Source organism: Hippocampus zosterae, chromosome 14 (assembly GCF_025434085.1).
Source record: "Hippocampus zosterae strain Florida chromosome 14, ASM2543408v3, whole genome shotgun sequence".
Classification (NCBI taxonomy): domain Eukaryota; kingdom Metazoa; phylum Chordata; class Actinopteri; order Syngnathiformes; family Syngnathidae; genus Hippocampus; species Hippocampus zosterae.
Genome location: NC_067464.1, coordinates 12273424 through 12395319, shown reverse-complemented (window position 1 = coordinate 12395319; position 121896 = coordinate 12273424). Strand labels below are relative to the sequence as shown.

The window sequence follows — 121896 nt, the reverse complement described above, 5'->3', positions numbered from 1 at the left end:
ACATCCAGTATAAGAGAGAAAAATAATTAGAACAGCACATTTTGATTTGCATGTTTACACTGCTCAAGCGAGAGAAATTGACTCTTTGGCATTTTACATATAAGGACATAAACGGAATAAAATGTGGCTTGTTTTTCTCTGGGAAAAAAAAGACTGAATGATGCACAAGCTACACATTATGTATCATGTTAAGATCAGAAGTTAAAAAAAAGGAAAAAAAGTATTTTTTGGGTGACACTAAATGCAGCATTTTAAATCCACTTTGTCCCACTTTGAATGATGTTGTTTGTTCCATGTAGCATCCTGGCCACCGCTCGTGTCCGTCAAACAACATCGATATTTGATTCAGCTGAAAATAAAATACTTTTGACAACCATGAGGGAGGAGAGATACCCTGCAAACATGACTTGTGTTTAGTGATAATGAGCTGCAATTACCAACACAAAATATAATCTTGCCCCTTGCTGATTAAAAAGAACCAAAACTGACTTCTGTTCTGTCGAAAACACCTGAAAAGTATTGCCACCCCTTCTAAAGGTTTTATTATTTTGCATAGCTTGAGTAAACATAAAATGCCGTTTTTAATTGGTTTTGATTATTAAAGGGGGTGAGGGGGATTCAAGGCTACGTGATTCTGTGTGTAAAAAGTACTTCCACCCTGGTTAAATCAGGAATTTACTGTGGCTAATCACGTTGTTCCGTTCATTCTCAGTGACAACACCCAAGCCTGATCTCCAGATCTATTCAATCAAGAAATCACCTAAATAGAACTTCCTCACGAGGGGCACAATTGTGCTGGAGTCTATGCCAGTAGACCTGTCTGACAACATTTTAAGCCTGCCAAAAGATTTTTTTTTAAATGCAACAAAATGCCGTGATCCAAAGAAATTCATGAACAGATGTAAAATGAAGTAATTGACATCTATCAGTTTGGAAAGGGTTACAAAACCATTTCTAAAGCTTGAGGACTCCAGCAAATCACGATGAGAGCCATTATCCACAAATTGAGCGAGCATGAAACGGTCACGAACCGCCCCAGGAGTGGTCAGTTTACTGAAACCACACCAAGAGGACAGCGTTGACTCATCCAAGAGGTCACAAGGGTACCCCTGCACAACGTCTAAAGAACTGCTAGCCTCCCTCGCCTCAGTTTAGGGCATTGTTCATGACTCAAGAATGAGGAAGAGAATCGGCAAATATGACATCCGTGGCAGAGTTCCGAGGCAAAGAGTAATGCTGAACAGAAAGAGAACAAAGATTTGTCTCTCTTTTGCAAAATACATCTGAATGATTCCCAAGACTTTTTGGAGAATATTCGATTGATTTATTAGCCAAAAGTTTTAACTTTTTTGGAAGCTGTGCGTCTTGTTACATCTGGTAAAAATATAACACAGCATTTCAGAAAAACATCATATCAATTGTCTAACATCAGAGATGTGTTCCTCGAGCCGGTCCTTGGCCTCACCCTGGCGAGACACACAGAAGGGAATTGAACCCACGCTGCCTGCAGCCAAGTCAGGCAAATGTACCACTACTCCATAAAAATAAAATAACATTCAAGACGAAAAAATATTTTTGTTAAAAAATATTTTATTAGAGCTCCATTGTCTGATTCATCAGTTTAGGCACTGTGATACAATGTTTCAAATACTTAAGGCAATTTAAAATAGAGGCATTTTGAAATGGAATGTTTTTCATGAGTGAGGGTATCCAAATGGAGTTAACGTTATAGAAATAGAGACAGTATTTATCATGATAAGACAGCCTGAGAAAACTTTTGACAAAATTGTTGGTTATCAATTTCAAAGTACCAGGAGGTTCAGTAGTCAGGCAAAGCTACCGTAATTCCTCGAGAATAACACAATCACAAATATTATACACCCCCCAAATTCGCCCTTCTACACAGCTTTTTCTCTCCACTCATGCCTTATACAGTCCCCTGATTTGCTGGTATCTACACACAAAAATGTAAGTATTATCCTCAGAGTGATGTGACAAATTTGGATTCCTTAACATATTTTTTTGTTTGGTGCAAAAAGTTCTCTTTCCTTGTTTCAAGCCTATCGAATGATGGCACAAAAGTTTTTTTTTTTTTAACGTGTGTGTGTGTGTGTGCGCCAAATGTTTCCAAATATGACGGATGACTTTGCATTGTAAAAAACAAAACAAAACAAAAAAAGGCCACTTTTTAACATAACATATTATATGGAATAAAAGTAATCTTCACAACCACGAGGGACCGATAAATGTAGATACAAAGTTTTGTCATTTTCCCCTTAACCGATGTATGGTCCTCCCGTTGATTTTGGATGATTTTCAGTTTGGTGGCTGGGTGGGTGTTATCTCGAGAAATTACGGTAAATATTATTTACAGACATGAGTTGAAGGTACTTCCAGAACTTGATTATAACACAGCAGTGTACCACCCTGGTAAAACAAAGGGGAAACAACATTTTAATCATTTATCACATTGCTGATAAATCCTAAATACAGTTACTGTGCATAAATCTGAGTCCAAGTAACAACAGTGAAAATAATTGCATGTAATATTATACATGTGTAAACATACACAAATTATATGTATAATAAAAAAAATATAAAAAGTAAATTATATATATATATATATATATATATATATATATATATATAGTGTATATATATATATATACACACTTTTACTAGCTGCTGTCAGGCTACTTGGTAATTCAATGAGGATTCCGACAGACAAGTTTTGCCATTATGATTGCGTGTGGTATTTTTTGGTTTTGTTTTGTCAAAAATACTGCGTCGAAAAAAGGTTATTAAGATGACAAACCCAAGAAATCTGGTGGTGGCCTAAGACTTGCACAGTGCTGTATGACTAACGTCCGCAGGTCATTTTCTTACCAGCATCCAGCGCAGATGCTCAGAAGAGCCCGGTGATCTGTTCAGTCTCAGGATCCAGGTCAATGTCATAGAAACAAGGCCTGGTGGGCAGGCCAGGGATTGTGGGCATCTAGCAGCAAGAGACATAAATAAGGCATTGTAACTATCCTCACAAACAATGATGGATATTGACTGAGGTTATTCTTTGGCTAATAATACAATACAGTACAATATTGACAAAAGCTCACCGTGCCAATGAGCGGGAAGAGGAAACCCGCGCCAACACTTGCTCGAATGTCTCGAATTGGCACAACGAAGCCTGTGGGCACACCCTTCTTGTCTGCCTCATGGGAGAGCGACAGGTGAGTCTTCGCCATGCAGATTGGGAGTTTGGCAAAACCCTAACAGAAAAGAAGTGAACAAAAACATCGTCTTACCTCAGTAGAGAAGATTTTTCTGTAGGTTAGTGATTTTTTTTCAGCATTATAATGAAAACAAAGAGTAACCCGAATATCAATAAACATGGAACAGTTTGTTAAGGGCAAACGTGCCGATCCAGAAGTACCGGTATTCAAAACTCAGGTCTGCCCTCTGCCTACATCTGTTGCTGATGCTGATATTTTCTAGATACAGCATTACTACGGTACTTATTCCAAGAAGTTGTCAATATTGTGTGACATATGTAGAGATCTGCATTCTACTGAGAGTCATTCAAAATCGAAATGTTCTCCTGGTCAACTTCTGATGAACGTCTCATCTCTCCCTACAAGGAAACAAGAAGACAAAGTGAGCTGCAGACCTGTTTGGTGTAGAGCTCCACTTTATGCTGGGCCTCTGGGAGAAGCTCAATATCATCTGCTCCATAGATCTTCTTGGCAATTATTCGGATCTTTTCAGTAATAGGAAGCTAAAAATGAAGGAGCAGTATACCCACAATTATTTGGCTGAACGCAAACATTTACAGAAGAGCAATTTTCAGGTGACGCGTTGCCTTGAATGCATACCTCCAAGTCATAGAGGAACTTGAAGCTGCTCGGAGTATTTGAGGCCTTCTGGACAGCCTGCCCCAGAGCAACGGCACCCGCTCCACCCTCGGCCCAGTGGTCGCAACGCACAGCATCAAAGGCCCCGGCACCTCTGGCGATGCTGCAGACCAGGTCCAGCTCAGCATCAGTGTCGGTCCTGTGGAGCAACAACAATAGCATAATAGATAAACCATCAAGAGAGGGTGGTGGAACAGCACAAACGGAAAACAATCTGCCCTTTTCACTAGATTAGTAGCTTTTAATATCGTGACCTGGCGACGATGATATCATGGCACTTTTAACTTTTATCACGATCTGCTGTTCTCGTAACATCCCAGGAATGGATTAACGGCATTATTGTTCAGTTCAATTGGGAAGGATGATTCGAGATAAGAGTGTTTTGAGTTACGAGCATGGTCAAGGAACAAATTAAATTCACGTTCAAGGCACCATTGTACAGTCGTACTGAAATTAGCTGAGACTTCAGTGATGTACACCAAATCAATGGTTTTATCAGTAACAGCAACACTCACAGCATCAACTTGTATCATGCAATTCACGAGACCCAAGGAAATTTCACAATAACTCATGTGGGTAAATAAAATGTTGAGTATGTCAGGCGAGCCATGTTAGAGCAGCTACTAGCTAGCATTGGCTAACCATCTGAGAGCTGGCGAACTTGACAGCAACCACCAGTGTGTTTGAAGAAACAAAGATGGACTTACTTGAAAGCATTGACAGCCACCACCACCGGCACACCAAAGTGATTGGCATTCTCAATCTGCTTTCTCATGTTATTGCAGCCATTCTCCAGCAGCTGAAGGTTCTGCGCACACGCACACACACACAAAAGCGGGGTTATGTTTGGGTGTTGATCTGTGTGTACTTTTTTTCCAAGTTCGAAATACACCGTAGCTTTTTTGTGTGTGTGTTCAACATGCATGATAGGGCCCATCTTCATACTGGTATACTGTAGTAGCCCACATCACATTCTATATTTGTCATCTGTATTAAATGGAGACTGTATAGGAGTTTATGAATATCAGATGATAATGGCCTTTGCCAGATTAAAAAAAAAAAAGAAACAGACAGTTTTAAAGGAGAAACTAAAAATAGAGTATAGACTGAGTGGGAAACACCGTCAAGCAGTCGTGTACATTACCTCCTCAATATATTCCTTTGGGAGCGGCATACCAGCAGTAACCTAGAAAATAAGTATATATATTTATTTAGAGTCAGATTTATCCAGTAATGGAATGAATATATTAAAATTCAGTCTAATAGGCATAAACACACATGGGGTAAGTGAAAGGAATTACTGCTCTTTGACCTTCTTATTTGGTCAGTGTGCTGGTTTGCAAATCCGCTTAGCGAGTCTGTTAGAGGTTCACATCTGAGCCTTCCTGTGTGGTCTTTATTTTCTCTTAACACTTGCGTGGGTTTTATCAGGGTGCTCCAGCTTCCTTCCACATTCGAAGATTGGGCTAAGTTTGAGAACTAAATTGTCCATCGGTGTCAATGCAAGGGTGAATGGTTCTTTGGCTCCAGCTCTCAAGACATACACTAATGAGAGCAAGTACTCTGGAAAATGGATGGCCTTTACTATTTTTACAGGAGAAATGTGGTTGGTCATACTGTATAAAATGTTGTTAAGAAGAACCAAAACAAAATAAAATAATTATTGTGTTGATAAGAGATTGAGGGAAAGCATACCGTTGGCCCTCCGCCATGCATCTTCAGGGCTCGGACAGTGGCCACCAAAACCACCACGTGGGGTCTCAGACCGGAGTATCGGCACTTGATGTTGAAGAACTTCTCCATCCCGATATCGGCACCGAAGCCAGCTTCTGTCACTGTTTGGCAAAAGGCACAATGGATGTGAGCACAAAGTCAATCAGATTGAAAACTGGAGGATTCACATCGAGTTGCCAAGAATATATTAGAACACACATCACACAAACAAGAACCATTCTGATCCACTTACCAACAAAGCCCTCTGGCCCAACCAGTTTCAAAGCTATTTTATCAGCCAAGATGGAGGAATTGCCGTGGGCGATGTTGGCAAAAGGGCCAGCGTGGACAAACACAGGTGTTCCCTGCAGAATTGGATGATTCAAATGAGATTCAAAATTGAGAATTAAATCGGGTCGTATGGACACAATTCTTTTTTCCCCTAATAGTTCTTACTCGAGCCATTAACTAGTTAGTAACAGGTAGTTGTATAATGTTTCACCCACCTCCAGAGTCTGCATAAGATTCGGCTTGATGGCGTCTTTCATGAGCACAGTTAGCGCACCACACACACCCTATAAAACATATAAAAACATAAATATTTAGTTGTGTTTTTGCGCAACGCTGACTGTCATCTTGTTACTGGCTGTTTTTTTATTACTTGTCTAATTGCGATACAGAGCATGCAAATTTATAGTGGTACCTTGACTCACTTGATAGCTCTATCATACCATATATTTAAACAAACGTTCCTTTTGAAAGAGATGTAAATGCCATTAATCCATTCAAGCCCCCTCATAAAAGGTATTTTGTTAGGGTTTGGACAGAATGGAAAAAAAAAACTGCATTGTAAAATATAAATTAGAAAAGGATATTAAAAGAGACAATGTATACGAAATACATTTGTTTTATGAAGAGGAATGAGAAAGTCACATCAAAACACAGTAGTACTGTAGTTTTATGGAGGTGTGGCCTTGTAAATGAAACTACAGTACTAGTTTCATTTACAAGATGTCATGGAGTTCTGACTCCATGACATCTGCTGGAGTTCATGCTCCTTGCGAGGGCTTTCATTTTGTATTTGTGTGTTTGGCTACTTTTCCCATTCAAAAAACATCTGAAAGTGCACCTATGAGTGTGGCACTTCTTTTTTTTTCCTTCCTTTTTTGTCCCTGCAATTCACTCTCGATGTGGTGTAACTTAACGGCAAGTCAAATGTTGCCTTTTTTTTTTTAAATAAAACTGACCAAACGACAGCTTGTAACCTGTCAAACTACCACAACATTACTAATTGTAGTCAGTCAATGCTTCTGACCAGGTCTTCAGTGGTGATGGGCTGTCCACCGCGGCTGGTAGCCACAACCATTTTGGCTAGCCGCTCACGCATGTCCTCGAGGCTGCTGGTAAGGGCGAGGACCGCCATGATTTCACTGGCTACTGTGATGTCAAACTGGGCCTGGAGGGTAATAGAGACATCAAAAAATATATACACATGCCCCTTATTGCACAACAAATGACTACTGAAGTCCTGCTTATTTTTTGCACAATCACCAATAGGTATCAACGAGAGGTATCCCTCCCTGTACTACCTAATGATTTCCATTACAAGAGCTGTATTTATTTTAAAAAATGCCTTAACAAAGACTCAGCTTTGATGACCCTGTCAGAGAGGTATTCAATTCAAAACATATTCCATGCAGTACTGAAGGCATGTTTTGCCTAAGAAATCCTCAAATAAATGTTACCGTTTGACGTTTTCTATGTACCTCTCTTGTGTAGCCCTTTTCAGTTGGTGACTGTCCAATAGTGATCTTCCTGAGGAATCGGTCATTTGTGTCCAGCACTTGGGGTATGGGGAAAAAAAAACAACATAACAAATTGATTGAAGGGGACATGATTGACTTATGATGATTATAATATTTCTGGTATGTTTTCACCTCTCTGCCATGTCACAGAGCTTGGGTCAATGTCCAAACGGGCAAAGCGGGAGATCTCATCCTCAGTCAGGGTGGTGGGATCCGTTTTGTCGATGCCTAGTTTCTAAAAAGAATAGCAAAGAGCATGAGTTTGACGGCACTGCAATGAACGAAGAGAACTGATGAGACTAATGACAGCAAGTACTTTTAGTCTGTTGATCTGGACCGGGGAGAACTTCCTTTGTCCTCCACTGAGGGGAACTAAGCGATTGTACAGAGCCTGAAGTTGCACACGGAGACAAGGACAGCAATTAAAATTATGATCCAAATAAAAATGAATAACAGACATTAAAAGAAGAGTTTACCTTGTCGCTTTGTGTGGCCTCATGGAACATGCGGGCGTCAATGGCAGCAGCCACTAAGTTATTGGATGCTGTGATCGCATGGATGTCCCCAGTGAGATGGAGGTTGAACTGAAAAGAAAACTAGTTAACTATTTATGGAAAACAATACAAGCAAATAAAAATACATACTGGTATACGGTATATATTTGGGTCAGAAACATTGCAGGCCTGGTGTCACAAAAAATATGTTTCAAACAAAAAACACAAACTGCAAGTATCCCCTTGCATGGTGGCAAGATTGAGGGCCACTTGAGTGTGGGCGGTCAGTTGCCCATCACTGGCTTCAGCCAACGCAATAACAGGATTGCTGTGGCGCCATTACATTTAAACTTCGTGCCATGGAAACAATTTGAAGTGGCTTGAGAGCTTTTAGACCAGTGATTCCCAACCAGCTTGCCCTGGCACATTAGTGTGCTGTGAGAGGTAATTAAGTGTGCCGCAGGAAATTGTCAACTGTCAGTTACTTGGGCAGAAAATTATTTATACAGAAGGTAGATTTTTAACCTATATGTCCAATTTTTGTCAATTGATTTGTGAAGTAGTGTACCATGATTTTTTTTCTCTAATGTAAAATATGTGCCTTGGCTCGATAAAGGTTGGGAAACACTGATTTAGACAAAAGTCCTTTGCTGCTATCTTGTGGTGTCTATCGGCAGTCAACCCTTCGGGGGGACTGTCAATTACTCGCAGATTTTCGCCATGTGCTTCTGGGCTGGGTTCCCATGCGTTGGAGTGCATTTTTTTTTCATAGATTAGAATGGCGGTAAGGTACCTCTTCCATTGGAATGACTTGAGAATATCCCCCTCCTGCAGCACCGCCTGCAGACAAGGTAAAACGCTTGAATATAAAATGTGTGGCACTCGAGGTTCCAATTTCAACAGCATTTCAATTCAGATCACCTTTAATGCCAAATGTGGGTCCTTGCGAAGGCTGACGGACGTTAGCGAAAACATTCAGCTTCATGTGGGCTCCCAGTGCTTGGACCAGGCCGATGGTGGTGGTGCTCTTCCCCTCCCCCAGTGGAGTCGGAGTAATACTACACATAGAAAATCATGTAAGCAAAATCTTTTTAGAAAACGTCTTACTACGAGTAATGTATCTTTGTTTGCTGAGATGGATATTCTGTCCCTGGGATGGAATGGTTCGTATGTCTGTCCGTCCGTCCGCCCTAGTCGAACGCCCATTTTTGGGATGGAGGACGGCGGATGGGAATTTTTTTATTTTTTTTTTAAGTGCGGACTAAGCAAGGAAGCGAGTTTTCGTCCGTTCCTTTAATCGTCTCTAACCGGGTTAAGTATGTGGTGTCAGGAGGCAATATAACACGGCCAGAGTGTAGCCAATCACTGTACTGTATTTCGTTAACAGCATCATCTCAATATTATTTTATAGCAACACTGCCCTCTAGTGTGTAGTCAGGGAACATAAAGTCCAAACCAGCCGGTAAAGATGCTCCTCTGATTTGAGTCTTTACTTTGTAAAAGTAAAGATTTTATAATTTATTTCTTATCATACTGTTGTGAAATATTATTGTTGATTTGCTTATCACCAAGACATTAAAAATCTAAAGAAACAATGTCATTTTGTTTGACGGATGGACAGTCTTATCTGCAACAGCCAATCATGGCGTTACTGAAAATAAGATTCTGTCGGCAGGCATATGCGATGAATACATCAGTGTGAACTGCCAAGAATGTGCGAAAATGAAGGGCATCTTGTCACTAATTTACGTCAATGTATGAAAATGCCGGGCAGCTCGTCTGCGATCAGGAGGCACTGTAACAGTTTCAGCTGCAGCCAGCTGGATTCAAAGCATGACTCTGTGTACACGAAACAAGTCTTCCTTTTACAGTGCGTAAGGCAATAATTCATTCATCTTCCGAGCCGCTTGATCCTCACTAGGGTCGCGGGGGGGCTGGAGCCTATCCCAGCTGTCTTCGGGCAGTAGGCGGGGGACACCCTGAATCGGTTGCCAGCCAATCACAGGGCACACAGAGACGAACAACCATGCACGCTCACACTCACACCTCGGGACAATTTAGAGTGTTCAATCAGCCTGCCATGCATATTTTTGGAAATGTGGGAGGAAACCGGAGCACCCGGAGAAAACCCACGCAGGCCCGGGGAGAACATGCAAACTCCACACAGGGAGGCCGGAGCTGGAATCGAACCCGGTACCTCTGCACTGTGAAGCCGACGTGCTAACCACTGGACTACCGGGCCGCCCCTTGCGTAAGGCAATAAACCTCAAAATGTTGTACCTTGAATCTTGCATATTTGTGAACAGCTCTCAGTGAGGTAAGATTTGAACAGCATGTTAGGATGACGATGGGGTAGCAATGTGCAACATTTAGCCAAAAGCACGCCAATATTTTCAATACAAATCACAAATTGTGAATAAATGCATCAAGTCAAACAGCAATGTTAAGGGGTTTAAAAGTACAGCATACCCAGTGACCACCACATATTTGCCATCTGGTTGCGCCTGCAGCCGCTTGATGATGCTCAGTTGGACCTTGGCCTTGGTTTTACCATATAGGTCCACCTCATCTGAGAGCAGACCCACTTCTTTTGCCAGACGGTCAATGGGCTTTGGCACACAGGAGCGAGAAATCTCAATGTCGCTGTGAGTGCACAAAGATGACCGCCCCAAACAAAACACCATTAAAACCATGTCATATTGTTCGAGGTAAATTGAATGTTTTATTTTGGTTTGTATTTGATGCAGATTAGGTGACATACCTTGGCACAGGCTTCTGGAGTTTGAGTTTGGTATAAGAAATAGTCCATCTCCCTGGTTGATGGCTCTCCAAAAAACGCTTTGCACTCAACACTGTGTTCTAAACACACATAGACCGACACACACGTTGGTGCCTTTCAGTTAGGTGTCATGTGCGCAACATATGAAATCTTCTGCCGGTAAGATTCTTGAAAGTAAAATGATTCCATTTAGCCGTTTATGAATTTGTCATTACGAAATCTCCTTACCGCCATCAGCATGGCCACTGTCATGGGTCCCACACCTCCGGGCACTGGTGTGATGAAGCTTGCTTGCTCCTTGGCTGAGTTGTAGTGGACGTCGCCCACAACACGCTTGCCACTGGGTTTGCTCTCGTCTGCAGAAAATAAAAGGAATGAAGGTAACTGCAACTGACTTACTGACCGAAAAAAAAAAAGGAACGATTAAACTCAAAATGTAAAGGCATGGAACCTGGAATGAGATTGATGCCGCAGTCTATCACTACTGCCCCTTTCTTGATCCATTCCCCTTTCACCATTTCTGCTTTCCCAATGCCAACAACAAGGATGTCTGCTTTGCCAACCTTGGTGCGAGCAAAAGAATTGTCTTGTTATCAGCAGCAAAGACAATGCACTGATGATAAAGGGAGTGCTTGGTTTACATCAGTGTTGAGTTCCGACATAACCTCAATTTGTCAACAAGTCGGAATACGCAGTAGTCTATTACAAACCGAAACTAAATCAGTTGTCATAATGACAATAAATAATTGTATGAAAAACACTTCAAGGCCAGCAACTAGGGCTGGATGATTTAGCAATTATTTTTCAAGGTTATTGGAATCATCAAGCACATTTTTTTCGCAAGTTCCTACTGATGTGTGTTACACTAAAGAGAGCTATTTTAGAAAAAGCAGCCAGTGCTTCCAATGTAAGCAATGTGGTCGCTGTAGTTATCAACTTTTCTGACCCATCCGGTGAGTTCAACTCATGCCAAGCGACAGACTTGAGCAGAACCTGTTTATGACAAGGAAAATAATCTCATCACAAAGTCAACCTCCCTGAACAATGAAAAAGACATTTTGCCAGTTTATATGTTGTAAATATCGATATTTAACAACAGGCTGGGAACTTTTGACACGAGGTGTGTACTTTTTTTGAGGGCATATTGCTGACCTCGCAGTAAATGACAGTGCCTTTCTTTTACCATAGATAACATGTTCTTCCGCGTTAAAATAATCTTAACAAATAAAATTCATTCTCAGTATCTAATTGTACTGTGGTTAATAAATGTAATTAATGAAATTTTAATAAAGAGATTGATGTATGTAAAATGTTTTACTTTTTTATTTTTTGTATTATTTACAACAAATCAACCAATTATTTCACAAGATAATGAAATACAAACTAAACAACACATAAATGAATATATAATTGACCAGTTACAGTGGGAGGGCGGGGTGGCAGCTAAACGAATGCAACAAATGGCAACAACACAATAGGACAACGGATCATGTATACTCGATGGGCTGGCTGGATTAAAGGCAGGCCCTAAGGCTATACTTTTGCCCACCCCTAATTTAGAGAATAATTTAGAGCTGACATGCAGTCGTTGTTACCTCTTCAGGCAATTCCACAGTTTTGGAATGACATGTGGTCACGGTGGCGTGGTTCCACAGCAGCAGGTCATGCATTGGCGCGCCTACAATCTTGCTGCGCCCTATCACAACCGCTCGTTTCCCTGCCAGTGACACACCTGCAAGGAAGCAGCAGGCAGAAGAAAGAGGGATTTGTATTGTTGTAGCTGTTGCAATATGGACAAAGCCACTTTTAAAGACACTGGAATGTCAGAGGGTTGAAGAGCCATGCTGCCCCGCACCAGCTGGTGGCTATTCGCGGCCCGGCAGAGCAGTCCGATTCGCTTAAGCGCCACCCCTTGGGGTACGCATGGGCACACTTGATGGAACCACCTCATGGAAACTGTTCATGACAATGTGCGGCGATTCTTTCATTCATTCAAATTTGGCAACAACACTCCTCTCTGTGGTGTGTCAAATTTACATGACATTTATTTGCCACTTTACACAGGATGTGATCTTGCTCTGCTTACCAGTCTGTCTGATCAGTTCCATACAGCCATTTGGAGTGCATGGGATGAAGCAGTCGCTTAGGTCTCCACGAGACAGCTTCCCAGCATTTATGCTTGTAAGCCTGAAAACAGATACAAGACCCAAACACGTTCAGTGTCTATAACAAGCACTCAGCATCCAAGTCGACTTCAACGTTGCACCGCGCATCCCTTAAAGCCAGGAACACAGTTCACAACTTAATGCCGGTCTATTGGGGCAAAAACCCGCCGGGGCAAATCGTAGAAAAAGTTTATTCCGGTATTGTTCTATTCAGCATTCCTCTTTTTTGCATTCATGCTTCTCAAACACAACATTCATCATATCCACCAATTTTCTACTGTAGCCATAGGTAGGTAATTAATGCCTGCATTAATTCCATTTCCCTCTTGGGGCACTACGTCTAGAATCAAAGGACAAAAAAAACTCTAAATCAGTCTCATCTTAGCATTATCAACTTAAGAGTTATTTCAATTTAGTATAAAGACTAAATGTTTTAAATGAACAAATGGTTTAATTTTTTGTTTAAACCTTATCCCAATTACCAAAAACAAGCGAACTGAATTACCTAGATAGAGATAATTGCATAACGAAGTGAATCGAAGTAGACGGAGCTCTCATGTGCTTACCCGTCTACATCTTTCTCTGGTGCCACAGCATTTGTCACCTTCTCTGTGTCGATCTTGTGGATGGAGTCTAAGGGCAACTGGACAATGAGGCCGTGGAAAGAAGAGTTCTCATTCACCTCTGTTATGTTGTGAAGAATCTGAGAGGGTGGAGGAAAAAAAAATCCAACTGTAATTTTCTATACTGTCCCGCACTCTTTTATGACCTCAGCATCTTATTACTAAAGGTTTATTTCAAAGGTGTTAATGTTCAAGACATTGTACCCACTTCTTCCTCGGTTGCAGTGTTGGGAAGTTTCAAGTGTTTGGCATTTATTCCAATCTACCCGAAAATATAAGAGGTCATGTTAGACATGAGTGGAGACATCTTATAGGACAAGTCAGGGTGGAAATGAAATCACTTGCCTCCGAAGCAGCCTTCAGCTTCATGCCAATGTACAGATTGGAATCGTCACGATCTCCAACCTATAGAGACATGCAGCGTTCCTGTATGAATCACTGAAAACGTCTGGCATATTGTGGAAAAGTTAGGAAAATAGCACCAAAAAAAAAAACAGGGAGGAACACATGGCAAATCATGTGAGCATGCAGTGATCAAAAATGGAGTGCACAAATCAAGTGACTGTTAACCTGTAAAATCACGAGACCAGGTTGGAAGTTGGAATCCTGAAGCTTCATCTGCTCTACATCCCTCTTCAACTTCTCCCTCACCTGCCTGAAGAGAAAACACACAAACACAGAGAGAGCGAGAGGTGTATCATTAAAGCAATGTTTCCCAACCTTTAATGACCCAATAGGTAAAAATTGAAATACATAATACAGTGAGAGGGAAAGACTAATGTACAAACAGTATTTAAAAAAACAGCATAAACACCATCATCACACTTGAAAAAAATCTGAGATAGAGCAGGACCGCCAAAACTGAACTGTGATAGGGGGGGTTTACTGTAGCATTTTTTTTCATTATATTTACTGTATATCCATATTATCTTGGCACTTATCCTGGGTTGTACATGCAAGATCAGGCCGCCTACATGCACCAAAACACTGGTTGTGTTGTTTCTCTGTAAGTTGAATCATTTAATGGTGAGAGGAAGGGGGAAACAAAGCCGATTTTCATGTTGAGTGGACAGATAAACCTAAACTCAGTCAGCTGAGCTATTCAAAGGTCAAACACTCAAGACAACGGTCAAACGAATATCATTTTCTCCATGGGCATCAATATCAACACTGATTGTAATTGTTTGTTTCCTCTGCAAAAAAACAAAGTCCCACATTCTTATCCACATCTGATGAAAATGAGAGACAAACCGTGACTTTAAAAAGGGATTACCCAATTTAATCTAGCACATGTTGCACACAGCAAGTCATTTAACGGCTCTTGATTACACATGCATGACAGCATTTACTCATACCAGAGGGGAAATGAGGGGAAATGTCTATCTTCTGCTGGCTATACATGTGACTAAACCTGCAAGTTAGTTATTTGCTTTAATTATTAGAAAAAGTAACAACCAACTATAAAGGCTCACCAAATTGTTTGAGCAATATCCTCGTTAAGTGTTGAACTTGAACAAAGCCACATCAATGGCAACATGACCATTTACCAGAAAACAGAACACATATGGTGCTCAGTAAAACTTGAGAAAAAAGTAAAAGACGCCTCCCTGTATTTTTTAAAATGTTGATATCATGGAAAGGAAGTTGAGTTTGAGTGGTAAATTTTAGTTAACTTTTAAGCGTCTAAAGCAAGAAATATGTGTATGATAGTTGTGTTTCAGGTTACAAGAACTTGTGTAACTCTCTAGTGAAATTGAGAAAGGCCCTTAAAGCAAAATAATGCAGAACTATTCATATTAACTAACTTAGTATGAATGTCATTTTTTCCAGATTTGTCACAGGTACCCTGAATTTTTAGCAACTGCGATGTAAACAAGAATAGCCTAAGTGAACTATTCATTCAGTTCATAGCAAAAGTATAAATTCAAAACCTATCAGACAAACTCACACACACAGTGAGTAGTGTGCCAGATTTTGTCATGCTTCACGATTCCTTTCGACAGTTGCTTCGTGGTGTAATACATGATGAGCTAATGAGTGCACGGCTGTCAGGTCTCATGACTGGCACATGCAACTTCGAGTCAATGTCATTTTCAAAAGTGATGTTTCAATTATTGCTTGGATACATTTTAATATCAAACGTCATGTTGTTGCGACAGACAAATGTTCCTGGTAATCGAACCATGCGAGTTTATCTGACCAAGAGGACAAAGGTCACATTAACTACACTAACTTGTTACATAATACAGCAATGTATGACCAGTCAAGACACAGTAATGCCTGTGGGAGTGAGGATTGCATGAGTTATTGCTGGTTTCTCTTATTTAAATCAAATATATAAAACATGCCACAGTAGGACAATCCTCGGCACATCCTGAACACCCAATTTTCATATCATATCTGCTGCAATAGATTCACGTAGTCTGCAGCTTGCCCAAGCAGACGCCACAATTTACATTAAAAAGTATTCTGCAAAGGCGGCCTGACTAAATTAGCTATATATCCAGGTACGAGGCGGAAAATAATTTAGACATTGCAGAAGTGGGAGTGAAACAATGCGATTCATTTGGCAAGCGGTGTACATATGGCCATGCCGCGCTGAGCTGGTTAAAATTAACAGCACTGCCGTAAAGCACGTGACATGAAATCAACAACAAACAAACAACAGACAAAAACCAGACTTACGCCGAAACCTCCTTCCCACTAATCGTTTGTGCTGGCATCTTGGTTGGTCTGACAGACAGTTCGAATCTCGTTTCACGTGCACGCGTACTGCCTTGCAGACCTCAAAACTTTTTGGACGTAAAGCGAGAAAAGTGACGTAAACCACACTTTCGGCAATTCTGATAGCAATCACTTTGACCAATCGCGTGATGACAGAAGAAATAGGCGGAGTTATAATGAAACTGTCAGTTCTTGAAAACCAATTGAGTGCTTGTATTAGCACAACTGCAGAGTCTTTCCACCAATTAAAATCCCTCAATTTGGTTTTAACAACCATTGGTGTTTTGAAAAGGGGCGTCTCTTCACTGTCCGGGTTGTACAATATCAGTAATATGGTGCAAAATTGTGGGATTGATCCGAGCAATACTGTATTTATGTAAAAAATAAATAAAAAGAAACAAATTATATCAAGTAATTTTGCCTACGCTCCAGTGCGTTAGCATCCTAATGTACTTTATTTACAAAAATGACATTGAGTCATTATTTTTTAATACAGGAATATAAAGAGAAATCGAGAGTAGATGTGACGGCGGTCAAAGTTAAAGGTTGCACATTAAAGAGAAGAAAATGTACTTTACTCTTTACTGTAACTTTAGAACTGTGTAGTTTTTATGAAGTAGTACTACTGTACCAACCTTCTTTGAGCCAAGATCTTCATAAGATAAGATAAGATATCCTTTATTCATTTTACATAAGAAAAGTTTAACAGAAAACATTCCTCGGGACTGCGTGTATGTGCACCTCCAAAAGTATCTTATCACTATTATCATGCATTTAATATTCACCCTAACAACTATTCTCAACAATGACTCAAAGTCCTCGTAAGATTCCTCATAGTGACCCCACAGCTGTGTTCCAATTCTTCTTGCCCAAGTTGCCTCTCAGCGAAAACTTGAGACGAATATTACAATGTCACTAACAAAGAACACTAAATGCAAAAGATTTTGGAGGGGAACTTTTTCTTTTTTTACTCCATGTCCAAGTGCTAAATGCACAGGTGTTTGGTTTGAAGGAGAGCAGCTTCCGAGAAATGTGTCTGTGCAATCGAAAAAAACTTGGAAGATTCCACACTTTTGCCTCCTAGAATAAAAGATTACCTATCTCGCAATCCTGCAAGGTACACAGTAGATGGCGGCACTCTCTTCAACAGAGGAGAATTGACGCCTGATCACCAGAGGTTCTGCTGCATCCACGTGAATCGATCAGTCTTGCACATTTAAATTAGCAACAGCAGTCCCAAATTGCTTTTTGAAATCCTTTCATGACTCACACACATTAATAATATAATTATTGCTCCCTTGTCGGATTTAAGGATGCCAACAAAATTCTATGCAAAACCTCTTACTTGGTATGAATGGTATCATAGTGTAATACTGTATACTTCATCAAATATTAAGAAATGGCAATACTACCAAATACGCATTATAAACACAATTTACTCTCAAATTAGATTCAAAAAATATATTGAAGTTGCTACTGAATCTAAATCTATAGCTTTGCTAAAGTTGTGTGAGTAACTTAAGATTTGGGCCGCCATGCTGTTAGCAAATTGGTAAAGAATTTACACAATTTGGATGCTTTATGAAATATTTTGCCAGGCATTTCTTACAGAAAAAAGAAAAACGTTTATATTCTTTTTTTCCAAAGTATCCTTTCTTATATCAGGACTATGACTATCAATTCTTCCCATTGATAATCATCAGTTTTCAGGAGACCCCCTCCCCACCACCCTCTAAAAAAAGAGCATGTTTGCTCAGCCATTTACACTGCTTTGTCAGATAAAGAAATCAATTTTCAACATTTCAGATTGAAAAAAACAGCACACACATCTTAACTGACCAATAATGTAGATTTGCAAAAAATGATATTAAATTGACAAAATGTTGACATCTCCTATTTCTGTCCGACGCCAGCGATTTTGAGTCCTATAACTACTTTCCCTGGCCCATTTCAAGTATTTTAGCTGCAGTTTGCCAAATATGAAGTTCATTTTCAAAAATGGGATATATAGTATGTCGATTTCTGCATTCTACTGACAGGTATGAGAAAAGCAGACTGTACCTTTCAAGGCAGGCATTTATTTTAAAACTGGGTACAACTGCATCTCACAGACTGACTACAATGTATGTCAAATGGATTTCAATCAAAAGTGGAAGGCTACTGTTGCTAAGAATAGCTTGTATTTCCAGTTTCAATCCACAGGAGAGTGAAGTTCAACATCATCACTCCCAGTCACACGATGAGACATTGACAAAAAGAAACAGAGTGGTCGTCTGGCTAACATTGACATCAGTTTCAAAGGGATTTCCTTTCAAACACAAACATACGAGTGGTCGTCCATCAGATTTCTTTGAACAAGCACTTTGGTGAGAGCGGTGGCAATGACATTAGTTAGGCCACAAGTGTACAAACTCAGGTTGAACATCCTTTTACTTTTTGCAGATTCACGTTTGCAGATTTACTCTCAGCCTCATTCCAAAGACAGTTTGCGTACACTTATTTAAAAAAACAAAAAAAATATATGTTTAACAGACATTATGGTGTCAGCTCATAATTACGCCTGCGTAATTTGTGCTGGCCATTCTGGAAGGAAGTTGACCAAAAAAAAAAACTCAAAACTTGACAAAACAAGGTTACAGGACATGAAACAATATAAATCTTGAATCAAGTATCGATTTCTCTCTTTCTAAAATATACCATGTTTGAAAATTCAAAGAAAAGTACTTTCAAACTACATCAACCCTTGTGAAATTTGCAGTGGACCTAATTCAAACCTCTCACATTATAATTAGGAAAATGGTTTACAGTAATTTACCACATCAAGGGCTATGTGGAAGAGTGCATCTCCTGGCTCGTTATATGTAACGACTATGCAAAAAGAACAAAAACAACAAAAAAGTTGCTATTCTTGTATACTGTACCTGAAATAGTGTGTTTGAATCTACCTGTACCTTAAAAGAAAACATGAATGGAATGAACAAGCATGCACATCAAAATGAAGCTTACATCTTTAAGTGGCATTTGATCCGACGTTAACAGCCACAAGTGTTGAATCAACACATGCTCCTTAACAGCAATAACAAGATTGCCTTGGCTTTTAAAAGACGCAAAACATAACATTTTTTATGGCACAATGTAAATGCCATTATCCTAAATGCATATATGCACATCTTACAATATGAAATCAAGTTGTTGTCTCTTGTTTGGGGGAAGGGGGGAAAGTGGGAAGTTAAGTGCAACTCGGACCTTGCAAACAAAGTGTTCAAAGTTTGTCTTAAATATAAACAACACTTCCATTATTTTGCTGTGCCGGACGGTGGGTGAAGACACCTTCACACAGCGGTTTGACAGCATGATGTAATGCCACGATAAAGAAAAAGAATTTGAATTTGCGGCACATGCGGAATGACGGCTCCAATTGAGGGAAGGAAAGATGCTTCGGAGCATTGCAGGATTTGTGACCAAAGTGTTGTTTGAATGGGGAATGCATTTTAACCTGCGGGTGGGATAACGTGACAAAGTGTCTTCTTTGGAGTGACTGCTGTCTGAAAAAAAAACAGAGTGGGAATGGGTGGGATTCTTTTTGAGTGCTCTTTGTATGAGTGGGTGCATGTGCTTTAAAAGATGAACACCTAAGACCGTTATAAGGAGCAGACAGAGATTGACCCAGTTGTGCGAGGCAAACACAGACCCGCATTGAATCCTAAATATAGCACCAGTTGGCATTGCAGACAGACCAAAGGATGCACAGAGGGTCAGGTTCAACAAAAGGAAGAGAAGCAAGAGCACAACGTGCCTTTAAAGATGCAAGGGGGCAAGGGGTACAGAGAATGGAGACGCATAACACCTCCGCACACGCATACACACAAGTGACCCAGTGTGGTAAAACATTTACAGGCAATGCACTCAGGATATATTCATATCTATATATTTAATTTAGACTATTTACACGTGAGAGAAACGCAGCCCTTGTTGAGAAAATAGAAAGAGTTAAATTCCTATTTTTGTGAAGCACATATTCTGATGCAGAACCTCGTGTCAGCAAGCACGAGCATGAGTTCTCCGTGCAGACGCTAGACCAAAAACAATCCTATCCGACATGCAGATACCCCTTAAGCATACACACGGACACACACACGGACACACATCTACGTAGTCAACAAACATTCATGACTACACAAACTACTGTTCTGCAGCAGTCGAACACATGGTCCTTGTTGCAGCAGGGGAAATTAGAAAAAAAGATTGAACTGATCAGTGGCTAACGGGGGGGGGGGGGGGGGGTAGTTGCTAAAGTACAGGAATTTTGAAACAAAACGTAACAATTTTTCCTCGTAATCCTCTGAGAAATGGCTCCTAGTCTTCATTGTGGTCCAGCAGACAGAGCAGATGTGTCCTCATGGCCATCGCAGCAGCACAAGAGGGCAGGGCTCCATCTTCTCTGTAGACAAACCCCCCCAGTGGCCCACTGATCAGCCAGCAAGCTAGCCTATCACATCGATCTATCCATCCAGCCACCCAGCCAGCAGGCTTCTTGTCCTTTGCTGCTCATGCTGGTGTTTGGCAATCCTTCGCACCTAGACAATGAAAAAAATGTTGGGGCGGAAAAAGATTCAATTATTTTTTTTTGTTTGTTTTTGGGGGGCATCTTTGTGTTCAAGTTGACTCATTAGGTGCTTGCTGGCTGGGCCATGGGTCAAAGGGAAGTCAGACCAAAGTTACAGCGGCAATAAATCATGCCGCTGGAGTCCAACCAGCTGTCTGAGATGGGATCATAGCGTTGGACAGTGTTCAGGTAAGATGATCCTGAGTGACCTCCCACAACATAGAGGTAATTGTCCACTATAGCAGAACCCACACCTGCAAGACACAAGGATATCAGTGGGTGCAATTCAATGAAGGTTTACTTAAAAATCTTAAGGTAATTATCACATACTCATTTATTTAATTGTCTATGGCCTTGAAGTTGAGGACAAACTTAGATTGCGGCATTAAAACTGCTAGAGATATTATGATATCCCACAGGTTGATATTTTATCCCCAGAAATATCATGGAAAATGTCCTTTTATTTGCCTGGATAGAAAATAGTTGGATCTTCAGAGTGCTTGCCCACACATCAAAGTGAAATGAAACAACTGCGACATTAGTTCCATCCCAAATCACACCACCAAATAAAATGTGACATAATGTGTGGATACTGAAATGATGATGAATGTGTCACAATTTACTCCCAAAATGACATACTCATTGTGAATCCTACAGCTGTTTAATTCAACACTACGCCGATATACTCACTGGAAGCAATGACTTATTCTGTTTTATAAATGGCAACTGGTGGATACACGGGTTTACCTTCTCTGCCATCTAATAGAAAAACATTTCATTGTTCCGTCTGTCACTACACACACACACGTCACTGGCATAGCTAGGTGCTCAAAGACATGATTAAAATGAGTACATTATTTTTCAGACAAATCAAGTGGAATTGTATAATTTCCGGGGTCACCTATGATGATCTATTACGGCGCACTATTTTGTCACAGCACCCTCGTTGAGAATCACTTGTTTAAGATACTGGAATATGGGTCCAAAACATTGCTCAACGAAATGCTAAAGTTATAATACTAAATGCCATGGCTTAATCACTGCGTCAAGAGATTCCCTATGTGACCAATGTTGAGATCACACACACACTTGCAGATCCAATGCATCCCACTCATTCCCCCAGTGGAAGCATCCATTCATATGCAATTGAAAAGGAATGTATTCAGAAAAGCATGCTCATGTAAGGCAATGTCATGTGTTAAATAAATGTAGTCGAACTTTATTTCATTAGTGTGTCTTAGTTGTTTTCTGGAGAGAACCTAGCAGTTTTCCAAATACAAATTGACCACTTGAAAACATACCAAACGCCATTTTCAACTCCTGTACGATTTCACTCACCGGTGCGTGGATCATTCATTGGTCGACAGGCCGTCCACTGGTTCTGGTGTGGATCATACCTCTCGATGCTGGAGAGGTGAGAGACTCCATTGTGTCCTCCCACCACGAATATGAAGCCAAGCATGACGCCAACACCAAAATTGATCCTCTTGTCTGCCATGGGGGCTACCATTTCCCAGGCATCTTTGCTAGGGTCGTACCGCTCCACACTATGTGAAGAAGAGGCGTAGTTCACATTTACTAGTCAATCACGGTTAAGACAGAAAGGAGTAAACTACCACAACCAGTAATTTCTGTTGGCCCTTGGGAGAGGGCAGTACTCTGTGTGCTTTTCTTTAACGTGTTACACCCAAACAACAGAAGCATAACATCAGTACATACTGTACATACAACATAAATTTGGCACTGTACAAATCGATGAAATAAATCCCCATAAATAAAGACATGCTGGAACATTGGCAATCTGGGATTGTTTTGCATGTGGCGAGTGAACAAAAGGCACTCGGAGAAAGAGCGGAAAAAAAGCATCAGTCCCCAGAGAATCTCTGTCCAAACACAAAGTCCTGAAGGCTTTCGGGAGTCAAGGAAACGAGCAAGAGAGACGGTGCTTAACAGAGAACCACAGCAACGGCACTCAATGAAACTTCAGCCTCCACTTCACTTTTGATTTCACTCATAAACAAGCCCCCCGCCATTTTCTCAGCAATACATGACATCCTGAGCTTTGACTTCCATATTTAAAAAAAATAAAATAAACTATCAAACTCTTCAGAGAAAGAATGTTTGTTTGTGTGACTTTGAGGATTCAAGACAGCAACTTGAATTTCATATGATGGATATGCATTCATCCACTGGTTTGAAATGTTGTTGCACATCCACAGATTAAGGTCATTAAAATGTCCAATGGGAGGAAAACTGTTAAAATGTATAGAAGTAATTACCCAACCAAGTCGAGAATATTTGAGCTGTACCCTTTATTTAATTTATTCAAGTGGCCAAGTAGCGCACCCGGCAATTAATTGGGCTTGGGGTCGTATTCAAGTGGAGGCCACTATTTACGGAAATCAGAATCCTGCAGTCCAATCTCATCTGATCTGATTGCACTTGACCTTGTTTAGATCATAAGAGCCTTGATTGTGGAGGACACATGTTTAAGGCGTAGCAGGGACCTATGGGCTCAGATCACTTGTGTATTTGCAAATGTTTTAGACCAGGCGACACTGGCCATTTTGAAGCAAAGCGCTAATTCTTGAGTACAGATTAATGCAAAGGGCGACCAGTTTGATATACAGTACACATTTGCTCAAATGTCTTTTAATAATATTATTCGATGGTATTATTAATAATCACTTATATTAATTTACGTGGAGACACAGCTTATAATGATTATTTCTCAGAATTAAGAAATAGACAAATATCAACATGCAACACTTTATCTCAATAAATCGCTGGTAGTGTTGACGTTTTTAGATGATCACTTTGACAACATTCATAGGAAACCATAATGTCGCATCCCCGGTGAACTACCACGTTGGTGACCCCTGAAATAGATCAACAACCATTTTGAAGTCTTCAATGCACATAACATCCATACTTTTGGGGTAAAGCAGTGCAAGCACATGGAGAACATGTAGCAAGCATGGATTTGAGCCCCCAACCTCAGATCTGTGACGTAGCTACGCTAACCAGTCCTTCACTGTGCCACCCCATACTTGTATATTTCACAACTAAATGAGAAAAGTACCTGTTCATATGAGCCGGTCCATATCCTCCAATGGCATAAACCATGCCATCCAGTACAGCGGTGGCAAAGCAGCTGCGGGACTTGGTCATTGGTGCCACAGGCTGCCACTCCTTCAATTTGGGGACGTATTTTTCTCCTGACTGGAGGTAATATTGGCCATCGTAGCCCCCCAGTGCATACAGCTCTCCAGCCAGGACCACCACCCCAAGTGTGCTGCGACACTCGGCCATATGCTCTACCGAAGACCAGGTGTTACTTTCAGGGTCCCAGCTCTCCACTGTGCTTTCGTGCCTCCTATAACTAATGCCCTGTCTCATGTGTGTGGCGATGCCTCCCACCACGTACACCTTGTGGTCCAGCACTGCCACGCCAAACTCATATCTGGGAACACTGAGAGGTGCTAGTCCTATCCATGAATCTGTCTGAGGGAAATACATCTCCATGCTGCAAGAGAAAAGCAAATTGCATATGTTAGCTATACTGCTAACACTAACAGTGAAGAATATGCAGTTGTTTTACGATTACATAATTACCTTTCTAATGTGGCGAATAGTCCAGCCTTGCCTCCTACTGCCAGCAGCACCTTTGGGGCACACCTTGGTCTTGCAGACAACACAGTCTGATAGGAAAGTCTATGCTCAGGCATAAAATGATATTTGAGGGCCTCATTAAGCAAATGCTTGCATGCGTGGTCATCTCGTATGAGATGGTTGGCTTCATATAAACGAGTGAGAAATTTGACGCTGAGGAGTGGAAGGCGTACACAGTGCAGCAGCTGAGCCAAATGCTGCTGTCGTTCCGTTACATCATATTTAATCCACGACTCCAAGGCGTAAAATACAGTCTCTTCCGTTACCACCTTAAGGCAATCGTTGGACACAATTTCATCCAACTCTGCCCTCGTCAGTTCAAAAAACTCTTCAGTCTGACAGACTTCCTCAAAATTCTCACAGATGAACTTTGTTGCAGCCAGGCACAGATCATGGCAGCCATACGTCTCTGCAAAGCGAGAGATTCCGATACAGTTCCCAGCATCCAGCTGGCTCTCCAGGAAGGAACAACACTCCTTTAGTACTAGCTTGACCTGGAGTAAGTTAGCTGCCGGGAGCAAAGATTCCACCGTTTCCTGGGAGATGAACACTGTGCCAGTGTAAGCATACTCTACGATGGCCTACACGAAGGGAAAAAAAAGAGAGACAAGGAAAAAAATGGTAGAAAGGTCAACTGATTTATTTGATATTAACTGGCTTCCATCTTACCTGCAAGGCAGTCTCATCAATACACTGGAATTCAACCTCAGCTGTCTCCTTTTCTGACAGGTTACCTGTGAACATAGCCTTGAAGTAGGGACTGATGCTGGCCAGTACTACTTTGTGGGCATGGATCTTGGCGTCACCCACCCGGAGCACAATGTCACATAGTTCGTGATCCTGCCGCAAGAGCTGGAGGCCTTGCAGCAGTTGTTCAGAATGCGGCCGCGTGAGACTGGCAAACATATAGGACTGGTCCTGTTGGTCCATCTGAAAGCAGAAGCACATGAATGAGTGTCAGGTTGAGAGTTTGTCTCAAGTACTACAGTACTATTTGTTTTATAGTAACAAATCTAGACTGTTTGGGTATATATACATACATGTGTGTGTAGACACATACACACACACATACACACTTCTAACGTGAACATAATTTGAAGTTCTTTGTTGAAAAACATTACAATAGAAGATTACCGTGCGATGTTTTGTATGAAGCTATTTATATATAAACATGAGCTGTTGTTCAGAAACGGCGCCTCTCCATCACTGTTCTGTGCAGCAAGTGCAAATTTGCAGTATTTATCTATTGTAAAATTATCGTCGTCGAGTTTTAGAACTATGAAATATTTTTTGAGCTCATATCGCACACCCCTATGCACAGCATGCATTAAAGGAACGGGTTTCGGAAAACCGATTGTTACACTGGTGAAATTCTGCGATCCCTCAGAGCAGTTGTTCGGTTTTGGGGAAGCGTGACCATCTAGTGCTAAGGATGCAGAATGTTTAATCAATCCTAATGGCAAGGGACGGTTTTATGATTTTTTTGAAAACGTCTTACGCTGCAGCGCGTGAGTGACATTCTGTCACAAACGAAAGAGTAGTTGTTCATCGAAAACTGCTTCTACGGGGTTTTCGATATAATTGCATAGTAATGACATGATCAATCCGTGCTAGCTCCTTCCTAGCGTCAGATCAGCTCGAGCGCTAGCTAGCACAGTCAACCCAAACACCGCTAAATTTAGCACCGACACGTTTCTGACAGCAGAGTGTTAGCATTTACATTACAACACCAAATTGTCAAAACATATCATTACAAGGAAAAAAACACAAAGTATATTTTATCGCGGTGGCGTTGCAAAAAATAGCTGCTAAAAATAAACACGGTTACTAGCTGCATCATTGATTGATTTAAAGTAACATGGCTGACAGAGACACAAAACATCACGTTTTGGTCAGGTGTCCGCTGATAAGTCATGTTGCGTTGCGTCAGGACACAAGTAAAACAAACCTGGAACTTACCGTGCGTCTAATGAGCCGCTGCGGTGATCGATTTTGCAGTGACGGAGTTCAGCAGTGACGAGTGGGAACCCCGGCTATCAAGGAAAAACAACCTACTGCCAGGCTAGCCACAGCGATACCGATGAGTCCTTATTATAAATGAGCGAGTAAACAGCACTCCACTTCCGCTACTTTCAAATTAACAGCAAAACCACTGCTACTCATTTCAAAATAAAAGTAAAGAACAGTAATTATGTTTGTTCATTCATTCATTCATCTTCCGAGCCGCTTGATCCTCACTAGGGTCGCGGGGGGTGCTGGAGCCTATCCCAGCTGTCATCGGGCAGTAGGCGGGGGACACCCTCAATCGGTTGCCAGCCAATCGCAGGGCACACAGAAACGAACAACCATTCGCACTCACACTCACACCTCGGGACAATTTAGAGTGTTCGATCAGCCTGCCACGCATGTTTTTGGAATGTGGGAGGAAACCGGAGCACCCGGGGAAAACCCACGCAGGCCCGGGGAGAACATGCAAACTCCACACAGTGAGGCCGGAGCTGGAATCGAACCCGGTACCTCTGCACTGTGAAGCCGACGTGCTAACCGCTACCGGGCCGCCTTAATTATGTTTGTAAACTTTACAAATAAAAAAAGAAAACTCTTTTTATTTAAACATCAGGATGTGGATAAAGCAATTGTATGTACTGTGTTGTAAAAATAATACAACAAATAAAACTGAACCCTGAAAAGATGTATAATTATCAATACGAGTACTCCAACCATCCATCAAGTTTATAATATTTTCCTCATTACTGTCACGGTTGTGCTGGAGCCTATCCCAGCTGACTTCGAGCGGTTAGGTGGGGTACACCCTGAACTGGTTGCCAGCCAATTGCAGGGACTACTAGTACTAATGGGAGTAAGAGTACTCGTTCAGTATTTTTTTAATAATAGTGAATGGTGAATGCACAGTAGCATTTATTTGCCATTGAATTAAAGTGTAGTCATATTATCGATGCAAAAGGGAAGTAATGTTTTCTGTGTCAAGCAGGGGTGGGCAACATATGGCTTAGGTGCCACATATTTCCCGCTCTATTTTTTAAAATCAGGCCCACTCACCATTTAAATGATCACATTTTTTGTATTAATTTAAGACAAGGTGAGGCAGATTCATTTATATAGAAAATGTCATACACAAGGGAACTCAATGTGCTTCACATGGAATAGTTAAAGGCTACATGTAAAGGCAAAATCATTTAAGATACTTAACAGCAAATAAAAAAATTGAGTTTACTAAAATATCTAAAAGAATGCGCCATACAAAAGCAATAATCTTTGGGGAAATTGACTATAGAACTTGTTACACTATAATCATTAAGAGTGATTTGAAGAGCTTCATATACATCCAGAAACAGGAACATTTTTTCAAATTTGTACATTTTACTTGACGATAAATCTCAAGATTCAAAATCTTTGCAGGTCCCCTTAGTGTATTTTTAACAAATTTGATTCTTTTCTTTCATGTTTTGTATTGAAAATGGGAATAAAACTTAAAAAAATATGTTTCGCATATTTCGCTTCCCAACGGCGTGCGCGTGCGGCCGTGTGGCGGCGGTAGTGGGTACACGAACCCGCAGCTCGCGTCACCATGGAAGCGCTCAGTTTGCGACCTGGATACGCCATTTTGCCTACCAGTGCTTCGGTGTGTGCGGCTGTGCGCGTGTATTGTACGTGTGCATGTGTGTGAATGCTCGAGCGAAGTGTGTGTGCGTGGGTTCCCGTTGATCAAAATACCTCTGTAGCTTCCGAACGTTCAACACTTCACACACCAACTACACAGAAACAAAATGTTCACGCTTGAAGAATAAGCAGCCCGCTCCGCAGCCGGGCATGGGAACGCGGACGACGTAACGTTTAATAGTCTCGACGCAGAGCTGTCGAAGTCTAAGAACCGTGAGACATTGTAAGGTTTGTTTTCGTATTGCTTCGCTTTAACTTTGCTTGCCAGAATCAGTCAGCATTATTTAACTGAGTAGCGAGCTAGCTTAGCACAGTGCACCCAATTATATTAACACCAGCAACGACTCAATATATCGAGTTTGTGTCTTCTTCAGCATGGCGTAGGCGGTCGGTTGTTAGAAGTCCACTGAAGGCACCGTTCATGTTTCAGTGCATGGGCTGCTGCAGTCGTTATTTCTGTTACTTAATACATTGGCATGTTACATGAGAAGGGAATTGTATACATCGGGGTACGTTGTTCTGAGCTATGTTGGTGAGTGGCAACCAGCCACAAGTGGTTGGTTGCCCACGTTAAGGTGCATCGTGTCCTGTCATGCTCCCGTCAATGAGTGCTGCAAGATGATTAGTCTGTCTTCATGATAGATTTTTTTGTGCCACAAGTTTTCATGATGTATTTTCTTTATTTTGTACGTCTGCCTCACAGTTCGGAGGTTCGGGGTCGAATCCGGGCTCCGGTCTTACTTTGTGGAGGTGGATGTTGTCCCCTTATTTGTGTGTTATCTGCGAATAATTACTCCCACATTCCAAAAAACGATACATGTTAGATGCAATGAAGATGCAAATGATTGTTAGCCCATATCTCACTGAGCAGAGAATGCTACACATTTTTGGTTTCCTGTCAGGGTTCGTAAAAGGTTGCAAACATGTTTGCAAACAGTTTTACGTGTCACAGGTTTCCAAACATTTATGATGAATGTTGGCCAATTCAACAATCAGCACCATGGCAAGCATTGGTTGCTCTGTGATATATCAAGGCGTGTGTATGAGTACAAATCATCGATTGCGTCTGTTATCTGCGATTGACTGGTGACCAGTTATAAGCTGTCTCTCGCTCCCACAACCCCAACGAGGATAACTGGAATAGAAAATGGATGGATGGAATAATGTGCATTTCTTGGCCATCAACTTATGCTTATTCAATTTGATGACGCAAATCCAACTCCTCTGTCATTGCTGATTTCTTTTTTCTCTCCGCAGTAAAGTGTCTGGCTTCCCATCATCAAGCACTCAGGATGAAAGCCAACAGGAATGAAGAGGAATATTATCATCCTCTTAAGATTGCGCTTGATTCTTCTCATGTTTGACCACATCTGTCAGATCACCAATAATGATTTGTGGAATAATCTCCCAGGAGTTACACCAGCAACTTCTGGATGCCAAGAATTACCAGAATCGCACAAATGGAGTGGAAGAGCTCAAGCGAATCCTCTCGGAAGTGGACTTGAAATTGGTCCCTTCTGACAGCGTGGAAGAGTTCATCAATTTTCTTCCCAGACTTTTAGATGACAGTAATTTTAAAGTATTTTATGGCACCCTACAAGTTTTAAACTTATTTATTCAGAGGTTAGACGCAAGTATTCACAAATATATTAAACAGATAGTTTTGGTGGCCGTCAAGGCTCTTGGTGATACTCGTATCATCGCCAAGAATGAATACATGAACATGTTTCATCTGATGATGAAAACTGTGGCCCCACAACAAGTTTTAGACCTTGTTATTTGTAATTTGAAACACAAGAATTCCAGAGTCCGCGAGGATGTTCTTAACATCATTATTGCAGCTATGCTCACTCATCCCAGAAAAGAGTTCAACATCCCCAAGCTTTGTTTGGAAGTTGCACCTTATCTGTCAGACAGCAAAAGGAAGGTCCGCCACGCTGCCCTTGAACTATTTGCAGTTTTTGACTCCTGCCTCGATACGGGGAAAAAACAGCCCCTCACGAAAGCTGTGGACAACGTTGAGCTCAAAGAGGACGCGGAGGGGCTAATGGCAGCTGTACAGGCCAGACGTGCAAGACACATTCTCCCAAAACTTTCCCCAGAGGGAGTGGTGGAATACGGTCTGGTTGTGCCAAAATCAGGCCTCCGCTGCTCCCCACAGGCTTGTTGTTCAGGAGCTGATCTGGACTGGGTGATGAATGGAGGAAGGATTAGCAGTGCATGGAGTCACCGAACTGAGCCAGAATATGAGCGACTGTATGGCTACGGCAGTTTAGGATCACTCACTGATGAGCTTCCCTCTCAAAGGAGGATTGTCAGCGCAGGTAAAGGGAAGAATAAATTACCTTGGGAGATGTTGAGTTATTCATTGACTGAAAATAACCATCAGTGCCGCTCCCCCAATGGAAAGTGCTCCGAGCAGGTGAGGTCACACTACTTGCTGCTCAATTGCTGTTATACATCACTCCTTTATCGACATATTTATGATCGATGCATTCGGGACCAGACATTCGTTGCTGATTCGGAACAATGCTATGCTGGTTCTGGCAAATCCAGTTTGCAAAGTATGGATGAGTTTAAAATCAGAATGGTATATTTGAGTATTGAATGTTCTTGTATTCTCACCAAATGCTGATGACGATGATGATGAAAGTGTTGTCACAATACCAAAATTTTGATTTTGATACTATACCTGCATAAAGTACCTTTGTACCGATCCTGAAAGGATACCATGGCAAAAACTCAAAATATCAGTAACAAAAATAGAAATAATAGCAATAATAATAGATTTTGATCATCTACGTCTTGACTAGACGTGTCTTGGCAGCCCTAATACACAATATATAAAGTGTTATCTGTCCAGCGTTATTTTCTTGACAATGTTGAAAATATGGAAATATAGATCAATTGTTCTGGAAGTGAATTTCTATAGCTTGGCAGGTCTGCATCTGGTGGTGACTCATCATCTTATTTTAGTTCCAGGATCCCAACAGCACTAACAGCAGAGCTAGCAGACACATTCTACTCATGCTGTTCATAGATTAGGATAGGAGTGGTGTGTTTTCCAGCGGTGTTAATTGACTTAATTCTGTTCTGGGGACTGTTGCCCAGCGTTGTTGTGTTCATGTTCATTTCAAGACCTTCTGTTTACCGCAGCGTCTGTTTCCCAGCAACCCCATGATTGCAGAGCACCTCTTATGGGTGTGCATGCGTGTGTGACATTGTGTGTGTTCGGCAAATACAATTGCTAATATTACAAGGTTAGACTTGTACAACATGGCTTATTTACAGCTCAGGTGTAAAATGCAAGTGCTGGATTGCTATCAAGCAAGCAGGCTGGCTGGCACTGCAATACCCAACTCAAACCCCGCCAACCTTTTACTAAGAGTGAGCTGGCAGACGCAAAAAGCTCTCATTACTCTGTTTGTGCTTTAGTTGTTGAATGTAAGGTTTTACAGATTCCGATTCACATAGAAATGGAACTACAAAAATAGACACCATGTCAAGTATGCCGTTACTCTTTCCACATTTGCAAAAGTCAACACACCCTCTTTCAAATGGCAGGCTTTGTGCACCAATTCTATTAGTTGTTTATTTTTTTACTTTCCTATTCTAAAAAGAAAAATTCAGCTGAGTTCAACAGATTAAATCACATTAATGTGGGGGGGGGGGGGTCAAATGATTTATATTTCTTGTTTCTATTTTAATGACTAAAACTTGGCATTTGAACATTGGTATGTAGACCTTTTTATGTCCGGTGTAGCAGAAAATCAATTTGTTTAGCCGGGTGCATAGAATAAATAACCACCCGCCTCTTGTAATCAATGGATCTCTGTCTTCTAACAGGTGACCATGGAAGAAGTTATTCCGCTCACCAGGAAATTTAGTCCGGCGACCTACATATCCACTTTTAGTAAGTGCCGATCCATCTTCGTCACACGCTCACTTTGATCTGAGGTAACAAGTACAGTTGAATGCTTATAACAATTTGCTGGTACATATTAAGAGCCTCTTGGAATTGGATTAGCATGTTGAGTCAAAGGAGTCACAAGATCACGTGTTAAAGAAAGCACTGAGAATTAAGTGGCTGAAAGGCACAACCCGAATGAATGAACCCATCATACTAGACAGTTTGCCAGATACTGTATAATGAATGGTAATTATTCATAAAATACAACACACTTTTGGACTTTTACAACTGTGCCTTTCCAGCCCTGTGTTAGTTGCCCCAGTCTATTTTGCAACACTTTGAATTAAAAAAAAAAATGTTGTCTAAAGGTGCTGCAGAATCACAGACACCCCAAACATCCAGGAGAAGAATATCTCCAGCCCGGCTCAGAAGAAGCGGAAGCCTCAACTTAGACCCTGACATCTTTAAAACTACAAATTTCACTGAGTCAGACAGCGGTAAGGAACCTTTGCCAAAATAATATAGATATACAGGTAGATATTTTTATCTTGGTTCAACAGTGGAAGTGGAACTTCATTCTGAAAGTTGACCTCATATTTAAAATCACTGCCAGGCTCCATGATTTCCTCTCAAAATAATTTGAAGTGACTTGACTGAGTTCAGTGAAGACAAAACCAGCGACGTTGTAGGAGCCTGGTTGATCAACATCCAATAAATACGGCCACCACATCAATGTCCTGGTCACTGAGTCAATGTGGTGGCCATATTGGATGTGGCAAGTTCCAGTCACACGCAAGAGCCACTCTGGACCAAACAGGAAATGAACCTGTTCAAAGTTTATTGGCTTGGGCAGTGCCATTCAGCACACTCCGGTGCCCAAATATGCATGTATTGCACGAGGACCTCGTGCACATGTCACACTTTAAACGAGAGGCTATCAGTGATGTTTTGCGTGACCATAAGTACGTTATCGTTTGAGATACCAGAGATTAACGAATCAATTTTAACGATTAACGAATCAATTACTGTAAACTATTTGTCCTGCTCATCTAAAAACAGATATTCGTATATTTTGAAGTAATTCTATTGGAATTTTCATTTCTCTGTCATTATTTAATATTGTCCCATTCTGTGTCACACAGCCCGGTCACTATATTATTAATAAGATATTATCATAATGTTTTAAATTGTACTATTTTTTTATGTCCAAAAGTGAAAAAAAATGTGTCTTCCAGGGTTATCCAAAGGACACATGCTCTCCAGGAATGGCAGTGTTGAGCGCACACTTTCTCTCCCCTCTAACTACACCACACCTGGCTCCTTTCTGCTGCCTTCCTATCCACTGGCTGCACTCCCAGGAGGTGTGCTCACGCCAACACTATCCCGTCGCCATGCCGACTCGTCCCTCTCTATGTCCAACACCTGGCCCAACAAGCGAGAGAACACCCCTCACCAGCGAGAGACCAGCCCCAGGGGTGACGCCGCAGTCAAAGGCAAGGGTTAGCTTGTCAGCTAGCTGAATGTAAAATTAGCTGATCATGGTTTTGTAATGATCAATTTTCTGCCCTCACCTGCACCAGGGGACCTCTCTAGCAGATGCTCACCTCGGCCAATCCGTGCCTCCCTAAAAAGTTCTTCATCAACATCGTCATTCCGCAGAGTCTTGAACAGCAGCAGGACTTCCCTTTCCATCTCACCAGTCATTCCTTCAGGAGAGCAGTTTTATAACAATGACCAAAGGCCCAATGCACGCAGCAGCCCTCAGAATCGGTGTCTAGAGAGGGACCTTCAACTAGAGCCTGTGGGCGCTAACGCAATACAGGATACTCAAGAAGAGGAGCCCCTGGATGTGCAGGAGGTAAACAGCCTTTGTATTTACCTGTCTGAATTCTGTTGATCAATTCTGTACACCCAAAGTCTTGAGTAAATAGAGTCTGTGGACGTATAATGTATTTAAAATTAATGTCATGCATTCCCCTTCCTGTCAATATTTGCCAATATGATTTGCTCACAGATGTGGAACTCACTGCGGTCGTTGCGCAACAGTGCTGCTAAGAAGAGGGCCAAAGTGAGCCTAAGCAGTTCAGACCCAGACCAGGACAGCCTAGATTGTGCTCTAAGGTCACCCCTTGGTCAAGACCTAATGGTGCACACCCCTCCCGTGCTCACCAGCTCAACCAGCGACAGTGGTCTTTCCAGTTTGAGTCCCCCCACCTCCACTGTCTTTGGCATCAAAAGGTAAAGTCATCAATCATTTGTTTTTGTGGGGACACAAATTGTATCAATCTTTTAACTTGACTCGAACACCCAGTTTGGAAGCCCAAAGGTGAAGGTGTGTTAGAAGTCTTGAAATAATGCAATACAATTTAGATTGCAGAAGATTACTCTCGAACAGAAAATCCCAGAAAGGGTTCACCAGGCACACAATTAAGCTCTTCCCATGGCCATCTCAGTCCAAGACCTCAACCCCATTGAAAACCTGTGCAGTGAGATACATAGGAGAGTACTCAGGTGAATGATTTAGAGAGATTGTGCAAAGAGGAATGGTCGTGGATCCATTTTTCTCTATTCTCCCATCTTGTAAAACATTCTAAATTAGGTGCTGTTTTGTTGGTAAAAGGGGGCTGCCACAAGTATGAACATGAGGGGAGCTAATAATTTTGGCACACAAGGTTTAATGTGGTCGACTGGTTAGCACGTCCGACTCATAGTGCAGAGGTGCAGGGTTCGATTCTGGAATTCAGACTGCTAAATACAAAGGCTGTTTAACTCCGGCCATCCTCTGTGGAGTTTGCATATTCTCCCTCTACCTACGTGGGTTTTCTCTGGGTAGTCGGGTTTCCTCCCACATTCCAAAAACATGCATAGCATGTTGATGGAACACTCTAAATTGCCCCTTGCTGTGTGTGTGAGCACAGATGGTTGTATGTCTTTGTGTGCCCTGGAATTGACTGGCATCGAGATCAGGGTGTACCCCGAAGACAGCTGGGGTAGGCTTCAGCACACCCTTGTGAGGGTAGGGGGATTAGAATATGAAGGGATGAATGCATGGATGCTTTTGACATAAATAATATTTTTAAATGTAGGATTTTTTTTCTCCCTGGTATATTCATTATTCCTGTCAGGTCCATCAATTTGACAAAGGCGCTTACAAATGTGATGTATTATTATTATTATTATTATCATCTAGACATAAAACACAAGGAGGAGACGGGAGACTCAATTCTGGTCCCAGGAGGGAACGAGGAGAAGCATTAGGTTTCAGTTCTCTGCACGTCACCCTCACGATCTCCCCCTAAAACCCCCTCATTTATTGCAAAATCTACTACATAGGTGTGTCCAACCTAAAAGATGGGGGCTGTTGAAGACACACTGAACTTGTTTGACTATGTGTGTGTGTATGTGAGTGTAAATTACGTACTTGTGTGCAATTGTTTAAAAAAAAAACATCACATTGCAGCTGGTGTTGATGGCTCCATCCCCTGTAAAACCCCCTGTAAAACCTTGCTCCTTGCTCGTCTTAATACTTATCTCTAACCAACCACATCCTCGAAAAGGTGGTTGCGTCCCTAAACTGCCACAGTGCACTAAGCATTCTTGATTATAAATGTGAGTATATAATGATTAAAATGATTATATCTTTATTAAAAACATAAGCATTCTTAATTGCAGGCATAGTCAATTAATGATTGCAGGCATAACCATTCTTCTTTGCAAGCATAATCAATCAATCAATCAACCAATATCAATATAACATTAATAATAACAGTAATAATAAGCGAACGTATAATCACTAAAAATAATCAATCTATCATTCCCCCTGTATTTCCTAAATTTGCTCATATCATCACAGAACCTTCCTGTCTGTCTTTATTCAGTGGGGTCATGATGTATATACAAACATAGGTACAACCAGAAATGCAAATGTTTTAAAACAGGCAATTTGTAAACAATATTTATATATTTTTTAATCGGCAGGAGGTAGATGGGCTAATCCCTGAACAGGTCGCCAGCCAAACGCAGGGCACAAATAGACTCACACATACTGGTATTCCAATTGACTGGTTGATTTTGTTTATTATTATTAGTATTGTTATTATTATTATTATTGTTGTAACGATCCATAGCAGCTATCGATCGTTCGAGAGAACCGAAAGAAAAACAAAAGAAAGTCACTCGCGTTCTGCATTCGACTCTAGTCATTCAATGAATCCTCACACCGGAGGACATCTCAAACACGCATCGACACGTTCAATGCTTCAAACAGTTGCACACTGCTCGTCTCAAAACAACGTGGGCTTACTTGCACGGTGGGCCATTACTCATTGCTACTACGATTCTTTTCATCCAAAGAAATAAAGAAAACGCACTTTTGTGTTTGTTTTACATTTTTAGAAACACTACTTTGCAATAATAATAAATGCTCGCACTTGTCCGTATTTTATTCAAGGAATTATTCGCCACAATTTAACACGTACTGTAAGCAATTAATTCCGCCGAAAGAGCTGGAACGCTATGCACATTTACACTTGATAAAATGTTTTGCGAAGAATTCGAGCTCACCCATTTGTACCTTGTCACTTAGTTTCATATTACTGAAATTCACGATGGTCATTAAAAACGATTTGAAGGCAAAACGTAATATAACGAATGCAAATAACAAAGATTTCCCCCTATTTCGGCGGAATCAATGGCTTACGGTACGTGTTTAATTATCGCGAATAATACTGACGAATGTTCCCACTCTTATGTAAAACCTCGTTGATATAACTACAAAACAAAACCACAAACATTTCTTCATATGTTTAAATTAAAAAAACGTAGTAATGTCCCGCTGCCTTCACCCAATGTGTGTTCGCGGCCAGGGTATACGGATTTTTTTTTCCGGGGATAAGCACTTAGGCACAACCCCGGCAAGCGGCTTGTTTCGTCGTCGTACGGCGACTCTTCACATATTTGCAGATTACATTTCCATAGCACTCTTCACTTACAAACATAACGACATATACAAGTAGCCCACGGAAATGTGACCAGCGCCGATGACGGCATGTTGACATCGTCGTCCGCGCGTTTGTCAACACAACACGTCATCGACGCCACAGTGATTGTCGCCTTTCGTGTAGGCGCTTTTCAAACAGTCCCCCTTGAGGTCCGTCTCAAATAGGTGACGCTTGGAAACCTGCGCTCGACCTTTGTTCACGTACAGGGCTTGTTGAATTAGCGCCATACGGTGGTGTTTGCGAAGAAAACACAATTCATGTTTTACCATTAAAGATTCGGGCGGATTTGAGCTGACGCTCAAAGTCGACAGGTACTGTACATCGGTCGCTCTAGAATTGAAATACAGTATAAACTAGCCACCAATATTAGTTAAAAAACGGACCATTCATTTTCTGTTTGTTTTTAAGATTAAGAGGAAAATAGGCAATAATACATACAATGTGATTCGTCCAGCTCAACTATCAAAAGAAAACATTTTTCAAAATATAGCTGAATGAATCTTGCTTTTTCAGTTGTTACATTTTATTTTAATAACATTTTATTTTAGTCATACAGTGGCGGGTCGCAAAGCAACACTTCGAATTCTTGCTCAACTGTGCATGCAAACTGTGTTTGCCATACTAACTGGTCAAGAATGAATGATCAAATATAATTAAGAAAAGCTGGTACAGTAATGTGTTTTTTTTATGGGAGCAACCAGAAAATTAATTCTCTCTCTCTCTCTCTCTCTCTCTCTCTCTCTCTCTCTCTCTCTCTCTCTCACTCACTTTTCTGCCTGAATGGCTAAAATATTTTAGTACCTTTTTGTATTGTTTGATAATTCGTGTTAGTTTGAGGGGAAAACCTAGCATTGATTTTTTGTTTGGGATTTTGGTATACTGTATTTAAGCCAAGTTTCAAGGGAAGCGGTGGCAAATGCAAATTTTTGAATGTACAAGGTCCACTAACTTTTCATACCTGTTAATAGTTCCGGAAGCATGGCCTCTCCAGGAGTGAAGCCTCGAATTGGAAGAGTGCCTTCTGCAAACCTGAGATCTTCTGTGTCCATGGACTTTAGCAGCCTTCCAGGTAGGGGTCAGTAGTAATGATTGAATCAGACGTTTTATGGCTTGAATTTAATTATTTACGCCTATTTTAATATTGCTTTCGCAGGACTATCTCAGAGGAATGATTTGTCATCTGAGGCAGGCGTTGTTGGCCAGAGAGTTACTTATTCCAGTGGAACAATCAGAGCCAGTGAAGAGGCGACAGTACCTTCTCCTCCATTGGTGAAACCATTGTTAGGTGAATCATTCAGAGCCGTCAAGTCCACAAAAGGTAAGCCATTGGAGAAATGACAGATTTCAGGGCTATACTGAATTGTTGTTGTCGTTTTTTAAGGATCTCAAAGCAATGGAAGCAAGAATTCGCCAGCCACAGACATGCCTGAGGGAGTCATTGGCAGAGGTGGGTGTACATAATCATTAGTTTTGCTCTTTTTTTTACTCAACCGAACGTTGTTTTCTTTTTTTTGTTTGATTGTTTTCCATGGTATATTTCCATTACATTTAAATTTGATCCTCACAAATTTGTACAATGAAACACTGGTCACATAATGTATCTGCAAATGTCCCCTAATCTGTTTTAGGCGTGTTTGGTACCGCAGCATCCTCCCCTCGTTTGGCTTTGGCCTTGTCACTAGAGCAGGGTGATTCAGTCACCAAACCGATCGCTGATCCTTTGGGAGCCCCCCCGGTTATTTCTGGTGACCACAGGGGCCGTGACAATTTCTATCCAGATGAGGTAACATTTGGCCCTATTTTTCAGATCACTACGAGGCGTCCGCATTTGTCACAGCAGTGCCTGTTATGTATTTCCATTGCACGAGTAGGTGATGAATATAAAGTCCATTCGGGATAAGATCCAGGTGCAACATCTGGATCAGCCTGAAGAGCAGTCCAATGAAAGGGACAAGATTCGGCACCGTGTCCGACAGATGCTCTCTGCCTCGCCCAATGAAGAAAATCCCAATAGTAAAGGTGTGACATCTCTAAACAGTGTGACTGTATTAGTCAAAATGAGAATTATTTTTATGCGCACAAAAATGTTGACATATTTTTTAAACATATTAATGATGATCTCTGTTTTAGATTTGCATATGAATGGCAGTACAATCACTTCTTGGACAGAGGACCTCCCCTCGGATGGGTCATCATTAAGTGTCACAACCTCAGTCAGTCCACCAGGACCCCAGAGCCCTGTCAAGTGCCTCACTCCACCCCATCAACCAAGCCCCCCCACAGTGCCTCCTAAACCCCAAAACCTTTCCCGTATGAGGAGGGCCCCCAGCCTGAACAGAGCACGCCCTTCGCTCTCCCACAGCTCAGGTCAGTGGGGTATCAACACGCAATGAGTAAAAATGTCCACAACATGAGGTACACCTGTACAATCTTTGGCTTTCGAAACATATTCCTTGTCACACACTACAGTACAATCATAGTTTCATGTTCACACACACATGGTCAATCTACTGTAACAGCAGAAGTGATGACTGGCATTGAATTAACAAACACCCTTGACTGTTTCTCAGACAACAGAGAAGTAAAGGCCAACTCTGTTGCAGCAGAATTTCCCTGTGATTCGGCAATTGTATCGAATCTCATTCCATGTGCAGGTTTACCTATTGTTGTGGCCCGTGTGTTTTTTTCTTTGTTGGTTGGACCTTGTATATTGTTTTATAATGAGACATTTCAAAGCAGTGTGGTCACTGGAATTGGCACGTGTGCTCGACCATTAAAGGTATTGGAGCATGAGGAAATTGTATTGTTGTTCTTTCTATTGTGCACTGTGGCTCATTTTGATAACTCATAAATACATCACCACACACACATTGCTTGTTTTGAGCATTGTAGGTCTAAGAGTCTTGTCTTGGTGGGCCTTTTTTCAGATGAGTTGTCCCCCGTTACTGTGGGCCACAAGAAAAATGTCTCTCAGCTTCCTGAACTGTGTCCCTTTTCCAAACCGGACCTGGCGCTGATGCACAGCTTCGACTTGCTGAGTTCAACGCACTGGTGAGAAACACAGCTTCTTAGAAAAACCCGTCCCGTTACATTGATAACTCAAGAGCAAAGAATCATATTTATTGTTATAAATACCGCATGTAAATTTCTATGCATTTGTATACAAACTACACATCACATTGACTATCAATGGCTCTTCAAAGAAAACATGTTTGTCCATTATGTGAGAATGCTTTCTCCTACTGTTCTGCTTTTCAGGGAGAAGAAGATTGAAGGTCTTACGTTCCTACGCTCTCTGGCCCAGTACCACTCTGACACACTCCAGGGACGGCTTCGTGATGTCTGCCTATCGCTCATTCAAGAGGTAACAGCATTTATATGAAGTCATGACAAAGTAATCATATAGTAGAACTGCCAAGGTCAAACACAAACCCTTGCGGGAGGCCCATTTACTTCTGATTTGCTTGTACAGTATTTTGGAAACAAATAATATAAATGAATATTGTAATTGTGTCTTTCAGTGTCCTAATGTATCCATCACAGTCACCAACTCTGTGGGCTGTTTTAACTCACATTTTAACATACTTGTCTTTTAGAGTTGGAAAAAAAATAGTCGAGCACCGCATGTAATAAACTGCGGGAACTGTCTTTTAGAGTTAGAGTTTCCAACTGTCTTTTAGAGTTGGAAAAAAAATAGTCGAGCACCGCATGTAATAAACTGCGGGAAATCATTTCAGTATGAATGACAAAGGCGCCATTCAAAGATGAATGGATTTACACAACAAAAACTAAGTTTACTATGACGACAAAGTGAAACCCTGACAACTTTCAAGGCCATTTTTTTAGTTACATTAAAAAAGTGCAATCTTCAGGGACATTCAACTTTGTTGTTTTCCTGTAAGTATGAAAATCTCCTTATTCAGGTGAAGAACCTCAGGTCGGGCGTGTCCAGGACTGCCGTGTGTACACTGGGTGACCTCTACATGCACCTGCAGAAGGCAATGGACCAGGAGCTAGAGGGGACCGTTAAAGCCTTGCTGCAAAAGGCGGGCGAAAGTAACGCCTTTATCAGGCAGGATGTTGATGCTGCTTTAGACAGCATGGTGCAGCACTGCACTCCAACCCGAGGCATTCATGCGCTGCTCTCTGGAGGACTTGGGTCAGTATGCTTTCAGCATGCACAGCACATATGTCGTCTCTCAGAATCTGGAATTGGGATCGTAAAATACATTTGCTTTTGCTGTTAGTCATCTCAATGGATTGGTAAGGAAGTGCACTGCCCAACACTTGGCAAATTTGGTGGAAAAGGTCGGAGCCGCTCGCCTCCTTTCTGGAGGTAAAGATCTAACTGAAAGAATCTTACCTGCAGTCACCAAGCTGTCACAAGACTCCTCGCAGGAAGCAAGGTATGCCTGATGACTTGTAGGTCTGTTTAAGTGTACAAAGACTTGTAAATCTTGTAACCGTGCATCAATACATCTAACAAGTAGTCACTGTGCTATTTGATGACATGTGTACCACGCTAAACAAGGACCATAGAAAGCGGGGGTGAGATTTGTCTCGGGAGGTTAGAAAATGATTGACACCTGTTTCTTGCCTGAAAATCCATGTACGGTACATGTCTGAGGATGTGGACTTGACAAAGACTCTTTAATCGTTTAACCCTAATCAAGTATCAAGTACAAATTTATTGTCAAATGTGCCGTATATGCAACATACAGCACAGATGAAATTTCTTCCCTCTCACAACATACATCAAGAGGAGCCGCTGCGGGTGCCCGCGCCGCCGTCAAAAGAAAAGTGAACATAAAATGACAAAATAATACAAGACAACACATTAGACACAGACAATCGTGCAATCTTTCCTTAGATACCACGGCCGCCGAATGCTGCTGTGTCTGTCCTGCCACGCAGACTTTGAGAAGATCCTGGAAAGAACGATTCCCTCCAAAGACCTGCAAACCACTAGAGATACCATTTTAACTCTAAAGACAAAGGTACAACTGTAATACCTTCAAAACAACATTGCTGTGTTTAATTTGAGTCTTAATCCTTTTTTTTTTTTAAACTGGGGTGGTGTTAGGGGCTTGGTGAGATGCCACACGACACCCAGTCAGCCAGGGGCAGACGCTCCCTCCCAGGCAGCGGTACAGTCCGAGCCTTGTCTCTCACCAGAGAGCCACTCTACCACCCCATCAGGTAAGCGTGTTCCGACTTAACCAGTACAAAAAAGATCAGTTTCACATAAATACAGCGTAACGACAAAAGTACTTCTGGCCGAATCACTGAAAGCATAGAGCTGTCTTAAATGATTTACATCAATCAAGAGAGACGTCTAGTTTTGTACACGTCGTGTACAATTAAAGGCGAGGCTGGCACTAATACATCACGCCATGTATTGTACGTCCTTTCCAGAATGTCCAACAGTAATTACAGCAACAGATCTCAGACACAGAGTATAGCGGACAAGAATGAATACATCAAGCACATAACAGGCCTACTGGGCTCCAAGGACTTCCGAGAGAGAATCAAAGGAATGGACCAGCTCGTGGCTGACTGCCAGCACAACCCGAACATTGTCACCCACAATATATTCCCGGTATGGAGAAATCTCAGCGTAACCATCTGAACGTGGACATTGAAAGCAGATTTTCGCCTCAGCTCTCCATTTGTTTTTAGGTTTTCGATGCGCTCAAGGCCAGGCTGCAGGAGGCCAACAGCAAGGTCAACCATTACGCCCTTGAGTCGCTGCAGAAAATCATCCCCTTGATGAGGGACAATTTGTCTCAAGTAGTGAACATTCTAGTCCCAGCCATTGTGGACAATCACCTGAACTCTAAAAACAACGCCATCTACTCTGCTGCTATTGGAACCATCGATGCCCTTATGGTCAACCTTGGTATGAATCCGCATCCCATTAATATTTTAGATTTTGGTTCACTTTCTCCAGTTAACAGTATCGCTATATCTTCTTGACAGATAACAGTCTCCTCCTTCAGCCTTTCTGCACTAAGGCTCAATTTGCAAGCGGCAAAGCCAAGGTGGATCTTGTTGAGAAGGTTGCAGGTAAATCTGTAACAACTGCTTGACTGGCTTTGTTGTTGTTGTTTTACTTTTCCACGGCATTCGTACTTCCTGTGAGTGCTGCAACTACAGGCTAATGACATGATGCCTTGATCCTGAACTTGCGAAGATTTGGTTTACGTCATCACTGGCGTCTGGCGACAAAGGTTCAATACTTGCATGTTAGATACAGTATATGCTTTTCAATTCAAGTCGGTATTTATCTATTTGTTCGACGCTGATGTGCACTTTCACGAACAACGTGGCTGCGAAGTTAGTTCACAAAAGCTCCATTTAGTGACTTCTCCAACTCCTCTGGTTACTTACGTTTAATTAATGACATATTTAATTCCTGTTAAGAAGCAGACAAACAGTAAGTGGAATCATTTTCACAAAAACAATTTTTCATAGAAGTTGCCCCGTGGAGTCAGTCGTGCGAAACATGTCCATAGACATGGTGCCTGCCCATTTAGATAGACGGAAGAAAAAACGGATCGCTAGGAATCATGATTATTCTACAGAATTATCTCTACAATTAGCGTGAAATAACAGTAGTCTGCGTAATATTACAGACAGTAATCTATAACATGGATGAGTAAAACATAGTAGATGAGTATTGGGAAAACTGTTGATATAAGTATACGGTGGATGCATAATGTTTGTGTACGAAGTCCTTAAAATAATGAAAATGTTGAGTTTGGGGGCAAAGTGAAATGACGAACATTTACCCAAATTATGCGCTTCCAACAAGCAAATATTTTGCCATACCTGTAAATTATTGAGCGGTGTGTGAGAGGACTCGTAATGCTGCAAGTAGATTTATGTTTTGAATCAAAATCATCTCTGAGCTTTTTTTTTAATGATTTGACAGCTACTGCAATGTATTGCAAAGTATTTAATAGACACTCAAGCTACGGCTAAGGCGACCCCCATTTTGAGTGGTGGCACTAAAGCTCTTTTAATCATCTGGTCTTTGTAATTCCAGATCTAGTGAGCGAGCTTTACCCTCGCAAGCCCCAAATGGTGGAGCTGAAAGCGCTGCCCCTGCTGTGGCACCTGCTTGGCACGTCGAGCCACAGCGGCACCATTCACGGACGCGGCGGCAGCGTGCGCGCGGCCACCGCCAACCTGTGCGTGGCTCTTCACGCCCAAATGGGGCCCGGCCTGTGCGAGTGTGCTGCATCCCAGTCGGCCAGCGTCAACAAAGGGTTAAACGAGGTTCTGAAGTCGGCCTCCAAAAGATAAAAAGCAAGCGGTTGGAGACAATACAGACACAACGTTGACCTTACTTACTTGAAGACAGAGAGATGTTCGACATTTCTTCGTGCCTGCACTTTTCTCCCAATGAAGAGAAAAGTCCTCAACAATGAGGAACTTTTTACTCTTTTCTCAGTGATATTTCTTCCTCTGGTACAGAAGCTTGGAAGTTTGCAACATCCTGACACCAGGTCCTGCTCCCAGACAACACTGCTCTCTTTGCACATTGACAAGGTAGCTCATGATGAATGCGAGATTTGCATATGAATCAGTCATTGCTTTACTTCATCTGCTGAACACGAACCACAAACCAGAGAGCCATTTGCAGAATGTAAAGTTATAATGCACAAAAAGGACAGACAGGGATCTGAAAGTTGTATCGTGTTTTAGCGGTGTCAGAAAATGTCCGGTGATATTTTTTAGGATGATTTATGTGGCCGTTTTTTTTGCCGAGTCATCAAAATGAGATTTATCATAGTACAAGATACTTCTGTACAGCTGGTTATGTATTTGCACAGTATTAGTTTCTTCTGTAATCATGAGTCCATTTTCTTCTGTCGTGTGACCCTTTTAAATCTTGTTGATGTGCTGCAGACTGTTTTGTTTGCGTGACCCATTTCTCTGGAACAAGAGACACGCTTCGTAATAGCTAAGTGTGTATTGATGCCTGCGTCAAGGCTCTTGAAAAGGACTTTGGGCTGACTCCTCTTGTTGCCGGAGAAACAAAAGGCACAGATGGAGGATTTGCAGTACAGTGCCAGTCTTCAAGTAGCCTTTTAACGCCTTTGATTGTTAAATTATATTCAACATATTTGGAAAGGATGACAAAGACAGATTGATATCTAAATATATACAGTATATATATAAAGTGTTTTATTTCTGTAAATCGAACTTCCTGTGCCTTTTTCGCAATCCATGCATAATATCGCTCACTGCCCACATCATTTGGTAGTGCTATGTACCTCGGTAAACTTATCGGTGTTGATAGATTGACAGTATACTGTTGTAAAATGACAATATTCAATTTATGATACAGCTTGGGTACTGGTGTTGTTGTGGCAAGTGAGTACACGTTTGAAATTGGTTACCGATCCACAATTATTTATGGTTTTACAAGTTATGTTGTCAGTGGAGGTAAAAAAAAAAACCTTTCGGTCGTGTGTTACTTATCACAGTGAAAGCTGAGTTCAATTCCAAGAGGTAATCCCACGTGTTGTTTATTAATAGAGTCACATTCGAGAGAAAAAATAATTGATTGGGCAAAGCAATAACTTGAAATTGCCCGTCAAGGAACACATTTGTGATCAAGCAAAAATTCGCTCCTTAAATTTCCGAAACTGGAAGTAGCTGCCATCTTGAATCCCTATTTAAAGACACCGTATACACACATCCTACTGAAACCCCAAGACAATACAGAGAAATTATAATGACATTTATCCATTAAGTCATAATAACCAGAAATGTGTATCCCAATATTGAATAGGTTAATTAATCAAATATCCAAGTTCTACATTTGCTCTTCCATGCAGTGAAGATTGTCCTAAATTATTACACCCGGTTCAAAACATTAGCAAAGATATAAAGCGTCTGAACCACAATGTGAATTCCAAGGGTAATGTGTTCCCAAAAATTCAAAACGCTGATGAAATGTCCTTTCGAAATGCAAAGTACACTCATTAGATTCAATAATAAGAATACGTCTGTCAGACCTTTTCTTGTGCCGTGAATGAGTTTTGGTATAGTCATTTGTTGCTGCGCCTTCAGTGACCCAACAGAAAAGTACCTTCCCTCTTTTATGCATTCATCGTGTTGCAATGGCAACCGCATGGAGTACGTCCATGGTAACCGGGTCTGCTGGGATGTTACGGCCTCTTCAACACCTCACTTAGTCAGGGAGCAGATGTCTTAGGCACATCCTGGTTCTCAGCCAAATGGAGCTTTTGTCTGAACACCTACATTAAAGATTACAAAAAGCGTTCTGGGTATTTTAAAACTGAGTAGCCCCCCCCCCCACCCCCAATAAAAAGGATACATTGAGGTGCTTAGCTCCTCCAGCTGTAAAATGAACAGAGACAAAAGAAAGTTAGACGTACGTAAGTGGGAACTGAACCTGACACTTATGCCATCCTGCATAATTTGCCTGCTTGTCAATATTTCCATCTCATGCCCTTTATCAAAGACAAGCCTCAGCCACGATTGTATCAAATGAGCTCACCGCCCCGGCACAGAGAGGTTAAACGGACAACTAGAATGTTGTTCTGGCCAGATTAAATATTTCATGAGCTTTCCATGCAGGCAAATGAACTGCAGCTGTAGCCCAATTGTTATTTTTCTCATTCTTGTTTGATATTTTTCAGGGGCATGATTTAGGCACCCTGGTGCACCCACATTATCTTAATTGTTTAATTTTAACTCATGCAAATATTTTTTTTTTCACATTTGATATGGACATGCTATAGGACACATGAATGGCTGCAAAAAGTTTGGTAATTTATCTTGGTCTAATTTTTTTCTATCACAAAACCCTGACATTTGTACAGGGGTGTGTAGACATTTTAGACTACTGTATTTGTATTTTTATGAAAGACACCAGAGGCAGGCAAGCACAAGACACCGACAACACCAACAACAATTCTCTTGAATACGGCCATGGATGAAGAATATTTTTGTGTCTCCAAATTTGCGGCATCATTGTCATTCGTGCTGCTTAGCTCACATTCCATGTGGCAGTTTTTCTCTGCCTCATACGTCCCTAAGATACGTATGAATCAATCAAAATTTCAACCGCGTTGACTTTACCCCTCTCTTACAGTATTTCTTTAAAAAAAATATTTTTAACATTCGTAGAGTCTGAAAAAGAATTACATGTCTTTTGAAGAGTAAGGCACGGAAAGTACAGATCATTGTTCTCAGATGTTGGGATTAAATGTCAAAAGTACACATAAAAATAAACACTCAAGTAAAGACCCGATCCTGGAACAATCAATAGAGTTTAGTTTTGTGCTTACGTTGCCGAGCAGGCGCTCCAGGTTGTGGTCGGAGGCGCACTTCCTCTGGTCCTCAGAAAGCTCCTCCACGTGGCTGTCCATGCTGAAATGAAGTCGCGCCAGCTTCTCCTGCATCTCTCGCACATGCTCCAGTTGCTCAAAGGAGCACACTTTACCTGCGCCACGCACACACGCAGCTGTGGTTATGTGTACTTTTTCTTTTTGTGCAACGAGACACACAATTCCAGCACGGGTAAAAAAATTACACTGGAGATTGTTGATAAAGGTTTGCTTGGAACTTTTCAATTGGTGCCATGCCCCAGATTTGAGATATTTTATGTGTGATGAGCTACAGGCATTAGAAGTCGCTGAAATTCATCTCACCAAAAGCCTGCAGTTTGCCCGAGTGGAAATCATTGAGGAGGTTCAGAAGGCCTCCTTCCATCTCTCTCACATCGGACACATCGGTAAGAAAGGAGTGCTGCAGGGGAGATGACTGCACGACTTTACTGGGCCCTGCAGGTTGAGGGGCCCTGGGCTTTTCCTTGTGGGCCCTGCAAGAGTCACAAAAACTTTGAAAAAAAAGATTGGACTCTCCGAGGTTGTTTACGATGTACCATCAAAGGTCAGAAACGCTGATTGGATTTGCCCTCTTCTGTACGAATGTAATTGTGTTGACTATTGTGCTCACTGGTAGTGACGACACAACACTTAAATTTGTTTGTCCTATTTTTTAAATGCCATATTCTCTTCCTGACACAACCCACTTGCATTTCATCCCATCTTGGAATGGATGGTGGTTCAAGATATAACGTACGCCTTCTGCAAGAAAGAGCAGCAGCAATATAACTAAGCAAGGCAGTGGTTCTCATACATTTACAGTAAGTGCCACCTAAAAATAAATATCAACATAACCAATACATGAGCGTTGCTTTATAAAATAATAATAATCTTCCTGAAAGTCATTATAACATGCACATTTTGAACATCTACTGTGCACTTCAATATTGCGGTAAAATGTAGCCCACTGCATTTAAGTTTAACAAAAAGTACCAAAATAAAGGTTTGAAAACAATTCTTAAGGATTAAATATATAATAAATATAAATATTGAAGTTATTAGTGAAATACAACGGAACTGTTAATTGTCGTCTTTTTTTTTTCAGTACACGTACAAGAGGGAGCCCGAGTATAGCGTTTTGAGAATCCCTGCACAATCATATTTGCTATTTGCGGGGGAGAGAGGCAGAAGATAGCAAACATCCATGAGAAATTAATGCCCCCCCAATACACACACACTGACATACAGCAGACTGTACTGTAATAGCCATTAAATGCCACAAGATAGCAGCACGTTTTGCCTAATGAAGCACACTCAAATATTTCTAAAAAGCTCCCTAAATACTCTCAAATATGAATATAAAAATGAATCAATTATTCAAAATGCATTGCATAAGTACACTTTTTAAAAATAATGTACCTGAATAAATGTTTACAAACACTTTAATTATTAAACGCATACCTGTATGTACTGCACTATACTTAAAAGTTAAATGCAACTGAACTGTACTCATACCGGTATGTGGTAGTATACTTACCGTGTAACCTTGGGTGGAGGCACCACGCCAGCAAAGACCTCTTTAGGCTGTCCCGCCGCTCCAACAGACCTTTTGTACTTGCCTCGGTTTTTGGGGGAAGGGGGCTGCGGCAAGCCGAGAGAGAAGGTGGCGCTTTTGCTGGCGGGCAGGACGGAGACCTTGCGTGGGTTGATGGGGGGAGGAGGCGGCTGTGGAAGGGACACTTTGGGGCTCCGCTTCTTGCGCTTGTCCTCCATCATCCACAGATTGCCGGCTTCTTCCTGTGGAGCTCTGCAGATAGTTGTTGATGTGCCATTTAGTGCATACATGTGTGTGCAGCCAGTCACTAGCACAGGGCCCATCGACTGTAACTGGGGGGTCTACAACATGCGGCATGTGGCCTTTTCATCCTTTTCCTCTCTGGGTCTTTGGAATATAAATAATGAGTATTTCATCCATCCATTTTCTATTCCGCTCGTCCTCACGAGGGTTGTGGGTGTGCTGGAGCTTATCCCAGCCGTCCTCAGACAAGTCAAGTCAAGTCAAGTCAACAGTATTTATAGAGCACTTTCACGGGGAGAGCATGCAAACTCCACACAGGAATGCCGTACCTGGGATCGAACCCTGTACCCTGGATAGTTTTTAGCACCAATTGACTTTGGTCATTTGAACCCACAACCTCTCTTTGTCCTCTAAACCGGTGCATTGCATTGTCTTCCTGAATGTGCATTATAAATGCTAATAAAAGCTGCGTATTTTCAAGACAGTGTTGGAAATTCAAAAATACATTATTCGAAAAAGTTTTTTTAAAAAAATACTATAGTCTGAGAAAAATAAATCCTCCAAAAAGTATCACTTTATTCCCGCAATAATACTCTATCCATCCATCCGTTTTCTAATCTGTTTATCCTTCTCGCAAGGGTCGCGGACGTGCTGGAGCCAATCCCAGCTGTCTTTGGGCAAGAAGACCCCAGTTCGAGAACCAGTGAAATACAATACCGTACATGTGTCTAAAAGTACTTTCAAATAGACCTCATGGCATGACTTCAAGCGGTGGAATCAATTCTTAGGACTTACATCATCAAGCACTCATTCCGTGTAGTGCTGTTTTTTTTTTTCGTTTACTGCTGTTTGGCAACCAAAACACCAACTGTGTTACGTCACTATTAACAACAATAGAAATATTAGAATAAGGATATTTTTCTTGTAAAACGTCTGCAGCCATATGTACTGTGGGTTAACCCATCAAGAGTGCAATTTTATTGTTAGACACCCTAATGCGATTAGAAAGATGTAGCCAATTCATCCTATAACAATAGCAGTTATCTGACGGATTAAACATCGGAAAGAGTACACCCGCAGAAATTCTGCTTTGCAATCCAAATATTTGCCAGATTTTAGAAATTCAAGTTTATATCTACCGTTGCTCGAAAATCATTGTTCTTTGTTTCTAAATGCATTGATTGCAATTTTAAAAAGAAAAAAAAGACGCATGTGAAAACATCGTCTTGACAAATGCCACTTACCGAATCAGTAACGCAGCTGGTAAGACAATGGTCGCGCCATCATATTCCCCATCTGTCAATCACCACATTTGGTCGTGTATGGCTAAATAAGCAGGTTTAATTCATCCTCGAAGCATCCGTAGAAATGTTGACACGTTCAATCGTGGATGAGATGAGCGACCATCTGCGCAGCTGCAGCCTTCGGCACTCTTAAAGGGGCAGTACGCCTAAAATTCTTCTGGTGTCGCCCACGCTCCGACAAGCATTGAGCAGCTATTGTATTTTTTTCCCCGACAGCATGATGTATGGCATGCCATCTAGTATGTCGACCTGTGAACATCAAACCAAACCTCCAAAATATGTCCTTTGTTTATGTCTTTGTTAAGCTGATTGGTCAACTCATTTTAATTCAGGTCTCCAATTATGTCCATTAATTTGAATTGAAATGTTCCATTACCATAAACATATGTCTTTAATCTTTTTCATCAAGTGTGTTTGGAATACCTCATTCTATTAATTTGACATAAATACAATTTTGGGATTCTTCCATTTTCTTTGTCACTTGTCCTCCTTACGTCACTTATGTGGAAGTACAATCCCAGTACTTGCGAAAAAAAGACTGTAAAAATATCTTACTCGGAGGCGTCTCAAATTAGACAAATTTGGAACGTCAGAAGCTGGTGATATTCAAGCTCAAACATCCATCCATCCATCCATCCTCTACCGCTTCTCCGGGGCCGGGTCGCGGGGGCAACAGCTTTAGCAGGGAAGCCCAGACTTCCCTCTCCCTAGCTACTTCGTCCAGCTCTCCCCGGGGGATCCCGAGTCGTTCCCAGGCCAGCTGGGTGACGTAGTCTCTCCAGCGTGTCCTGGGTCTTCCTCGGGGTCTCCTCCCGGTGGGGCATGACCGGAACACCTCACCGGGGAGGCGCTCAGGAGGCATCCGAATCAGATGCCCAAGCCACCTCATCTGGCTCCTCTCGATATGGAGGAGAAGCGGCTCGACTCTGAGCCCCTCCCGGATGACCGAGCTTCTCACCTTATCTCTAAGGGAGAGCCCGGACACCCTGCGGAGAAAACTCATTTCGGCCGCTTGTAACCGGGCTCAAACAAGACAACACAAAACAACTCCCTTATATATATGAGACCCTGGATGGGGAATATCTTGCTTCTCTGAATCTGTTGCAATACTCTTAAACCCTATTTTTCCCCCTCATTAAAAGGGGGAACACACACGCACACACGCACACACACACACACGTGCGCGCACACGCAAGGCCTCAATGGGAATTTCACAACTTTGAGGCAGATGTGGTTAAACACAGCCACTCTGCTGCACAATTTTGTTTGTTCAAATAAATGTCATTGAATAATGGACCTTTTATGACATGTGTACCATAAGATTATAAAAATAAAGACATATTACCAAAAGTGAATTTTAAACACCCACTCAGTAGGAAAAGATGAAGGACAGGAAACATTAACAGCCAGACAAATTTTTAAGTACTACAAAAATATCTCCTTTTTTTATTATGACAGATTGGAACAAAAGCAAGACACAAAATGCAATTTTGTAGAAAAAATACAGAGCTCTTGAGCATCTTCTTCTTGAACGCGTCCCACAATAATAACTTAACCTAAGTGACTTTCTGGTCTGATTGGCTGTTTGAGTAGGAGTACGCTTTGCCCAAGACAATTCGGTCTCTCAGAAGCTTGAAGAAGGCATAATAGTTACTGAAGAGGATCAGTGCCAACGATATAGTCTGATGCCACTTATCTGAGCATATCAATGAGTAGAGCTGGTAAAAAATCATGGTACCTTCCAAGATGATGAGGATGTTCAATATTCGTAGTGGCTTGTTGAAAAAGAACTGTGGGTGGAAAAGACAGAACGAGTCAGCTGCGAGGCAAAGCAAACCGATGCCAATAGATTAATCTGGTGTAGCACAAACTATTTTTAAGAAGTTAAAACAGTGGTACCATGAGATATGATTTATTAATTCCAAGACCATGCTTGGAACTCAAAACACTTGTATCTCAGATCATCTTCCACCATTGAAATGCATGGAAATGCCACTAATCAGTTCAACCAAAAAAAAAAAAGAAATGTGTTTCTGAAAGAGAAAATAGCCCTCTTTAATACTGAACCTTGCCTACTCACCACTTTGCCAACAGCGAACTGAAATGTTATGTGGCGAGGTGAATATTTCCCACATTCACCACACTGGTCACGGGCCAATTTGGCATACCACATTTGCTATGTGTTTTATCTATTTTGACCATAAACTTAAACTGGGAGTTCAAGAAACAGCATCAAGCCTCTTTTCTTGATGAATTCTTCGCTATACTGATTTTATTGCGATCATACAGCACTCGGGTCAAAATCTTTTGCGCACTCCTATTTTTTTTTCCCTCAAAAGTGAAAAGCAGAAAATCGGCCGAACGATGACTCGTATCTCGAAAAACTATCTCAAAGCACTAGTGTACAAACCAGTCTCCAGCCAGCTGATCAGGTTGTATTACTCACATAGAAGCGATAGTGGGACACATCTGATGGTACTGCAACGTTGTAGTGGCCTGTCGCTTTGTAGACGTTCTTATTATGTTTGACCAGGACTCCCTGTGGCCACATGTATTCTTCCGTCCACCTGAAAAGAAACGCATCACAGAAAATGCTTCTGAATTATTCTCCAACAAGGCACATCTCAGCGATTGAGTTTCCTGGTTAACTGTGAGAGTACGTACAAGTGCTGGAGGACGTTGGAGCAGAGGGACGGGTCTACTTTCTGCCAGCAGCCGAGATGCGCTGCAGCTTTGTGGAGCAGGTCGCAATAGCGAGGTGGCAATAAGTGTCTCATGAGGATGACTGACGTGCTGACTGACACCAGGATGAAGAGCTCGCAAGACCACCGTTTGTCTACATACTGTGTGCTCTAAATAAAAACACAGGGGGAACGACCTGTGAAGTGTAGCATGAATCCTATGGTACGAAGATTGTGATTCTCCAAGAGTAGCATGCATGGCTCACTCTAGGGGTGCGTGGAGAAAAAACCCCCACTAAAATGCATGTTCAAAGTGCTCATAACATTACAGTGGTTTTAATTTAATTTAATTTTTGGTTAAGTTCAGTTCAATTGTATTTACTTAAGTACAATACCGTTCCATTTGATATGTTAAACATTTATTGGGATACAATTTGTTTTGGGTGTGCAATATATTTTTATTGCATCATTACTTAAGTACAGTTTTGTTCATCAGAGTAAATGAGGTGTGGGTGTGGCCAATGATAATGAACTCAATTTTTCAAAGAATGTGATTAACCAAAGTTCATTCATGATTTTATCAGTGGGCCAGGTAGCTTTTAACATTTTTTCTTCCTGAAGCAAAATCACCGTTTAAAAACTGCATTTCAGGTTTACTTGGGTTTCATTTGCTTATACGTACATTAATTTGATGATCTTAAAAGCTGGGAAATTTGAATTTGTGAAAAGGACAAATTCTCCTTCACTTCAACAATTATTGTGGCGTTTCAAGCATGACTGTCACAAAGAGAGCGATTCAAGCTCTGTTGAAGGTCTCTGTGTGCGTCTTTCTTCCATTTATGTGTGGATATATGCATTTAGTGTTCAATTCAGATTTGACACTAAGTAAATGTGTAAGCAACCTCAGATGAGATCAACAGTATTCCAGTAGTAAATCCTTTTTTTTGGTGGACATTTTTGTTTTGAGGTTTGCCGGGCAATTTTCCCGAAAATAACAACTAGTATGGGGCAGGAAATGATATATTTTTGACGATAACTTCAATACTCACAATTGAAATGCCACTTTTTGCAAAGTAGCTGACGTTCTAATCTTTAATTTTCTTCGATTGTCATGTCAATGAAAGCTAATGGAAGTAAACTTAACTGCAGTGTACTTAATTATTAAAGCTGGGCCATAAGAAATTAAAAAACTAAGTCAGGAGTGACGGTAAGAAAAACCGTCATCAGTGGTTAAAAAACAAAAAACGCCTCAATTCGAGAAGCACAAAACAAAAATCACAAAACGTGGATAAAAAGTGAACCACTAGTATATATTACGAGTTAATCTAACTCCATTGTTCGTGTTGTGTTCAATCTGGCAATATTGTTCCAAGCAGCCATAGCTGAGATGTGCTCCATCTCTCTTTCCAATTCTATCATCATCAAAGTCAGGAGCTTTAGACATCTCATTGCTCACCTACCTTCACAAAAAAGAAAAAAGAAAAGAAAAAAGCCCAAAAGTAAAACATTGAATTCTATAGATACTCACTGAGCTGTGTCATGAGCTTTGCTGAAGAAGTTCAAGACAACTGTATGCAGGAGTCTCACATGAATTCATTTGACTGCCGAACTAACTTGATGCCGGTCACATTGCGAATTCTATGATTTTAGGGGTATTCAAAAGTTCCGTTGCATATTAAAAACCCGTGCATATCTCACCTTAACAAACCAGACGGGTACAAAGGCCACATAGTAAGCACTCAGCATGGAGCTGACCAGCACCTCCTTCATTCTCCAGTTAAAGTCCATCTTGAGGAACTCCACCTCTTTGCGGATCAAGTCTGGGGAAAGGCAGCAGGCGTGAGTTGGCATAACTTGGACGCCGTACAGCTGGCTGGTGTGCTGCTTCCAGGTTTCCTTGAGCACCGACAGGTAGTCCCGCCCCCGGCCCACGCTGCCTATCTCTTTGGAGCCAATGCTGGCGATGGGGGAGAGGGGACCGGCGCGCCGGAAGTCGCAGCTCAACCGAAAGAATGGAATATACATCCCAAATCTGTAGTGGACAAGAGGTACAATTAGTTTTTACAATTATGGTTGCAAAGTAACACCCCAAACCCCTGTATGCACGATTAATTAATTAACCCTTTCAGGGACAGCGGTTACTTCAGTGGACAGCTTATCATGTTATCAGGTTGCAGGGTGCATGAAAGGTTTAGTGCCCACCCCAAATGGTTTGTCACTGCCTATGGATGGTACAATATGGTTGCAAAGCACTATTTTTATACAGTCGACGCTGAGTCTGAGCCCAGCAGCAAATGCATGATTAAAAAAAAAACTAAACATTTTGCCAGCAAATAGGAGAAAAAAAAATCGGACTTTGTGAATGCCGAACCACAATTGCGTGTGGCTTCACTCACGTTGTGCTCAAAGCCCACCAAATAAACCAAACAGACAAAAATTAAAGCCTCCTCACACAAAACCACCGAAGGTCCTCCAGGTGGTGAGTGGGAGACAGCAAGTGCAGTGAAAGCAACAAACAGCAAATCACGTGGGAACGAAGCGGCTCAATGCGCTCTTGTGTCCCTGTACAATGTCCACATTGTCAGCGCCTATTAACGAGCAGCGAACTGTCCAGCCAACAAAATAAAAAACGAGCGACTTCTTCCTCGGACTGCAGCGCCATTATCAATCTACTGCTCAGAAAGGTGAGCTAATGTGTCTCATTAGCCTTGTTTCCACCAAACAGCAGGATGTGCGACATACTCCTCACACTGTGGCCGGCTGCTTATACTTATTCAATTGCAAGGAGACCAAAGTAATTATTATGGGTAAAGTGGGCACCAACAACCCAAACACCCCAGTTAGGGCCTACGGTTCATAGTGGAATGATGTCAACAAAATGAAACAATGATGACATCGCTGCTAGAGTATAGAAAAACTCAAAGCTATCATGTTTAAAAGTTTCATTTTGTTGTATGCTTGATTGACCTCGAACGCGTGTGTTCAGAGCACAGAGAAAAAGGGCCAACTTGAGCTGAATGAAACTGAGGCCTTGTTAACTAATAGCACAGACAGGAAGGTTCAACCTCGGGTTGGCAGCACAATAAGATGTCCTTGAGTTTGTTACAGTGTCTCAATTCATGCAAAATCTATCCATTGAAGTCACAAGGTATCCATTGTTTGTACCGAGAGATGTTTTGGCCTCCAGATGCCCACTGAGGGGCGTATCGGTGGACTGGGCTGAGAGGCGTGACATGTAAATGAAGAAGGGAGTGTTTTTTTGATATATCCCTTGTAATTTGGATACACAATCAATAAAAAGCCGGCAGAGGCTGCAGAGGTCAGGTGTCAGTTAAGAAGCAGTACACAGAGGGGCTTCGTAGAAAACTGCGACTCCTGCCGGCAGCAGAGACAATATCTTCCTGAGTCTGTTTATTCAACTGTTCATCACTTTTATCTCTGACAAACGCACAGGCCAAAGCGACAAAAAATGATATTTTTTGGCAAAGACAAAAAGTAAAATTATTTTTTTAAATGATCCAATTCGGATAAATATAGAATTGTCATATTTCATACTGCTGAGGGTTAAATGAAATTGGCCCAATTATTGTGGAGTGCAGAAGGTCACAGTAGTCATAGTAATTTAATAATTCTGAATTGAGTTGGGGCAGCCCATGAAAAGTACCTTTAAAACTGTAATTGTCTCACGCGTTTTAAAAAAAATGGTCAGAAAACTGATTATGGAATTGTGCATTATAAGCAGAGGTGAGAAAGTTGTACATCTACCAGTAAATGTGTTAAGAACAATCTGAAATGTGAACAAACTACTAAACATGTATTCGGAAGGAAAAAAATAGCTTATTCAGAACAAATTTGTGGTTGCTCTTTATGCTATTTCGTGAAAAAAAAGCTCTTCTTGTGGAAGAGGCATGTTGATAATCATCACGTTAACTCAGAGTGGTGTGGGGACATGTCAGTAACCCAATTAAGTGTGCGTGTCAACGTACTGAGAAGCTCAAGGTCCAAAGTTCCCTGAATGACGCAGACATGATGGTACTCACGGGTAGCAGAGAAAGAGCAGGCTTAGCACAGAGTACGTTCTGAAGAGATAAATGAGGGAGCGGCACAGACTCCAGCCTGTCAGCGTTAGCACGGCAAACCGGGCCATCACTAAGAAGATGGAATGAGGAAATGAGAGCTTGCCACTCTGTGATGCCTACAGGAGAGCCAAAACAGAAAGAGGACATTTCATTTCTTTCAGAATAGTGATCAAAGGTAAATAGGAACAACAGAATTCTTCAAATTCCGATGTCAGCTGCCATTTTATTTGGGATTCTACACGCACAGTTTATTGGGAAATATTCTCAGCTTTACAGACTGATTCCTAAATGGAATAACATGAAGACAGAGAAATTGTTGTCTTGAAATTGCCCCAAAACAGCTTGTGAATTTTTTTTTTTTTTTACCATATTCTCATTATGGGATGTTGTGTGTAGCATTTTGAGGGAAACTTCATTTCGTCCCGTTTTGGAATCAGGCTGTAGTTGGACAAAATGCGGAAACAGTGCGGAGCTGTGAATACTGTTGTGATGCGCTGTTCTTCATCAGCACGAGTTACAATTACTGTACATATTTAATATATCTGACAACTATTTGTGGAGCCGTTGTATGTATGCACGATAAACATGTAACACAATATTTGCAAACGCAGTGTTAGAAGAGGGAAAAAATAGATGTTCTCACCTCTTTGACAACTGCTCCGATTAACCTTCGGGCCAAAATGATGACTATGAACACGAGCATGTTATAGTCAATCAGGTGGAAGTTCTGAAAAACAAGATTTAAGGACAGATTTGCCACTTGGACAAACATTTTACAATGTTTCATCTGATATTTCATAAAACGGATGCTTAGAGGAGTACACGACAATGAGAGATTGTGGAGATGACAGGACAAACACATTCAGCACTAGACACATAATGAGGCTTGTCAATGAGAAATTGGCCATCTTGTCAACATAGGTATTGCAAGGGGGAAAAACAGTTATATGCAATGAGTTCATTTTTTTTTTTAGATGATATAAAGTGATGTGATTGGTATCGCCGCTAGTTAAAAGTACCCAGAGACAACCCATGCATGTACTGAAAGAAACCGCAAACTTCACACGGGAAGAACAGACCTCAGAACCGTGAGGCAGAAGTGATAACCACGCTCACAGTTATGAATATGATGCATCTTCATTTATCTCACGCTTTACCAACAGATGCATACCAACAGCTGCAGCTGTAACAAATCCCTTTACGGAACAGTTAACATAAAATAACAAATATAATGTAACGCAACAAATGTTACAGTTAAATGTTTACTGTGGCATTTTATCCTTTTTGGTTTTAACTAATGTGAGAACCATGATGACGACTATGTCATCGTAACGGTACTCACCAGTGACGTGTGCGAGGGAGGATGTGATGGCGGGTACCACCACACAGTCTTGTAGATGTTGACATAGTGGACAAAGAGGGCAATGAGGTGGCAGAAGAAAAGGTGGAGCTCAAAAAGCACGCTGTGATCCACAGGCAACTCGGGGATTTTGCAATGCTTCAAAGGAATCACTGTCTGCGCAGCCAGCGGAGGGCTGGATATGCAGGCTCCTGTACCACTCCTGCAGGGGGGAAAAAAGTACCACCGAGTCAGCTCCCTATGCTTTTCTGCCTAATGTGAGCGAATAATTCAAACGAACCTCGTGCGAGATCGCACCCCGGTGACCGGAGAGCTGGTGGAGTGGTTGCCATTGCTCACTGAGCCTGATTCACTGCCAAGTGGGGGTCTGCAGTAAGTGGTGCGGTTTGCCCCTCGCCTTCCACCTGCCATTACACACACCCACAGCTCACTCCTAAAGGGATTCCTCTCCTTGCTAAAAGACCTGTTTAGAGGAGGGGAAACCGTCAAGACAACCTGACATATTGTATTAGCAACTATAGAATGATGCTATTTAAATGGCTGGCATCAACTCGCAAATAGGACTTAATTTGCTCGAAGGCGTGGTCAAAACAAGCAGAAATCGTTCAAGCTTATCACAAGTTACACAAAGTATACGTTCAGTTCGTAATGCGGTAACTCCGTCCGTCTTCATAAAGATTGGAATTCTAATGAACGTGTCTCAAACTTGCAAATGATTTCGCACTTGCTTGCTGCACAGTCATCCTTTAGATTTGCAGCGTCTTCCCTAGGTTATGTCGCACCACTGTTTCTGAAGCGGCGAAAATTTCCGTCCAAGCCATGAAACACACGCTGCAAGAACGTGTGCGGCTGTGCAATGACGAGTGAAGCCGGAGGGTCTTTCCGCCAAGACCATGCTTGATCAAATACAAAGATCAGAGGCCTAAGAGTCTATGGAGCGAGCTAGCAAAGTGTTCAGCTAAGATATTAAATCGATATACAGAAAGATGAAAGCTCACCAGCGACAGTGTGTCAAATCCTGCTTCGCGGCATAAATTTCCACTTAAAGGCAATAGAGTTTTAGAAGAACTACTGCGATACTGGCGTATTTTTCACTGAAATCACCAAATACATTCATTGTTGTTGTACAAGTGGCTGCTGATAGATGGCAGCGCGGATGTTAGCAACCGGAAGGCGGAGTCTCATTTAAAGGAACAGTGCCTGCAAGAAAGAAAATGCGCCGTCACAACGCGTGCGCTTACGTTTGAGATTCGAACGTCTGCTTCACATTGCTGAAATGTATGCTTCGTGTCTCTGCCTCCTGTGTGGCGTTTGTAAGCTCTCGTCATGCTTCGGTGGATTTTCGCCTACATGTTTAGGTTTATTGAAGACTTAATTGTCCTTTATTGTGAAGGGTTGTCTGCAGTAGGGCTGTCCAAACCATTTTCACTTAAAGCAGCACACGACACAGGATGTTGGCAGTTAAACATACTTAAATCGAAATGTAAATCTCATGTTGGGTGTTATCAGTAGAAAACAATATTACTGTAGTCATATTTTGTAAATTTCAATTGTACTTCACAATATTCGTTTCCTTTTTTATACTTGAAAAAGACGCGTTCAAATTGAGTGTGCTATCTTTGAACACTTTAAACTTCTTTGTGTCGTTATTAACTTGCACTGTACATTTGCTGTTGTTTTGCTTAATCAATGGACTAACAGATTGATCAGTATTGATCTACAGTTGCGAATTAGAATGTGTATCCCGAATGTATAATACATTGAGAAACGCATTATGTGCAAGTACTGTACTAAATTGTAAAACCACCCTAGTTGGCTTAAAGTGTGGGCCATTAACTTTACAGTGTTTCTACACAACAGCATGTTCTGCTATGTGACAAGTCACTGATGCATTGCTTGAAATAAATACTTTATTGAAATAAACATTACAAATTTGAATTTAAAAAAAATTAACATTCTAAAAATTCCTCATAGAAGAAAAATGACTTGTCTCCTCTGTAAACATTCTGCAAGGCGAAGTCCAGGTTCCGTGTTGACAAAGCCTCCACTCTTTCAAAAAGGACACTTGAAAGACCTGTGTGAGCACAGCAAATGTCAGTTTCTTTCCGGCCAATACATGTCAGACAATTTTCTCACATACCATCATTGCTCAGGGAGATTGGAAGCAGTTTTGTCTCCAGCATTGAGACATTTCACTTAAAACCTACGAAGAAAGACAAAATGAGCTCTCGGCAGCACAAATCTGCACTGAACAGGCATTCACACATTCACACAAGCAAACATGCAAATCTAACACGATCTAAAGATTTATGCAACTCAAGCATATTTTTTCCATTATTGGGATATTACTAGCACATGTTAGATGTGATATATATTACAATGGACTAATTTTCATCCGTCTACATGCGATATAATACCATCACACGTATAAGGTCTGATATTATGAGATTAATTTTCATTCATCTACAATCTACAGAAATTGCCAAAATAATAAGGTATTGAGTAAGTTATGTTTTTTATTTGAGCAAGAGTTGCAGCACAACATTTTTTACAGTCTTTTTGTACGGCTTTTTTGCTCGGAATAACTGATAACATTTTGCACTTCAAGCATTTTTTTTTTGGTGCATTCCGAATAATAACTTCTACTTGGCACAATATAAAAACAAATATCTAATAGATGAGAGTTGGTTAGTTGTTACCTTCATGTGGCGATCTTTTGGCTTTTAGAATCCTCCCCTCTGCGATTTTTGTCTTTTTTTAAAAAGCAGCCAGCATGACTTTGCTTCAAAGTCAAGACCCCTGCAAGCTTGGTTTGAAATACTGTTGAGATTCAGTTACTTCAAGCGGCTGATGCCTTATAGAGTTGCAGATGCACTAAAGGTTCACGACAATACATATTCAAGCAGGATATCAAGTCCAACTTATATTTGGCAGACCATACCTCATGGAATGATGAGCTTTATTATCGTAGGTGGCATTACAAGGGTAGTTTAGAAAATTTGGAAAAACATAGGTCAATGTCAAGACACCGTTTTGTTTTGTCTGAAACAAAAATCCGACTGACAGTACACATAGCGTATTCAGCGTCAAATACATTTACATCTTCACCAACGGAAATCTTTTTTCGGACAACAAAGGCAAAATACCACGTTTAAATCAAGTTTAAACTGAAACTAGAAACTTTATTTCAACAGCGCAAGGCAGAAAGACATTTGGAAATACGCATTTAGGATCCTATTTAACCAAATGTACACACTGATGCATTTTTGTCTTGCAACATACAATAGTTGTCCTACAGTTATGTACAAAATATTGAGGCTGCAGTCACCTGGACACACGGAGAACTAGTTGGCCTTCAGTATTTTTTGCAAGTAATTGTGACCATTCAGATTATCAGGTATATTTTTCATTTGTTCAATTTTTTTAACCATATGGTTTAGAGGACCTCATAGAAGAATTCGATGATGTAAGATTTGTGTTGGACCATAATAAAAGGTTTATTTTAGATTGCAAATTAAACTCTGTTCTCTTTTGTTCCGTTTGTAAAAAACTAGATACGAAGCCTATGTGATTACGTTCGCCAAGATAATTTTACGATACAATTAAAACATAACCAGTAAATAGCGCTAAAATGTGAATGCCTCTTAAGTTTGTCACGCTGGAACTGCCAACTACTAATTTGAACAGTTATTAAATGGAAACAGCAAACTGACGACAAACTTAGCATATCATTTTACCCCTGGGGAAAACAAAAAAAAAAAAATCGGACACATGCAACAAAATCTCTCCTAAAAATGTAAAGCTATATAAAAAAAATTAAACGATAAAAGGGTGAGGAAAAAACAGTCGGAATTACTTTTGAAAGGTTAAGTGAGTTACAATCCAAGACAGTTGCCGTGGCAACTCTACCAGTAGCTGTTCAGAATCTTCCATAAGGATGCTCTCTATAGGTTCCTTTTGACTGCCTTGCTGGAGTAGCCTTGCCTCCAGCTCCAGGAGCGGCCCAAGTATTCTCCCAGTCCTCCTGAGCTGGTGGGGGAAGGGAAAATGAAGATAACCAATCAATACATTCATCACTGATTCATATTTTTTGTGAACAACAATGAATACTGACCATATTGTTCATAGCCGGCTTCCTGGGGCTCTCCATGACCATAGTCATAATATTCAGTATCCCTGTGAACAAAATTAAAATGTAAGCATAATGTGTTGGAATGTAATAAACTGGATGTCAAGCTCACGTCATAATATTCACTTACGTGGGCACAGGTTGTTGGCTATAATAATTTTCATATCCCTCATAGGCTGGCTCTGCATATGAATCTTCATAAGCAGGCTGGAAGAAGGATAAATCACCCAGTGCATTATCATGGCAGAAAAATGCTAAGACGTGTTTGATAAACCATTTATTGAGACGCCTAAATAAGAAAGCTATGTTTGATAGCTTACATAGTCTTCATAGGACTCTGGTTTGGCTTGGGAGCCGGAAGGGGGAACTTGCTGGTGAGAAAGTGCAGCAGCGGGGAGCATCCTCGGTGCACCAGCTGCAGGGGGTCTGGAGCGCGAGGCAGAGCCACCTCGATTGGGAGCTGTGGGTCCACCTCTACCGGCTGGCCCGCCTCGAGAATTGCCCCGGCCTATTCCTCCTCGTGGGCCACCACCGCGCATAGCCCCACGGGGACCACCGCGGGGGAGTCCACGTCCTCTGTGGAAACGAACCTCCACATTAGCGCTTTAGGAATGGAGCAGAGCCACCACTTGCATTCGTCTTACCTTGGCCCAGCACCTGGTGGTACACCTCGGCCTCTTCCCATATGCCCGCCACGTCCCCTGGCTGAACCATCATGAGAGCCATTCAGGAAATTGGGGTCCATGTATGGGTCATATTCATCAGGTTCCTGACAAGAAATTCTCGTGAAAAGAATTGCAGAGAGCCAAGTAAAACAAAATGTTGTAAAACAAAAGTGACTTACTGGGATAAGGAACTTTTTGACCTCATCCATCGCATGAGCCATACGAAGGTAGGCATCTGGGATGGGTGCCATCACCTCAATGAAAACGTGTAACTCCAGTGCAAGATGAGCATACTTGGCTTCTCCACCAGTCCGCAGCTCTTCTTCCTAAAACCAAAATTCACGCTGTAGTACAACTAACTATAAGAGGGTACACACTGTACATCATCTATTATGAATTGAGGCAATCGAAAAATCACATGCATACCTTAGTCTTATCCCTCATAGAACCTTTGCCCAAAACAGAAATCTTGGCACCAGTTTCCTCTTGTAGCCTCTTAATGGTGCTACCCTGCGGCCCCAAAAGCTTGCCGACAAAATTGACCTTGTGGAATTAAACATAGGCAGAATAGGCACAGTTATAAGCTCAGTGTCTTTCCGGATTACCCCCACATAAGCAGCAAAAGATGACAGTTTGCTCATGCAGAAACCAGCTGAGAACCCAGGATTCATGACCCCAATGTAAGTCTTTCAAACTGAGCACAACATACACAAAATAAAAACCCACAGTAAAGACTATCCTTTAATACAAGGGTAGAGAACTCTGGTTCCTTGAGAGCCATATCCTGCCTGTGTGATCTCCCAACGCACTTGATTCAAATGATCAGCAAGCTCTATTGAAGCTCAGCCAGCTCCGTTGAAGCTTGATACAAAAATGACCAATTGAATCAGGTGTGTTGGAGCAGAGGGAAATCTAAAAAAAGGATTTGACTCACGAGGAACTAGCTTTCCGTTCCCTGTCCCAGCTTTATGCCCCCCCTCCCGCCGCCACAATAAAACATTTTGATCTACTGTGGTTAGTCAATAAGAGTGCAGAAGAGTAGTATTTTACAAACTATTGATGGATGGGTGGATTGATTGATTGATTTACCCTGGGATACTGCTTGGATGGAATAAGTACACGCTCTTTGAGCTGGAGATTCTTTGTAGCAAATAGGTCCAAGTATTTCTCTTTGTCTTGGTCTTTTTTGGGTTCGCCTTTTTGGATCCTATCAATCTCTACAAAAGGAGAACAATGACCGTATAAACTAGGACACGAGGATAAGCAGCGAGTCAAGCGTTAATTCTCAACATTGGTACAACATGCACAAAGTGTAAATGAATCAAAATAAATAAGTCAAATTATGTCCTTTTCTAGCCAAAACTGAGCGATGTAAGAATTGCTAACAGTACAGTATTGGTAACACAGGACACACAATGGGCTCATAAAGACACTCGGACCTACTTGATCAAATGGGCGAAGACAAAAAAGCCTAGTTAAAATACACTGTAACAGGAAAAATAAACCACAACCAACGAAAATGTGTTAAAGGGAGTATATATAGAAATCCAAACGCAAGGATGCTTGACCTACATAGACACGTGTTTAGATCGACATTTCAATGCTTGAAAAATAAATGAGCCGACTGTTAGCAGGCAGGCCAACAAAGCTAATCACCAGTCAAATCATTTTACCTGCAGAAATCAGCTTCATCGCGTGGGTGAAGGATGAATCCAAGCTATCTTTCTCGGCCAAGAGCTCCGGGAGGTATTTTGTGTCTTCCATTTTGCCGTTCCAGTGAACAGGTCTCGACGGCGGACTCGAATCGGCCTTTATGAGCACTCGCTCAACTCAAACCTCGCGAACACCACCGAATGTAACAAACGCAGCGCTGCTCGCTGCGCCGAGGTTTCAAGCAACAAAATTTGGCAACCTCGTGGTGAACAGCGTCGAGAAAATTTCGCCCTGTCCAAGATTTGCGGCGAACCGTTGCCTTTCGCCAACGAACAAAGAGGAGATGGCGCAGCTGTAGTTGATCCAGAGGGGGAAGAGAGGCAAGCGCCGGACGGAACGTCATAGTCACCGCCCAAAAAAGGTTAAATATTTTTAATAATAGGCGTAATTTGAAATTGTTTTTCTACCGTATATCCTTTACTTCTATTTTTTGCCCACGCAGGGAGTATTGAGATACACTATGTTCTAATTGTGACATTACATTTTTATGTCCATAAAATGGATCAAATATTAATATAAAAGCTCTGTAAACCACAAACCTCAGATTGGCTTCACTGTTTCGTGTAGACGAGGGTTGACGGGCAATTAATTTTGCAGAGGGAAAACATGACAAGCTGGAATACTCGCTCGAGATCCAAGCAAACATGCTAACCTCAAAATTGGCTTGTACTCTTTACTATGTCTCGAAAAATTGTCTTGTTTCAATGAATTAAAAATAAATGTATTTTTATGTAACAACCGCCAACTCATATTAGCCATTCCTTGCCAGGCCTACCAAATATATAGATCAGTGCGAAATATATTATGATTGGCAGTAGGTGTCCCAATCATTTTTTGGAACCCGAGTCTCGGAGACAACTCAATCAAGAGCTAAATGGCAGTTGACATTACCTGTCTCTATGTACGTCTTAAAAAAAACAGTAATGAGCATCTTCTGATGAAGGGGCAAAAGTTAGTGCATTTAGTAAACTGTTAGAAAAAGAAAATCTCAATGTAGACAGCTGAAAAAATCCACTAAAATACAATAAAGTATTTCAACTTTGTTAATTCTCGCCACCAAGAATTGCCAACAGCAATTTTTACGTAATAGTAAAAAATTATTTTTGTGGTTAAGTTTGAAGAACATCGGTGTGGCATAACCCTTACTGTATTTGCAGCGTCGAGGCTAACTACTGCAATTTAATTCCAGACTTCCAGTAATGATGGCTTTTTGTAGTAACAATGTGTCTGTCATCAGAAGCATCCAAACAACACGTTAAATAGCTTTTAAATTGCATTGCTTTCAAAATATATTTATTTTTCAAAACAACATACTTTGAAGTTTACATTTCACGATTGAGGCAGCAAGGTGTGTAGGTGGAAGCATGTATATGCCTCTGTTGAGTGGTTCTCAGATTGAATCTCAACTCTGCATTCCTCTACCCATGCTTGCGTTGGTTTTCATGAATGGTTCTCCACATGTGCACTACGAATGACTGGAGACATACCCAGTGTGTGCCCCTTCTCTTACTCAAAGTCAGCAGGGATAGGCTCCAGCTCACATGCAACCCTAATGAGGAACAGCACTACAGAAAATGTATGTATGCAAATTCATTATTCATGTGTTTAACTTAAGAGACATTATTTCCCCAATGCAATAAATATTTCTTCAAAACATTTCAGAATCACATAAACAAATAATAACGATTTAATTATTTGTACACTGCATTGACAATTCATAGTTAATGCAATATCATACACTCTTAATCTATCACGGAACCCAAGAGCAGCAAATCATATTTTACAATTCAATGATAAAAATTCTTACATAAAAAGACCATGAAATTTGGCCATCAATGGATTCCAGTTCCAATGAACCAGTCGCATAATCAATCTCTTCAAGTATCAGATATCAACAATTGCAAATATCTCAGGTTTTTCTTTATCGTGGATTTGCATCGCAGAATATGTAATGGCTTTCACTTCTGTACCCTAGGGGGGGAAAAACATTTCTGTCACATTTTCTGTCAATTTGTCATGTTTCTCTAACAACCTTTTGTCTGGATTCGCACCTGTGGATGCTTTGACAGCAAGAATTCTTCACCCCACCTTAAAAACACAAAAGATAAAGGCACAGGATGAGAAAGATCAGCCAAATGAGATCGCAAGGTACGTATATTTTGAAGTAACGTCTTAATGAAAAGGTCAACGTTACCCAATGGAGCGAATCCTAAAACGCATTCTGTCAATGTACAAAACTTTGACCTCCTGTTGGAAGAAACATAAATAAAAAACACAATGAAGATTGTAGCCATGAAATCAAGATATTGTGTTAAATGCATATTTCTGAGACCTCCCCATCTTGTAGCTTGCATAGGAACTGTTTGTTTGTTTGTTTGTTTGTTTTGGAGGGGGGGAACTTAGGTAAGTTTTAGAAACATACTCACTCTGGGAACAAAGAACAGATCTGCACTAAACTTGTACAACCAATCATCTAGGAAATGGAAGAGCAGAGATTCCAAGTCTTCCCCTGTAGACGTCCACAGGAAAGCATTACTATTTGTACAGAGTCAATGATTGCAATCACATTTCTCACCCTCTGACTCCACTTCTACAGTATCAGTGGGTTCCACTGTTTCGGTGTCCGTCATGTAGCCAAACATGCCCATGGCACATTGCTCAAAGGCTTCCTCCAAGGAGTCTCCCCAGGAGTGGATTCTTAGAAAGGGTAATCAAATGTTAACACACCAATCACAGTGTCCGAAAACCTAATGCTGTGAATGAACTCTGACATGAAAGAACACTCACTGTACATCTGCTGTATGATCCAAATCTGTAATAAGACATGGCCATAACTTTAGACAGATCTCACATCTTGCTTTTGTTCCATCACTAGTGAGCAATTCTTAGAACAATGCCTGTGAGCTACTCCTGTGATCCTTGGAGGCTACCTGGTGCCCAAGGGCATCACATTGGTGACCCATTGTAGGTATTGCGCTTTTTGAGAACAGACTTACCGACCATTAAACCCACGCAGTTAAATCGTTGAACATCTAAAATATGAATTCTGTATGAATTGTGAGTATTTTTTTTGCTCTGTCATTGATGGACTCGCAATCAGTGCAACAGCGTGTATTGCCACAAGCGTGAATGTGGGCATCTATCTCTTCAGTAAATGTGAACCGAAAGTGGAGTCCGCCTTTCGCCTCAAATCAGCTGAGAAAGCAGATAGGCAAACAAAGAAACATGTTTTGAATGCGGTAATTGTCATTCGCTTGTTCTATAAGCAAAGGTGGATAAGTCGATGAAACCGGAAATCACATTTTTGTGTTTAAAAATGGACATTTGTTTTGAGGCCAGATTGCCCAGCCCTAAAATGTAATTTATTTTCAGGACGGCTATTCGTCTATTAGTAGTGTAAGTTAAGATAGCATGTCTACTCTTGGTTTTACTCACATTCATATTTCTTGTTAATTGGAGGGTACTTGGATTTGGTCTCTTTCTGCGCGTCTGTCAGGTCTAGCTGGCGATCGTCCATTACACGGTTGTTTGGCACGTAAAGAGGAGAGCTTGGCGGAAGAGAACTTCCAGCATGTCGGACTCCACAGTGCTTTCCAACATGGTCGAAGGGGTGGGACGCGAACGCTGTGTTTCACTTCCGGTTGGGTTTCCGCTACAGCGATTGGATAATCGTGCTCGACGGAGTTGGCGCCATTGCAGACGCTCCGTGCTGTCTTCAAAGCGCTCGCCCCGGAAAGACGCACTTGGTCGAGTATTAGCTTTTCAACAAAGGCGCCATGGCTGACAAAGACGGTATGAATGGAGACTTTTCCTGTTTACTTGGCACAACTTAGTTTATGGATATCCCGAAATCGCGAAACTGTTGGACTATTTGGTCCGGGGTTGGCGCATCTGCACGCATCTTATTGTATTGTTACGAACACACAAGCTAGCTGTTAGCAAATGTAGCGTTAGCTGCCACGAGCGTGCTAAATACACGGGGTCTAATCTACTAGTTGGTGGTAATTTGTCGCTCCACTTGGAGTTGTGGATAGCTCTTGTGCTTAGGTTGCGGGCTGAGCGGCACCTGGTCTTTTTTCATGTCACTTTAGCAACGTGTCCCAATGTGATCTGCACACCAAAATAAACCCTGAAGCTAATTATGAAGTCAGGCACTGTCTGGCTGTTGTATATCCCGACTGTCCGTCATGTTTATTACAGTCTTTAATGATGTATTGTTTGTTTATTTATTGTATGTATTATTCATTGTTTGAAAACGTTGAGGTAACTCACAAACTTGTTCTCGATGTTTGCCCTATTTGTAGCTGCCTTTGACGATGCTGTGGAGGAGAGGGTGATTAATGAGGAGTACAAGATCTGGAAGAAGAACACCCCTTTCCTCTACGACCTGGTCATGACTCATGCCCTGGAGTGGCCCAGTCTAACTGCTCAGTGGCTGCCAGATGTTACCAGGTAGGTGGGCAACGCCTGTACTAAAGTATCATAAAGAATGAATTGGAACTGAAATGTATTAATTCTATTCACAGACCGGAAGGAAAGGATTACAGTGTACACAGGCTGGTTCTGGGGACACACACCTCAGATGAGCAGAACCACCTTGTGATTGCCAGCGTTCAGCTCCCCAATGATGATGCTCAGTTCGATGCCTCCCACTATGACAGTGAGAAAGGAGGTAAGGGATTAAGAATACCTTTATTAGTCTCGCAAGTATAATGTCGGCCAGTGTCTCCTCAGCATTATTTACCCAAGGGAGGTATTTTGACATGTGAGAAAAATCTAATGAGCCACTACCAGATTAAAACTGGACACTGCCCATCTAACTGTTTTGCTTTCATAGATGGTTGAAAGAAGATAAATTGTAGTAAGTAAATCAATCAATTCAATCAATTAGTGAATTACACATGGCACACCTGATTAACTCCTAACACACTGGTCGGGAACCATCAGTTTAAGAATTAGGATTATTATTCACTTTAGTTGTCATGATCGTTGGCTTTCTTGTTGATGAAAAATTGACAAAACAGTACGAGCAGTGACTGTACTACCACTTAAGAGCCATTCACGAGACAGACAAATTAACATTGTCTAGGGAAAAAAAAGAGAACACAATTATGTTGAAAAACAAATTTCACCAAAATGTGACATTGCAGTAAACTGGATTCAAATTAATTGAACTAGTTCATCACCTGATTAATCTTGCTTACCCCTGGTGTCTGTTAGATTTAACCTGTCAAAATAGCCGCTGTAATAAAACAAAAACAAAGCCAGTGCTAGGCTATTTCTTCCCCCTTCTTTTTTTCCTTCTCTCGCTCGATCTAAAAAATGCATAGGAAGTGTGCAAAGTTGTTGGAAATTTACTTGAATGTCCCATAGAATCTCGGTGGGTGACATCGGGATCTGGTATTTTATAATGTTATCCTGTTGTCAATATTTTCCCTGTTAATATGAATTATTTTGTTTTATCAGTATTAATCATGTTGATTTTATGTGTGTGTTGTTACAGAGTTTGGTGGTTTTGGCTCTGTGAGTGGAAAGATAGAGATTGAAATCAAAATCAATCATGAAGGAGAAGTCAACAGAGCTCGATACATGCCCCAAAACCCTTGCATTATTGCCACCAAGACCCCAACCAGTGATGTGCTAGTCTTTGATTATACTAAGCACCCGTCCAAGCCAGGTAACAATCAAGCCATGCTTCACAATCCTTGGTTAACCGATGTAATTTTCTCTCCCTAATCTTGCCTCGTCAATACATTATTATTTTTTTCTTTCCTCAAGACCCCTCTGGAGAGTGCACTCCAGACCTTCGTTTGAGAGGTCACCAGAAAGAGGGCTATGGCCTCTCCTGGAATCCAAACCTAAGCGGCTGCCTCCTCAGTGCTTCGGATGACCACGTAATTTTTATTTATTTTATTTTGTTTTAACTAAACAAGTGAAAGTGGTAATTTGTCAGTTGCTCCTGCCAGTTTCTGACCAGTCTGCCTGCTCTTCAGACCATCTGCTTGTGGGACATCAGCACCGTGCCTAAGGAGGGAAAGATAGTGGATGCCAAGACTATCTTTACAGGCCATACCGCTGTTGTGGAGGATGTCTCATGGCACCTGCTCCATGAGTCACTCTTTGGGTCTGTGGCTGACGACCAGAAACTCATGATGTAAGCTAAATTGAACACTATGTAAACACTCGAGCACAGCATTGTCTTCAAACCTAATGATGTATTCCCTTGAAAAGATGGGACACGCGATCCAACAACACATCCAAGCCCAGTCACGCAGTGGATGCCCACACTGCTGAGGTCAACTGCTTGTCTTTCAATCCGTACAGTGAGTTCATCCTGGCCACTGGCTCCGCAGACAAAGTGGGTTTGCGCTCTTCGCGATTGTCACCAGTCTTACTATCATCAGTGGGAGTTGATGTGAATGTGGATGTGTTTTTAGACCGTGGCTCTGTGGGACCTGAGAAACTTGAAGCTAAAGCTGCACTCTTTTGAGTCTCACAAAGATGAGATATTCCAGGTCAGTGATTTTGATAGTCAATGTGATTATGCTTGTTTATTACTGTGCTTTTTGTTTTAAAATCGGACTAAAGCATTAGCCTAGTATAAAAAACAAAAATGGGCACACTAATACAGCGCTGCAGCTACAGAATATTGTAGTATTATGATTGTTTACTGAAAATGTTATCAAATAATTGAATATTCAGATAAAAATACATTTTTGTATATTTTTGATTGGTTAAAGGACAATTATGAACAGGCGAGAAAGTTTCTATTTTTAATTTTTAGATTCCCCCAATAAATTCAAACTGTACGTAGTAGCAAAACTGTATTTTCTCATCTGGACACACTAGTGACATTTTGGGCCGTGATGTCATAATCACAGTAGCGATTTTACCTGCTAAAATGACACACTCGATACGCCTGCTTTGCTAAAAATTGATAGGTAGGACCTACAAGGGTGTCGAGCTGTCAGTATCAAAGTGTGCAGGATCATTTTTACTTATTAAACTGCCTTTAAAAAGAAGTCTGATGGCTCTTGCAAGCCTGTATTGGGCACTTGTTTAGTGGCTTGGTCCTCGCCACTAAGCTGCTAATGCTGGAAACAGATGTACTCTACAATGCCGGTGTGATAATTTGAGTCTTTAGCGTCTTTAATTAGGGATTGAATAACATTTCAGGGTGATGTTTGTGTTGGCAATGTAGATTTAAACTTTGTCGGGACAAGTCTGTCATCACGCGGTGCCACCAACAACTTCAAAGTAAAAGTGTGCCAGGGCGCATATTTGCGTGTAATACTATATTTGGGAAGATTTTATTTTGAAGTTGGCCACCTCATGTTGGTGGTGCTACTGTCATGCATAGCATTAACAATTGCTGCTGCTGGCTTGACTTTCTTCTCAACCATACACACAGTCACCAAATGAATGGGAACCCAAGACAGAAACATTTCCTTGAGCATTGTTTTTAATCGATGCGCTCAAATTAGTGACTTGTTTCGCCCCTACGTTGATGTCTGCGCCTGACACCAAATATTTCTAAAACATGACTTCATGTTGATAAGTAGCTCTGCTGTAGCGTTTTAGATGGTCTGTCTTGAAATGAAACGTCTGTCCCATTTTTGAAAAACAGGTGCAGTGGTCTCCTCATAACGAAACCATCCTGGCCTCCAGCGGCACAGACCGGAGGCTAAACGTGTGGGACCTCAGCAAGATCGGCGAGGAGCAGTCTCCCGAGGATGCAGAGGATGGCCCCCCTGAGCTCCTGGTCAGTTGGGGCAATTAGCCGTTCTTGTTTAATTCGGACCTTTTGCTGGGATGTAATGTCACTCACAAATATTTTTGATTTAGTTCATCCATGGTGGACACACAGCGAAGATATCAGACTTCTCATGGAACCCCAACGAGCCATGGGTCATCTGTTCTGTGTCGGAGGACAACATCATGCAAGTGTGGCAAATGGTAATGAATAATTGTAAGCAATGTCAGTTATTAGATATATGTCCTAATTACAATTTTTGAAATGTTTTTTCTTCTGCAGGCTGAAAACATCTACAATGATGAAGATCCTGAAGGAGTAGCAGATTCTGAGGTTCAAGCGTGAATGCATTCTCATCTTTTCTTCTGACCTGCTTATTCAAATGATCTCTTTTCATTGTTGGGTGCATAAGCACTTCTTTTAAATCTACATTTCGGGCACCAGTGTTTTTGGGGAAAATCATAACATGCCGATGTGATCAGTCTGAATAGGTTCCAATTCTTTTAGATATGTTTGTCATAATCCAAGTTATTCAACCCTGATGTGATGAAACCGTCAAGAAGTCGGCGGTCATTCCAATTCTTTATTTCAACGAGTTTGTTTTCCCTCATCTTTTCTGGAATTGGTTAGTTAAGATCCACACATTTCTACAAAGATCCATTTTTTATACAAATGTACATACAAAGGTTTCCACTTTATTTGTGTGAAAGTAGCCAGAATTTTCTAGCTGTGTTACATCTTGCATCCATTTTTCTTCCCTCTACATTTTCTGTTCTGTTGTGCGGCATCTGAGCTCTTGTGTGCTTATATTCATAATAAATATTTGAAGTAAAGTGGTCTGCTTTGCAGTGTGAATGCATGTTTCTTTGTCACTGTATCAGTCCTGCAGTTTAACAGTCCGGTGTGTGCCCACTTCTCACCCAAAGGCACCCGTGACCCTCATGAGGCCAAGCGCTATAGAATGTGGATGGATGGCATGTAAGAAAAAAAATGAATGGTATTCCTTATAATAATGGAGTTCATGCTTTGTATTTGATTTACCTTATAAAACTAATTTCAAGCAAAAATGTTCAACATTCGGCGGATTGACAGGAAGTTGAATCCTTTGGCTGTTCTTCCGCTGAAGCATCATCGCAGACTCTAGATAGAATATGTACAAGTTAGACTCCTGTAATTCATTCACACAAGGTATTGTGGGGGGGAATAAATTACCACTTGATATCAAGTCATGTCTCAACATAATGCTGAAGTATTAACCCACTTTGATTAGTGAACATTTCTGAGTATTGACATGGTTTCCAAGGAAATGTCTTAACCTGTTAGAACTCACCTGAGATTTGCCATCTCATCTAAAATATAATTGGTGACAGCTTCCAAATCTTTTTTTTGTCTTTTTTGAACCTCAAAGTCCAGCACTAGTTTCCTCAGGGCCTGTTTTACTTCTTCCTCGACTTCCTGGGTAAAGAAACATTCGTATTTGTATGAACCGTCCATCATATCTATTTAATTGTTGATGTGTTGTACCTTGTGATGTGTGATCATTTCCTCTCTCTCCTGCTGCATCAGGTTGATCCTTTGCTCCAGATAGGTTTTCTGCTCCTCTAGTCGTTGTACCTCCTGTTTGAGGGGCTCGAGTTGGGCCTTAAAGCTCGCTGCTTGCTCTTGGCCTACTCTCAAGGCTTTCTCTCCCAACTGCTTCCTCTTAAGCAGTGCGATGAGTCGCGGCTCATACCAGCTCTCCAACTCCTGAATGCTGATGCTGAGCCGGCGCTGGAGGCGGACGGAAGCTTGTCGGCACAGGTTGACATCGTTCATGGCTCTCGGTCTGCATGGCTTCTTGGCCTGATCCCTCAAACAATTCAGATGTTTTTGATGGGACTCTCGAAGCTGAAACAACTCCTCGGTCAGATATTGGACTTGGGCCTTAAGCTCCTCCTGTGAAAAGATGAGTCTGAAAAATAGCCTAAAAATATTACCATAGTAAATCATCTTTGCGTCAGCTCTTGAATTGGATATCAATTAGATAGATCAATTAGATACTCTGTTACTGGTCATTATGTATTGGCGAAATATTGAACAATCTTTGGCAGAAGAGAGAAATTGTACAAACCCCGCCTGCAAATTAAAGCTAATTATTCTCAGCTCTTTGCCAGACCCGATATTACCCACAATTACTCGCACTGATCGGATCATGGTCAATGTTCATTGCATGACACACACTGCGGAATATAGAAAAGAATAACCTGCAGCCTAATCCTGTGAGCCTAAAAGCACCCAGCTGGTGTCTGACCTTTGTTAGTGCCTCTTGGGCCACCCAATACTCTTGTTCAGCCAGCATCACTTGGCTGTGTATGCAGTCTCTGGCTGTGTTGAAGAGTTTCCTCTTCACCTGCTGCACTTCCTCAAATACGTCTGTGCGATCCCTCTGAGCCAGGGCGATCAGTCTCCGCTTTTCCCTCAGCTTCTCCCTCAGCTGATCCACAATTTGCATCATGGGCTCTTGCAGATAGAGTAACTCTTGTATCAGCTCTTCTCTCCGTATCTCCAAAAGGGACACTTGCTGGATGCAGTGTTCAAACATCTGTCCAACACTCTCCATGTCTGACTTGTCCATCTTAGAAGTGTGGTCGCGCTCTAATTTGTCATCATCAGCGCTTTGTTTGATGTCTTCAAGAAATTGAATGAGTTGTGTGGGTGGCTCCTCAGTGGGTGCCTTGTCGTGATTGTCCATGGTGACTGCAAGATGAACAAAACATGAGACTGATTGCATTTTTGTAATAGTCATTAGTCAGATGATGATGAAAGCAATCACTTGTCAAAGATTAGATCACAGTTTGAGTTGTTGACTCAAGTTATTTTGCATAACAAGCAAGGAAAATTAAAGCCAATGAGTTTACCATTGAGTGATGACTGTAAATCAAAACAATCAACTAATGGTAATTTCACCCTCAGCCGATACTCACTCAGTTTGAAGATTGCAGTCCAGAGAGATGGTAGCTTGGTCGAATTTGTTCACGGTTGAGAGACTCTCCCTGCTGTGTTTCTGCCGTTAGCAAAACAGAGGCCGACTTTGCGTGTATTAATAACAGCTAGAGTCAGTGTGGTAACCCTATCCCTGGGTTAAAAGTCTGTCAGACCCCCACGAGGGATCAAAAATCAGGGTCAGTGCTCCTTGCAGACTGGCATACCGTACATGCTCTGTATTCCCCTGTAATACGTACCGCATGTGGGCCGTTTTCATAATTTGAGCAATAGCGGAAGAGATAAGTGTAAAATCAATAAATAAAATACTTATTTCATGCCTGATGAGTAAATGTTTCAAATGCTAACCCAGCCATACTTAAAATTAAGTTTCAGTTATTGATGATTAAAATTTTAGGAATTGATAGTAAAGATCCATATAATGCTGGTCGCACTTCATAAAAAATCATGAAACTTAACGGTAAAGACATTTTGTCATTAAAACTTTGAAAACATTACTTTAGAATTGTATTTTTCTTTGAAACAAATACTGTAATACCTTTTGAAGGATAACTGCCCAAAATTCAAATATTCATATGAATAAAATTAACTGATTTAAAAAAGCAAATGCAGTGGGGTATGGTTTGCCCCTTATTGCACGAATTACGTGAAAATGAAATGTACAAATACATACACATTAAAATCTCCTGGGTGAAATTAATTCCAGAATTAAGAGCATTGTTTTACTGAACAAAATACTATTGATGATACGACTACTGAGAAATGAGCTTTTTACTTGCAGTGCTGAGGCAGCAGCTGTGGCTCCTTATTCTATTTACGGATGTATCATTTATCTTGGAAAATGCATCACTGGAAAAATGCACGAAAATACTTATACCACACTACATACAATACCGCACTGGATATTTGTGAATACTGTCTTGCTACCCCGACAATTGTATAGCTTTCCAGCTGCGGTTGATGTATTTTTCCATGTTAGCCACTAGGTGTCGTTCTCATACAGATCGCATGGTCGCATCCACACCTGAGCAACAGCCGGCCAGCCTCCTGCAGGTGGGCCGGTACATGTCCACCCGAGCGCCACCTCGTCGAGCCATTTTCCCTCCGCGGCCCGGCGGGGCGTCCTCAGACGGCTGACAGCTGGGATACAAATACTTGAGTTGACCCGCGACGAAGCACGTCGACACGCGAATCCAGTGTAGCTTCCTGATTCTTTCCTTTGGCAAAGAAATGTCTCACCTGAAGCTTGCCTGCTCGGGACGCTGAAAAGTTTTTGGACTCATAGTGGAAAGAAAGGCTGCAAATGGAGAGGGGCTGAGGGGACGTCAAGCCACCCGGACCATAAAAGTTTAACAAGGTATAGGCATCTTCTTTGTCGTCAATTACGAGGAGAATTTCAGTTTCGCTGCGTCACACGGCAATGGAAATGTTACACATGATTTCCTGTTCTTGGAACTAATTTGTTTCTTTTAAAAAAACAAAAAACAAATGTTTGACTGAAACCTCGTTTAAATCGGTTTTACCATGGGAGCTCAGGTGGTGACGCTCAAACACAAAAGTGTAATGTGAGAAATTGATTCAGGTTGAGTCGAGGCATGTATGGGAAAAAAGTAGGTGTGGGACATTTGCTCAACTTCGCCTTGAGGGATCCTAAGTAAAGGTAATTTAAGACCTGTCGCGTTTCTCCCAGCCGCGGAGCTCATGACAATGAAGGCTATTGTGTTGTTTCCCATCACTGGTTTGCCTTGACAGCGTGGAGCTCACACACATGGCTTAACCTATTCACTGTGTAAAGTAACAAAGTACAAATACTGAGTTACTTTACCGAAGTATATATTTTTTTCAGATGACTGCACTTGGGTATTTGCATTTTCTAAATGTGAATTCCCCACATTGAAAAACAGGTGTACTTTCCCCTGGTTACTTTGACAAAATACATCAGATACTTTTGTTATCTGGCTAAGACAAAGCAATGTAAACAGGCAGTATTTTGATTGATTGATTGAAATATTTGGCTTTTGTAATGTGGAAAAAAACTGAGACAGGAGCGACATTGATGAAGGAGAACCGGGGAGTGTTAACGATGATGATGATGATGATTGGGAGATGCAAGATATTCCCTACCAATGGTCTGATTTAAGATCATATTTAATATTGTTGGCTACAAGACCTTTTCGTGTTGGATGCGTTGTGTTTGTGACAGACTAAAAACACTAGCTTCTGGCACTCTAAATATTGTTGACCCAAAAATATATTAACTAAATTAGCATTTTACATTGTTAAAAATATTGGCCAAGCTATGGGAAAATGGTTTGTTGTTATCATAAAATCCATAGCTTTCACAAGCTAGCTTGTTTTTCTTCTCTGTGTAAGCTCTCAAGCGAGTTAATAAAATTGGGAAACTTTTTTTGTGTGCAGAGAAGTCCTTTTACATACAGTATACTGTATGTATCCATTTATTTTTTTTATTTATTTTACCCAATTACACCCGTTTATCAAAATGGGCATTTTGCAGCGAAAAATACATTTCTGATATTTGTATTCAAGTACATATCCAAGTCTGCCTATTCTGCTTTTACTTGGTTAACCTGCTTTTACCATTTTTTGAAGCACATGTACGGGTACTTCTACTTAAATATATTGAGTGGGAGTACTTTTCCACTACTTGTGATTGTGTGTGTTTACATCATTATGCTGTTGTATGCTGTACGAATTGTTATATGCTGTACGGATTCCTACTTGATTAACCTAACTCTGGACTTTGAAAGTTTAGGCCCTAATCCAATCACCCCCACTAAAATCCAAAAGAAAAACAAACTACCAACAGTTCAGTCACACAGGAAGGAAAGGCCTTTGTGTTTTAGCTTGTGCACTTGCAGCTTTAGGTGAGGCTGAGGCAGAGCCATTTGTTTAGAGAGGGTGTGCCGCATACTGGTGCTCCTTCCCTTGCACCCTGCCATGCTGGGACATGCATGTACGTACCCATGGAGATTACAGGTGAATTATGTAATCACCGCAGGCACATTAGATGCTTTGGCTTGAAACAGAGATACACAGTATAAAGTTTGAGACAAGGCATTAACACACCAGATGTGCCGACTGGGGAGAAGACAGAAACATGGTACCTGCTGAGGTAAAAGCTTTTATTCTTCTTTGCCCGAATGGTTCAGGAGATGTTTAGGGGAACAACTATGGGGGTGTTACAGTAGGTAAACACTTATGATCATGTGTTTGGATGTAGATTAAGTGTGTGTTTACTTCATCTTGGAAAGAATCTCACGAGTGACACTGTTGATCAATAGGCTTAGCTGATGAGTAACTCATCGGTGGCTTCTTATCGCAAACAATATTTGGCATACACAAACATGGGTAGGCGTTACAAAATGTTGTGCTTAAAATTATTTTACTTTCTTCATTTGACGCTAGATTGGAGGAACTTTGTTTTGAGGGCTTTATTCAGAAGTGGTGTACATGCGTAAAAACAACATGGACGAATGAGAGGATTTTTCAGGAAATGCAGACATGGCCCGACTATCGAATGTCTCTAAAAGATTCTAATGACTTGTGGTGTCAATGAGGTACTACCGAACAGTTAATTCATTTCAAATCAACATCGCCGTTTAGAAAAATGCAATTTTCATATTGCAAAACTGCAATTTGTAACCCCCAGACAGAAAAAAACAAAACACGGACGATGTTTACATGTGGTCAATAACACTTTTAAAACCTGACTATTGGCAGTATTCAGGCTTGCAAGGCCTCTCAAACACATCCGAATACATGAATATGCTCTTATACGGATTTTTAAAAACCAGAATGACCCCCGGATTACTCCTTTTCCTAAACATTGGGTCATATAAACACCGTTGGATTACCTCCTTTGAGCGGGATATTAGTTTGTGCGCTGCACATGGTCTATCATATTTGTAAGGAATCTTCAGGTCTTTTTAGTCCAGGAAGTACGTGTATGCGCAGCCTCCCGCTTACTCGCTATACTTCACCTAACCTGAATACATTGATTTCTCTGCGGCATTTTCACATTATATTCGGTGAAAATGTTGAATGTAACGGGCGTAAATGATGTCTATTTGCGTCACAACGTTGTCTGTTCGGCCGTTTAAATAGTAGCATTTTGTAACACTCTGTCCACTCACGCATGTCAACGGGTTATCCCAAATATTTCCGAAACAGGAATTTTGACCTTAACCTAAATATTGACTTCATTTAAATGTAGTCACTGTTTCATTTCAGTTGGTCGGCTTTATTCTTTATGTACATATGTATGTATGTGTGTGTTTGTTTGTTTATTTATTTCGTTTTTCTTTCCAATTATTTACTAGATAAGTTCAGTGCTTCAGAAGTTGAGTCCAAAGGTTTATAGATCATAGTTAGATGAAACATAAAAAATGGAATTCATTAAAGCCACAGATTTGTGTGCATTATTATCCTAATCTGACTTGTGATTTACTGATTTATGTTCACGTCACATGTGTTTGATAGAATTTTATGAAGTTGTCATAGTGAACACTTAAGACTGAAAGATGGTGTTCAAAACAGTAATTGAAGTTGACATTTCGATTTCTCCAACAAGCATCAAGCAAGCGAAACTGAAAGTAAAACTAGCGAAAGTGTTTGTCCATCATGGCGTGAGTTTGGCTGCACATGTGATCGGATATTGGCCGCCACAAGAAGTAAATAAAACTGTGTTGAGTACATTTTTTAAACGGGTGCCCGATGAAAATGCATATCAATTGATTCCCATTGAAATGCAAAAGGTAGGGCTGTGTAAACCCCCCCCCCCCTACCCCCCAAAAAATCAAAAAGCAATCAGTGATAAACCTCCAGTGTGCATTTTCCACAAAAATGGGGGTTGCCTCCCTCCCCCCACCAAAAAAACACAAGAAAAACAACAAATGAAATTTAAAATTGGGGGAAAAAAAGGTGAATCTGCAAGTGCCAAACAGAAAGGTTACGAGGTCCATTATAGTAGAAGAAACATGTTTATATTCGCACACACTAAAACAAGCACACTAAGAATTCTAACAACAAATTTACATTAATTTGAATTTTAACCATTGCTTTGTATTGAATATAAAGTCAAAGGTACAAAAGTAATACCGGTACTTTGAATGGTACCAAGCTAATGTAGAGTGGAACCTCGAAGGGCGAACACAATCTGTGCTGCATATACTCCACAATACTTTCTTAATCATTTCCAAATCATTTTTTCCAAGGTAAATAATCAAAATAGCAATGATCTGTCCCAGGGCAAAACTGTTGATATACTGTAAAAAAAATCATAAACATTACAGGGACTGAAGTAAGAGACTTCTTAACTTGAAAAAGTCACCATTAGGACGTAAACGCAAAGCAGCCAGTTTTAATTTTAATGACGCATGGAAATAGAATTAGTTTTAAACACACCATACGGATTGCAAAAAACACAATTACACACATCTTAAAAAATAAGTTAAGCACAATAAAATGTAAACGCGAAACAACTCTCTGACTTGGCTATCAAGCAATAACGCGTCTGGTGAGGGCTGAGTCTCAATGCTTTGAATGTAAATCTCTCAACACCTCTTGTGGAACCTAGTCCTTTAGGTATTAACAGCCATTGTAATTAACGGTGTGGCAAAAACCAAGGAAATCGACGTGGATAACGTTTGATGAAGGAGAAACTATGTAACAAAAATGTTAGCAAACGGTTATCTGCTCATGAGTCATGGCCCTGCCGCTATCCTTTGACTTGTTGTGGCATGTGGCTAGTCTCTCTCACTCATGTGCATGAGGGGATGTGAGGCGTGGAAGTGAGGGATGCAATCAGGTGGTGAAAGGGAGAATTGGGTGGTGGTGTGGAGTAGGGAGGGGGAGGGGGAGACAGAGACGGTGGGAGGGTGCAAGCAAATTTGGCCAGAAGAGTCCTTGGTGGGTAATTATCAATCTCTTAGGAATGCAGCCTGTTCTCATTGTAGACATGCTGCTGCATGGCTACAGTGGCCTCGCGGCACGGCAATTTGCATTACCATCTGAATCTCAGTCAGCTCCTTCGTGTCACTTTGTCTACTTTATTTATGCAAGTATAGACTTACCTCTCCGACTGATACTTTATCCCTGGACTTTGCTTCAGACAAAAGTCAGATAATATCAGTCTTGTTGTATGATGCTGTCTGGAATCAACTTTCAGGAGACTTGAAATTAAAGTGTCATTTGATATCTTTGTCAGTTATTCAACTAAATAGACTGATTGCTAATAAAAAGCACATTTTAGCTGTTGAATGACTGCTAGGAGACTATTTTATGTACTTTAACACACCAAGACAACGAGCACATTCAGACAGGAGCTGCTGTGAGCCATCGCTCAGACCCTCAAACTTACAAGCAGAGTCATTGAAGTCACACCCCACCAGGCCCCGCCTCTTAAAGGCACATACATCTAACAGATGGTACCTTGTGTAAACTATATTCTATATCTTGCGGTATTTTGTGTGTTCTAATGTGTTCACAGTGTTTTGGAAAAAAATGTCTTTTCATTCATTCATTCATTCATTCATTCATCCGCTGATCCTCACAAGGGTCGCAGGGGGTGCTGGGGCCTATCCCAGCTGCCTTCGGTGAGTAGGCGGGTACACCCTGAACTTGTAGCCAGCCTATCGGAGGGCACAGATAGACAAACAACCACTCACACTCACAATCACACCCAGGCACAATTTCAGAGTGTTCAATTAAACTTTGGTGCATGTTTTGGGAGTACCCGGAGAACAACCACGCAGGCACGGGAAGAACATCAAAACTCCACACAGAACTATTGTAACCAAACTATTAGAACTGACTGCTGTGAATTTATTGTGATTCAGTGACTGGTTTGGTCTAAAATGTGATCATTGATTTCCCAAGTAAAAGCAGATGTTTACAACTGATGTATTTTGATTAAACACATTACATAATCAGTGTGCTTTAAATAACGCAATCAGACTGCTTTCACCTTTTCAGGGACAGCGTTTACTCAGTGGACAACTAATCATGTTATCAGGTTCCAGGGTGCATGAAAGAGTTAAGTGGGATGACATAAATCACAGAACATTTGATAGGCTGAAATCAGTGGATTCTCGCGACTCTAAACAATTAAGAGATGATCAAAATAGTTGACAATTAATTTGATGATTGTCAATTAATCGATTATTTTTGACACCTTGTCTGTATATTGTGGATTTTCAAATAATTTAGATGGATAGATATTTTAGAATTTATCTCTTGCAATATATGTGGGTTCAATGGCTAGTCCACCAGGTAGCATTATTCTGCTCAATACAACACTGGCATTAAAGCAGGACTTTGGAGAGCGAGTCACCCATATATATTCATATATTTAAATATAATCAATAGATTTTAAGGAAGCGTAAGATATTGAACTCTTTACTCACATTTTAAGCTTCCTGAAAATACCTGTTTCAGTATGGTTGAATCAGTATTCCACATTAGCTAGCTTGTTCACCCTTAGCTCCATCTGAGTTTCACGTGCTGGTATTGTAAACTCCTCGAGAGTAACACTACTTGTGTCTTAGTCGTGAGTGCAGTTTTTATCCAGTTTGTGTTTTCACGGTGTATACCTCCATGTGAAGTTCTATCCTCAAAACGGTTGTGTCGATGTTACAAGTGTGCACCTTCAACCTAGAAAAAACGTGGGGAAGCAACCCAAAACGAACTGCTTTTTAACGACCTTTATAATGTGTTATTTCCCCCTTGCAGATACTGACTAACAGTATCCAGCTGATCACTGATTGCTATGCTGGGCCACGTGAGGCACCGCAGCGTCGAGATGTGAACATCCTCGTGGTTAAACTGAGCTCGTTCTAGTCCAAACAAAGGTGGCTGCCTGTATGTTCTTCCACGCCCTCTTGGCAGTGCTTTATCCACAGCAATCAGTCTGCCAGCCCCACTCCCAAAATGGACGTTCACGTTAGCTAAAGTTCGAAGAGAGATTTTTTTTTTTCATTAATGGGTGTTTTAATTTTTTTTTTTTTAAATCTCACTCATTGTTGCATTTGGACTAATTTTCGGACAATCAATTGCATTTTTTATTTTCATAGTTTGGCTTGTTCTGACACTTACAGAATACTCAGGTGGGACTTGTTTGTATTAAAATTAGAACTCAGAATCACACAGAAAATTCCCATTAATAAATTCCTGTGTTGAAAGCAGCTCCCGTTAGAAAAGAAACATTTGCTTCTGCTTTTCTTTTTACTGTCATTTGAAATGGCTTGCCTTAACTACAATTCTGTGGACGAATTTCGGTTGGATTTAAAACTTTCACATCTAGCAAAAGAAACCTTTTCTTTTCATGGTTTACCTTCACTAAAATCCCACGTTGCATTGTGGACAAAGGTAGAATTCTTGTTGGTTGTTGCAATGGTAAATGTTATGCAATTTATGTGGTGTGGGCTGATTATCTTTTGTGGTGAATTAAAAAAAAAAGCTCTCACTAATATATAAAATCTGATTTAATAATTGATTATTGAAATAATCCTCAATGTCAGTCCTAAGAAAAGTCTGTATAAAAGCAACACTAGCCATCTTGGTCAAACTTCACACCCTCCTTAGTCAATATATTGAGCGGTTAAATTTACAGTACAGTACTGAGGAGAAGACTTAGGTTTGTTGTTTTAGTGATGCTATAATGTAATAATGTATGTGGATTTTCCCACAGTAGAAACACAAGCCGTAGACAAAATAAAACAAAATTAGATGAGTCATTGTTTCTTAGAGAGATGGTGCTACAATGATTCAGGGCGGTGGATCATTTCATTGATGCCATTGTGACTCAAACGGTGAAGAGAAGTTACCAGGCCCTCTACGAGACAGAATACTTAAAACACAGTATCTTAACAAGACCGTTTTCAGTCATTTTAAACATAATATGTGAACAAAAGGCATAGGGCCGTATATGTTCTTTAAAAACCCTGGAGAACCCAAGAACCCTTTTCTTCTTTGGAAAATTATGAATTGTACATTAAATGACTGCTATATGTTCACTGAACACCAAAATATGTTTTTTCAAATATTTAGTACTTTAATCCTAATTTAGGATTAGGGCCAAATTTTACCCTTTGGTATTTAAGGGTAGCATTTGAGGAGCAGAATTTATAGGGGCCAAATTTGACCCCATGGGTTCTCCAGGGTTAAAATATGCACGTTCGGCGACCATGGCCTTGATGTCAAGTGCCCGCTCAGATGCGTTTGAAATACGTAAACAGGATCACATCGGTTGTAGGTTCCATTTGAAGCTACTTAGTTTTCGTGCGTGTTTAGCGAGGGACATTAAAACAACCGAACTCAGTACAGTTGAAGCTAGAGCATCTTGTCGCTTGATTCCCACTGAAAAAAATGCTGGTAAATTCATTAGCGCAATTTGAAGCTCACTTCTCACCACACCCCTTTTTTAAGGATTTTGAATCTTTTCAATTTTTTTTTTTTAGGATTTTGAATAACAAGTTGTTCATTCAAAAAAAGTGACTCCCCCTTTCTCTTGTTCTTCAACATATGAAGACATAAATGCCATATGTCCCTCCAGATTTGTCTTATTCTCTCCAACATGTTCCATTGTATTTCGATACAGTTTCATGCAGTTGCCATTGCTTTGTGTTTCGTTCACTCTCCTCACCTGGGTTCATAAAACCAGAGTACACACAGCTTAGCACTGGAATGCATGTCCTCAAGCTTCGGAATGGGCAACTCTCGACAGTCAACACTACCAATTCGATGACCACTTTTGCTGTTTATTTCAAGACAGTGTGTGAACAATTATGAGTTCTCATTTAAATCTTCCATTCAAATTTCAGGTTTTGGTCAAATAGAAAACTGTGACCAATATGAATAATTTATAACCTGTACAAGTCAATTGATGAAACTTGGTTTCATCAGACCATGACACATTTTATTGAGAAATTTGGGTGTGGAAACTTGGACATATGTTGGGAGCAAACAAAACACTGCTCATGAATTCAAGGACGAGATACTTATAGTGAAGCATGAAGGTGGCCGCATCATGCTTTACAGCTAGCTCCTCACGCCTCCCACCAGAAATTCCATCAAGGGCACAAGGAGAATGACAGAGGAGTGCGGCAGGAAGTAGCAGAAATGTTTCAGGGAAATGAGATCATTGCTCTTTGATCTCTTCATTTCATGGTGACATCTCCGAAAGATTGAAGCGTGTCACGAATTAACACCGACCTTATAACGGACTAACTATCAGCGCCCTCACGGCTGAAGCTTACGTTGCTACTGTTATTGGCAACTTCTGTTCAGTTTTTATTGAAAATATTATCAGTGCATGCTTAATGCAAGGATCCCTCTTTGGAGTAATGAGAGACTTCACTGTTTGCATTGACCATTCAAAGTACATGGCAGTGTTGTGAATCGTGAGCACACTGAAAAATAAATGTGTTGGATTCACTCTTTTTTTTTTTCGTCAAGTGTTTGTACATACATATCATATTTACATCTCATAATACAATCATCTGGATCCAGGTACAATTGTTAAGTATATGTTTAGTCTACATAAAAACGGTGGAGGCGCGAACTCCGTTTATTTTGACTTTAAATGGGATTGGTTAATTCGGAACAAATCCACACTTGTGCAACCACATTTTCTCAGTTATTGATTTTAACCTCCCTTCACGAAGACTGAAAATAATTTTAAATTGAGTTGTCTAGGTCACATTAATTTAATTGTTTTTTTTTTTTTGTTATAGCCCAAAATTATATTTGACCAGTGGTGCATAAACGACTACTCTACTGCATAGTACCAACGCATCGTTTCAGGGTGCTAACAGTGTCTCCTCTCCAGAGCGATAGTCTAATGTCCATTTTGAAGGGTATGTAAACAGCATGTTGGAACACACAACGACTCGAAAAACCACAGGTTGTGTTCGTCTTGTGTGATGTACATGCATGAATAATCTTGCACTGTGGCTGAATTTTCGTGATAAAATCGCATGAGTTGCGATGTAGGGGGTGCTCTCGAATGATTCTCTCTACAATGAAGACTGCGCCGTTAAGATTTTGAACATTTTGTCTGGCTTGCTTGCATAAACCTCTCCACTCGGTGTACACTAAAAGGTTCTCATCCATTTCATGGGTTTGACAGTTTTATTTTTAGTGCGTGATTCTTCTTTGAATGTGTTTGCGAGACTAATACTTGGAGGCTTTTAAGTGTAACCGTGGAAATAGTTGTGTGAGTCAACTCCTTGAGAGCACGGTAAGTCACTGGGTGGTCCTTTTTGCCACAGCTTACTACAGAGGAACTATTCTGGTTTCTCTTAGGAGAAAATAATCGGGAAGTTCGTGGCGCTCACAGCCGGTCCTGGGCTCTAAACAATCCAACCAGCCCCTGTCTCCAAGGAGAAGCGTCTGATTTTCGATCCAATACACATAGAGTGGTCTTAGTCCAGGGGTGTCAAAATAATTTCACATGGTGGGCCACAAACAGCCTCAGTAGATGTGAAGTGGAACGGACCATTAAAATGATGCCATACTTTGCTATAAATAACCAAAACAATGTGTCTTATATAAAGAAGCACAAGAACATTAGGAAAATGTTGAAATTTAATGAACATATCTTTTACAAAACATTTCATGAAGCACTTTACATTTCCTTCGACAAATGGGCAATTTACTTTTATCATTCTCAAATAAGCATTACAACTGATCCCAAAAATATAGTCATGCACTTTAAGATTAAACGAGATTTATAAAGAAAGGAAGTTTTAAACCATTTACACGTGCATATAAAATCTAAATGTAATCCCTGCCTACACCTTACAAACTAAAGAGTGATATTAAATGTGTAAATGTGAGATTGATATTGATAGCGTCTGTTGTCATGGGTCTGTGTCAGTGACGGACTGAGGCTGCTGTTGTCTTCTTCTCTGATCAAAACAGTGTCCCCTAGCGGATACGCAATGAATCGCACCATATTAAAATAGTAATTCTGTGTCTATTACACATTTTTTTCACTTTTAAATTATCCTGTGGGCCCGATTGTACCTTCTTGTGGGCTGGTTCCGGCCCGCGGGCCGTATGTTTGACACCCCTGCTTTACATAATCATCTCGCGGGCCGGATTAAACTCATTTGAGGGCCGGATCCGGCCCGTGGGCCGTATGTTTGACACCCAAGACTTCCTCAAATTCTACATGCTCCAGTCAAGCTGAGCTCAGCCACGTGGAAATAACACACTTCTCAACACCCAACAACCTGAAGCTCAGCATGCGTTGCTGTGTGCATATATTTTTGTGTAGATAGCCCGGTAACCGAGAGACCAGATCTACATTTAACTTTCATGGTATTTCAAGGCATATTCCCTCCCCTGTTCCCACCATTTCCCACACTGACTTTGGCAAGATGCGTTCGCTAAAATGTTAATTTGCCCAAAACGTTCCTTATGTTGCATCCAAATGGGTTCTGATGTTTATTCTGCATGTCTGCTTTGACAACCGGAGTTTATTTGGAAATGTTTCCTTTCAGTGTGAATCACACCAAAGGACACAAACATTCCCTCCGTTCTACTGTTCAGCATGCTGAAATTAGTTTTGGTGGGGGTGGCGGCGCAGGGGGAGGGTGACCACGCTCGACTGCGTAGCATGAGCCAACAACAATTGAGCAACTGATCTTGACAAATCAAGCCAGGATTTATGATTCTTTCATACCCAACCTCATCAGGGTTTTTCCTTCCTTCCTTGCGTGCTTACATGATCTTACCGCTGTCGTTGGGGAAGCACATTCTTACTTTTATCCTGTGAGTGGTAGATAAATATCCAATAAAGTATGCGGCTGGAAGACGCCCAGCGAATGCTGCAGATTCCCAGGAGGAGCGGCAGCTTAGCAAGGTTAAGGAGGGACGACGAGGGAGGGTGATGAGCTCATGGAGAAAGATGAAAGGGCAGATACGATTGAGAATAACCTGAAAAGTTCTCTGAGATGAACGTTGATGCACAACAGGGATTGTTTATTTTCCCGCTTTGGGCTTCATCGCGCGTAGCTGTGCCTGCGTGTTGTGTAGCCGTCTGCGCGCTGTGGGGTGCGGCTTTGTGAGTTATGACTCTGTGTTGTGGAATGAAGGGAGCGGTGCCAGGCCTTTCTTTGCAGAACTGTGAAGTTTGGTTTCGAGGCTGCAGAGGGGACCGAGTTTAGCTGCCATGTGGCCGGCTCGGTGGGTCGTGCCCACGGAGTTGCACAAACACACAAATGGACCCGAGGCTTCAAACTTGTTTATCGTTGAGAATCCGTCACTGTCACTCTCGCTCCTTTTGTGGCGTATCCAGGAAAGCTTTAAAATGTACCTACCGGACACTGAGTAACAACAGAAGCATTGTTTAAGAAGCCATTTCTTTTTTTGTGCGTGTCTATTTCAGGGCTCAAATCCAGCAAGTGGTGGGATGTCCAACCGAGACTCCCTGGGTTTTGGGGAGCTGATTCCCCACGATGTGGTTGAGATCTTTGCCCAAGAGAAGCATCATAAAAAGGGGAGGAAAAAGCGCAGTCACTCCCTGGGCCGGGCCTTGGGTTGGCTAAAGGGCAAGAAGAGGAAGAATCTCGACGCCAACGCGCAGAACCCCGGTCTCGGCCCCGCGTTGGACTTGGCTTTGGACGGACACGTGGCCGCGCATCACGGCGGGAATAAGGGAGGACACAAGTCAGGAAGACAGACCCAAGGAAACAGTCATGGTAAGAAGCCCTCGCAACTTCTATCATTCGCTTTTTGCAAGCAAGTTTTGGCCTCGTCTTGATGCAATCAAATTTTCCTAAATTAAAGCACAACCTCCGGAGCAGAACCCGACTGGTTCTGAGACGCTGCTTCACTGTCGGTACAACAAACAAAATACGATTTTAACAAAACACAATGTGAAATGGTGCAATGCAAAAAGGGATTCGTGCTGTTGATTTGCTTCATGAAAGTCGCTGAAGTGACTCGAGTGAACCACAAGTAAATCAAGTATTTTTGCCTCAAAGTTGAGAATGAGTTTCTCCACGTAACGGGTGTACATTCTTCTCGCATTCGTCTTCTCGTTGTAAACCCTTGTCTTGGTTTGTTCTTGTCAACAACAAGCCAAAGAAAAAGCACAACACTCGTATGGCGTAAATTCATATCGAGGGCAGCTCGTGTTTCCAAGTGCAACTTTTTCGTCTTATTCCCCCCCCCCAAATTTGATTTGAATGAACGTCAACATTTAAAACAAAATCAGTCTTGAAAGCTGCCCAAGACTTTCCTAATGTAGTCAGACATTTTTTTTAGTTCAGCCCTTCTGGAATGTAATACGAATTTGGAAGCTTTGTTTTTTTTCCTGACTGATTTGAATTTGGGCTGAAAATTTGTTGATGTCCCGGGACTGCACCTCAATCATGCAAAATTAGCTGCCTGCCAATGTTGGCATTCCAAAACACTTTGACTGCATCACCACATGCAGTTTGGAATATCTTCGTAAGGCGATTTTGTGTCTGCACATTTCTATAAATCGATTTGAGTTTTGTGTTGACACAAAGCAATACTTACTAACGTTGAAACTCCACCGCAACATTTGCGATAAGTTAAAGGAAACCTGTGGAATATCTTGCTCCTTCGCCCCGGGGCCGACATGTTTGTTCGCTGGAAGACTGTTTGAAGAGGCTGACTTCCTCCTCGCCGGCTGACCTTTCGGTCTGCTTTCTTTTCTGTTGTCTCTCCCGTTCTGTGATACAATCACCGACTTGCCTGGTGTGTTTCACCACCGAGTGCTGCACTCAGACTCTGTGAATCGGGGCTTTTTCAGACATCAGGTCACCCTCGCACAGCCCGTCAGAAGACAGTTTAAACACCCACACGCTTTGAACGGCGTAAGGTATTCACACTCACCTGCAAAAAGTGACTTTTCCCAGAGGTGCGCTCAGGAGTTCTTGTTTGAGCTTGCACATCCCTGCGACACAACCCCAAACCAGTTTTCTCTTTGCAGTCTGCGCAACCAGTTGCCAACTGCACATTCCGTTTTGTCGACAACAAAATGGCATGCTTTAAGTCTTTGCGAAATTTAACACGGTCGTTACTCAAACGTCTTTGTCACAGGTATAATCAGAAGAGAAAATATCCGACACAGAGGCCGTACTTTTTGCAAATGAGGCAGCTCTCGCAAGAACACAAAAGTACTGCTTGTTTTGAGCCGTTTTTATCCACGGACTTCTGGCAGCAAGCACTCTTGTAGTTTTGCCTGATTACACTCCAGACGAGCGAGAGTCCGCCCGCTACGCTCACTGCTAGGTCTCAAAGTGTGAACCCAAAACCTGAGTAGAATGGGTGTCAGGGGATTTCCACAAAGTCCAAAATAATGTCGGCTCACACAGATGTTTCATTTCCACCACTGTTAAATAAGAACACACGTCCAGACATAACACTACTTAAAAATTGAGAATGGAAACCTAGAATACATGGCTTGTTGTTTGTCTTTTCTAAGATTGATATCTTTGTCAAGGTTGTTGAGAGATTGGTTCGAATTTACTTGTGGATCTAATAATGTGTCTGGCGAGTGCAGGCACCTCGTTTTGCCGTATATAGTGCTCCGTGTGGTTCATTGCGACCGCAAGAAAAAGCTGAAGGTTTTGGGGGAAAAAAAGTCAACTCGGCTGGAGATAAGGAGATATCGTTTTGCAAGGACAGCTTGCAGGTCAACCACGCAAGCAGGGCCGGGTTTATTCCCTTGTTTGCACGATTGACTGCCAGAATGTATTGTGTCAATGAAGCATGTGGAGTTGCTCTTAGTTTGCCCTTTTCTTGTTGACTTCATTACCGACCGGAGAGGACTTGTCTGTGACTCTTTCATGCATTTTGCTTTACATACAATGAAACCTCTCAAGTCAGCCACAATCTATTCTGTGATTGATTTCCACATTGCTTTTCTTTGGAAAACAATTTTGTTATCGTAAATAATGCAAACACAACAGCAAAGAAGGAAAACCACGAGGGGTGTTCCCCTTTTTTTCAATAAAAAACTGATCCGGTACATATCTTACAATACTTGGGGTGCGATACGATTCAAGGACAGGACATTTTAAAGTGGAACGCCTCAGATCGGTCTGATTTGGTGGGATTACTGCTCAATTATATAAGGCATGGCTCACTTTGAGAGGATGTTGCGGTTCGTTTCATGTTGAAAGCAGACCATCAATTTACTGTAGAAATGCCAGTACCATAAATTTGTCAAAAGACGTTTTGATACGAACTTAACACGCGGGGTGCAATACGATGGAAGGACGGCATATTTTTAAAGTAGAACGATTCGGTTAGTTTGTGTTTTGCAATTAAAATTGTTATTGGTGGCGGCCCGGTGGTCGACTGGTTAGTGCGTCGGCCTCAGTGTAGAGGTGCAGCGTTCGATTCGGGCTCCGGCCTCCCTGTGTGGAGTTTGCATGTTCTCCCCCGTGCCTGTGTGGGTTTTCTCCGGGCACTCCGGTTTCCTCCCACATTCCAAAAACATGCTTGGCATGTTAATGGAGCACTCAAAATTGTCCAAAATTGTCGTGTGAGCACAGATGGTTGTACGTCTCTGTGTGCCCTGCGATTGGTTGGCAACCGGTTCAGGGTGTCCCCCGCCTACTGCCCGAGGACAGGCTCCAACACGCCTGGCGACCCTTGTGAGGATAAGCGGATCGGAAAATGGACGGATGGAAATTGTTTTTTGTTACACCTCTAAAAACTATTACTGCAAGACTGGCAGATGCATAGAGGAGAGAGAAGAGGAAAGATGTTATTTGTTGGCAAGTTTATTTGATTACTACCCCATTATGCTGTCTGCTATTTACGTTAGTATACACTCGCTAAAATTAATTGGTGTAGTTATGTTATTTCTTGTTTTGCTGATAATGTACTCAACAGCCTAACCCATTTCCAGTTTCATTTGTGATCATTGCACTGTTATGTCTCTGCGGACTGGCGCAACCCTTAGCAATGAGCAGTTTGTGTACAAAAAGTTGCTATTGGCAACAAGCACAGTCAACTCCCTTCTGTGTGTTTTCTGTGAGTAACCTTCAGGAGCAGGACTAGCTGGACTGTAGCACGCTGACACAGAGAATTAGATCCCCCCCGACATGAGCTTGTGATGATGATGCGCACCGATGCCAGAAAGGGGCCTCCTGGTCACTCAATGCCTGGCACCGAGCCAGTTCATTAAAAAGTTTTGCCAGCACTGTTACACTGACGGAGGAACAAGAGGTTTTGTTTTTCCTGACCTCTTACAATTCCCCCTCTTTGAGAAATTGGCACCCATAGATAAAGTGCGAAAGTTATTTTGTGCTTTTATTATTACTAATTATTAGTATTACACATACTACTTTAACATTGAGGTAGGTCTTGTTTGGACATCTTGGTTTTACGTCAACTGAGGGGGAATATTGGCTGACTTGAAATCATATTCATACATTTTATATACACTTGCACAGACGTAACAAATTATTTAGAAAGGTTATGTCAAACAAATTTGCCCCTGAGTTGTTATGCTTTCGGTGGTAGCACTCAGTGTCGCAAGGGTTTGTGACCCCTGATCTAGATGATGCATCCAAAGTTGTCTGACCTTTCACCTTTTTTCGGAATGTTTTTTTTTCTTTCTGTAAACAAGGTCGGTGGAATTTGAACAGCACAGTGGCTGGGCTGGAGTGATAGATAACCTCTGACCTTTTGGATCTTTTAGTCTTATTGGCATCATCTTCCTTGCTAACCAACTTGTGTGTGCATTTCAACTTCAGTGAAATTGAAATGAAACAGATTCTTTTGTGCAAGGAAGCAGTTTCATGAATAGTTAGAAGGCGCAATCCCGTTAATTACCGGTATGTAATTGTACATCGCACATGTGTATGCAGCTGTGTGCGACGGAGCGTGCTGTCGACTGTTTGGAAAGTGGATTATTTCTAGTTCTTTTGAGTTCTCTTTTAACAGTGGTAGTTATCGCGAAGAAGTGGCTGTCACATTCACAATATAGGTACAGTACTGTACGCACGCGTAATTTTGCTTGCATGCGCACACAGAACATACCTGTGCATGACCAAACTTGCAGTGGCATTTTTTCTTCAAACTTCATTTCCTGTCATTTTATGTATTTATATTATGCATGATGCTCGTTATGAATGACTGGCAACGAGCGGTTTCCTTCCAGTAATTGCATGACACATGTGCGTGCATGTGCATGAATCGCCGCAAAGAGTCAAATGCTCCTCTTGTAAGTGTGTCAGAGGCCGGGAAGTTCGTTGATTACGAGTGCATATCAAAACTAGTTAAATGGACCTAAGATGTAATTTGGGCCCAAGCACAGTTCGGATGAGGTAAGCGGATCATGGTCGGGGTCATGGACTCCTCTCCAGATATACATCAACAGGTCACCTGTTTTCCCCAAAGGCCCCTTCTAAGATTCCGCACAGGCCTGACCTTTATGAAGCCATTTGTTGGAAAGAGTAGGATATAAGGAGCCTTGGTGTGATCGTTCGGATTGCAACATATGCCCAGTATATACAAAGGTGTGACACCGTCGCTACTGTTCCAAGTACAGGTTTTTCAGCTCCAGCGTCAGCTTTGTGTAAAATAGCAGTTTTAGCTGTGAGATGGCGGACAAGGAAATGAAACCCTGGCTTTCTTTGGGGAAGTGAAAGAAGCAGCTACATAGAGGTGCAAGAGGCATTTGTCAGGCAGATAGCTTTTGTCGAGGGGTTATGATGTAATCTCTCCAATTTGTTTGTCTTTAGCCACCAAGCGATAAATGTTTGCTTCATCTCAGTGTGGTCAACAATTCTTCTTGCAAAAATGTGGTGGAGCGCCAACACTTGGACAATACAATATAAAAATACATTTTTTACATGAATCATAGTTAAACCTCAGCACTGAAAAAAACAATAGTTTTTTTTAGTAGGTGGAGCCTATGCCAACATTATTGCTTTTTTTTCCTGGGCACATTCCAAATCATTTGTTGCTAGACAGAATTTATGTCGCAGAATGACCTCCCACTGAACATTCGGCAAGCCTCCTCGCTGCCCATCTTTAAAGCCCTCCTCAAAACTCACTTGTATTCTTTGGCGTTTGACTCAGCATGACTTAGATTTGCTATTGGTTTTACTGCTTGGTGCTTTCTACCGCCTTATTACTTATTACTTATTACTGATTCGTCTTACTGTTTATTGTATATGTTAAATCGCTCCATGTACAGCACTTTGTATGCAGCGATGGCTGTTTGAAAGTGCTCTATAAATACTGTTGACTTGACTTGACTTGAGAATCCTTTGTTTCCCAAAGCCCCAATTAAGACTGGCTAATACAAATGAGATTTGATGGAAATGATCCGTTCCAATGTTAGGCTTTCCCCGTCATAAACCTTTATGATTACTCTCACTGTTCTCAAACTTGTCATTGTTATCTGTGACAATGACATAACAAGGACAGACAGAATAACTGGTTTGATTCACTGTCTTCCCTTCATTATGGAAAGTGACCAAAAACATTCTTAGTATGCATTTGTTTCAGGGAGGTGTACTCTGAGTTGACGTTTAAGACGGCCGGGCTCAAAAGGAGTTTCTCACAAGTTGGTTTGCAACGTGTATGTGTGTTGTGATGACACTCGCCCATGTAATGAGTGGTTCTTTAGCTTGAGTACCTGATAAGTGGTACTTATATATGACAACAGGCATTTGCAGGTATCTATGGGGATTTTATTTTAGTTGAGGTCATGTGACCCCAACTGAATGGCTTTTGCGACCTGCTTTATTTTATTTTGTTTGTTTTATTTTATTTTATTTTATTTTATTTTATTTTTTAAATACTTTTTTGTGAAAGTGAGACTAATAGTATGCTAAGGGTGCATATCATAATTATACCACACACAGAGAGACACAAATGTTTTGGTTTTGTTTTTTTGTTTTTCCCCCTCTACACTCCTCGCGATCGACTTGAGACCAGTCCCCGAGCTACCGGTCGATCGCGATCAACGTATTGGCCACCCGTGTGCTACAGTGCGACTATTGTCGAGAAAGAAAAATGTTGCAATGTAGTGAGTACACACACAGACTGATAAGTGTGTCTTTAGTGAGTCATGCAGAGTAAATGCAGGGTTGAATGAGTGCTTTAGAACTTCAAGACAAAAGATTTAAGAGTTGGACTCCATAGTATGGACGATAATTTAGCACTCTCACACAGGAGGTTTCGGTAAAACAAAGGTGCTGGTTGTTTCCTGTCCGAGCACACAGTGTTCTGTCAAGGTCAGGAGCCCACAGCGATAAACTCACACTCTTCTGATATTCCGATGACTCAGTCTTCCTTAAACATGTCTCTCAACTCACTCCATTACAGCGTGGCACACAACATCAAATCCAGTTTTATTGCCTGTCATACCATACAGTAAGAGTCTGTAAAGCTGCACTTAAACTCGCACTAGCAAGCCTCGATAGCTTACATTCTCCTGCATGACCTTTAATGGAACCTGGTTCCTCGCTGATGTCTGATGACTGTTAGAAAGGGTTTGATTATACGATAACGATAACCGTCACCTTACAAAACGTATAACAGCAAATAGAAATAATCCAGTGTCTAAAAGAGTCCACAGCAGGCTTGTTCAATGGCACGCACATGCCTCTTTGCAATGTGCTGTCATATACTCCACTAAAGCAACTGCCACGTTTCCCAATCGAAGTGAACAGAATTCAACCTTGTAATGCAAAATGGGATAAAGTTTGAATGCTTAAAAAAAACATGTACATGCAGTGAAGGACAGGAACGGGAGGGTAAGTCTTGCCCAAGCCTGGCGCGGTTTGAATGGCCTTGTGTGAGTACGTCCTCATGGGCCTTTTCTACTAGACTGTTTAGTTGAAAATAGTTTAAATGGTTGTTGTTTAGATGGTTTAAGTGACCACATAATTCTTGCAGCCTCAAAAAGCTAAATGCTCAAAAGCTAGATTCTGCAAAATAGAGTGTGTATGTATACGAAGTGTTCACTCCTAGGTATATTTTGATTAAGTATAAAATTAGGCTAAATCTGAAAGGAAATGAAAAATGGCAACCTTCTTTTTGAATTTGTTCATGTAGGGGCACAATCACTGGATTAATAATGCTATTCAGGTAGTATGGGCTTCCCTTAACTCATTCAGTACCCGTCAATTCTGGACCAAGTCTGAAAAGACGTTTAAAAACGTCTTTGGGAGTGAATGAGTTAAAGCTGTCTGGAATTGATTGGCAATCATTATCTGGTTTCTCAGGGCATTTTTCACATTGTAGCGGTCATTAGCATGGGATGTGGCCAATGGATGCCCACTTCTACATCTTTCTGTGACTCTTCCAGTATCTGTCTTGCAACCTGCTGATGATACTGTGACATTCTAAGCTCAGCGGCCACTTCCGTCAGAGAACGTCCTGTTTAAAGCATCACAATGGCAAGGTACTGTTGATCAATTGTTAGGTCTCGTCTTGGTCTCATGATGTGAAAATGTGAACAGTGTGATGAGAACGACTGTTCAAGTTGACCTTGAATGCATTTTAGGCATGTCCTGAAATTTCACTTGAAAGTCAACTTTTTGTGAGTAGTGTATTTCAAAAACTCAAGAAATAATGAAATTAAAAAATAGTAATAAGAAATAATCCAAAAACAATTTGGGCCTTGCTGCTTGGGCCCTAATAAAATACATCATACTCACCGGAGATGATGATTATTAAATTTATTCACATGTGGAGCTTGTTACAGACTTGTTTTGCTTGTCATGCTACCCATGTAAGGCAAATTCAAAATTTGCTTAGTTAATGAAAAAGGCCACATTTGTACAAAGTACTAACATGGTTTAGGTTACATGACCCGCCACTGCTGTGCTGATTCTGAAGGCTCTGGGCAGTTTAGATGAACATGGCAACCCATATAGGCTGATGTACTATATGGTAGTACAAAAAAAATACTTTATAATGTTGCAGAACTGCAACTTCAAATTACGACCCGTTTCTAATATTTCGGTTACAGTGGTTATCTTTGTAACATCATCATTTTAGGCATACTGTAATGTTTATATTGGATCTTAATGGACTGGTACTGCTGTACCTAATGTTATTGTCAGTGCAAATCTTTTCATCCTTAATACAGTCAGTGGCCCATTCATGCATTCATGTTTCCCACTGTCGTTTGTGTTAGGGTGGTTGTCTCTGGTTCACAAAAATACTGAACAGCCAGGCTGTGTCAGAAATGAAAGGGAAAGGTTAGGGCAGAGTCTTTGTTCTATATGGGATATGTGCATGGAACCATGGCAAAGAGCTAAAAATGTTACTTTTATTTTGATAGATATGCTTTCTGTATACAGTACACCACTGGTATTCATTCTTTTCGAACGCTTCTCGTGGTGCATATTCCGCTTAGAGTGTGATATCACACGTCCCCTTGTGAAGCTGCAACAAATGCACGGTAATCCCCAACTGTCGACAGCAGGTGGAACAAGTTATGAATGTGTTACTGGAACTATTTTGTAGGTCTAACGCTCTTTGTAATGTTTTTTATTTGACAGGTTGATTTTTTTCAAGGTCAGTTTGGCCACTTCAAGGTCACCAATACATTGAAATAATTGTTCGCAAAAGGCTATCCGAGTTCGTATTCAGTGGGACCATCAGGTGAATGAAATTGCCGTTGTCGTGTACGAATAACAGTTGTCATCTGACCCCGATTAAATGACCGTATTATTGTGACCAAGGAGATGGTTTTGTTATTCACTACAAATGGTGAAAAAAAAGTTACCAAAAAAATGAAGAGACATCAGCAACTTCATTAGCTACACTTTTAAAATCAAACATTTCATTAATTCCGCCTTTTTTTTCTTTTTTAACAAAAGTCTGTTTTGATTAACTGGAGTTATTCTTCAAACAGAGTGTTGAATATTACACTAGTATTGAACAAAAGTATGTACATTATACCTCACTCAATGAAAGCTGAGCTGTCAACAGTATGGACTGTACCAAATGTTGTTGGCAATCAATTTTATTTACATATTTCTGAAAGCCTTTTGTCATTTTCCAAATATAAAGAGAATTAATATTTACAGTATGACTCTTGAATGTAATCGCATTTCCATAAGCTGATTTTCTGTCACACAATGTTTTTCCCTTTCTGGAGGCTGAGCTCTGTAACTTGAATAGACTGGTTACGCACACGGTCGTGTCCAGTGGATTTAGCAAGTTTATTCAAATCCAAGATGTAAACATCAGCCCGGATACATAATCACTTCAAGCCTGTTAATACTGTCAATCCACCGCAGACAGATGGTGCTTTTAAGAGGTCAGTGATTAATATGCACACGTATTCCAGTGCAGTCAAGTGATAGCTGACAAAGTTCCTCATTAACTGCCAGTCGCACCCCACCCATGACTCTCCTGTCAAGCGTGTTCAGTCACAGTAACTAGACACCGTCTTGTGTCCATATCAAGTCACTCTATACATAATGTGTGTGCCAAAACAGCAAGCCAGTGTGTGGTTCATTAATTTTTTTCTTTCTGTATCACACATAAAAGTTCATTCTGCTCTTCTGCGTACTGATTTGGTCTGAGACATTGAGGCGATTTGCAAGCATAAGAACCTTTTGCACGTGTTCAGATGTTGTATATTCTGTCCAGTCGCAAATGTACACATTGCATGGGAGACGTAAATAGAAAATACAGTAACTAAATCAAGTCACACCTCAAAGACGTCATGTCAATGTCACGTTGAACTAGTTTTCATCAATAAGTTCAGTCACAAATTAGTCTCCTGTTTTCGCCTGGCTCGTCCTGTTTACATTTTTACGACCTAACAAAGTTGTGTGAAGACTACAGGAAAACCTTTCACATGTGTGGCCATGTGCTGTGGAGCTTCAGGCCACTTTTGAAACATGTTTTTAATCCTGTTTTTCGGAATTCATTGACTCGGTCTACATGCTCCCCCTTGTGGATAAATAATAAACCTCCCCATAAAGAGAGGGGTTTAGGAAATGTAAGCTTTTACAGTGAATAAGTGAGGAAACGCCGCTAAATTTCTCTTGTTTGTCAAATCCCTGACAACAAGTCTTTTTTGTTGACATTTACGACCACATTTTGATCCCCGCTGACCAATCAGGCTGTTTGCAGATGGGCAGCAAGAGGGATGGCAGGAATTAGGCTGCACAGGATTAGTGCTTGAGCTCCGATTCTCCATTGGCTGTTGAGACATTGTCCACTTTGAATGGAATGGACAAAAACAACTTTTCAAAAACAACACGGATCATAATTTTGTCCTAATCGGGCAGTCTGTTGGAATTACATGTGGATTTTTGCCTAGTTTTGGTCAAGACATTTTTTTTTAATTACCAAATTCTGTTGCACTTTTGGATCTTTGACGGGCTATAAAAGAAATCATGGTGGTGCTTTTGACTAATGACTTCAGCTCGAGTTTCTACTGTTTTCCCAAGGTCAAGAAGAAAGGTAAGTGAAGGCAGCACATTGATTATTATCCGTTCAATGAAGCAATTTGGTTTCTGTACGTAATGAAACCAGGACTGGTTCATGAAAACCAGTCCACTGTGGATCACACGTCCCCCTGTAACATGCTCCGTAATGTGAGAAAGGTATACGGTAATAGTAACATTTTTGAAAGGAAATTTCTCATTGCTGTTACAAAAGAGTGCTGACGATCAGAAGTTAAGCATGCGGCCGCTAAGGCTAATTCTCACTTGGCCTTCCAGTGACTGTGTGGCAAATTGAGCACAGTAAGTGGCTAAAAAGGCGGCTGTCAGCATTACATAAAAGTGTCTTAGCAGGTCCCACACATCACATGGCCCACATATTGAAGTGGCTGTATGGTGAATAAGATCCACATTTTCCGGTAGCGGATATGTTAGGTCAAAAAAATAAGTGCAAAGTACAGCAACATGGAAATCAGTAATGATCTAAGTGCAAGAATGCCAGACATCCATTGGCCCGACAAAGCTGTTCTTCAGGTTTCTGTCTTGTTTGAAGTTCGCATGTGACTGAAAGTCATTTGTATCTCAAATCAGGTTGTCTTTTTCTGGAGTGAATCCACGGTCATGAGACCTTACTGCTGCTGTCCCTGAATTACTTCAGAAAGAAAAGTATAATATGACGCATGGGCAATTTAATGTGACGGTGTTTTACCGTTTCACTGTCTAATGAGATTCGGTCCAAAAGAATATACATATATTATTTGATAATCCTTCTTGGTGCTTATGTCAAAGGCAAAGTTTAATCCTGCATTCAAGAGTGAAACTAAGGTTTTAATCTCATCGATTTTCTGTCTGCTGTTTGCTTCTTTGGGAAAGGTACATATGGGCAGCTAATCTGCTGTTAGAGTAACAATGTGCTTTGCTAATCACCTCGCCTCGCTTTCATGTTCTCTCTTTCAAGGTGCGCTAAATCTGCATGATGACAAGACCCCGCCTCCTCCGCTGCTCCAGGAAAACGTGTTCATCGAGGCCAGCAGGCCCAAGTACCTTGAGGACCTTCACAGTGAGGCCTTGGAAGGCTTGAAAATGATGCAACAGGAAGGTAAAATGTTGTTGTAGTCCCGAAGAGGCAGTGCATGCCATAAGTCTGTGGTTCAAAAGTGTGACATTGCAAAAGGGCAGATGTGAATGTCGCTCTTTTTGCAGATAACGCTGGTCAGGAGTTCCAAGATGATGAAAGCACAATTGTAAGTTATTCTGCAAGTTAATTTTCTCTATTTCTTGGGTAATTTTCATTTCCGAAAATGAACTGTTATCATATACCCCCGTCAGTCGACAATGACGGCACAGACAGACGGGGAGGGTGGAGGGTTTACGACTGACAGCACCATTCCTGACGCATCCTCTGTTGCCTCGATGAAATCGTCTGTGTCCACGAGATCCTCCCGCTCTGGTCTCACCAGGCAAGGTAACTGCAAAATAAGACGCAATTTTCAATTCCTAGCAATCAATGACAATTTTATCGTAATGGGTAACGGATGGTGGGAGGAGGGGGAACCTGGTTACATTGCTAAATGTTTATAGTCGGCCTCAATTTTCACACAGAGTTTACTTTCAATCAGTTTTTGTATTTGTCGGACAATGTCAAGAGACTGCTCTTGCCTCTCTCCGTTTGACCAGGATCAACATTCAGGCCTTTAAACTCTGGGAAGCAAGCAGAAAAAGGCAGGACACGAAGAAGACACAGGAAGACTGTGGCAAGCATCCCTCGGCATGTCCAGCGAGAATTCGGTATGGAGCATATGTTTGAAATTTATCACAGAGGACAGATTATTGGCTGCATTGATTCAAACGATAGCAGGTCTTCATTTATCTTTGCTGGTCATGTAATGGGTGCAGAAACCTTTGATTTTATCAAACCCGTTTTTTCTTTTTTTTCTAAATTCAAATCACTTGTCAAGACACCCATAGGTAGATAAGAAAAGAATACCTAGGTTGTTTGATTTTACACCTGCGGGGAACCAGCTACATGGCAACAACATGTGTCAGCAAAAAAACGATACAGTTTTATCATTGCGTGGTGATGGTTTCATGCCAAGATGATTTACACCACAGATGTACCTCAGAACGTGTGTTGATTACTTTTCCTTCCATCAGGTTTGGATAGAATTGGCCGGACAACATCTTCAAAGTTAGATGAGGAGGAGTATTTCAACAGTGTGAGTGACGGCGAGCAACTCGGAGCTAATGAGACCGGCCAAAACCGGATCCATCCCATCAACCGAAACAAAGTTGAGCAGAATTGTGCTGGTCAGATCGATGACCTGGCCTTGCTGCACCAACTGGGCCGGGACTCGCTGGATGGGGAGAGGCCTCGGTCAGTGGCCGTTGCCTCAATGACCACCGCCAACAGCCACCAGCAGGAACTGCCCTCCCCGGTCATGTCAATGTCCCCCCAGGCTGCTTATATGTCTAAAATCATCCCCAATGCTGTGCTGCCGCCATCTATTGAAGTGGTGGAGATCAGCCGAGGCCAGAGCCGCAACAGCCTCCGCACTGTCAGCAAGAGCAGCCTTCTTCTGTCCAGCCCTTCCCCATCCCGTAGCTCCTCTCGAGGTTCCAAAATCAGCTCAGCCTACCACCACAACCCCTATCACCTGTCAGACGCTTCAGGTTGGAGCCATTCCGGGTCCTCAGAGACTTTGGTGTCAGACTCCTCAACCATCTCTAGCGGCAATATCTCCAGAAAGGCGTCCTCACAAGACAGAGATGCAGATTCCATCAAAATCATCATCAATGGCAAGCTCACCAGTAAGGCACGTGACGCTCAGCGGGAGGGGCCCTTTGCGCGTAGCCTCTCTGTTATGAAGGCCAAAAGGGCACCGCCGCCCCCAAACCGCTCCTATTCTCTGCACAACAAGATGAAGCGGCGGTCACGAGACTTAGCAGAGGTGGTGGTCATTTCAAAGGAGCCCTCTCCTCAAAGCGGCTCAGCTCTAGGTGGGGGGACCGATGTGCCTGAAGCGTCCCCCGTGAGGACCATTGATAGCCCCGGCTACAACGGGGACACCAGCTCTCTGGATGACTCAACGGGCTCTGTGATATTCCATAGGGCAAAAACACCAGAGGCCAGTGACTCAGCGAAAGTGGGAAAAACAGTTTATTCTTCAGAACAAAAGTGGGAATCATCACAGGAGAATAAAGTAAGCAAAATAACCTCCCCATCCAGCGGCTACTCCAGCCAAGACTGCATGTCCCCACAGCTTCATCCTTGCACCTCCTCACCGAAACACAAAAGCGGAATTCTCGCAAAGCTGCAAAGGTTATTTCCCGGTGCCTCATCTTCACCCCGCCTCACACATTTGGAAACGAATGAAAACACAAGATCCACCCGGGTCCCAAAGTCAGAGAAAATAGATTGTGAAAGCGTCAGCCCCTCTGTGAGGACCTTGAGAGAACTCTTTGACATCCCTCCACACCCGAAGGTCCATGCACCTCCAGCCCCTCCTCCGGAGGTTTGGGCTCACAACAAACGCACCTTTGAGTTGCTTCTGGGACCCCCAGCTCCAGACAACGTCTATGCCATCATCAAAAAGAATCCGAAAGACAGGAGACAGCAGAGGTCATCTGCATCTGTGTCGACAGAGGGCTCGGTGAAAAGTTTGACTGGAGAACGAAAACCGAAAAGTCTGCCGGCAACCGTGGAGTCTACGAATGGAGTTGCGTTAGGTACACAGAAGGTTCAAGAAAGTGCACTTTTGAATGTGAATGAGGTTCACAAAATCAGCAATGAAAGACTGATTCAGAATGTAGGTTTAGAAGGAAATGGCAAAGTGAAACAGAATGATGAGAACGTACGTGCAAGTGATATGTTGAATGGAATGTTGGTGAAGGCGATAGAGAAAAGGGAAGAAAGGTTGGCCATGAAGAGTGACGTGGGCAAGAATCCACCCGCACAAGCTCCAGAAGTAACGACTAAAGTGGATATCAAACATGCCATTTCATTAACACGCGTAACTCCGTCCCCTTCTCCTCCTCCTGCACACTTCCCCCCGGAGCCCCCCGGCAAACAGACCGCGCAGGTAAACAAAGCAGCGTCCCCTGATTCATCCTGGCCCCCACCACCTCCACCAATAATAGTGGCGGGTGCGCCGGATGAGTTAGATTTCCCCCTTCCGCCTCCACCTTTAATTAGCGGAAACGGGTTAGTTGCAACCGTTCCGACGTCGCCGCCGAGGTCCGTACCTGCTTCGGGAACAATCACGGGAGGTCATTCATCCTGCACACCTCCAATAATTATGGTGACCACGGAACCTAAACCAGAGTTTTCTGTCACAGCACATGGGGTTGCACCTCCAGATCCCCTGAAAATACCCCCTCCACCAGCCTACGCAGCCCCCCCTCCACCAATGACAGCCGCCATCCCTATGAGAATGACAGAAGGCATTGTTTCTCCACCTAAAGAGGTTTCTCCTTCAATAACTCAACAGGTTCCTCCACCGCCGCCAGATGTCGTTCCAGCTGTGTTAACTATAGAGTCTATCCCACCACCGGTTCAAGTACAGCCTCCTCAGATAACAAAATGCATCCCTCCACCATTGGTCAATGTTAACGAAGATCCCCCAGCAGGAAGTCAGCACCTCCTTCCGCCTCCAGAAAGGGGCTCAGCTCTTTGTTCTGAAGACGCTGTTTCTCCATCTTGTCAAGAAAGTCATTCACAGACACCGGAAGAAGAAAGCCCGGCTTCCAAACTCTATCCGCCACAAAGTATTCCACCGCCACCACCACCACCAAATAAATCCCTAAAACCAGAGTCAGAGGTCATCCTTCAACAAGAGAGCGTCTCATCTGAATCTCAAAATAAACTGCTGTCACGTCACGGTATTTTTACTCCCCCACAAAGTATTCCGCCTCCAACTGTCTTACACCTTCTCCTTTCGAGTAAGCTTGCAGTACCAAAGACTGATGGGCTCCATGCTCAAGAGGCCCCCAGTTCACCACCGAGCGACACTTACAGCCCATCAGATTTTGACATCCCTATGTCACCAGAGAGGCCCGAGGACCCGCAGTCGTCGCCACCTGTAAGCATTCCTGTGCCACCACCTCTTCCTGTTGGGGGTCTTCACAGTAATTCGCACCAGACAGATATTGCAAGCACAGAGAACGAAACCCCTCAACCTTCTTCTGATCATGTTCAGGAGGAACCCAACCCTGTGGTCACCCCTTCCCTTCTGCAGATGGTCAAATTGCGGCACGTTAACCACAGCCCCGAATCTCCTGTGGTACAGGAACAAGCTCAAGCCAGCAACATTATTCCAGCCCCCCAACTCATGAATGAGGCCCCACAAAAGCCCATTAGGAGATCTCTGATCATATCCTCGCCAATATCCACGTCTCCACCTGCAGTTGTTACCTCCGTGCTCACTCCGCCCCAGCCCCAGTCTGTTGTTATTGTTGCTCCACCTCCACCTCCACTTTCACCTACAGCCTTCAAGTCTCCAGCAATGCCCACCTCTCCTCTCCCTTCCATGAACCTACAAGAGGCCATCCGCCTGCGGACAGCTGCCAGATCAAAAGACAGCGCTGCACTTCGCCTCAGCTTGCAATCACCCACATCCCCGAAAGACCACAGTCGGTCTCCAACCAGCACGGCAAGCTTTATCTTCTCCAAGAGGGTGGTGATAGACACCAAAAAACCCTTAGAGAAAACCCAAGACATTTCGAGCAAGGTGGTCGAGGAGGTGGAGTTGGCAAAGAAAGTCAAGATGCCGCCACCTGTTGCAAAGAAACCCATAGCAAAAGTGATAGATGTGGAGAACGGCAATGGAATGGAGCAGACTGCAGGACAGCCAGCACAGACCGAGAGCATCATCGGTAAGAGTTAAAATGTATTTTTTATTATCTATCAACCCTTATTAACTCGTATTATTGTTGAGTTATCAATTGAGAATCAAGGGGGCGTGATCTCTCACTGAATTGGAATAATGAACTGAGAGGGGAATGTGAAATGTTTTTGATGGATAATTAGGATTTGTACAGTTGTGCCTTGAGATAAGAGGACAAGGATGAATTCATGCCCTGACCATACTTGTCATTTGAAACACTTGTAGCTCAACTCATGTCTTCCTGCTGAAATGAATGGAAATGCCATTAACCCATTCTGTCTACAAGTGATGCTGCACCATTTCTGTTCAATCCATTATTTTAATGCAGGGGTAGGGAACTCCAGTTCCTCAAGCACCATACCCTGCCCCATTTAGATTTCTCGTGATTTCAACACACCTGATTCAAATGATCAGCTCATCATCAAGCTCTGTCGAGGCCTGAAACGATCATTAACATTTGAATCAAGTGTGTTCGAGTAGGGAGCGATCTAAAACAGGCAGGATATGGCTTTTGAGGAAGCTCAGTTACCTATCCCTGGTTTAAAGCGTTATTAATGCTCTTTAATGTTGCCATTAAGCTAGTGGACGGAAAGACTAAACTATGTTGTTGTTGTTGTTTTAAATACACAGCGTGTAATTTTCTTTGTTCTAAGTTTAGTTTCACAGTAAACCTCAACTGGGAGTGGAAAGTGCATTTTTTGAAGCACTGTTCCTTATTAAGTGGTGCTTTGTGAGGTTGGCTGAAATCCTACAGTGCTCGTCTTCTCAAGTCTGTGCTCACAAGTCAAAGCAAAAAATTAATCCGAAAGCTCCTTTCTTGAAAAAAACAAAACTAGTCATTCTTTTCTCAGGGCACCACTGTATTAGATAAGTTACATTTCATCGCAATGATTAGTCATCTCAAAGCTTCCTTATATTGGGTAATATAAAAGCACTTTTTAAAAATAATAACTAGTAAAAACAGAAGCACACAAATAATGTATTTTAAAATAGGGAGTTAATTTTCAATCACTCTGTAGTTTTACCTTAGTTTCATCCAATAGGTCACCACAGTGCCCAAAACAGCACATTGACCAACTCTTCCTCTGTTCTCAACTTCAGATGCAGCAGAGAACTAAAATGGCGCAGGGGCGGCTACTTCTGAAGGAGGAAAGACATGATCCCTTCATACTGAAGACGAGATAGATTTTATTGCCAAGTTATTGTAAATTGGGAAAAAAACATCACTCTGATGCAAATGGTGTGGGTTGTGTGCACATTCAACAGTTTCGTAGATACAGCACGTTTTCCGCGCCACACGGTGTTCCGAGCTTTACTGATGCAAGACATTGAAATATGCTACCCTTGACTGTTTGAGAATAATTGTGCCACATACGTACAGTATGTCCTGCTGAATCAGTGCTTGTCGGAATTCTGACAATGGGACTTCAGGGCGCTCTTCTGTAAATATAGCGAATGTTGGGGAGTTTTGTAATTTACCAAAGGTTTTTCCAAACACCATGTTTAAGAAAACAAATAAGTTATTTTTCAGAAAGAGGATACCTACAACCTCTTTGCAAAGTTGTGTGAATCTCTAATATGAATCAAGAGTTTGTGTTTCACTCTTATCGTGTTCTCTGTTCAACAATTCAAAGGTGATCCTTTAATTTCAGGTCTTCTGTGTTCATGGCCTTTAATGTAGTTCAAGGTCAGTTAATAATCACTGTCAAGTAATGCTGAATTTTCTTATTTAGAGCACAATTTGCTGTTATGGCTCAGTGGGATAATTCTGCTTTGAACCTTTTTCCCCACAGACTTTAAAAAGACAAGTGAAATAAATCATTTATAAATGTAAAAAATAAAGATTTATGGACACACTGCATGTTCTTTCTTACTGCGGAGGACTCTGAATTTGATGCCTGCAACGTCATCATCAATCACCGCACATATAGGCAGCAAGGCTGAAAACCAACACTGGCTGCACCTTTGACCCCTCCGGTGACACTGCTTTAAAAAACTGTATATTGACACGGGCTCGAGAGCACTTCAGAATACCGTTGTCAGTTGACACCATTGGACGCTCCATCGACAAGCCTAGGTTAAAAAAAACTACCATGCAAGCAAAAGCCGTATGTTTACAACATCATAATGCAGGCCCAATTTTATTTTGAGATGGGAGCGTGTGAAGAGTGATGTATTCAGCTGTGGTAATATTACATCCATGTAAAATACCAAGTCAGCTCTTGATCATCTACCAGCTCATTTTTGTTCACATCGGAGGATTGCACTCTTGTTGCCTCTTCAGTCCCATTCGAGTGATTTTGGTTTCCTTCATCACCTTTGTCATGAAACGGTGGCAGATCTCCTTGCACGCTGGCTTCGGATCTTTTCCTCTGAAGAGCAACCGGGTCACCGTCATGTCTTATATTTTCTTCTAGAATCACACTTTCTCCTGCAGAATCGTCCACATAGTCTTTTTGTTCTTGGTCATCATTCTTAAGAATGTCTGCATTTTGCCACAAGATGTCATCACTCTGCACATCGTGGAGGGGATTGTTCAGTCTTCTGACACGCGGTAAGCCTTCTTCTGCAACCAGCGGCTGATCTGAAACCATTAAGCCACTCCTTATGGACCCTTTGTAAATAAACAAAACGTATGGATTAAAAACATTAAAGAACCAAACCAAAAAAAAGCCTGCGTACCTTCCATGCTTTTTCTCATGGATTTAGAGCTCACACATTGTGAATCACAGCACTTGCAAATGGAATCATCTCCCGAAAGGGCCTTCCACCTAACAAAAGATGCACAAAAATACGCTCCGTCCACTCGGAGAAGACTGAACAATAGATTAATTTAGAGTTAAGTCTGACCCATCCTCTCCATAAGTGCACGATTTCTGCGCTGGGCCTGGCTCTTTTGATGTGGCAAATAATTTGCAGTGAATGCTGATCTGAAAACAAGACAGATTAAGTCAAATTTGACTTTAGGACAAAGGGGGGCACGGCTGCCGAGTCTCACCTCACTGTCTGGATCAAAAATGAACTGGAAGGCCTTGAATGAGAACCTCAGAGTCCCGTTAGCATGTGCGACGAATTGAGAGGCCCCTCCAGTGTCTCGCTTGCTGTCCATCATGCAACTACAAGGGTGAAAATGGGACATCACAAATGGAACACCAAAGAGAATAACCTGCTTAGTCATGTACATAATCCATACCCCATATTGCCAATGATTGTGTACTTGTAGGACGATGAAGAGCCACCGCCTGGGGAAGCATAGCAGTCGCTGATGTACAGTCTCCTTCCAGCGGGCAGATGTGGAGCAGAGACTTGGACGTTAACCCTCTGACCAAGGTGGAAGACTTTATTTTTGACAGGATTGCGCCATGAATCTGAATTTGACACACAGTTTACTGTGACATAATGCACGTAAACGTAAAGCATCCCCATACCCGTATGCTGCGTTTAGGCATACCATCCATAAGATGAATTTGGAACTCATTTGGATGGGCTCTCAGAGTTTTACGCGCAAAGGTATTTGTCCAGGTGGGCTTGACTGCCAGTTGGTACACATGGTGGTACCTTGCAAAGATGGCATGAGAGATTTGCAAGTCAGTTTTCTGATAACAAAATATAAAAAAAAACATACGACAGCATTTTTCTTCCTTACATTAATTCAGTTCACCTGTTTTATCTCTTAAGGGGATCATTTCACTTTCCGACAAGTTTTGTGTTGAATTTCTCGGTTGAACAAAAGGATCAACTCATACTGATGCCACATTCAAATAAATATTTTTATATCCCGCATTAGTGTTTCCCGATCTTTATTGAGCAAGCTACTTTTGTTTTCTTGGAATATAAATTACCTAGTTGGAAAGACGGCGTCTAGCCAGCAGGATAGCCGCCAGGAAATTTCAACTGAAGTACAGAGTGTTTTTACTTTTGTCACCTCTTCCTACCTTTGAAAACGACATTCAATGTCGACGTCAATCCGAGGCGCTCCGCTTGGAAACCTTTCGGTTGAAGGTTCATAATGGAGAGTGAATTTATAGACAATGAAGTCCCGCTGCAACTGCCGTGGGAGGAGAGGGGGTTCGGTTATTCTAAGCACAAAAGGTGTCCATAGCATACGTACCTCTTTACGGGATCCACACGCCGTCAGGGGATAGATGAAGAGCAGGTCTCCGAAGGGGCTCAGGGCACCGTTGCTTCGGCAGTTTGGGCCCAGTTGGAGCTCCGACTCATCCGCGCCGAATCCGTAGAAAGACGGCTTAACACGGACGACCAAATCGAACGCGGAGCAGGTCACAGACACGTCCGGAAGGTATGTTAAGCCCAAACGGGTATTTCCTTTTGCGGTGACGTGGTCAAGCAACCCGCGGGTGGGTTTGTTCACTTGAATTGTGCGAGGTTTGGATTTTGGAGTGCCGAGTTTGGTTAATTTATTTCGCGTTGCGGAAAACGTTGAGCCGTCGGTACTTGTTTGGCAGCAGCCGAGGCCGAAAAGTAACGAAGCACAAAATAAAGAGTAAAAATGCCGAGTCATTGTCACGTTTGGTCGGTCTTTCCTCGCAAGGTGCACGTAAAACCACGGATGGTCACAGCTGGAGGTTATTAGAGGCGATACATTAAAAAGATAAGAATTGGACAACCACATAGGCGCCAACACGTTTATGTTTCATCATATAATCCATCATATAATTCAAGTAATGGGCAACTGGGGGCTCATTTTGTAAAAAAAAAAAGTATTAAATTATGTGTTATAAATAATGAGACCCGTGCCACTTGTACAACAGCTGTTAGTTAGTTTACATAAAGGTCGAATCAATCAGCAAACATTGGCCATTTGGCTGATGAAGTGCCATATTTGCTGTGCCAACTGCCCTATTTTTGAGAAATAAAATTTCTATGAAACCAGTGATAAATAATGTTGAAGACCTTTTGTTTATTCCTGACAAAAGGCCGAAGACTCACTTTGCAATAGGGAATTTAATTCCAAAATAAAACATTCCGATTTAGGAGTCATTTGTAATAAATTAATAAAAGTGAGAAAAAAATGACATCACCCTGAGTTTTAGTCTGTTTTAAAAAAAAATTAAATGCAAAATAATACAGGTTTTAGTGGTAACTTTGAAGCATGACACCATGAAGTTAGAAAATGAGACTGAAAATGTGTCACAATTTCAGTATTTTATATCAGCAGGTGTTGATAAATATTGACATTAACCATTTAAAATAATATTTTTTAAAAAATTCATTGGAGAGGGTGACTGGCAAGCACATATGCCTCACAGTACAGAGATCCAGGGTTAGAATCTGGACCCTGCCCTTCCAGTGTAGAGTTTGCCCGTTCTCCCCTTGCTGGAATGCGTTCTCTCCATGTACCCGTACTCTGGTTTCCTTCCACATTACAAAAATATGTGTGTCAGTTTAATTGAACTCTCTAAATTGTCCCCAGGTGTGATTGGCTGGTAACCAGTTCAAGCTGTAGCCCGCCTATTGCCTAAAGACAGCTGGGATAGTTTGCAGCATGCAACCATCCACACTCACAATCACACCCAGGGACTGGTTATTCCAGGACTAGGGAACTCCAGTTCCTCGAGAGCCATATCCTGCCTGTTTTCGAGCTCTCCCTAATCATCTGATTCACACATCTGATTCAAATGATCATGATCGTTCCAGGCTTCTCCCGAGCTCGCTGAACTGATCGCTTGAATCAGATGCGCTGGTGTCGGGAGGGATCGAAAACAGGCAGTATATGGCTCTCAAGGAACCGGAGTTCCCTACCCCTGGGTTATTCGATTCCAGTCAGTTATTTTAGTTTATTCATTTATCTTTCAAAAGCTCCAAGGACATATTTGAGCATGTTATGAATATGTGTAAATGTTAATCTCTACAAAATAAATGTTGACTTAAATCAGTTTATTTTTATCTAAAAGATAATACGTACATTAGTTCTGACATTTGTATGGAAAACTGAAACCTGAAAATGATCCACTGGAGTACTGTTTTATATAGATATAGATATAGATATAGATATAGATATAGATATAGATAGAGAGAGAGCCATGGCTCCGAAACGATTTTCGCCGTTAAAGAAGAGCATGTAATTGCGCTTCTTAGCCACCAAGGGGCATGGTACTACAAGCAGTCATTGATACCAATTTCCCTTTCCTTCAGTGGGAGTACAACACCTCCAAAGTTGCCACTGCCATTCATTCTTGATATAATTTACAGATTCCCAGAAAGTAAGAAATAATATATCCATTAAAATTGCATCTCCAACTCACAATTGTGAGAATTATGGGAGGACATAACATCTAATGTAAAAAAAAAAAAGTCAGCTCTATGTCATTTTTGACAGCTAAAGCTGACAGCCGGCCTGTTCCACTCCTCTTTAGGGGGTGTGTCTTAGTGGTGTTATTACCACTCATGGGAGCAATAAAACGTGTGTGAATAATTCACATTATCTGCATGGTCTCTGGTTGACTAGACCCGTTTGAAACCTGCTCGGAGATGGGATGTACAGGTCAAAGGCTAGTGTGAGTGTCATGGAGGTCGTGGGGAAAAGGAGGGTTCCTCATGCTCACATCCAGCCATCCAAATTCACGCTCTGCCGACTGTGTGATACCCCTCGGAATACTCCATGGGTCATGTGACTAACATGAGTGCTCAATCGAGGTGAAACCCACCCCCCTCTTTCCTTTCTTTAGCATCCTCACACGTATACTACCATAACAATAAAGACAATGGTGGCCACTTAAAGTTAAGAAGATGGTGTGGGGTAACAGAGAGGATGGGCTTTTCTCAGTGTTAAGGATTGTTACCCCAATAAAGTCCCTACTGAGGAAAAATAAGATTATAAAGCTCGATGTTTTTTTCACAAGGTTCCCTTTGGCACCAATCAAAATTGGGCTAGAAGGCAGTCCTGCTCAGAGTCGAGAAAAAAAAAGTTTACCCATAATAAATGTAATTTTGCCATGAAAAATAATACATACTTTGAGCTGGGTTTTTTTCTGTTTCAAAGTGCAGTGTTTTTTTTACTTTGTAAATTGTGTCAGTCTTACTGCTATGAGCTTCTGAATGTGAGTCATTTTACATACTGTAAATGACTTTACATACTTTTCTATTCGCAGTGGAAGGTTCAAATCTTGCACCTAATCCAAAGGCAGTGAATAGCATAACTGAGAATAAATCGCTGAGGTCAACCCTCAAAAGAAAGTATAAGAAGAAGAATGATCGAGACAGTCTCGATGGGCTTACGTAGTCGAACGTTGACGGATTCTCTCTGCCACAACAACAGAAGCAGTTTGCTAGCAACAGCTTCAACTGGCTACTAGTGCACCTAAACATAAACAGTTGTTCATTCATTATATTGTCAATTTTTTATTGTTTGATATAACGGGTGGCATTTGATCTCTTGTTATGTGGGAATCGGCACATTCCTGACACCATTTTTATCCCCAAATAATGCTCAGATATTCTTGTAAGCTTTTTCGTGACATTTTTTCATTCTGTTGGGTTTTTATTCTTTTGCAAATATGTAAAAAAATTAAGGTGTATAGGTTATAAGTCATATAAATGGTGGAAAGAGTTTTCAAATTATTTATCTTGGTCTTATTTTTTACATCACAAAAACCTGGCATTTCAACAGTGATGTTAGATTTATTTTTTTAATATAACCACTGGATGACAGCATTCCACTTGAAATAAGTGTTTGTGGTTGATTTGGTGGTATTTTTACCTTTTCGTATCTTGAAAATTCTTTCGTTACAAAAGGCAATATTTTCCCATTAAGGCGTTTCATAACTTGAAAATGTTGTATGAAGAGGCGTGCGTAAGTCAAGGTACCACTGTACTGACAAGTTTTAGCACCATGCATATGAACTTCTGAAAGAACGATGCTAACGGGCCAGTTTTTACATCAGAATCAAAATAATCTTTTTTGGCCAACAAGTCCATCCATCCATTTTCCGAACCGCTTAATCATCACTCGGGTCGCGGAGGTGCTGGAGCCTATCTCAGCCACCATCGGGCAGTAGGCGGGGGACACTCACTCACTCACACCTAGGGACAATTTAGTGTGTTCAATCAGCCTGCCAAGCATGTTTTTGGAACGTGAGAAGAAACGCGGAGAAACCCCACGCAGGCCCGGGGAGAACAAGCAAACTCCACACAGGGAGGCCGGAGCTGGGGCCAACAAGTCACCTGTTTAATTTAAATGTTCAAGGCTTGTCATGCTATTTCAAGCCTCCAGTTTGTTAGCACAGTATTCAGGTCTCCCCACCACCATCATGTGCTTGACCTTGGGCTGTTTGCCAAAGACAGATAACCGTCAACTAATCAGTGTCATTCACTCAGCTGGAACGTACAGACGCTTTTGTCCAGCCCACTGTTGATCAGAATCAGAATCATCTTTATTGGCCAAGTATGTAGAACACACAAGGAATTTGTCTCCGGTATAACACGCTGCACTAGTATCATCGTAAACAACAAAATCATTGAACCTTAAATGAACCATTTTAGAGTAACCAGTAGTTTTGTTAAAGAGAAGGCTGAACTAGTGATGAGTAAGATTGAAACGGAACAATATGCTAGCCGCAGTGAAGTCGAGCCCCGCCTCAGGTACCACAAAAGTTTGACCTGATAATGTCTTCAAGGATGCTATAAAGTACACACCTTTCACTGTTCCCCAACATGATGAGTGTTGGGATGGAAATGAGATAGCCACCAGCTGCTCTGAATTATTTGCACCCCCATTATCATACAAATGCTAAGATGTGTATTTACCAATACAATAGTGTTTGACGAGTTTCTCAGCTGTTTTCTGTAGTATCTGCCAACAGCAGGTCAGCAATGGAACTAGACCCCCCCCCCCACCCGCTCCCTATGAATCCAATTTCATGAAATAAAGTGATCTATCCTAACTAATCACAGTAGATTGTGAAAATGTTTTGGGAATAGTATAACAACATTAATAAGTAAAATCACAAGAAAACATGAACGACTAAATGTCAATTGTGGGGCGGGGACGGATCTAAATGTGATTTTTGTATCTTTTGTAACAGCATGAATCTTAGTATCATGACCAATGTAAATAACAATTTTAAAACACTGATAAAACCTGTACTCCCCCAAAACAGAACACTATATTCGAAAGGCAATTTTACCAGATTTGTACTATTGTCTTATAAGATACATGGAATGCACTTCACATACCATGTATCTAATCATCACATTGATAATCACAGCTTCTCAATGATCTCTGACAGCAAAGTGAATTCAGCACCTACTGATTACTACTAGGGCTCCCCAATTTCTGTTGGACAGAGCACAGTGAAATCCCTACATCGTGCCTTCCAGTTTCGCAGTCTCACTATTTTATGGATTTCTGTTGTTGTTGTCCAGTTATATCCAATCCAATCCAATATATCAGTACAGTAGTTGGCGTTTTGCTGTAATTACAGTTTCCGCCACTGGCGGCAGCACACCAATTTTCAACACTGAACGAAGGGAACGTTTTTTTTACCGTCTCAATGCTCTTCCATTTTTTACAATTTCAGAAAGCAACAGCTTTCTTTTTGCTTTTGTTTCAATTTACATGATTATGATTAGTAGTGCAATATTATGAGAAGATTATTTTTTGACTACCTGATAATGGAATGGGATGATGTTGGATGGGTGTACTCATACTGTTTTTATATCTTTATCTTATTTATTTCTCTTGGTCCCTCCAATAAATACCTTTGTGGTTAAAGTGTGTTTCAAAACCGAAAAGAAAAGCCACATTCATTTATTGAGAGTGTTTTCTGGAATGCAACCCCCTCGTTCGAGGGGATTTATTGTATTGAAAAAGAACTGAGTAACAAAAGTTCAATGTTTGGATTAAGGTAGGTTATTATGATCACTTTTACTCAAGTTTTGCATTTTTTGCACTTCGTTTTATGGCCGGATTATTCAATCACATCATTGTTTAGTTTTCTTGTTTTTATTTTAATCAAATACTTTGTGAACATTTTAAATTATTTTGGTTTTGATTTTTTTTTTTTTTTACTTTATTGTCAAATGTGCTACATGTGCAACATACAGCACAGATGAAATTTCATTCCTCTCAACCATAGGAGAGGGAGGAGCCGCTGCGTGTGCCCGCGCCCCCATCAAAAGAACAATTGACATAAAATGACAACATAATACAACACAACACATAAATCGTGCAATCTTAACCACTTTTTCTGCATACACTTTGTTGTTTGAAGCAGTTATAGATGAAGGAGGAGCGATTCAAAGTGTCCTTTCACCAGTGGATCAAAGACGTCATGGTGAAAATGTGCACACGTCTGCTACAAGCTAAGTTTGAAAGCAACAATCGGCTGTAGCATCCAATAATGAAAAAGAGATGGTCTCACATCTCCTCGCCCATGTAAATCCGCTTAAATTCCAAACCACGACTCCCAGTTCCACATACGCATCGGCGCTATGCGCTGATGCTTCTCTCTTCTCATCGTCGGCTCTACAAGTCCTCCATCCATCCAGCCGCAGACTGTCCAACAACACCGACATTTCTGCTGAACAAAGTGGGGCTGTGAAAAATGCTGCCCATTTCAGTTGTTGTTGCACTTTGTTTTTTTTTTTCGCTAGAGATGATCAGAGCATGCGGTTTTAAACACAAATAATACGTCAGATTACACTTTTAAAATGCTAATCATTTGAGAGTCAATGCCTCTGGCGTATTATTGGTGTTTTCAGTGTCCCACTTTGTGCTTTTCACTTGGAATGTTGTGTAAATCTGCTCTTGTAGATCAAAGTGCTACCTCTTCAGATTAAAATTCCTTACATGAGTAAAGAGCGATAAATTGTGGACATTTTAGTCCAAAATCGATTTTCAGTGACAATTCGCCTTACTGTTTATTGTGCATGTTAAATTGCTCCATGTACAGCACTTTGTATGCAGCGATGGCTGTTTGAAAGTGCTCTAGAAATACTGTTGACTTGACTTGATAAGTGGCGACGTCATAGAGGCGGGGTGAGCTTATTCGTCTCCGCCCTTTATGCAAATGAAGAGGCTTACCCGGATCTCGGCGGAGATGTTCTGCGGCAGACATTTACGAGGCCCCTCCCTAAACTTTTGTGGTTATAACAGGATTTCGACTGGCGCGAAAAACGCACTACGCGGCTTTCAATACACGTCACGCGGCAGAATCGCAGCCGGGCATCGACTACTTAAACGACGACTAAAATAAAGCGAACGAAACATAACAAGAAACAACTCGACGGAGGCAGGTTCTGGTTTGAAGGCTCTATCAGTGGATTTGTCTTTGGCCTGAATTTTCCGAGCCGGTGAGTAGTAGATGCGGCCTATTTTCTGTGAAAGTTTAGGTTGGCCGTGGTTATTAAGTTGAATGGATTTTCCACAACGGTCTTTGAAGCCGTTCGAGTTATGAACGGGCCGCTCTCATCGCCACTCAAGTGTAGTTACCGCTGAAATATATATATATAGAGGACATTATGCAAGATACACATGTGCTACACTGCAACAATTAAACTGGTTTGTTCAACGTGTCGGAAGTGATCTGTGCTGGGACAAAGCGACGAACTAACTGCAATGTTTCCTTCAGGTTCAAAAGGACTAAAACCAAATCAGGACTTTATTTCCCCAGCGTAACAATGGAGTTTGACTGTTACCAGCACTATTTTTTGGATGACTTTGACACCGAAGAGGATTTCTACAATTCAACCGCACCAAGCGAGGACATTTGGAAAAAGTTCGAGCTGCTGCCCACCCCTCCCCTGTCGCCCATCCGGACTTTGCAGAACGGGGACGACAAACTCGGCTGGTTGTCCAAAGTGCTGGCTCAGGACGACGAATGTGAGGGTCAGGGGCTTTTCCGCAACCTCAGTTCCATCATCATCCAGGACTGCATGTGGAGTAGTTTCTCAGCCAGCAAGCAGCTGGAGAAGGCGGTCCACGGCAGGGAATCGGATCCGCCACAGCCTCCCGGAGCTCCCCCGGGCCCACAAAGCCCCGCGAGGGCGAGCAAAGCTCACTGCGTCTCGCCGAGCGCTCACCTGGCCACGTCGTTGGCGGACTGTGTCGACCCCGCTGCTGTTCTCACATACCCGGCAAGCAGCTGCAGGAAGACGGCGTCGTCTGGCTCCGAGTCTCGGACCGACTCTTCCGGTAAGGGCGCAGCCTGACCTCCGCATTACTGCCCTTTAACAATGCGTAATATGAAAACATTGCATAACTATAAAGGACGTTCAAGCCCGAGCATAGCTTTACTCGCCGAAAATATACCACGTGCGTCTTGTGGCTATTTAACCCATCCCCCTTCGCCTTTCCCCTCCTCGCGTGAATGGAAAGAATCAAGAGTGCACCACAGTGGCTGTATTGGCAGAGTCCTTGTGATTTATCAGCATTTGTACCACTCGGCAGCAAAAGCGCTAAACTTTCAGATCTCTTAATTGGTGGACGCCTACTGCCACCAGGTCCAGTCATTACAATGGCTGATTAATGTTCCTTGCGGTCGATGACAAAGGCTTGAATTCTTCTCTGCTCCAAGGCTGCGTGGGGGAAATGGTGATGCGCTTGCCTGGCTGTGGAATGCACTTCCTATTGCCACCTAATTTGGATTGCTATTGTCCCTTTCCCTTAGACAGTGGTTCTCAAGAGTCAAGCGACACGTTTGACATGAGAAGAATCTCATGGCAATGCCACACAACAATTTGTCACAAAAAAAGAAATGGTGCTATTATTTATCTGAATTTACTCAAACATTCTCATTGTGATATCTACGTCTGTTTCATTGACGTACTACTCTGTTGTTTGTTGTCTAGCGATAGTCTGATATCCACGTTAATTTCACTATCTAACATTTTAGCGGACGGGCTTTTCATTATTATGCCTGTCACTTTACATCACTGGCTTAAATGGAGGAATGGTACATCATTTGCAGGAGGTAAATTTTGTTTTCACATCGATTAAGTGAAATTGGATAAATTCCCGTGACCACATCTCATCTTGTGCCGCACAGGGATTGTGAATTATTCTCTTTTGCAAATGTGTGACGTTTAAATGAAATATCCTTTGCATTTTTCTTTCAGTAGTGTCATTATAGAGTTTTTAAAAAGTTGTCTTTGTGTATAATTGCCAGATGATGAAGAGGAAATTGACGTTGTCACCGTGGAGAGCAAGCATAACCAGGCCCGAGTGGCGAGTGTCCGCAAGCCAGTGACCCTCACTGTGCGTGCGGACCCCTGCCCCAAACACTTCCACGCCTCGGTTCACCGCCAGCAGCACAACTACGCTGCCCGCTTCCCCGACACTGAGCCTGACGAGGAAGATGATGAAGAGGAAGAGGAGGAGGAGGAGGAAGAAGGAGAGGGCGACGAAGAGGAGCTCCAAAGCAAACGTGCACACCTGGCATCCAGTCGCCCGACCTCGCCCTCGGGAAGCTCCTTGAACTCTGATGCGGAGGACACGGATCGCAGAAAGAACCACAACTACCTGGAGAGGAAGAGGAGGAACGACCTCAGGTCCAGGTTCTTGGCCCTCCGAGATCAGATCCCAGGTCTGGAATCCACCAAGACCCCCAAGGTTGCCATCCTGACCCACGCCGCAGAATACCTCAAGGAGATGCACTCCAAGGAGAAGCGACAGCTCCAGGAGCGCAAACGGCTCAAGACCCAGCAGCTGCATCTCCTGCGCAGATTAGCTGCACTGAAGCGTTTTTGAACCTCCAAATAGGAACTTTTGTCACTTTTGCAAAGCCACAATTTTTATATGACGACTTGCCTCCTGTTAATCGCCCGCAGTTACGTTTGGAATATGTTCATTTTGTTGAGCAATTGTTGCCCTGAGCCTGTTTTTGACAGTAGGCTTGTCATAACTCAAGGTGTGGGGTTTATTTCCTGTTTTGCACAGTTATGCAGTGAGGATAATGCAAAAGATGTTTGTAGTTGGACAGGAGCTATTTTCCGGGATGTTGTGATGGGAGTTGAGGAACTCCAATGTGGTGTGATGCATCCTTCAGAATATGTGTGGAATTGAGCTGAGATGACTTCATTCCATCATTGCACATTTAGAATGGAGTGAAGTGCCGTGTCGTACGGTGCAATTGTGCGAGCTGGTTTGTTTGTTTATGTGCGCCTGTTCATATTTCTCTGTAAATAATAGCTTGTTGCTCCCGGTTGGAGGAGCGTAACAAAATCATCTGTTGTTGCTCAGCTTTACTTTTCTGTTTGATTGCCCACTCGGCATAGAGGAGCCTCTATTTTGTTTAAGAAAATGTGGAGTAAAAAATGCAACAAAAAAGTTTGATAAGTCGCACTGCTGTACTTTACACTCACACGTCACTTTGTAAATGCAATGCATCTGTTGATTTTTTTTTTGGTTCATTTTAAAGCATGCTCATTCAACGGCAACATTAAATTTTGATACGTTATTTGCAACCAAATGCGAAGCGTTTTTTTTTCTGGAGGCGGGGGGGTTTACACATGTAACACACCTTGAAAGCAAATCAAACCAGCAGTTGAACCTAATAAACAGCAAGATGAATAGAGCCGACAGTTTGATATCGTGCCTTCTGAGTCAGTACTCCGCTTTAAGGTGTATTGCCTCAAAGCAGAGTTATGTTGGCGAGCTGCTGGACAACATGAGGTAAGACAGCTTGTCCTTGAGACTTCTCCTTAACAAGCGTGTGCAATGCTGCTGAGGATCCTCCCTTCTGCAGTTGCTGTTGCATAGATGTGCCAGAGCACATCCATGCAACAGGTTACGTTACACTCGTGAGCACACATAAAGACACTTTTGGCAACTATAGAACTATCCTAAGCGAGTGATGTCAATATGGGCCTATTCTTCCATCCAGCAAGATGCTATTTAGAGGTACAAAGTTGTAAAAGAAGAAAAAGAAAACGTTTATTCGTCTCACAATGGAGAAATTTACAGCAGAAAAAGTTATGAAAGGAAAAGTAAAGAACAGAAAGTATAGGAGCTGTTGTAAAGGCAGCCACTCTCGCGGCGTCATCTTATACTTTTACATAAGTCACTTATACAAGTTGTGACATAATGACAAAATAATACAACACATAAGACAGTCACTCAATCTGACCCACTTTTCTTTGTTCGAAACTGTTATAGATGAAAGAGGAGAGGATCAAAGTGTCCTTTCATCAGTGGATCAGGGACGTCATGCTGAAAATGTGCACGTCTGCCACAAGCTAAGTTTTGAAAGCAAACAAGAAGCTGTTGTTTCCCACGAATTCCGCTTCAATTCCAAGCCATGACTCCCAGTTCCACATATGCATCGGCGCTCTGCGCTCACGCTCCTTTTTTCTCATCATCAGCTCCCCAAGCCATCTATCCAGCCGCAGACTGTCCAACAGCACCGACCTTATCGCTGAACAAAGCAGGGTTGTGAAAAATGCTGCCAATTTCAGGCGCAAGACACAAACGCCCCGGGGCTGTCCAGCAACGACAGTCAAATGGCGCCGACATTCTCCCAATCAAAATCAGTGCTGGTACACGCGCGCCACCAAGAAGGCGCAACCACCAAGCACGCATATATATATATATATATATATATATATATATATATATATATATATAATATCAGTGTTGTGTCCAAGGACCGGCAACCCGAGGCCAAGGCCAAGGACTTGACTCCCGAGGCCAAGGACCAAGGACTTGAC

At 41.7% G+C, this 121896-nt stretch overlaps 12 protein-coding genes across 20 annotated transcripts; 4 read left to right on the top strand and 8 right to left on the bottom strand.

Moving 5' to 3' along the window:
* Nucleotides 1-1570: 1570 nt before the first annotated feature.
* On the bottom strand, nt 1571-16338 carry mthfd1b (methylenetetrahydrofolate dehydrogenase (NADP+ dependent) 1b). Its single transcript, XM_052086878.1, has 28 exons — nt 16173-16338; nt 14058-14142; nt 13833-13892; nt 13696-13749; nt 13431-13567; nt 12786-12886; nt 12295-12431; nt 11151-11262; nt 10928-11055; nt 10682-10779; nt 10390-10563; nt 8842-8978; nt 8714-8760; nt 7903-8010; nt 7743-7817; nt 7559-7661; nt 7388-7464; nt 6937-7077; nt 6128-6196; nt 5875-5986; nt 5604-5743; nt 5053-5094; nt 4616-4716; nt 3870-4047; nt 3665-3772; nt 3114-3266; nt 2887-2995; nt 1571-2427 (listed from the first exon to the last, which is right to left on the bottom strand). The coding sequence occupies exons 1-27, from the start codon at nt 16208-16210 to the stop codon at nt 2906-2908; spliced, it is 2805 nt and encodes a 934-aa protein (XP_051942838.1). The 5' UTR covers nt 16211-16338; the 3' UTR covers nt 1571-2427; nt 2887-2905.
* Nucleotides 16339-18269: 1931 nt separating this feature from the next.
* On the bottom strand, nt 18270-26612 carry LOC127614150 (kelch-like protein 28). Of its 2 annotated transcripts, none has more exons than XM_052085306.1 (6): nt 26449-26612; nt 25159-25419; nt 24433-25070; nt 23900-24343; nt 22156-22364; nt 18270-21071 (listed from the first exon to the last, which is right to left on the bottom strand). In XM_052085306.1, exons 2-6 carry the CDS (start codon nt 25417-25419, stop codon nt 20908-20910), a joined length of 1716 nt encoding a protein of 571 aa, XP_051941266.1. In that variant the 5' UTR covers nt 26449-26612; the 3' UTR covers nt 18270-20907. The 2 variants fall into 2 exon arrangements, with proteins under 2 accessions (XP_051941266.1, XP_051941267.1); XM_052085307.1 differs by having other exon boundaries at nt 26438-26597.
* A 1474-nt stretch (nt 26613-28086) lies between these two features.
* Nucleotides 28087-45286, top strand: LOC127614680 (TOG array regulator of axonemal microtubules protein 1-like). The gene is made up of 23 exons (XM_052086025.1): nt 28087-28398; nt 29428-30592; nt 32017-32083; nt 32449-32577; nt 33316-33573; nt 33661-33938; nt 34095-34318; nt 38049-38149; nt 38234-38398; nt 38462-38527; nt 38709-38863; nt 38952-39099; nt 39211-39447; nt 40008-40131; nt 40339-40444; nt 41004-41239; nt 41328-41486; nt 41951-42077; nt 42164-42279; nt 42496-42679; nt 42760-42979; nt 43060-43146; nt 44129-45286. The coding sequence occupies exons 2-23, from the start codon at nt 29558-29560 to the stop codon at nt 44386-44388; spliced, it is 4482 nt and encodes a 1493-aa protein (XP_051941985.1). The 5' UTR covers nt 28087-28398; nt 29428-29557; the 3' UTR covers nt 44389-45286.
* Nucleotides 45287-45586: 300 nt separating this feature from the next.
* On the bottom strand, nt 45587-50674 carry ccdc28b (coiled-coil domain containing 28B). Its single transcript, XM_052086019.1, has 6 exons — nt 50490-50674; nt 48985-49254; nt 47772-47941; nt 47409-47563; nt 46433-46455; nt 45587-46344 (listed from the first exon to the last, which is right to left on the bottom strand). Exons 2-6 carry the CDS (start codon nt 49221-49223, stop codon nt 46290-46292), a joined length of 642 nt encoding a protein of 213 aa, XP_051941979.1. The 5' UTR covers nt 49224-49254; nt 50490-50674; the 3' UTR covers nt 45587-46289.
* A 1290-nt stretch (nt 50675-51964) lies between these two features.
* tmem39b (transmembrane protein 39B) lies at nt 51965-59856 on the bottom strand. The gene is made up of 9 exons (XM_052085996.1): nt 59668-59856; nt 58950-59132; nt 58652-58871; nt 57953-58036; nt 57271-57425; nt 54929-55262; nt 53214-53401; nt 52996-53116; nt 51965-52339 (listed from the first exon to the last, which is right to left on the bottom strand). Exons 2-9 carry the CDS (start codon nt 59078-59080, stop codon nt 52106-52108), a joined length of 1467 nt encoding a protein of 488 aa, XP_051941956.1. The 5' UTR covers nt 59081-59132; nt 59668-59856; the 3' UTR covers nt 51965-52105.
* Nucleotides 59857-60565: 709 nt separating this feature from the next.
* Nucleotides 60566-65400, bottom strand: khdrbs1a (KH domain containing, RNA binding, signal transduction associated 1a). Of its 2 annotated transcripts, XM_052086006.1 has the most exons (11): nt 65137-65400; nt 64553-64680; nt 63890-64006; nt 63643-63789; nt 63443-63567; nt 63119-63374; nt 62929-63005; nt 62784-62845; nt 62526-62698; nt 60810-60872; nt 60566-60743 (listed from the first exon to the last, which is right to left on the bottom strand). In XM_052086006.1, the coding sequence occupies exons 1-9, from the start codon at nt 65225-65227 to the stop codon at nt 62589-62591; spliced, it is 1113 nt and encodes a 370-aa protein (XP_051941966.1). In that variant the 5' UTR covers nt 65228-65400; the 3' UTR covers nt 60566-60743; nt 60810-60872; nt 62526-62588. The 2 variants fall into 2 exon arrangements, with proteins under 2 accessions (XP_051941966.1, XP_051941965.1); XM_052086005.1 differs by having other exon boundaries at nt 60810-62698.
* A 1038-nt stretch (nt 65401-66438) lies between these two features.
* On the bottom strand, nt 66439-68799 carry zbtb8os (zinc finger and BTB domain containing 8 opposite strand). 2 transcript variants are annotated; one of them, XM_052086021.1, is made up of 7 exons: nt 68612-68799; nt 67964-67988; nt 67752-67873; nt 67603-67685; nt 67371-67423; nt 67228-67264; nt 66439-67147 (listed from the first exon to the last, which is right to left on the bottom strand). In XM_052086021.1, exons 1-7 carry the CDS (start codon nt 68691-68693, stop codon nt 67061-67063), a joined length of 489 nt encoding a protein of 162 aa, XP_051941981.1. In that variant the 5' UTR covers nt 68694-68799; the 3' UTR covers nt 66439-67060. The 2 variants fall into 2 exon arrangements, with proteins under 2 accessions (XP_051941981.1, XP_051941982.1); XM_052086022.1 differs by lacking the exon at nt 67964-67988 and having other exon boundaries at nt 68612-68776.
* A 35-nt stretch (nt 68800-68834) lies between these two features.
* rbbp4 (retinoblastoma binding protein 4) lies at nt 68835-73762 on the top strand. The gene is made up of 11 exons (XM_052086004.1): nt 68835-68968; nt 69481-69628; nt 69703-69848; nt 70680-70853; nt 70955-71070; nt 71170-71330; nt 71408-71534; nt 71614-71691; nt 72804-72938; nt 73022-73132; nt 73212-73762. Exons 1-11 carry the CDS (start codon nt 68953-68955, stop codon nt 73272-73274), a joined length of 1275 nt encoding a protein of 424 aa, XP_051941964.1. The 5' UTR covers nt 68835-68952; the 3' UTR covers nt 73275-73762.
* On the bottom strand, nt 73288-77054 carry LOC127614671 (syncoilin-like). Of its 2 annotated transcripts, XM_052086012.1 has the most exons (6): nt 76936-77054; nt 75893-75972; nt 75220-75665; nt 74454-74864; nt 74260-74384; nt 73288-74069 (listed from the first exon to the last, which is right to left on the bottom strand). In XM_052086012.1, the coding sequence occupies exons 3-6, from the start codon at nt 75658-75660 to the stop codon at nt 74000-74002; spliced, it is 1047 nt and encodes a 348-aa protein (XP_051941972.1). In that variant the 5' UTR covers nt 75661-75665; nt 75893-75972; nt 76936-77054; the 3' UTR covers nt 73288-73999. The 2 variants fall into 2 exon arrangements, with proteins under 2 accessions (XP_051941972.1, XP_051941971.1); XM_052086011.1 differs by lacking the exon at nt 76936-77054 and having other exon boundaries at nt 75893-76771.
* si:dkey-157l19.2 (uncharacterized protein KIAA1522 homolog) lies at nt 77012-108088 on the top strand. Of its 4 annotated transcripts, none has more exons than XM_052085987.1 (8): nt 77012-77268; nt 89323-89635; nt 101307-101447; nt 101552-101592; nt 101678-101813; nt 102026-102136; nt 102503-106219; nt 107332-108088. In XM_052085987.1, exons 2-8 carry the CDS (start codon nt 89347-89349, stop codon nt 107346-107348), a joined length of 4452 nt encoding a protein of 1483 aa, XP_051941947.1. In that variant the 5' UTR covers nt 77012-77268; nt 89323-89346; the 3' UTR covers nt 107349-108088. The 4 variants fall into 4 exon arrangements, with proteins under 4 accessions (XP_051941947.1, XP_051941946.1, XP_051941948.1 ...); XM_052085986.1 differs by lacking the exon at nt 77012-77268 and adding an exon at nt 78858-79044; XM_052085988.1 differs by lacking the exon at nt 77012-77268 and adding an exon at nt 79093-79116.
* A 251-nt stretch (nt 108089-108339) lies between these two features.
* On the bottom strand, nt 108340-110911 carry si:ch211-67f13.7 (uncharacterized protein LOC565426 homolog). Of its 2 annotated transcripts, none has more exons than XM_052085995.1 (8): nt 110342-110911; nt 110166-110278; nt 109682-109788; nt 109448-109598; nt 109229-109346; nt 109081-109160; nt 108913-109001; nt 108340-108844 (listed from the first exon to the last, which is right to left on the bottom strand). In XM_052085995.1, the coding sequence occupies exons 1-8, from the start codon at nt 110861-110863 to the stop codon at nt 108423-108425; spliced, it is 1602 nt and encodes a 533-aa protein (XP_051941955.1). In that variant the 5' UTR covers nt 110864-110911; the 3' UTR covers nt 108340-108422. The 2 variants fall into 2 exon arrangements, with proteins under 2 accessions (XP_051941955.1, XP_051941954.1); XM_052085994.1 differs by having other exon boundaries at nt 109424-109598; nt 110342-110910.
* Nucleotides 110912-117278: 6367 nt separating this feature from the next.
* LOC127614668 (protein L-Myc-1b-like) lies at nt 117279-120659 on the top strand. The gene is made up of 3 exons (XM_052086007.1): nt 117279-117543; nt 117822-118384; nt 119358-120659. Exons 2-3 carry the CDS (start codon nt 117871-117873, stop codon nt 119936-119938), a joined length of 1095 nt encoding a protein of 364 aa, XP_051941967.1. The 5' UTR covers nt 117279-117543; nt 117822-117870; the 3' UTR covers nt 119939-120659.
* Nucleotides 120660-121896: the final 1237 nt, after the last annotated feature.

Bases quoted from the DNA above. Each gene is read 5' to 3' on its own strand.
- mthfd1b (XM_052086878.1), bottom strand. From the start codon at position 16,210: ATGCCAGCACAAACGATTAGTGGGAAGGAGGTTTCGGC. The intron at 13,750-13,832 runs GCAAGTGATTTC...ATTTTCGGGTAG, and splicing joins AGCTGAAGGCTGCTTCGGAG to ATTGGAATAAATGCCAAACA. The intron at 3,773-3,869 runs GTATGCATTCAA...CTTCATTTTTAG, and splicing joins AGTTCCTCTATGACTTGGAG to CTTCCTATTACTGAAAAGAT.
- LOC127614150 (XM_052085306.1), bottom strand. From the start codon at position 25,419: ATGGACCAACAGGACCAGTCCTATATGTTTGCCAGTCTCACGCGGCCG. The intron at 25,071-25,158 runs GTAAGATGGAAG...CCCTTCGTGTAG, and splicing joins TTGATGAGACTGCCTTGCAG to GCCATCGTAGAGTATGCTTA. The intron at 22,365-23,899 runs GTACTTTTCTCA...TTCTTCACATAG, and splicing joins GGACCGGCTCATATGAACAG to TGTGGAGCGGTACGACCCTA.
- LOC127614680 (XM_052086025.1), top strand. From the start codon at position 29,558: ATGATTTGTGGAATAATCTCCCAGGAGTTACACCAGCAACTTCTGGAT. The intron at 38,528-38,708 runs GTGGGTGTACAT...AATCTGTTTTAG, and splicing joins TGAGGGAGTCATTGGCAGAG to GCGTGTTTGGTACCGCAGCA. The intron at 39,448-40,007 runs GTCAGTGGGGTA...GCCTTTTTTCAG, and splicing joins TTCGCTCTCCCACAGCTCAG to ATGAGTTGTCCCCCGTTACT.
- ccdc28b (XM_052086019.1), bottom strand. From the start codon at position 49,223: ATGATGGAGGACAAGCGCAAGAAGCGGAGCCCCAAAGTGTCCCTTCCA. The intron at 47,942-48,984 runs GTAAGTATACTA...TGACTCTTGCAG, and splicing joins CCTCCACCCAAGGTTACACG to GGCCCACAAGGAAAAGCCCA. The intron at 47,564-47,771 runs GTGAGATGAATT...TGCGTGGCGCAG, and splicing joins GGGCAAACTGCAGGCTTTTG to GTAAAGTGTGCTCCTTTGAG.
- tmem39b (XM_052085996.1), bottom strand. From the start codon at position 59,080: ATGGCAGGTGGAAGGCGAGGGGCAAACCGCACCACTTACTGCAGACCC. The intron at 58,872-58,949 runs GTTCGTTTGAAT...TCCCCCCTGCAG, and splicing joins GGGGTGCGATCTCGCACGAG to GAGTGGTACAGGAGCCTGCA. The intron at 53,117-53,213 runs GTACGTACTCTC...GTTTCTTTTCAG, and splicing joins TCCAACGTCCTCCAGCACTT to GTGGACGGAAGAATACATGT.
- khdrbs1a (XM_052086005.1), bottom strand. From the start codon at position 65,227: ATGGAAGACACAAAATACCTCCCGGAGCTCTTGGCCGAGAAAGATAGC. The intron at 64,007-64,552 runs GTAAATCAATCA...TAATTCCACAAG, and splicing joins CATCCAAGCAGTATCCCAGG to GTCAATTTTGTCGGCAAGCT. The intron at 63,790-63,889 runs GTATGCATGTGA...TTTTGGTTTTAG, and splicing joins CTATGAGGGATAAGACTAAG to GAAGAAGAGCTGCGGACTGG.
- zbtb8os (XM_052086021.1), bottom strand. From the start codon at position 68,693: ATGGACGATCGCCAGCTAGACCTGACAGACGCGCAGAAAGAGACCAAA. The intron at 67,989-68,611 runs GTGAGTAAAACC...GTCTTATTACAG, and splicing joins AATTAACAAGAAATATGAAT to ATTTGGATCATACAGCAGAT. The intron at 67,265-67,370 runs GTAACGTTGACC...TGTGTTTTTAAG, and splicing joins TTTAGGATTCGCTCCATTGG to GTGGGGTGAAGAATTCTTGC.
- rbbp4 (XM_052086004.1), top strand. The intron at 70,854-70,954 runs GTAACAATCAAG...TCTTTCCTCAAG, and splicing joins TAAGCACCCGTCCAAGCCAG to ACCCCTCTGGAGAGTGCACT. The intron at 71,535-71,613 runs GTGGGTTTGCGC...ATGTGTTTTTAG, and splicing joins CCACTGGCTCCGCAGACAAA to ACCGTGGCTCTGTGGGACCT.
- LOC127614671 (XM_052086012.1), bottom strand. From the start codon at position 75,660: ATGGACAATCACGACAAGGCACCCACTGAGGAGCCACCCACACAACTC. The intron at 74,865-75,219 runs GTCAGACACCAG...ATCTTTTCACAG, and splicing joins CCCAAGAGGCACTAACAAAG to GAGGAGCTTAAGGCCCAAGT. The intron at 74,070-74,259 runs GTGAGTTCTAAC...TATTCTATCTAG, and splicing joins GATGAGATGGCAAATCTCAG to AGTCTGCGATGATGCTTCAG.
- si:dkey-157l19.2 (XM_052085986.1), top strand. The intron at 101,448-101,551 runs GTAAAATGTTGT...CTCTTTTTGCAG, and splicing joins GAAAATGATGCAACAGGAAG to ATAACGCTGGTCAGGAGTTC. The intron at 102,137-102,502 runs GTATGGAGCATA...TCCTTCCATCAG, and splicing joins GCATGTCCAGCGAGAATTCG to GTTTGGATAGAATTGGCCGG.
- si:ch211-67f13.7 (XM_052085994.1), bottom strand. From the start codon at position 110,863: ATGTGGTTGTCCAATTCTTATCTTTTTAATGTATCGCCTCTAATAACC. The intron at 109,347-109,423 runs GTATGGATTATG...TCACCCTTGTAG, and splicing joins ACAATCATTGGCAATATGGG to TTGCATGATGGACAGCAAGC. The intron at 109,002-109,080 runs GTCAGACTTAAC...ATCTTTTGTTAG, and splicing joins TGCACTTATGGAGAGGATGG to GTGGAAGGCCCTTTCGGGAG.
- LOC127614668 (XM_052086007.1), top strand. From the start codon at position 117,871: ATGGAGTTTGACTGTTACCAGCACTATTTTTTGGATGACTTTGACACC. The intron at 118,385-119,357 runs GTAAGGGCGCAG...TATAATTGCCAG, and splicing joins GTCTCGGACCGACTCTTCCG to ATGATGAAGAGGAAATTGAC.